Here is a 138,482-nt window from a genome sequence, read left to right on the forward strand (position 1 = left end):
GCGCCGCGTGGGGGCCGCAGGAACCCCGGCCTGACCACTCAGTCCCGCCCTCGCTCCTCCGGTCCGGACGGGGGCGCTGTCCGCACCTCCCCCCCACCCCCGGCTCCCTGCTCTCGACTTCTCCCGCGAGCTCCCAGAGCCGCCGGCTCGGGGCTCCGCCCCTCCCGGCAGCATCCCTCCTTTCCATTGGGCGAGGCCGGGCCGGGCTGTCCAATGGGACGAGGCGTTGGTGCGAGGCGGCGCCGCCATCTTGGGCCGCTGGGCCCCCCGCATCGGTCTCTGGCCGCCCGAGGTAGGTGGTAGGTGGGCCGGGCCGCGCCCCCTGCCTGCGTCCGCTGCGGACCCACGATGCCGCAGTACCAGACCTGGGAGGAGTTCAGCCGCGCGGCCGAGAAACTCTACCTCGCCGACCCTATGAAGGTGCGTCCCCGCGGGGCCGCTGGCTCGCCCCGGGTCAGGATGTCTTCCCTGCGGTCCGCGCGGCCGCCAGCCGCTGCAGCCCGCCGGGAGGTGCGGGGGGTGAGCCCAGCCCGACCCCGCCGGGCGTCGTGGTATCCACGGGCTCCTCCCCGAGGCTCGGGAGGGGTCTCGGCGGGTCCCCCGGGGCGCCCCGGGCCGCCTTCCCCGCCCCCAAGCCCCGAGCTTCCGTGGTGCTGCGGGTGGTTTACGTGTCTCTGCCGGCCGGCTCCTCCCCCTGCGGCGGCGGCCTCCAGACCCCCCCTCGCCCCTCGCGCCCCGGACTGCCTTGAAGGCCGCCCCAGCTCGGAGGCGTGCACACCCCTTAGACCCGAGGGCCTTTCTCAGTCGGAGGTCAGTGCTTCGAGTATACGAGCGTGTTTGCACCCTCTTCTCAGGGAAATGCCCCGACACAGAAGCGTAGGGGCCCATTCGCAGCCCCCGCAGAAGTTGCCACGAGTAGATGCCTGAGCTCCTTCCTAAAGGGCCCCCCAGAAGCCCCAGTGACGGGGATTGCAGCGTTCAGACCTCGATTTCTCTTCCTCTCCGGTTTTCACTTATCTTGGTGTCAGATCCACAGACGGTTTAAAATAGCTCCTCGCCAGTCAAGAAAAAAGAAAAAAAAAAAAAGTCTTGGTATGTTTTTAGACCTAGATGAGTAACAAGAAGCCCTGAAACAGTGTTTATCCGTTCTTTACAATAAAATGATGTAACAGTTGCAGATGATGAAATGAGTTAGGTTATTTTTGAAATGGGGTATTTTGTGTGTGACAAGGTTTCTGGCTCTCCCGTTGGGTCGACACCACCACCACCACCACCACCACCCCCCTTGTTTGTAGGGACATGTGTCTGTCCACACAAGCAGCGCACCCAGAAAACGATACAGGATTTTTGTCCAGAAGTACGCCCACAGTACACAGAATGTTTGAAACCCTGACATCAAGAGCAGTCCTGCTTTAAGAATGTGGTAGGAAGGTGAACACAAGGTGGGCTATGAACAGAGCCAGTCTGGAAGGGGCAGGATGGGGAGCTTCTCAGTCAGCTCTTCACCCCACCGAGAAGTCCAGGGCTTAGAAACTTTGCTGGGTTTCAGCTCTGATTTTTAGATAGGGAAGGGGAGGAATGAGGAGAGGACCTTGGCAGCAGTGTCCTGGAGTGCCTTGTATGTGACAGGCACTTTGCATGACACATCCTTACGGGTATGATTTATGTGAGCAGTCAAGACGGTGTCTGGAGGTAGACTGATGGACAGTCTTTGATGCCTTAACTGGATTGCCTCATCTAAGAGAGAAAGCTAATACTTGAACCCAGTTCTCTAAACCCCAAGTCTGTGCTGTCTCTGCTAGTCCACACAGCCAGAACAATAGGAGACTCAGAACCTGTTTTACAGGATTCTCTGTCTTCTATGCCGCCCTCCTGGGCTGTCAAGTGTACCTGTCACCCCTTACCATTCTCTCTCACATTGCTTCATTGAAGGTGGCGTTACTGCTGGACCACGTTACAACCTCTCAGTCCATCTGCCTTTTTAATCCCTCCTCCATTCGTGCCACAACTGTCAAAAACAGAAATGGAATTCCTTCCATTTCCTACTTAAATGCTGGTTTCCTGTTGATTGCCGGGTAAAGCGCAGACTCCCAGTCCACAGTGTGACCCTCTCCAGCCTCTCTGGCTTTGTCCTCCCACCCCATCCAGCATCCTCAGAATTTAGGTCTTCATTCACACTGCTGCTTCACCTCTGTCCTACCCTCTTCCCTGAAGCATGCATGTTGCAACAGCCACCCTTTGTGAAGCCTTTTAACACGTCCCCTTCCCCCAACTTAAATCACTGTTTTCTCTTTGAGCATTTCACCTGTATATCCCCCTATAAAAGGACTTCATTCATGCTGTCTTGTGTTTGGTTACTTTGGTTGGTTGAGTTCAAAGTTCCTAAGAGAGCAAGAATCTTGATTGCTTTCTCTCTGTGGCATCTGACCTGGTAACTTAGATGCTCTCAGTCACAAAATAGATGCTCTGATAGTACCGTGGAGGTTTTAACTCTGACTTCTCATGAAGCCAACCAGCGTTTTTCTAACTGAGAGTTAAAACTTTACATAGTTGTTAGGCTTAGTACATTTTAAAGTTTCTTTTTGTTTTTGGAGAACTGAATTTTTTAAAACACATAGAATTGATTTAAATAAATAGCCCAATATATATAATCAGGTATCTACAGATAATCTAATTATTGTAATTTGTGTAAGTGCTTGGTGAGTTCCCTTTTCTCCTTCATCAAAACACATCTCAGAGTGCTGTGCCTTCTCCCACCTCCACCCCTCCAATCCCAGGGGAGCAGAGACATGGGAAAAGCTGAAGTGACAGCTCTTCACAGCCCTGTTCCTTTAGTTTCCAGAATTGTCTTGAGGCTTCTGTTTTTACATCATAACCATTTAAAAATTAGGTTCCTATTTTGGCTTGTAGATACAGGCACTTTTTTAAACAGCCAGTTAAACAAGAGTTATTTATATTGGTCAGCAAAAAAACGGACTCCACCGCAGTACGCTATTTTGAATCTGTCATTTAAAAAAATAAAAATGGGGGATCCCTGGGTGGCGCAGCAGTTTGGCGCCTGCCTTTGGCCCAGGGCGCGATCCTGGAGTCCTGGGATCGAATCCCACGTTGGGCTCCCGGTGCACGGAGCCTGCTTCTCCCTCTGCCTGTGTCTCTGCCTCCCTCTCTCTCTCTCTCTCTCTGTGTGTGACTATCATAAATAAATAAAAAAATTTTTAAAAATTAGAATAAAATAAAATAAAAAAATAAAAATGATGTTCCGAGAAGTTGTAAACTATTGGGAGATGTTTTCTTCCAAATCAGTCATTTTCTTGGCCACTGAACTGTAGAATGCCAGATAACAAAAGGTATCATGTCGCATGCTGTTCAATATAGGAATTATTTTGGGAAAGTTATTGGTGGAGACTTCTTTTCAAGACAAAATTCTGCCTTTCTGTTGAAATGCATTGTGTTGTGCCATCACGATAAAGATGTGATTTTGCTGAATGCTTGAGTCCGAATTCACCTCCTGAGGGCCATGGGGAGGGGACGGCATGAACTGTAACTGCAGCAGTACTTCCTGCAACATGGACTTGGACCTACAGAGCCTTGTCTGCTGTTTTCCCCCTACTTTTCCTATCATTTCTCTTGTCTGGGTTGTGGGTGTTGTAGGAAGGAAAAACTTTCTTCTTCCCTCTTAGGTATAACAGGTGGGGCCCTGCATATTAAACTGACAACAGATTAACAAGACAGAAAATCCAACATGTATGCAGTAGGCATGGAGTTGACAAAGTCTTTGACTTGAGGAGGCAGCTATAATTGGGGCCTATATACCACGTAAACAGGGGTGATAATGCATGGAAAAGAGGGTGGACTAAGGAAAGAAATAAGTTTAGGGCTTCTGTGGAGGGGAGTAAATTGTAGGAAGGTGATTAGTAAGGATTGTTACGCAGATGAAGAGCCCTCCTTTTCCTCCTAAGGGGAGTAAAGCACCTTTACTGTTAGAAAACAAAGGTTAACGTAGCCCTACTTTTAGACAGAAAGGGCAGAGAGCTAATTGTTCTCCTCTCAAAATAGTCCTTCTGCCAAAATTACATGTTTGAGGAGGCATGTTGTGATCCCCTTCAATATATAGATGGTCCCCAACTTGCATGGACCTTCGTTTTTTTGACTTTTGGTACTAAAAAACCATATAAATTCAGTAGAAATCGTACTGTGAGTTTGAATTTTGATCTTTTCTTGGGCTAGTGATATACGGACAACACTGTCGTCATGGTGGCCACAGCCAGTAGTGGACTACAGCTCTGCATCAGCCAGGCAATCACAAGGGTAAACAACTGATAGACTTACAGCTATTCTGTGCCCACACAGGCATTCTGTTTTTCATTTTCAGTATGGTATTCAACAAATTACATGAGACATTCAACATTTAGTATCAAATAGGCTTGTGTTAGATAATTTTGTTCACCTCTAGGCTAATGTAAGTGTTTGGAGCATGTTTAAGGTAGGCTAGACTATAATGTTTGGTAAAGTATGTGTATTAAATGTATTTTTGGCTTAACGATATTCTTCTTTTAAGATTTTATTTTTAATCTCTATACCCAACATGGGGCTCAAACTTAGAACCTGGAGATCAAGAGTGGCATGCTGTACAGACTGAGCTGGCCACACACCTGTGATAATTTCAATTTATGATACTTTCAACTGACAGTGGTTTTATTGGGGCATAACCCATTGTAAGTTGAGGAAGATCTGTATATTCTTCAAGGGGGCGGGGAGAAAGGGAGAGAGAGAACCCCAAGCAGGCTCCACAGCCAGCATGGAGCCTAACACAGCTCCCCGAGATCATGACCGGAGCCAAAATCAAGAGTTAGATACTTAACCAGCTGAGCCACCAGACGCCTCAAGATCTGGGTATTCTTAATGCCAAACCACCCTAAGAGTCTCATGGACATTCCCTGAATATGGATGTGTTTCAGGAATTTTCAGTGTATCTCTTCAAACGTTGCAAATAAATATCTAACTTTCTAATAAGTCTTTTTAAGAAATTATAGCAATAGGATGAACCAAAATACTGTTTTGTATCTCATTTCAATAATGGTGATTACAGTAAAGATGCCTTTAGATGTTTTGGCTGTTAATTCTGAAAGGATCCTTTTTAGCATACCCGAAGACTAAATTATTTATGAGAAATGCTTTCTGACGTCATTTTTTCTAAATATGTATTTTTATTTCAGGCACGTGTGGTTCTCAAATATAGGCATTCTGATGGGAGTTTGTGTATTAAAGTAACAGATGATTTAGTTGTAAGTATACGTTTTTATTTGTTGCATACTTCCAGATTTGTTTGAGTTAATCGTTTGAGATTATTTACATAGAATTTATGGCGATTACCCATTAGAATGTTTATTTTGCATTTCATTCCAAAGTCAAAAACCTCATTCTAGAAGCCACTTTCATGGACTCGGGGAAATAACTTACTTTGTTGATGCAGTATGTCAAGTGTAACCTAATCACTTTCTTCAGATCTTAAGCAAAGGAGCATAGACTAAAAGTGGACATGGTATAGAGGGCTCCTTGTGAGCATAGGGGGAGGAAATGATGGCTTTGTGTAGTGCCTTCCCTCCTCCCTAGCTGCACAGTCTCATCACTTCCAAGACCCTCTGCCACCTGATGGCTATATGTAGCAGTTGTCCACTGAACTACTCTTGCTGAGAGCCGCTAATTTCCAAACCTGATAGTCTCATCGGTTCACATCTTATTGGACTTCTTGCTGCTTCTGATACAGAAAACCACTCTGGTGGGAATTATTTTGGCATCTGTGGCTCCATTTTGTCTTATTTTTCTGTTTCTGTCTTATTACTCTTTGCTGATAAATACTGGTTTCTTCAGGATTCTGTCCTGGGTTATCTTTTCCTACTGCTTCTGGAGGCACCCATTCAGTCATGGAGCACAGGGCTGCCTGATTCTAGGTCTGTCTCCAGATTTGTACATTTGGCTCACGTTTTTCTTCTGACTTCCTGACTAGCTCTCTGCTAGGCCTCCTTTACCTTGGTGCCGCTCACAAGCAGCCTGTCTGGAATGGGACTCCTTGTCTCTGCTCCAACTGCTGCTTCCTGTTAACTCTCCCGTTCTTGTGTCCCTGGCCCTTGGACAAGCTTGAAGAGCTTGTATTTTGATCCTTGACATGCTCCAGGTGCTCTCCAAGCATGTGGGAACTACTGGCTCGATCACCCTTGTCTCAGTTCCTGTCACGGTCACTCTATCTTTGCTGTGGCTCCCTGAAGTTGAGGGTGTCACTCTCACCTGGCTCCTCTGCTAGACCAGTCTCCCGGATGTGTCCCTGCTGTCCAGTTGTCCAGAGGGATCAACTCTGGGAGAGTTGAGAGAGGGAGAGTTGATCCAGTTGTCCAGAGGGATTTCTGAACATGCACATTTGGTGGTTATAACCCTGCTTGCTTAGTGGCTCCTCATCACTCACGATGTCACTGCAGCCTCCCATCCCCTCCATCGTCTGTCACATGTTGCTGTGGGACTCCTGAGACGAGGTGGGTTGTCCTAGACCTCTGCTGGTCCCTTTCTCTTACTGTGGCACTGAATCCCACTGCTGGCCTAGGTGGCGAGATGGGGACTGACTTTTCAAAACCCATCTAGAAGGATTTCTTCATCTCTTGCTTTTCTTTTGGCTCTTTTTGTGCTGTATCACCATTGTTTTATCAAGTGTGTCTTTTTAGTAGTAGATTGTGAGTTTCGGGACACTAGGGTGCAGAAAGACGTTTCCAGTGACTAGCATGGTGTCCTGACCCGGAGAGCACTTATAAACAGGCTCTTAATAGATTAATTCTCTAAAAATTTCATAGGGATTAAAAATCCCTGTCTGTCTCTGGTCGTATGTTAGATTTTATATATTTGTGTTCAAGGTTCCATTGTGAGGTCGCATAAATTCAGACTTTTAATGATTACCATGTCTTCCAGGGACCAATTAAATTTGAAGTAACTGAAAATATGAAGAATGAAGAGAACCTTGAGCTGTAGTGTGCTAGACCTAGAGTGAAGAGACTTGAATCTTAATTTAGCCATTACCAGCGTTTCGGCCTTGGAAAAGTTCAGGCCAAAAGTTTGGCTTTATGGGCCTCAGTCCCTTATGTAAAGTGCCATAGTGGTAGTCTGCTTCCCTGATTGGGGTGTGGGTAGTAAACCACACAGGTGAAAGTACCTGCCTCTTAGTACATCCACACATGTGTGCTTGATCCTGGAGCCTTCACATTGAGGATCGTCCCAGTTGTGAGGGGCACACAGAGCGTAGGTATATCTGCTGAGGAGAAGTTGGCATGTCCTGTTTTAAAATAGGAAAAAGTGCAGAACTGATTTTGATACAAAAGGCTTTATCTCAAAATGATGACTTTGCATCTGGTAACGATTAAACATAATTAAGGATACAGGGATGACAGTAGTGCCAAGAACTTTGTCACATTGATGATTCCTGTGACAAAATCGAAATATGAAAAATGCCTTCTGTTTTCTTTCTTTCTTTTTTTTTTTTTTGTTTTGTTTTGTTTTGTTTTGTTTTGTTTTGTTTTCTTTCTTAAAACTACTGGAATTGGTCCCTATTTGGAGGGGGCTAAAACACAAAACCATCCTCCTAAATAGTAAACATATGAACCAACTCCCAGTGGTAAAACACTATTTTCTAATAACTCTTGAAAAGTGTGTACACTTCCCTTGCTAATTTGTTTTAACTATTAATTCCTTCGGAAACTCAGTCTTAGGCTACATTTATTATAATCACCATGTGGCTTTGACTTTTTTATAATCCTATTTATGCATCATTTCTTCTAATCCCATAACTGATGTATAATATTGTATATGAATCTGAAATTTTTTCTGTCAAACTGCAGTGACAATGTAGATAGATCCTCCCACAACAGGTGTACTGAAATTGAAATGATAGAAATTATTATGGCCTCTTTACAAGATTGTTACACAAATTTCCGCAATATATGGATAACGATTTTGAGTGATTTTTAAAGGCAAAATGAGTTCAGACCAGTCAGGGATGATAAGATTGAATTATAAATTACTTAAGTTGATGAATATTATTGTAGGATCATTCATTCCCTATAAGACTCATGTGAAGCCTTAAAATGGGCTAAAGAAAAATGGACATTTTATTACAAAATGAGGGAAAGAGTTGCCAGCTTAAATTTGATATTTTTGAAGACTCTAGAAGAACAAATAGTTTTTGAGAAACCATAAGCAGATCTTAAGTATCTATCGGAGAGTTTAACTTTTAGCAAGGAAGAATTTGGTCTGGATTAAAAATTGTGTAAGCCTTTGGAAAATCAAGGTTGGACAGATTTATCTGGTTTAATTTAGATCATGACCAGCTGTGAGCAAGGGATGCTGGATTCTTTTTTTTCTTAAATTACCATTACTACCCCTGCCCCATTTCCCAATTTAACGAGTAGGGAAAGCTATCCTAATATTGGTATGCTTTTCCCAGTTGAATTAACTCAATTTAAAACCCAGTTTAACTCAGATAATCATGACCAGATCCCAGGGAGAAAATAATCTGATTCTAAGCCTTGAATTCTCATCAGATCCACAGCAGGACTTGGCATATTACTTAATTGGTCATTTTTGAGGAGCTTCTATTAGAGTTCATTTAGTTTTTTGCTTACAGCAGTGGAGTTGGAAATACTATAAGATACTAAAGAAACGCGATTGCTGGGGGCTTAGAAACTTGAGTGTTAACTGCCTTAGTATGACCTCTAGAGGGAATAGAGCAAAACACAGTAGGAAGAACTCTATTTGTACCCAATCCTACATTTGCTACGTTGTTGATAATCTAGTTTTACACAGTTAATGTGTACTTTTAAATTTTCTGACAGTGTTTGGTGTATAGAACAGACCAAGCCCAAGATGTAAAGAAGATTGAGAAATTCCACAGTCAACTAATGCGACTCATGGTAGCCAAGGAATCCCGCAGTGTTGCCATGGAAACGGACTGACGGGTTTGAAATGAAGATCCTTCATGTTCTTAGGAAGTAAATATCTTTTGAATCAGAAAAAGTGTTGGGAAAGAAAATATGTAACTAAGTGGGCTCTTCAGAAGTGGGGAGATCATTTTTTGTACTTTGTTTTTTAATGTTTACTTTAGAGAGCTAGGAACGTACATGCTTTCAGGTAGAAAGCCTTTATTTATTTTTGGAAATTCAGTAAAAGGCAGTTCTTCCTTAAATTTAGTTAATCTGTCTTTAAAAGAAAATTAAATTTAACCATTTTGCTGGATTGTTGTATTTCTTTTGGAGCATAAAATTTGTGCTATTGATGACCAACAAACATAAAATATGGTAATTGGAATTACCTGTGCACAGCAGTGTACCTATGTATAATATAGTAATGTAGTCTCAGTTCTATCTAAAAGTAATCATGGAAATGAGTATGCTTTACCTAAAACTTTTCCAAACTTAAACTGTATTTTTGAATGTAAGGAATTTGTAGTATCGTTAGCTTGTTGAGCAGGGACTTGCTTTAAATCTAGTTTCCAGTGCTCAAAAACAACTGCATTTACTTGAAGTGCATGAACAGATGATCACTAGTGGACTGAACCACCATATTACGCAAGTATTTGCTGCAGATTTCCCATCTATATTTTCTCAGAAGGGCTAAAGATTATTTGAACTGTTAAATCTTTGCATATGTCTGTGCCACTCCTGCCTGTTTCTCCCTGTACTTAACCAAGGTGTTGAACATGACTGTCACAACTGTTATTTTTTCCATTAAGCCAGAAGGATATCATTTGATATTTATCGTATAATTGTAACCTCAGTTTTACCATCTCAATGTAATGTTCACATGTTGCTTCCTACATTAAAATATTTTTTGTTAGGACTTTGTCGTGTTGAGCAACATTTTAACCTGGACAATTCTATCAGCCATATGAAATTTTGCATGTTTCAGAGAAGTCAGTGAGTAAAATATTATATGAATATACATTGTTTCTCTTGAAGTGTATAACTTCTCGAGAATTAATGATTTTTTTGACTGAGATTTACTGTATTCATTTAATGTAAGATGAGCCTGATGAGCCTGATTTTGTTGTTGGTACTTTTTATTACATGACTTTCTCTTAAGATGTCTGTTGATTGCAAGGTGGTTTTCTTGATTAAGAAAAGTAACATCAGGGGCACCTGGGTGGCTCAGTGGCTGAGTGTCTGCCTTTGGCTCAGGTCATGATCCCAGGGTCCTGAGATCAAGTCCTGCATCAGAATCCCCGCAGGGAGCATGCTTCTCCCTCTGCCTATGTCTCTGCTTCTCTCTGTCCCACATACATACATACATACATAAATAAAACTAAATAAAATACGTAAATAAGTAACATCAAATAGTAAAGGAGGTTTGGGGATTGGGGTAAATTAATGGGCTCACCGGAGGATTTTTTGACCTTCTTTGTTCTCATTTACACCTTCTGCTTTTTAACACTACTTTATTTATTAAAATAACCTGAAAGGAAGGGCCTGGGATTTGGGTTCCTTGAGTCCTTGTAGCTTACAGCAGAGAGAGGAGAGCAGAAGTTGCAAGCAGGCAGCCTGGGCTACAGTCTTGACTGGCCTGCTTCCCAACTGTGGTCTTATGCTTCTCTAAGCCTCTGCTTCCTTCTCTGGAAATTGGGCCGACAGCAGGATTCCTAGGACATGAGGAGGATCAAATGGTAGAACCTATTGTAAGCCCTTGGTACAGTACTTGAAACACTGTAATGCTCAGTAGATGGTAGCCGCTAGAAGTAGTCATTTTATTTTTCAGGGCAAAAAGTATGGCTGGCTCTTAAGGTTTATTTCATAATTTCCATTGAAGGATTATTTAGAGGTAGCATTTTCTGCCTTTTCTGCTGAGAGCTGTGTCTATTATTAAATGCCATTTTTGGCAGTTGGGAAGCAAAACAAAACTGCCCCCATAGAGAATGTTCTTACTGGGGAGAAACAGAAATCCTTAAATATAAAACTTGCGTTTATTTGTGTCTGTACATATTAAGAGAATTAATTGGTAAATGTATCAAATTTCTTAAAGACCATATAAATAATAAAACATCAACTCATCATATATTCTGAAAATTACAGTGCTGTATACTCAATTTTTTTTTTTTTTTTGTAATCATGAAGTATTTCTTGACACCATAATCACACTTAGCTGGGTTAATTTTTAGCAAACATGTTAGAAATATATTTGATCAAACACTGCTGACTAAGGTAATCCATATGAAGTCACTGTAGTAATTGGGATTCTGGGTATCGCAGTTAAAATTTCATTTTGTTTTTCTCTTCTAAAGACCCACTCTCCTTGGAGCACAGAGTTCATTAAATAAACATTGCTATTTGGCTACATATACTCTCTACTGTAAAGGATTGGATTCTCCCTCTTGGGGTACCTAGTCTGCCAACTTTCTGTCTTAAAAATATAAAGTCTCAGGGCGCCTTGTGGGGACGCTCAGTTGGTTAAGCATCTGACTCTTGATTTCAGCTGAGCTCATGATTTCAGGGTCATGAAATCAAGCCTGTGGGGGCGTGGAGCCTGCTTAAGATACTCCCACTCTCTCTCTCCCTGTGCTCCTCTCCTTCCTCATTCATACTCATTCTCTCTCTCCCAAAATGTGTGTTTGTGTGAATAATATATTAATAATATATATTAATAATATATTAATAATATATATTATTATTCACACACAAAATCTTTCTCACCCACAGCCCTAAGTCATTGATTAGAGGCAGTGTTGGCAGCATTTTATAGTTGATACTTTGTTACCCTTAGAAAAACTAACATTAACAATTGTATGATGGTAATAGTCTTCAGAGTGTTCTAAAACTAATTCAAAATGAGTGAAATGTGAAATTAATTGCCCAAGAATGGTTAAAGGTCCTATCTTTTCTTCTTGCTGAAAATAAAACTGAAAACCAAATCCCTACATTTATTGCACTCCTTCTGCTCATCTTAATAAAAAATGCCTTGTGGTAATTGCAGTATCATCATATTTAGTCTTACTTCTCTTTAAACACAGGGAAGATGTTCTTTTGCTACTGCAGTTGAAATCTATGATGATGCAAGAAGAGAATTAAAATCTTTCATACCATTTCCTTACATTAAAAGCATTAGTTGGAAAAAAAAATAAAATAAAATAAAATAAAATAAAATAAAATAAAAGCATTAGTTGGGGGAGCACCTGACTGGCTCAGTGGGAGAAGCTCTTGGTCTCAGGGTCATGAGTTTGAGGCCCATGTTGGGTGTAGAGAATAAACTTTAAAAAGCACTAGTTGGACTGGTTCCCGATAAGGTGGAGCAAGCTCATGCCACCATGACTCTTTCACCAAATACAGTTGTGAGCGCATGAAGCAGCTGTGTGAGGACTCTGAAAGAAAACAGCAGGTGGATTAGGAAGAAGATGAGACTTGGAAGTACCATTGAACCAGTGATAATTCACCATTTTCCCCCTCTGGTATCCCCCAGCCCAAATTCAGCACCCTGGAAGGATGATGGATATGAATGCTAGGGTGCAGACAGGCCACAAGCCCTCTCCGTCTGGTTCAAGGAGTACAAGGGGATCTTCTAATATACCCAAGAGAGTGCAGAAGTCCTTTGTATTGCTTCCTTATTCTTTTGTGTTCTCTTACACTGTCCCCCATCCCACCCCAGCAATCCCATGCTGGTGACAGCATCCACTACTGGCAGTGGGAGCCTGCGGGAGCCAAAACTTGGGGAGATGACCCTTCCTCTCCCGTACAGCTTTGTCTCCAAGAGGGTATAACCAATTCCCATTGCATTTTTCTCTCTGCCCTCCATCCAGTTGGCCCTGGATGCAGACACTGTGGCAAAAGTGACTAGAGATAGAAGGAATCAAAGTACCAGAGAGATCACAGGGAGGAAAGAACTCAGAAAGTGACTTCATTAAGTTGTTTATGTACCTCTGGGTCCACTGCTAAGCTCTATGTATGTGTGGATCTGACCCTTTTCAGCAGACCAAAGACTAATAGACCACCACCCAAATCCCGGGCCAGTAACTGGGAGGCATTCACATGTGATAGATCCAAAAAGCACTGTATTGATTTTGAAAGTTGAACTGACATCCCAAATGGCACTCTGAAGGCTATGATTCCAGTGTCAGTTTAGCTTTCAAAACCTTTATCTGTGGGGTCCTCCTTTCAGTGAACAAACACAGGTGGAGGGACTCGCCTAGTTGGTAGAATGTATAAAAAATAAAATTGATCTTAAAAAGAAAAAAAAAAAAAAACCTTTATCTGATCTCACACACCTGAAACTTATGTAATGTTTTATGTCAGTTTTGCCGGAATTTTTTTTTTTTTTTAATAATAGACCTTTGCCTACAAGCTAATCAGGTTGACTGCCTGCTGAAGCAGAAACTCAGTATTTTCCATAGGATTTAAACAAGACTTAGAGTTTAATGACAGTGTTCAAAATGTCAGGGATACAATCCAGAATTAGCTGGCATACCAGGAAATGGGGAAAATCTCAATTCATAGAAAAAGACAATCAGGAGATCCCAGCACTGAAATATCAGATGTTGGAATTATCTGACAGAGACTTTAAAGCAACTCTATAAAAGTGAACCAGCAAGTAACCAAGAACATTTGTAGACAATGAAGAAATAATCTGCAAAGAAAAAAGTTATAGTACAAAATGGAGATTTTAGAACAGAAATACACAGTAATCAAAATTTTAAACTCCCTGAATAGTCTATTATAATGGAGGAAACCGTGAACTTGATGATAAACCAAGAGAATTTAATCAAGATCAGAGGAAAAGTTCAGGAAACAACAAAGCAAAACCATGAGCAGAGCTTCAGAGATCTGCCAGACAATAATAGGTCTAACATTTGTGCCATCAGAATCCCAGAAGAAGAGGAGAAAACATGATGCTGGAAAAGGGTGTTTGAAGAAATACTGGCTAGACACTTCCCAATTTGGTGAAAAACTTAAACCTGTGGATTCAGGAAACTCCAAGATACCCACACCCCACACAATCATAATGAAAACTGGACAATACTCTTGAAAGTAACCAGGCATGGAGCCTGCTTCTCCCCCTGCCTATGTCTCTGTCTATCCATGTGTCTCATGAATAAATAAAATATTTTAAAAAAATAAAAATTGTGCATACATCTGTCCACACAAAGACTTGTACATGAATTTTTTAAAAAAGATATTCTAAAAAAAAAAAGATATTCTTAGGGTGCCTGGGTGGCTGAGTCGGTGAAGCGTCTGTCTTCAGCTCAGGTCATGTTCTCAGAGTCCTAGGTTTGAGCCCCATATCAGGCTCCCCACTCAGCACGGAGTCTGCTGCTCCCTCTGACCCACCTCCATTCATGCGCAGTCTCTCTTTCTCTCTCTCTCTCTCAAATAAAATCTTAAAAAACAAATAGTATTCACCCCATAGGGTTGTTATGAAGATTAAGTGAATTAATATTTGGGGAGCACTTAAAACGGTGCCTGGCACAGTAATCTCTGTGTGTTCATTATGTTTAAAAAATAGGAGTTCTCAGAATCTGTGGGTGGCTCAGCCGTGTTGCCTTCGGCCTGGGGCATGGTCCCAGAGTCCTGGGCTTCCTGCATGGAGCCTGCTTCTCTCTCTGCCTATGTCTCTGCCTGTCTCTGTGTCTTTCATGAATAAATAAAATCTTAAAAAAAAAAGGGGGGGGTCCTCTATGTGTTCAGAATGTCCTTTGTAATGTGTGTTGCAAGCGTTTTCGCCAACCTTTTTCTGTGGGAGATTTGGTTCCTTGGCAACCAGTTCCTTTCCTGTGGCTGCCATCTCAAGTTACCACAAGTTTGGTGGCTGAGAACAACACGAATCTATCCTCTTACAGCATCAGAAGTCCTGAACAGGTCTTCAAGAGCTGCTGTGAAGGTTCAGTAGGGTAGGGGTTGTTCCTTCTGGAGCCTCCAAGGGAGAATGGGTTTCTCTGCCTTGCCCAGCCCCCGGGGGCTATCCGGCTCATGGCTGGCTCATGGCTCTACGTTTCATCACCTTCCCCACCCCATCACTTCTGCCTCTCTGACCTCCTTGCCTCCCTCTTGTAAAGACCCTTGTGACCATGTTTAGTGCCCCCCACATAGCCCAGGATCCTGTCTCCATGTCAATCCCATCTGCAAAGTCTCTTGCGACATAAGGCAGCAAATTCACAGATGCTGGGGGTTAGGGCGTGGATATCTTCGGGGGAACCATCACTCAGCCTGCTACAGATACCTTTTGTCAGACACAAGTTTCAGATTGGGATGAGAGCCAGTCTCCTACTCCACTCCTTAAGGATCGGGTCTAACATCACTCTTCTTGGCACCCCTGCACCCATGACTCACAAGCCTGTGAGGCCACCCAGGGCCAGTAAGGGATGGGAGCTCTCACTCCGCTTTTCACCCCCTGGGTGGACCAGCTCTGAGACTCATTTTAGAAAGCTTAGAAGGTTCCACAGAAGGCAGCACCAGCTTCCCAGAGCAGTGGTCAAGTTGAAAATACATCCTCATGGGGCTCCTGGATGGCACAGTCTGTCCAACTCTTGATTTCAGCTCAGGTCGTGATCTCAGGGTTGTGGGATCGAGCCCCACGTCACCTATTCAGTGGAGAGTCTGCTTGAGATTCTCCCTCTGCACCCCACCCCCAGGGAAAAAAAAAAACAACACATCCTCATATCTTCTTTTCCTCCTTTACATTTTTACCTCCTGGCCCTTATTCCTGTCCCTAGAATGACATCCCAAATAAGCTACTTACATGCAAGCCCTTGTTTTACACTCTGCTTTCAGGGAGCCTAGATTAGAACAACAACAATGAAAAGCTCTTGGAAATTAAGAACATGCTAGCTGAAATGAAAACACAAAAATGTGAAGAGAAAAAAATACAGAAATATCTCAGAAATTGGAGCCAAAAAGAAAAAAAAGCGAGAGAGGATAATTTCTTATCAGTTCAAGATTTGGATAACAGGAATTTCAGAAAAAGGAAATTTGAAGAAGCAGAAATCATCAATAAGATGATTTAAGAAATGTCTGCAGAATTAAAGGATATGAGCCCTCCTGGTGCCTAGAGTAGCACGTGAAAGTAAACCAAGCATCAAAGCCAATGATGCTGGAATTTCAGAACCGTGCAGGTAAAGAGAAGATCCTTTAAGCTTTCAAAGGGAAAATGAGGTTCTTTAAAACCTAAGGTTGGAGAATCAGAATGGCTTTGGACTTGAGTGGCCTGGATGGCTCAGTCAGAAGAGTGTGTGACTCTTGGTCTTGGGGTCCTGAGTTCAAGCTCCATGTTGGGCGTAGAGATTACTTAAATAAATAAACATGAAAAGAAGAATAGCTTTGGGCGTGTCCGTGGCAGTCCTAGAAACCAGGAGATCATGGCCACAGCCTTCAAACTTCTGAAGGACAATGATTTCCATTCTGGAATTTTGCATTAATAATGGGAAGTGCTTGGGATCCCTGGGTGGCGCAGCGGTTTGGCACCTGCCTTTGGCCCAGGGCGCGATCCTGGAGACCCGGGATCGAATCCCGCGTCGGGCTCCCGGTGCATGGAACCTCCTTCTCCCTCTGCCTGTGTCTCTGCCTCTCTCTTTCTCTCTCTCTGTGTGACTATCATAAATTATAAAAAAAAGAAAAAATTAAAAAAAATGGGAAGTGCTGAATGTAGATGTTTGCCAGACACACTTAGATTATGTTTTACTGAGGTAACAATCTCCCCAATCTTAGTACCTTGAAAAAGTTTATATTTTGCTTAAATTAGAGGTAGCTGTGGCCCACCATCCTGCTCCTGCTCCAAAGTCTTGATTCCAGGTAGAGGAGGAAAGAGCAGAATCTCACAACAGCTCTTAAAGCCTCTGCTGAGATGTCACGTCGTGATCTATTGATCAAAGCAAGCACCACATCCCCACCTGATGTCAGTGACCTGGGGAATTCGTATCTGCAGGGAAGTCCTGGGATAACCAAGCAAAGGGCAGGTGATGTGCACCATATCTCAAAACTCTACAAGAAGCTGTCAGGGATGCATTCCTCTAAAACAAAGGAGTGAGCTATGGAAGAGGAGATGTGGGGTACAGGAAGCAGATGCCTAATAGGAGAGCCCTGAAAGGATCCCCAGGGTGGAGGTGGTGCACCAGGTGTGGAGCCACCACATGAGGCAGGTCAGAGTCTCCGCAGACACTAAAAAAAAAAAGAAAAAAATGGAAGGAAATCCAATGTGAATGAATTTACTATTACTAGGAAGAGCTGTACATAACCATTGGGGGTTGGTGTTGAAGTAGGGGCCTGGTACGCAGGAAATTATGCGAAATTCAAAAATACTAATTAGTTGGATGCCTGGGTGGCTCAGCGGTTTAGCGCCTGCCTTCGGCCCAGGGCGTGATCCTATTAGTCCTGAGATCAAGTCCCACATTGGGCTCCCTGCATGGGGCCTGCTTCTCCCTCTGCCTATGTCTCTGCCTATGTCTCTGCCTCTCTCTCTGTCTCTCTCTCTCTCTCTCTTTCATGAATAAATAAAACCTTTTTAAAAAATACTAATTAGGGGAAACATGTTAAACAGGGAAAAAAAAAAGAAAATTAATAGTAGTTATATAGATCAGCACTGAAGTGCTTCCTAACAATGAAAACAGTGAATAATGCCACCACTAAACTTATTTGGGGGATTTGGGGAAGGATGGGAGTCCATGGGGAGAGGTCAGTTGAAGAAAGAGCTAATTTCCGTGTCTGTTGAGGTCTTCTACCTACGGTGCCTGAGATGTGAGTGAAAAAGAAAGAAATAATAAGTATACAAATATAAAAAGTCATCCACTAGACGGGTTCAACCTGGTTTTCATTTTCACTCTTTCAGGAGAATGGGCGCCAGGGGTGCAATGGGAAGAAGGGCAGAAACTGCTATTGTCTGAACACCCCACAGACCCAGCTGATGCTTCAAAGAATTGATTAAAACAGAGGTTTAGGGACGCCTGGGTGGCTCAGTGGTTGGGCACCTGCCTTTGGTTCAGGTCTGATCTCAGGATGCGGGATCGAGTCCCACATCAGACTCCCTGCGAGGAGCCTGCTTCTCCCTCTGCCTATGTCTCTGCCTCTCTCTGTCTGTGTCTATCATGAATAAATAAATAAATCTAAAAAAAAAAAAACACAGAGGCTTAGATAACAGTCCCTTATTTGTTCCAAATGGGAACAGAATTATGTTCACAGTGAAATAAGGCATGGAAAAGATTCGGTGTCCCATGCAGACATGCAGAGGGCCAGAGAGCCTTTCCTGCCTTTGAACTTTGCGCACTTGTTAGCCTTTCCTTCCTTCTGTTGACCTCTGATCTGTGTGCAGTTGTATCGTTGATCCTTGCTCTTGAAGTCCTGAGAACAGGGCACAGTCAGAGAACCCGGGACACCTAGGAGAAAGTGGTGTTGGGGAGTCAGTGTGAAATCATTTGGAAGAACTTTGGGGATAGGTGAGTAATGATCTATCCATCCTCCTTTCTGTGGACTTGAGGAAAATGCTTTGAAGCTCAATGAACTGCATCTTTCTTCTTTGCATTCTTTATAAATGTGAAATCTTTTTTTATAAATGTGAAACCTATAGAAAACCTCAGATTATTTTCTATGAGTAGTAACTCAGTACATTGGATATATTATATGTTATTTTGTCATTCCTGATATCCCCAACAGATATCTTTGCAAATTATCTTGTGTATTGAACAGGAGCGAGTTTCCAGAAACTGGGGATTCTGCTTGCATTTTATTTATTGGTTGGTTCGTTGGTAGCATCATATGCTGCCAGATGACTGGTAAATATACTTGACTATAAAAATGATGAGGGGAATCCCTGGGTGGCTCAGCGATTTAGCGCCGCCTTCAGCCTAGGGCGTGATCCTGGAGACCCGGGATCGAGTCCCACATCGGGCTCCCTGCATGGAGCCTGCTTCTCCCTCTGCCTGTGTCTCTGCCTCTCTCTCTTTCTCTCTGTGTGTCTTTCATGAATAAATAAATAAAATCTTTTAAAAAAATAAAAATAAAAATGATGAGAAAATGCAGATATGAAAGTACTTTATATAATTAATATTCTTACAAAAGTCTCTCTTGAGCGTTTTGGTATCCCCTGTTTTGGTCCCCCTAGAGCCTGTTTGGTATCCCCACCCTCACATCTTCAAAGTCCCATTGGATTTATAATCTGTTCGTCTTGCAGTAATGAGTAGTGGGCACTATGCCCTTTTCAGAATCTAGTTGTCATAAAATGCATGCAGGGTCTTATGCAATCAGTAAGCTCTCGATTGGTGTCTGGTAAAGGAATTTATTGGTAAGTATGGGGAGTGTCCAGATAGCAGATTGGACAGGGCAAGGAGTCCCGTGGTGAATAAGAGCAAAGGAAAAGCTTGAGGTGAGGAGAGAAAGAGGAAGTGATCCGAGCCTGGGATTTGCAAAAGCACAAGACATGCTTTTGAATCTAAAGGAAGAAGCAATGAATGCCGGGGATCCAATGACCTCAGAAAACAGTACTTTCTTATTTTTTATTTTTTTATTTTTTTTAGAAAACAGTATTTTAAAGTTAATTTTTATTTTTATTTATTTTTTAAAAGATTATTAACTTGAGAGAAAAAGAGAGATAATGAGAGAGAGCAGGAGGAGGGGGAGAGGGAGAGGGAGAAGCAGACTCCCCAGCTGAGCAGGGAGCCCAACGTGGGGCCCCATCTCAGGACCCTGAGATCATGACCTGAGCCGAAGGCAGACACTCAACCGACTGAGCTACCCAGGTACCTCATCATCTATCTCTTTGATTTGCATTCTATTTTTCTGGGAGAATTCCTCAAATTCCATGCTCTGACTTTTCCATTAAAAACTTTATTTCAAGGGCATCTGGGTGGCTCAGTCAGTGAGATGGGGAACCAGCATCTTTGTTTTGAGGCCCCCAGATGTCCTTATCTGTGGCTGTTTCCTTGGGGAACTGCTCATTTATTTCAGAGACTGGTCCTCCACTTCCTGCCCTGGGATTGTCACCTGGAGGCAGTGTCCTGTGACCCCACAGCAGGAGGGGGCCTCGGAGGGACTCGAAGTTCCAGGCAAAGACTTTCACTCAATCCTATTGTCTTCCATCAGGTACTTCAGCCTGTCCTCCAAGTGCCGAGTGCCAAGATAGGCAGATCAGAGGGCTTGGAGTGAGAATGAGGAACAGGGGATATAACTTCGTATACACACTTTAATCCTAAGGTGTTTTTCCCCCACTTTTTTTTATTGCAGTAGAAACACATACAACAAAATTTGCCATCTAAACCATCTTTATTTTTTATTTTATTTTTTAAAAGATTTTATTTATTTATTTATTTATTTATTTATTTATTCATGACAGACACACAGAGAGAGGCAGAGACACAGGCCAAGGGAAATACAGGCTCCATGCAGGGAGCCCAAGGTGGGACTCAATCCCAAGACTCCAGGATCATGCCCTGAGCTGAAGACAGACACTCAACTGCTGCCACCCAGGCATCCCTCATCTTTAAAGATTTATTTATTTATCTTAGAGAACAGGAGTGCAGGGGGGAGGGGCAGAGAGAGAGAGAGAAAGGCTCTCAAGCAGACTCCCCACTGAGCACAGAGCCCCACGCAGGGCTCGATCTCACCACCCCAAGATCATGATCTGAGCCGAAACCAAGAGTCAGTTGCTTAACTGACTGAGCCACCCAGGCTTCCCTAATCATTTTTAAGTGTACAAATAAGTGATTTTAGGTTGATTCATATTGTTGTACAACCATCACCACCATCCACCTGCAGAATGCTTTTCATCTTGCGGAACTGAAGCTCTCTACTTGTTAAGAAATAAAGTGCTGTGATTGAGTCTATGCCTTGCATTCTCACCCAGAGGGACACTCAGGGTGTACAGAGGATCCCTACTCCCCTCATCCACCCACATCCCTGTCTTTGGAGGCTCTTGATGCCTTTGGCTCCTAAGATTTTGCAGGGCTGTAAGGTAGGGGTTGGCAAACATTTCCTGTAAGGGGCCAAGTAATACATTTTTTAGGCTTTATGGGTAACTGCTCATCTCTGCTATTGTAGCAGGAAAGCAGCCATAGACAATATGCAAACAAGCGCAACCTTGCTTTGGTAAAACTTGATTTACAAAAGTAAGTTGTGGGTCAGATTTGGCTCCTGGGCCATAGTTTGCTGATCCCTGCAGGTCTAGAGCAAGAACACACCCACTTCTAGTGGCAGGAAGGTTTTCAGCTTTATTCACTTTGCTGAATCAATCACCCTACTTTCCACCTTGCAAAACCTAACGTTTCTCTTCTGCTGTTACCTTTTCTCGTGTTCACTTTGTCCCTGTGGAATATATAGTTTTTTAAAAATCCCTCTGTAGTTATTTTCATGTTGTTCTCGGTAACTGAGATGTTTGTTTGATCCACAATTTTTTAAAAGATTGTTTGATTAGAGAGAGTGAGTGTAGGTGGGGGGCACACAGGGAGAGGCAGAGGGAGAGAGTCTTAAGCAGACTCCTTCTGAGTGCAGAGCCTGACATTCTGGTCTTGGTCTTATGACCCTGAGATCACAACCTGAGCCCAAACCAAGAGTTGGTAGCTTAACCAACTGAGTCACCCAGGTACCCCTAATTCACAAATTTTTAAGCTTTTTATTTCAAAATAATTCTAAGCTTACAATGAAGTTGTTATAAGCATAATATAAAGAGCTCCCAAATACTCTTTACCCAGTTAGTAATTAGTATTTTGCAACATCCTTTTTGTGTTTTTTTTTAAGATTTTATTTATTTATTCATGACAGACAGAGAAAGAGAGAGGCAGAGACACAGGCAGAGGGGGAAGCAGGCTCCATGCAAGGAGCCTGACGTGAGACTCGATCCTGGGACTCCAGGATCACACCCTGGGCTGAAGGCCACGCTAAACTTCTGGGCCACCGGGGCTGCCCCACATTTCCTTTTAAATTCCCGATAGATAGATAGATAGATAGATAGATGATAGATAGATAGATAGATAGATAGATAGATAGATAGATAGATAGATAGAACCATTTCAGACCTTGTATTCTATTACTCCTTAAATACTTCAGTGTATGTTTTCCAAGATCAGGTATATTAACTTAGAAAAAAAATCAATTCTCAAAATCAAGATATTTAATATGTGTAATCTATTCTTTAATCTATAGACCAGATATCCCCAATAAATCCTTTCTAGAACTCTTCCCAGCCCAGATAGAGCATTGCAGTTGTTTTTCACTACTCCTTGGCCTCTTTCAATGAGAAACAGTTTCTAAAAAAAAAAAAGAAAAAAAAAAAAGAAACAGTTTCTCAGCCTTGTTTTCTGTTTCATGACATTGACATTGTTTTGACACTGACGTCTTCGGAGATAAGGGCCATTGGTTTCTAGAATGTTACTTTATTTGGGTTTTGGCTGATGTTTCCTCATGCCTGTATTTTTTACATAAAGAATGTTATTTCCTTTGTTGTGAATCAGGAACTGATCTACAATTTTTATTTAAAATCATTCCCTCCCCCGAATTATTTTTCATTCTACCTTATGTCCCTGGAAACTCTCCAGAATTTTATACAGGGGAACATCATTTGTTCTGATTTTTAAAAATATATAAAATATTCTAGAGATCACATTATACCCACTCTTTTGCTCCATAAACCTTTGGGTGGCTTTTGACCAAAAGCAGTAGAAATCTGACTATCTAAACTTTGCCCTGCCAAGTTGGACTCTGTAGTGTATTTATTTACCAACGGCATATATACAGATTGTACTTTGAAATATCTTGCACGAACTTAGATTTCATATTCTAATGTTGCATGGATGGTGTAACCAAGGAGCAAGATGTTAGGATACATGGGTGAGCCTTGAGTTTACAATCTCACTGTAGTTATTTTATATAAAAATACCAGCTTTGGGCAGCCCGGGTGGCTCAGCGGTTTGGCGCTGCCTTCAGCCTGGGGCGTGATCCTGGAGACCCAGTATCGAGTCCCACGTCGGGCTCCCTGCATGGAGCCTGCTTCTCCCTCTGCCTGTGTCTCTGCCTCTCTCTCTCTCTCTCTGGGTGTCTTTCATGAATAAATAAATAAAATCTTAAAAAAGAAATACCAGCTTTACCGAAATGTAATTCACATACTATAAAACCCACCCTCCCAAAGTGCACAGATCAATAGTTTTCAGTATATTTCAGACTTGTGGCAATGCGGCCATCACCAGGATCTAATTTTAAAATGTTTTCATCATCACTGCAGTTTTAAGAATAATGGCAAAGTTGAGTCCCTTGGCGAAATGGCCAGAGCTTCTGTCGGAAAGATTCAGGGGAAGGATGGGGAGGAATGTGACAGAGAGTAAGTTTTTTTTTTTTTTAATTAAAAAAATTTTTTTTTCAGAGAGCAAGTTTTGAAAGAGTACAGAGATGCCCGGGGAGGCGGGGAGGGGTGGGGGGTGTAGATTCCAGGGGCAGGAGCACAGCACCCGGGAGGAGCGAGGCCTCCGGTCCAGGGCTTGCTCCCCGAGCACAGGCCCGAGCACAGGCCCGGGGGCGGCGATGAGTCGCACCCGCGGCCCGGCAGCAGCCTGTCTCCCCGCAGGGCAGAGTCCCGGGCCGGGTGAGCGCCGGGCTGGAGGCCCAGGGCGCCGGGCGCGGGGCTAGGGGCTGCAGGGGCGCGGAGAGGGAAGGAGGGCCTCGGGCGGGCGGAGTCTGGGATGGGCGCCCCGGGCCGGGTCGGGGGAGCCCCGGCGCAGCCCTTCCTAGTGGGCGCCGCAGACCCCGGGCCTCGCGGGGAAGACCGCGTCCACCGCTGTGTGCGCCCGAAGCTTCCCAGGACCGCGGGCCCCAACGCGTGCAGGGGCAGGGGCGGTGCGTGCAGGGGAGGAAGCGGGAAGGACGCGCCCCAGGGACCGCCCCGGGCCCCTCCGCACGCGCGGCTGGAGGCAGCGCCCGGCCCTCGGCCCCCCTCTGGGCGCCCTCTCCCCAGCAGGGGCCGCTAACGGGGGCGGGGCGGGGCCGCACCGCGCCCTCCCGAGGCCGGGGTTCGACCCCGGACCGCCCCTCGGGGGCCGAGCCTGGGCGGGGTCAGCGCGGGGCGGCCCGAGCCTGCAGAGCGGGAGGCGGAGGCACCGAAGGAGAGCGCGCCCGCCGCCGCCGGAGCCTGGGGGCCTGGGAGCCGACCGCGTAAGGGGGCGCGAGGGCACGGGCTGGGGGCGCGGTTGCGAGGGGCCAACGGGGGCCGGGGGGCTGGGGGCGCGGGCGGCGCTGGACTTGCAGGCAGGCGACTCGCTCACGTCCCCGGGGCCGCAGCTGCGCGGGGACCAAGGTCCAGGAGCGCCCGCGCCTGGCACCCCCCCCCCGCCCCCCGGGGCTGCAGGTGCGCGCGGCTCCAGGAAGAGGCCTGGGCAGGCCCTGCGAGCGCGCTCGGGCCGCGGGGTGCAGGTCCCCAGGCCCGCCCTCCCGGAGAGTATTGCTTCCAGGGCGCGTGGAGCCCCGAGCCCCGCAGTGAAATGCTCCTGTGTCACCGAAGTCCTGAAAGCCGTGTCCAGGCTTGCGGTTGGGGCCTGCTTCTCGGCCCTCGCGCCCGCCGCGCGTTCCCGCCGCGCCCCTCGCTGTTGTCCCGGGAGGCAAGGCCTGCCCGCCTCGCAGCTGGGGCGGGGGCGGGGGAATCTCGGTCTGGGGTCCGAGTTCCCCGCGGAGCTTCTGGCCGCTCCCGGAGCCTTGGCGGTGGGGAGAGGGGACCGCGGCTCCCGCAACTCTGCGGTCCCAAGTTTGGCTTCTCTCTCTAAGCCTGTCCCCCCATCCTCCCCGCGGGGCAAAGCTCAGGCTCCGCATAGCCTGCCGCGATTGGGCGCACAGCCCGCTTCCTGCCTCGGCTGCTCTGCACCCCGAGCTCTGCACCCCCGGCTCTGCACCCCGGGCTCTGCACCCCGGGCTCTGCACCTCGAGCGCTGCACCCCCAGCTCTGCACCCCTGGCTCTACACCTCGAGCGCTGCACCCCCAGCTCTGCACCCCGGGCTCTGCACCCCGAGCTCTGCACCCCCAGCTCTGCACCCCGGGCTCTGCACCCCGAGCTCTGCACCGCAGGCTCTACACCCCGAGCGCTGCACCCCCAGCTCTGCACCCCCAACTCTGCACCCCGGGCTCTGCATTCCCCGCTCTGTACACGAGCCCCGCGCCCCGGCTGGAGGCGGAACTGCTGGGGCCTGTGCACTTGAGGTCTGCGAGCAGTTCAGCGCCTCTGCTCAGATTTATGAGCTCCTGTGGGAAGTTGTTGGGGACGTTGGCCAGAGTCTCTGAGGCGCCCTGCAGCCTCTTCTGATGCAGCATCATTGAAAATAAACATTCTCAGGAAGCTGCCTGGCTCCAGAAAGTAAAACTGTCTTCTGGTATGAAGGCAGTTGTGGCTTCCCTCAGGGAGTCAGGGCCTCAGGGCCTGGCCCCTTTGGGTCTGAGGAGCAAAAAATTCTAGGATTGATCAGCAATGTTTCCACACCTGGGAGGGCCATGTGAGGATGGCTTTTTTCCTCCATCCTTAGTGGGGGTGGTGCGGAGGGCTCAGCGGGGATTATGCCCTCTGCAAGCTTGCAGGTTTGTGGGGAGAGAGGTAGACAGTGAAATAAACTGGTAAAACGTAAAATATGTTGGAGGAAGATGTGTGCCATGGAGTAAAGCCCCAGAGAGAGAAAGAGAGTATCTGGTGAAACAGAAGCCTGGTGATGTTTGAATAATCCCAACCAGTTAGGAGTGGCACATTGCCACTGGGGGTGACTATGCACCAAGAGTGGAAAATTGCCATGGGGGGTGACTATGCACTAGGCTGAGGAAAGAGCAAGAGCAAAGGCCCTGTGGCAGGAGCATTCCTGGTGCAGATGAACTTTATGTCTGTTTGCCGAGTGTCAGCCTAGCTGCCACCAGTGCTTTTGGTGTGAGTGACCTCCTGCATAAACTATACTGGCCCAGCATGAGAGCCAGAGGACTCTAAACTTTCTGCCACCTTCCCCCAACCCCCAACCCAGTTCCAGAAAAGAAAAGACCTCCACCATCGCGCGGTCGGTAACTGCTCAGCAGGGCAGCCAGAGGGAACCTCAATAGCATCTGCTCCAGCCCATGTGCCCTCGTATCCCTTGAGCACTCTGGCTGGTACAGGCTTACAGGTGCAGGGTGATCCCTGGAAGTGACTGAATGCCCTGGGGCAGAGAGGCCATTAGAGAAAGGGCACCCACCATTGCAGGAAGCAGAGTGCCTTCCCCAGGACCCCCTTGCCGTGTCCTGGTTCATGTCTGATGCACGCACTGGAGCTCACAGGGAGCCCTGGCCATGGATGGAAGAGCTCAGCATGCCCCAGGCTTAGTAGCCGCTCCCCTGGCACCCTGACTCTTCTCTTCCAGCATCCTGGCTCAGGCCCAGACCCGAGAAGGCACAGGTGGCCCAGACTCCGTTTCTCCGTTCTTGCGTGGAAGTGCCCAGAGATGTGGAGCACAGCCTGGCTCACAGAATAAGAGAGGGCTGGGTGTGAGCCAGACACCCGAGGACACCTTCTCGGGGCCGGAGCACGCACAGTTAGATTGGGCCTGTGTTGGTATGCGGGGCCCCTAGGGCCTCATGCCCAAAGCCCACCTCAAAGGATCCTAGACCCGATCATTAGGGATTCCTTCCTTTGAGGTTACACAGTGATGTGAAAGCACACCTAGCATAGAAGGAAGAGGGGACTCGTGCCCTAGCCATGTCATCGGTATGTCCCCTCCCTGGACCTCGTCCATAAAATGAGGTTGGGCTGTTCAAGCTGCAAGTCTCCTGGTGGCTCTACTGTGTGACAACTGTGTGGTGAAGAAGTCCAAATGGATCCTCAGGAAAGGAAACACATAGGTGGGGAGCAGTCCATATTGGCGGGGCCTGCGTGGGCCCTGCAGCCTGTGCCAGATCCACTGAGACCGCTTCAATGGGAGTGAAGACCACAGCCCAAGGCTGTGGGGCAAAGCCTCGCACAGAAGGCAGGGGGTCAGGATCGGGACAGAGGTGTCCATGCCCAGCCAGCTGGCCTCCTGGGGTCACTGTTGGGGTGCTGGTAGGTGTCCTTGGGCTCGGCTCTGCACTTAAGGAGCAGAGGCTCCAGGTGCTCAGGGGGTGAGACTGGAGGTGCAGTGGGTCTCCCCCAAGCAGTTCCCCAGGAGAGGATGCCGCCCCCTGCCTTCCCTAAGGAGGGAGCAGCACTGTGTCCAGGACCCCCGCTCTGCCAAGGAGAGCACTGCGCTGTCCCATCCTTGCTTACATAACTAAACACACAATGATTGTGCAAACGCAGTTCAAACTGGTGTTTCTACTTTCATCAGTGTGTTTACCTTCCTTAGGGAGGTCAAATTGACCCTTCCTCACCTTCTGGAGTCCAGCCGAGGACTTCCTACTTAGTCTCTCTGAGCTTTATTGTTGATCGTCTTTTTTTTGTTTGTTTGTTTATTCATGAGACACACAGAGAGAGGGACAGAGACACAGGCAGAGAAAGAAGCAGACTCCTTGTGGGGAGCCCGATGCAGAACCCGATCCCAGGACCCCAGGATCACGCCCTGAGCTGAAGGCAGATGCTCAACCACTGAGCCCCCCAGGCGTCCCTGATCATCTCTTTAAAACAGAGAACTACCCCTTACTTCTCCAGGTCACTGTGGTATATGAGATGATGTGTTTAAAGAGTCTTCCCACCCTGTGTCACACCTAAAGCACACTGTGGGGCCCAGACAGACTGACCGACAGGATGGGGGCCACATGTCCTCGCCCTGGGCTCACTGGGGGGCTTCAGGCAGCTCCCTCCTGGCCCAGGAGACTGTGAGGGCATCAGGAAGCTGGTGACCAGGAGCAGGGGGCCTGAAGGCCTCCCCATCAGGGTGTCCCTGGCAAGCACACCTGGGATATGGCTTTCCCTGTGCAGTGTGTGGCCTCTGCTGCACTGAGGGTGACATTCCAGAGTATTCCTCTTCCTGTTAGGGCTAGAGAGACTTGGACCTTTGGGAAACCAGGAGAAACACTCTGCTTCCAGTGCCAGGCCCCAGGTGAGTCTGCATAGTGACAGGCGCAGCTCCGGGAGGTTTGACTCTCTTACCACGTCTTTGGGGGAAAATGGATGTACTTTCCCGCCTTCCTGGGGTTTTATTTTGCCTATGGCAGGACCTACCGGCTGGACCTCACTGTTGCTGCGAGGAGGCAGGAGCGGGCAGGCCCAGCCACCCTGTGCAGGCAGAGAGAGCATGTCCTTGCCTGGCCTGGCGCCTGCCTCCCTCCCTCCTGGCTGCTCTGTCCTTCAGGACCTTCCATTGAACTCCAGAAGTATTTTTAGCCTTTTGCAACTTTTTATTACTTTCTGCTACCCGGACATTGCCACAAGCAAACTAACCCCCACCAAAATAGCAGCAGCCCAGAACTTTCCTCAATACCCTGACCCTCATCCTCAGGGCCACCCTCCACGCCCTCCACGGAGCACAGGGGCCCTATCACCACATTCCAGAGGAGAAGCCGGCTTAGGTTACAGCCGAGGCCCTGCCAACAACTCTATCCCTGACACACCATTGAGGAAGCTTCCAGACCAGGCAGCAGAGCTGGAGGCAAGGGAGGGGCCGAGTGTGGACGTGCTGGGGAGGAGACAGGGTGTGCGCATCACAGCAAGCCCAGCCCACTGCTCTGTCCTCCGGAGCAGGGGTCTTCTCTACTCCCAGGGAGGTGCCAGTGTTGAAACCCCAGGCAGGGTCGGGCTCTGCCCCCGCAGGCAAGTGAACTCCGCCCTGCTGTTTCTCTTGTAATTTAAAACCCATGGAAAACCGTAAGGGTCTCATGTGGCAGATGGGGAACTGAAACAGGGCCTCAAGTGACACCAGGCGGGGCCCATGAGCCCCAGTGTGGGGATGCGCCCCCCCTCCCCTGCATTATTCATTATTCATGCCATTTAGGCCTGAGTGGGGGGGCTGTGTAGATGAGTCTACAGTGGCCTCCGCTCGGGAGGCTAAGTGTGTGCAAGTGCACGGGGGTCAGCCAGCCCCGCCAGGGTTCCTCCCTTCCACTACCAACAGCCCCCCAAAGTCTGCCTTCCCCCCTACTCCCCGGGAACCCCCTGCCGTACCCTCCTCCCAGGACCACCCCTCAGCTTCCTGTCCTGGCCCACGGAGCACTTAGCCTTGGCCTGTGTCCCTCTCTCCCACCCGTCGTGTTCTGAGGACTGAAAACCCTAAGTGATTGCCCGTATGGGTGCACCCCCCTTCACCTGATGGAATGCTTTGAATCCCCCCAGTTCGGTGAGGCCTGGAGAAGTGAGGTTCTCCTTTCCCTGGGGTCCTGGCTCCAGGTTGTTCTCCCAGGTTTCGCTCTGGGTCTTGCAGAGAGGTGAACACGGCCTGATCCCGGGGCAGGCGCATGGGCATGTTGCTCGGCCCCGTGGGCCCCAGGGGGCCGGGGGCAACGTCTGTGGGGCAGAGGCTATGCCGTCAGCCAGTGTCCTCCCCTCCAGGGCTTTCCCACTCCGTGGGGCCAACTGCAGCCCGGATTGGGCAGAGGGTAGGCGGTCTGGGCTGCAGCGAGCAGGGCCTGGGGATTTCGGGAACTTCGGGAAGCCCCTGGGCTTGGGTGGCCGTCAGCCATGTGTCAGCAATGTGTTGGCGGCAGGAACATTCCCATTCCTTGCTGCCTTGGCAGGCTGGCCCTGGCATGGAAGGGAAACCATCTGTTTCGATGTTCCTCTGGCCATCCTCCGGAGTGGAGTGGCGAGACGGGGAGGGCAGCCAAGGGCCCGGGCCTGGGGGAGCATGCGGCCACCGCGCCCACCGTGCTGTCTGGCCAGGCATCAGAAAGGCTCGTGGTGCCACTGTTTTCCCCGCGCTCTGCCCTGGAGTTCCCTGTCCCTGTTCCCGAGGTCCTCCCTCTCCTGTGAGTCTGTCAGGCCACTTGGGAGCACCTCCTGATCGTGAGGTTCTCGCCCACCGGCCTGGGTGTGTCGGGGGTCGCTGAGGGCAGGCTGACAGATACCCCATTGCATTCTCCAGGGTCTTGAGTCTGATCTTCACCTTTTTAAATCCAGACCCTGGTATGTGCAGTCCACCTGGCATACTGGCGGTCCACTCTTGCTTCTGGGAGAAATCTGCCATAACACCCCCTGCCACCCCCCGAACCCTCTCCCTGCATCTTACGGCCAGTGTCTACAGAGTAGTCTGAGAAGTAGGTTATATATAACTCCTCTGGGAGAATTCAGACATATTTTTGTTCAAAAGTTCTAGGGGCGCCTGGGTGGCTCAGTGAGTGAAGCATCTGCCCTTGGCTCGGGTCATGATCTCAGGGTCCTGGGATCAAGCCCCACATGGGGCTCCCTGCTCACTGGGGAGTCTGCCTCTCCCTCTCCCTCTCCTTTTCCTGCTCCCCCTGCTTGTGCTCTCTCTCTGTCAAATAAGTAAATAAAATCTTTTTTAAAAGTTCTAATAATTTTCAACACTGTCATTCGAAGAATACTTAAATTCATTCACTCGGCAATACATTCTGAGCATCCAGGACGTGCCAGATGGTGGGGACCAGAGGGCGGCCAAGGCAGACGTGGTCTCTACCCTCAAGGAGCTTCCTTCCAGCGGGGGTGGCGTATACTGTAGAATGTCGAACAGATGAGCTGAGCTAGGGATGAGAGGCACTCCGTGCTGAGATAGGTCAGGGCAGGCTGCTGGGAAATGGACGCTTGGTTTGAAATTGGAAGGATGAGCAGGAGTTAGGAAGCTGAGGAGAGGGAAGAGATCTGCAGGCTGAGGGACAGGTTTCAGCAAAGCCCCGAGGAAGGAGGGAGCATCATAGGCCCAAAGGATGCCAAGAAGGTGGGGCTGGGCTCAGAGAGGACGAGGGGGTGGGGGGCAGCTCAGACCCTATAGACCTTGAAGGGTGAGCTGGTGTCACTCCATTCCAAAGGCAACAGGAAGTTATCCTAGGATTCTTTTTTTTTTTTTTTTTAAGATTTCGTTTATTTATTCATGAGAGAGGCAGAGACATAGGCAGAGGGAGAAGCAGACTCCATGCAGGGAGACCAATGTGGGACTCGATCTCAAGACTCCAGGACCACGCACTAGGCTGAAGGCAGACGTTCAACCACTGAGACACCCAGGCACCCCTATCCTAGGATTCTAACAAGGGACATGAGGTGGTCAGGTGGATTTCCAGAATAGCACTGTGGCTGCAGAGTGTGTGGGAGGGGGGCAAGAGCACGTGTGACAGAAGTGGACAGGGGCCCTGCTTGGCTCCAGGGGAGGCAGTGTTGGAGGTGGATCTGAGATTATCTCGGACGTGGAGCTGCTGGACTTGCCAGTAGGGTGGATCGACATGAGTGGGGTGTAGGAGGGGGTTCAAGGATGTCTCCTGGCTTTTGGTTTGGCATTCGGGAGGTGGGCAGTCTCCACTACTGGGTGAGCTGGAACCCCAGAAAAAGACAAAGGTTTAGGGGGAGAAGATTGCGGAGCAGCTGCAGATGCAGCAGAGGAGGGTTTGAGATATTCGGGAGCAGGTGGGTGGGCAGGTGGGCGTTGGGGTCCCAGTTAGACCCGGGCAGGTGGCAGTGGGAGCCACGTGGACAGAAAGGATGGCCCCATGTGGACACAGTTCTCTGGCCACCTGATCAGCTTTGTTTACCCATTTATTTCACATTCCCACCTGCCACTGGCCCTCAGAGGCCCACGGGCCGTCAGGTTCTTGGCCACGAGGAAATCACACAGTGGGATCCCAGCCGCGTGAGCAGGTCTTGTGTGGCTCTGGTGTCAAGAGGGTGTCTGACTCACTGTTGAAGTTGAGTCACAGGGCAGACTGTCACCTTCATGGTTTGTCATGTAAGAGATGTATGATTATGTTGTTTTTGAGTAGATAGTACATGCATTTGGTAAAAGATGATTTCTTTTCAAGATATAAAAGCTTATTCAGTGCTAGACTGTTCCCTCGTGGGGCCCCTGGGTGGCTCAGTCGGTTAAGCATCTGGCTCTTGATTTTGGCTCTGGTCATATCAAGGTCATGGGATTGAGCCCTGTGTGGGGCTCTGTGCTGAACACAGTCTGCTGAAGATTCTTTCTCCCTCTCCCTCTGCTCCTCCCTGCTTGCGCGCCCTCTCACTCTCTCTCAAATAAATAAACAAAATCTTAAAAAAGCAAAAAAGATTGTTCCCTTGTGTTGGGCATCCAAGTGAACTGCCACTGTCCACAGCTTGTGTTTTTGGTCCATGCAGGTGCACCGTTTAGTATGCCTGCTGTTCTCACTTAACTATCAGGGAGATCTTGACCAAGGCAGATAGTTTTTATACTTTTAGACAAAGAGACAATAAATTTGTGAGGAATTGAGAGGATAAAGAAGACGGGTGTTTTTGAGCAACGGGGAATCCTAATCAGAATGTAGACCAAGGCTAGAAGATGAGACACACATCATCGGCTTTGCTTTCTGGGCCCTCAGGTCCACATCTCTGGCGGTGCAGGTATCTTTTTCCTTCTTCTAACAGGAAGGGCATTTTTCACATGGGAGATTTGTTTCCTGCTTTCGGGGGTGGGGCAGAGAAGGGTCTGAGACTGGAAGCACCTCCTGTCTCGTAAGTGACTTTTATTTAAAATAGTCACTGTGCCGAAGGGGCGCATCTGGGGTGGCCTGCCCTAGATTGGATCGATAAACCCGTCTCTTATTTCCATCCCCAGCTGGTGGACATTCAGGTTGTTTGCAGTCTTCCTTCTTACCAGGAGGGAATATCTGCAGCAAATCCTCCTGAGCATATGACAGTTTCTGTAAATGCAAGTTCAGTGCTCTGGAGAAAGGAACTCCAGCCCGGAGGAGCTGGGTCAGAGGCCACATGAGTTTTACATTTTTTTAAAAGATTTTATTTATTCATGAGAGACACAGAGAGAGAGATAGAGAGACAGAGACACAGGCAGAGGGAGAAGCAGGCTCCATGCAGGGAGCCCGACGTGGGACTCGATCCCGGGACCCCAGGATCACACACTGGGCGGAAGGCAGACGCTGAACTGCTGAACCACCCAGGGATCCCCAAGTTTTACATTTTGACAGATGTCACAGAATTGCTTGTCATGCAAAAAAGCAGCCTGAATGCTGTGGCCAAGTGGGAAGACACCCTTTTCTGTCCTCGAGAGGGATGAGGGCGCCTATTCCCAGGACCCCCGCCCCCAACCACTGTGCTGCCATGCCTTTCCTTTGAGAACATACCTTTTATTTGGTCAGGCTGCAGGAGGATGTTTGGTCGTTGGATAAATGTCTCAGCCGTGGAGCACGAATACAGCATGGAACATTTTGAAGACTGAGCATCTGTTGCTGAGAGTTTATCTACGGGGAGAGGGGGGACTGGATCTATTTTCTCTGCCCCCTGACTTTTGCAATTAGGGTGCTGCTAGGCTCTGTGTAATAGAAACTCAAAGTGACAGTGGCTTCAACAATATAGAAGTTTGTTTACCTGTCACATGAAGGAAGTTCAGAGTAAGTAATCCAGGACTGGGCTGCTGGCGCCACGGGCAGCAGGAACCCAACATCTCCATCGTCGTCCTAGCATTGACCTCTCTCCTCAAGATCACCTCACAGCCCAAAATGGCTGCCAGAGTCCAAGCATCGCACCTGTATCCTAGGAGGCATGAAGAAGGAAGGGGAAGGGCAAAAGGTGAGTGGTTCGCAGCTGAGTCAGCGCTCTTTATGTCGTCTTCCACACTCGTGCAGGACCCATGCACCCTTGTGCGGACTGTGCACTGTGCAGTCTTAGAGGATGCCGTGCACGTCATCCACATCATGGATCTGTGTATTTATTTACAAGTCCTTCCTAGCAGATGGCAATGAGGCATCTTACGACCAAAGCAGTATATTAGATTTTCTAATTGTGTTTTGAAGAATGGGTGTCTTTTCCTAATTCACACAAAATGCTGTCTGGGCCATGGCTGGCTCTGCCCCGGGTACACTTACAGCTCTTTGTCAGCACCTAATCACTCCATAGACTGACCTGCAGGGAGGGCCAAGAAACGGTGTGTGGCTGGGCTTTACCAACTGAAATAAAACTCCCAAGTGAGGAAAGGAGAGAATGTAGCTGGCCACTCACCACTCTGCGTCAGTCCGAGGGCACATTTGCTGATCATCCAGCTCCCTACAGGCCGCGAGGGCAGAGTGCTGGGTTTTCAGTCACGGGGCTAGGCCACGTTTGTCTCACGTGGCTGTGATGCGCTCACCTCCCCAGGCACATTTCCTCACCCCGCTCTGGAGACTCGGCTGATCAGCTACAGAAGGGTCATCGCAACAGCCGCCCTGATTTCTGAGCTGGAACTCCTGGCTTCGTCATGATGCACTAACAATTTACAAACGAGAGAGGCAGGGACCCCATTCATCTGGTGCAGACCGAAGTGCAAAGACTGCACCCTGCAGCTCGCAACTCAACGCCTATGCGGGACACGGGTGTGGACCCTTGTGGCTCCTCGCTCACGCGTGCGCTTTCTTACTTTCTGCCTAGTGAAGTCCTATTTATCCTTGAAGCCTCTGCTCTGTGACCCCCTCCTTGTGAATCCTTTGTGTCTGTCACTGGAAGGGTGGTGCTGTCCATCCACTTGCCCTGCTGGGACAGGACCTCCTCCTGCTTACTCCCTTGTGCCTGCAAAGAACCCGGCTCCTTGTCACCCACACGCGGTGACTGCCGAGCTCATCTGTGGTCCAGAAAGCAAACTGGTATTTACCTTTCCAAGGCGCCAGTCCAGATCTGTTACCTGCTTTAAAGGACTAAATGACTTCCGGATACCTCCCAGACCAAGTTCAAGTCACAAAAGAGTCGACTTGAGCTTTCAATGTTGTTCCTTAAATGAATCGTCTGTTCGGAAACTTGTGTTTCTGCCTTGAGCAGAACAGAAAGACAGCTTCATTTAAACTATTAGACGGATGTTTCCTGCACCTGGGCCGGAGATGTAAGCACCTACTTTACTTGACCTTGTGTATTTAGCGTTGTGCCTTGTACGTCAGGCCCAGGAAGGCAGGAGAAGGTGAATCCGCTGCTCCATGGGCATCCCTCATCACTTTCAAGTACTTCATGTTCAGTTCTCTTTTTTTTTTTTTAAAGATTTTATTTATTTATTCATAGAGACAGAGAGAGAGAGAGGCAGAGCCACAGGCAGAGGGAGAAGCAGGCTCCATGCAGGGAGCCCGACGTGGGACTCAATCTAGGGTCTCCAGGATCACGCCCTGGGCTACAGGCGGCGCTAAACCGCTGAGCCACCCAGACTGCCCTCAGTTCTCTCTTTTTAAAAATATTTTATTTATTTATTCATGAGAGACACACACAGAAAGGCAGAGACACAGGCAGAGGGAGAAGCAGGCTCCCTGCAGGGAACTTGATGTGAGACTCCATCCCAGGACCCCAGGATCATGACCTGAACTGAAGGCAGACGCTCAGCCACTGAGTCACCGAGGTGCCCCTTTTATGTTCAGTTCTAAGGTCACCATGTTACTCAGTGAACTGCTTCATGCTAAACTGATCCCTGATTTTTTCCCCCTAGTTTCATGAGTATGTGCCCAGAACTTGACCTCAGTGTAGAATTTGGAGAATTCAACTCTGCACGACCTCATTTCTTATCTGAGTTGTCAGGGTCCCTCTGAGCAGTCTCCTGTAACTAAATGACCATCGTCCTCCAGTGATTATGCTAAAAAGAAAGAAATGACACTGGTTTACAACAAAAACTACATTCTCCTTACAAGGCAGGCTAATCGTTTTTTAGGAAGGGTAGCCTGATTCCAAGGATGAAATGCTTTCAATCAGAGGCCTTCCCCCCTCTGCCCCCTGCCCCGTGGCTCTCCCAGCAGAGCATTTGGTCTGTGTTCTGGGGAGGTGCATTACAAACTGAACAACACAGAACAACGGAATTGGATGGAATAGGGCGCCGGAGCTTTCGGAGCTCACCGCCCTGGCTGTGGTGTCAGGAGCCCACACCACGAAGCAGGCACGCTGGCCCTGGAGAGCATTACTTCTGATGTTTTCACAGTAGCTCCCAAACGTCCATGTTTTGAAGGAGGTAGAGTATTTTCTACACCAGCAGGAGCTGACTGCGGGAGCCTCATGACAGACGGAAATAGACAGGCATCTCCTGCCCAGGGACATGTGTTGCAGGATGCTGATAGCCAGGGGTATCCATCACGATACCATCTTCCTCCCAAGTCACGTCCGTGGGGAGCAGATACTCCCAGACCACAGGTGTTCATGCCGTGCATGCACCAAGCAAGTCTCGCAGCCTGTTGTGCACATGGGCTGCAGCATGGCTCTAGGGTCTCTTCCAGCCTGAAGATTCCACACAGTAAGACAGGACTTAGGGGGAAGGGAAGGCACACACTGGCAGAGCACCTGCTTTGAGCCAGCGCTTTTATCCTCATCTTACAGACAAGGCCACAGACGCTCCGAATGGTTTCCTGCTAAGTGGCGGCACTGGGATTCCAACCACTGGAAACAGCAGAGGCTCCCTTTTTGTAAACTCCCAAGATGTTCCAGTTCTTAAAGTCATGGTAGTTAGACTTCAGGGGTCCCCTGGAATGGGGGTTCTCCAGGAAAACCAGGCTGGGCCCTTGAATGGTAACACCATGCTTCCCCAAACCCACAAGGGGTTTGCATGTTACTTGGTGTGCAGTGGGGCTGGAAGATAGTGTGTCACCCACCAGGGGACCCAGTGATCAGTCTGTTCTCCTGCGCGCAACCCCCTTCCCAGAAATCAGTCTACCTGTGACTTCTGAGTCAGGAGGTCTTGCTTAGTAGAGAGAGCCCAGGCGGGTTGCCACAGTTGGGGACAGCGTGCAGGCTCGGGAGGCCCGTGACTGTGGACACCCCAGGCTCCTAACAGGGTTCCTGCAGCGACGACTCCATGCACCTGCCCAAGCCATGACCTTCACGTCTCTTCCCCTGGCTGCGTACAGACCTATCCCTTCTGTACATTGTAATCTCTGTGTAGCTTTCAAAAATGTGAGTGCTGCACCCCGGCTTACACCACCAGAGGAAAACATCTGTGTTTCATTACAGATTATAGTTTTGCTTGACCTCTATATAAAGGGACTCGTGCAACATGTGCTCTTCTGTGTCTGGCTACTTTGGCTTGGCAACAGCCCTGTGCATTAATGGTAACACTGTGCCTGTTAAACTGCACTCAGTACAAGGCAGGGAAGTAACAAATTGTAACAAACATCTGATTCCAGTAAATTTGAAATAAAACAAGTTTACAATTCAAAGGAGTTAAGCTGCAATTTTTCAATTGTCAAAAGAACACTGGTTAAGGATGTGACTCTTAGCATCCTGTGTCTACCACTTACCAGTTCTAGAAACTTGCACTTTAATTTTCAGGGCCTCTGTTACCTTGTCTATAAAATGAAAATGTACTTCATAAGCTTGTTGTGAGGACTAAATCAATCATTTCAGGTAAAGCACTTAGAACAGCACCTGTTGGTTCTTCATTCACATGGGATATTTAATCTCTCAGTGATGCTAAACAAACAGCGTTTCTACCATAACCAACCAACAGATGGGCACTGAAAGGCACAGAGCCCCTTCCTAAAATAACTTGTATGGTACTTTTTCTACAAAGCAGGATCATGAACTAGTAACTAGCTTTCTTCAAATTTTAATTTCCCAAAGCAAGTGCTAAAGTAGCAACAAATCACACTCCAGGGACACTTGGGTGCCTTAGTCGGTTAAGCAGTCTCCTAATTTTGGCTCAGGCCATGATATCAAGGTCGTGAGATCAAGCCCTGCACTGAGCTCCATGCTTAGCATGGAGTCGGCTTCAGATTCTTTCTCCCTCTCCCTCTGCCCAAGCTGCATCAATAAGCCCAGCAACCTGGAGCAGAGTCATGTGGTCTGCCTAAGGCCCAGGTGCTCTATGGCAGGACAGGTGAGGCTCTATCAGTACTCAGCTCTAGGTCTTCCTGGCCACCTTTTTTAATGTTTTTTAAGGTTTAATTTTTGAGTCATCTCTCCACCCAACATGGGGTTTGAACTCACGACCCTGAGATCAAGAGTTGTAAGCTCCAAAGGACTGAGCCAACCAGGTGCTTCCTGGCCACTTTTTTTTTTCTTTTTAACAAACAAGGTACAATAAGGTTTTTTGTTTTTGTTTTTTAAAGATTTTATTTATTTATCTGAGAAAGAGAGAGAGAGCAACACAAGCAGGGGGAGAGGCAGAGGGAGAGGGAGAAGCAGGTTCCCTGCTGAGCAGGGAGTCCGACTTGGGGCTCAATCCCAGGACCTTGAGATCATGACTTGAGCTGAAGGCAGATGCTTCACCAGTGGAGCTACCCAGGTGCCCCCACAGTGAGGATTTAGGGCTGAATTAGTGCCCCTTCCAGGGGCACACAGTTCCATGTACAGATGACTCTTGCCTGAGTAACCAGGCACAGGGAGCCGAGGGGGTCTGGGCAGGCTGTTGTTCGAGCTGGGGCTGCTGGTCAGGCTGTCTGCTTTCCAACCTGCCTCCTCCATTTACGGGCCCTCCCGGCTTGGACATGCTGCTCAGCCCTCACTTCCTCATCTGTAAAATGGGACCGTTAAGATAACTAGATGAGCCAAATGACATGGGGTGCTCAGAGCAGAGCCCTGAGGAAGCTTCCCCACACACTGCCTGTTCCCTTCCCAGGCAGTGAGCCCACACACACACTGCCTGTCACCCTCCCAGACAGCGAGCAGACACCACATCGGGGAGGCGCACACCGCCGCCCCTGCGTCCCTGGGGTGAGGGCAGCAAGGGGCATGCCATCTCTCAGTGCTGCAATAAGGGCAGGGAGCTTGGAGAGTTCTAGGCGCCCTCAGACCAGGACTTCAAGTACCAGCCCACTGGTGACCCCGTTTAGGAGGGCTTCTGGGCAAGAGGGAACCTCAGGGCAAGCAGGATCGGGAAGCTCCTAGGAATGTGCCAGGCAGGTCTACAGATACAGGAAGCGGATTCGTGGTTGCCTTGGGCTGGGCTGCAGTGGGGGCAGTACGGGGCTGAGATCTAAGGAGTCTCTCTTTGTGGTGGAATGTTCTAAAATTGTGCTTACGGCCACACAGAACTGTGAAGGTGCTAGGAACCACCAGATTGTACACTTCAGGCAGGTGAATTGTATGGGACATGAATTCTGTCTCCTAAAGCTATTTTAAAATTACAGCTGCGATGTGTGGCCGTCTTCCGGCCACCTCACACTCCGCCTGCCTCCTGACCGTGGGAGCCTGCTTGTCCCTGGTGTGCGTGGGGACAGGTCCCTGGCAGAGACAGCAGGGGGCAGAGCTCCGGAGTCCAGCGCTGGGTGGTTGGAGGGGGAGCACTCAAGAGGGTGGAGAGAAGCTTCCAGAGCTGGAGGTGCCTTAGAGGAACCCACGGCTGCAGAAGTACAGCCCCTGCGCCCAACACTCATATTTTTCTAGTTGGAAGGATGAATTTCATAGCTCAGTGTGGTTGTAGATGACTCTTGTCTTTTTTCTCTCCTTTTCCAATTCTTCCGGATGCTTACATTCTTTTTCTTAGGTCAGAAATATGTGAAGTTAGGGTGCCTGGGAGGCTCAGTTGGTTAGGGGTCGGACTCTTGGTCTCAGCTCAGGTCCTGATCTCAGGGTCGTGAGTTCGAGCCCCACCTTGGACTCCATGCCCAGCGTGGTGCTTACTTTAAAAAAAAAAAAAAAAAAAAAAAAAGAATGAGAGACACCTGGGTGGCTCAGTGGCTGAGCATCTGCCTTCAGCTCAGGGCATAATCCTGGGGTCCTAGGATCAAGGCCCTAATCGGGCTCCCCATAGGGAGCCTGCTTCTCCCTCTGCCTATGTCTCTGCCTCTCTCTGTGTCTTTCATGAATAAATAAATGAAATCTTGGGTAAAAAAATAAAGTACCCGAAGTCAGGGACTAGATGGGAGAGCAGGTGGGGACAGGCGTCCAGGCCAGGGTCAGGGCCTGCCTGGGGGTCTCTGCAGCTGATGGACATGCCTCTCTCTTGCAGGAATCATGTGGCTGGAAATTATCCTTGCCTTGCTGCTGGGCTTCGTCATCTACTGGTTCGTCTCCCGGGACAAGGAGGAGACGTTGCCGCTGGGAGATGGCTGGTGGGGACCTGGGGCAAGGCCCACAGCCACGGAGGATGAGAGCGTCCGCCCCTTCAAGGTGGAGACTTCCGAGGAGGAGATAGAGGTAGGGTGCCATCTGTAGGCGGGACTGAGCAGCGTGGAGGGCAGAGAAGCCCCGCCCGTGGGTCCTGAGGCTGGGGGGACCTGCCCAGGGATGGGTCTCCCTCTGCTCTTCTCCCGCCGGGCAGTGCACAGAGGCTGACCCACGCCACCTGCCCATCCCCTCTGCTCCCTCCTCCCCTGCCTCCTCCTTCCCCCCTGCTCATGGGTCGGCAGCGCCCAGGTGAGAGGGGGTGCCAGCTGGCCCCTGGCACGTGCATCAAAGCTCATGGAAAGCAGTTGCTTCCTTCTCCTTTGGGCCCCTCTGAAACCCTCGGAGTAGGCTTGCAGGACAAAGCCAGCAGGTTTTCATCAGGACCCGGGCGGAGGTTCTTCCTGAGTAAGAAGCTAGGCCATGGGGACATCAAATGCTCAGGTACAGAGAAGCTACCCCGGACCAGCACTGATTACGCTCCTGCTGTGGTGCCGGTGCTCATGGTCACATCCAATCCCTGTAGTGAGGACTGTTGTTCCTCTTTCCAGATGCAGAAATTGAAGCTCAGAGGGTAAAGCAGTTTATGCCAGGGACCGAGATGAGAAGCAGGATTTGAACTCGGATCTGTCCAACTCCAGTGCTTATGTCCCTCCACCACACACTGGAGTCTGGGTGGGGGGGTGGTATCCAGTGGGATGGGCTGCAGGGCCAGGAGGGTGAGTGGGACCTAGGACGTCCCCACCCGTTCTTCCTCTCCTTCTGTGCGTATCGGAACACCTGCTGTATACAGGTGCGTGCTGGGTGCCGGGAGAAGAGCAGAGAGCAAATAACTCACAGTCCCATAGCCCAGAGAAGGAATGGGCATGGAGGAAGGGTAACTGAGGGATTCATAGGCATAGATGCCATAAAATGTGCCAACAAAAAGTGAGATTTCTGCAAAAAGCAGAAATCGGGCTGCACCTGAGAGAGAAACCAGGCTGAGGCCCCTTGGGTAGGATAGATGATGCCTTGCTATTCAGGAGGCTGGGCCCTGAGGATGTTACCATCCTTGGGTTCTCAGACTCAGTCTAAAACATCCCAGTCTGGGTGCCTGGAGTGCTTGGGAGGACACTGGCTACAGGTGACACCCGGGAGGCCCCATGAGCCCATACAGACGTCCCGGTCCTGGCTGGTCTTCTCCCCTGATGCTCGCCCAGGGGGCTTGCGTCTTCTCTCCTGGTCTGTCCTTCTGATTCGAGCTGAGTTATAGGGTTTTCCTCAGTGCAAACCACAACCCGGGACAAATCCGTCCTACCACCTGTTTCTACAGCCCCCAGGCTGAGAATAGTTTTTACATCTTTAAATGGCTGAAAATAATCAAAAAAAAGGACTGTCTCGTGACATGTGAAAATCACACAGCATGCAGATTTCAGTGTCCGTAAATAAAGTTTTATTGGAACCCAGCCGGGTCCATTTGTCCATGTCTGGTCTGTGGCTGCTTCCATGCTACAAGGACAGAGTAGACCAGAGGCAGCTTGAAAAACCTAAAATAGTTACTGTCTGGCCTCTTACAGAAACGGCTTGCTGGTCCCTACCACGCATAAGACTCAATAAATTAAAAATGTGTATTGTTCATATGTTTAAAAACAGAAGGAGAAGTAAAGGTGAAGTCAAAAGGGGCGAACAGGGCAGCCCGGGTGGCTCACCAGTTTAGTGCTGCCTTCAGCTCGTGGCATGATCTTGGAGACCCAGGATCGAGTCCCACATCGGGCTCCCTGCATGGAGCCTGCTTCTCCCTCTGCCTGTGTCTCTGCCTCTCTCTCTCTCTCTCTCTCTCTCTCTGTCTCTCATGAATAAATAAAATCTTTTTTTTTTAAAAAAGGGAGGAGAACATAAGGGTGCCTGGGTGGCTCAGTTGGTTTAAATAGCCGACTCTTAGTTTCAGCTATGTCATGATCTTAGGGTTGTGGGATCGAGTCCCTCGTGGGGCTCCATGCTCAGCACAGAGTCTGCTCAGGATTATCTCTCCCTCTGCCCTACCCCCCCCCCATTGCACACATGCACACTCTCTCTCAAATAAAGAAATTGTTTTAGAAAGTGAGGAACATAGTCTTTCGGAACAGCCACTGTTGTGGGAAACATGGAGTTTCCTTCTGGGGTAAACCCGTCTGCAGACCAGCAGCCTCCTCACCCTCCCGAGGGACATAGCTTTGCCTCTCCTGTCTCACTGTCTTGTGGCTGCAGGGTTTGCTCTGTCTTCTGGAACCAAACCTGCTTTGCCCTGCGTTTTGCTCCAGGACTTGCATCAGAGGATCGACAGGGTCCGTTTGACTCCACCTCTGGAGGATGGGCGCTTCCATTATGGCTTCAACTCCAAGTATCTGAAGAAAATCCTTTCCTACTGGCGGAATGAGTTTGACTGGAGAAAGCAGGTGGAGATTCTCAACAGGTACCCTCACTTCAAGACTAAGATCGAAGGTATGTTCACAGCACCAGCTGCCGGGGGAGGTATGTCACAGGAGTAGCCTTGGCAGGTGCCCATGTGACTCAGACCTAACTTAGAATCCAAATACTGGTCCTCAAGAGGTATTTACAGGGTCACCTCTGGAGCAGAAAGAGACAGAATCCCAACAAATCCAATGGGCCTTAGAGCAAGACAGGAAAACGTATAAATAGTTTAAAAGCCAAAGAAATGCAGAATCTGGTCCAGTGATGGGACAGCCTTTGAGGGGAGGGAGCGGAGGCGTGGGCCTGCCGTGGCACAGGTCAGCTCCAGCCCTGGGGGGGGGGGGTGAGGTCTGCTGAGGGTTGCTCAAGGGATATGTCGGGATCTGAAGAAGTATTGCCCTTTCTGTCGGCAGCTCTGTAGCCCGTGTCCGTCTGTGTGGTAGGTTGTTCCGCACCTGGGAGGGCTTCACCTGGGAGGGCAGGGACCTCCCAGATTGTCTTGGCAAGGCAACCTCAAGATCATTTGGGGTGAGGTCACAGTTCCCTCAGTGGAAAAGCATTTCCCCCCTTTTGAGAAATAATTGACATCCCTCACGGTGTAAGTCTGAGGCGTAGAGCGCGGTGGGTTGATTTATAGTCGTTGTGAAACCATCACCGCGGCGGGTCCTGCTCACACCCAGCTTCTCGTGCAGACACAGGACAAAGAGAGAAAAAACTTTCATCCTTGCGGTGAGAACTCAGGATCGACTCTTAACTTTCGTGTGCGCCCCACAGCAGTGTCCGCTACGTGACCCCCCAGTGCCTGCGACCCTCGCACCTGGGGTTTGCACCTCCTGACCCCCTCCCTCCGGCTCCCCCCCCACCCCCGCCTCTGGTAACCGCATGTCTCATCTCTTATCCTGAGTTCACTTTTAGTTTTTGTTTTAGATTCCAGGTACCCGTGAGATCCTGTAGTATTTGTCTCTCTCTGTCGGGCTTACTTCACTTAGTGCAATGAAGGCTTTATGTTTGCACGGTGGTAGGATTTCCTCGTTTTTTAATGGCTGAATAATATTCCATTGTACACATTCGTACCACAATGTCTTTCTCCGTTCATCCATCCGTAGACACTGGTTGCTTCCGTGTCTTGGCTGCTGTGAGTAATGCTGCAGTGAACATGGGGTGCAGATACCTTTTTGAATTAGTGTGTTCGTTTTTATATATATATTCCCCAAATTGGAATGCTGGACCATATGGCCATTCTATTTTTCATTTTTGAGGAACCTCCATACTGTTTTCCACAGTGGCTGCGCCCATTTACAATCCCACCAACAGTGCAAGAGGGTTCCCCTTTCTCTGCATCCTCATCCACACCTGTTGTTTCCTGTGTCATTAATTTTAGCCATTCTGACAGGTGTGAGGTGGGATCTCACTGTGGCTTGGAATTGCATTTCCCTGATGCTAAGTGATGATGAGCATCTTTCCATGTCTGTTGGCCATCTGGATGGCCATCATGTGTGTTGGAGAAGCATCTATTCTGGTCCTTTGCCCATTTTAATTGGGTGGTTTTTCTGCTACAGAGTTGTATAAGTTCTTTCTGTATTTTGGAGATGAACCCCTTATCAAACGTAAGGATTGCACATACTTTCTCCCATCCCACAGGCTGTCTTTTCACTTTGTGGATGGTCTCCTTTGCTGTGCAGAGGCTTTTTTAGTTTGATGTTGGTCCACTTATTTATTTTTTTACTTTGATGCTTGAGCTTTAGGTGTCAAGTGTTTGAGTGTTCTTGGCTCCCTTGTCAAAGTTTAGTTGACCATATATGCCTGGATTGGTTTCCAGGCTCTCAGTTCTGCTCCATTGATCTGTTTGTCTCTTGGGAAAGCATATGTTAACCCCAGAAATATTTAGAATAAAACAGAAATGCTGGGGTGCCTGGCTGGCTCAGTCGGTGGAGCATGCAACTTGATCTCAGGGTTGTGGGTTCAAGCCCCACATTGGGTGTAGAGATTACTTAAAAATAAAATCTTTAAAAGTAATAATAAAGTAAAATAATAAAATCTTTATAAACACATAGAAATGTTTAGGAAAATCAAGTTCATAGTGTTACTGAGCCTGGGTGGCTCAATCAATGTAGCAACTGTCTTTGGCTCAGGTCATGACCTCAGGGTCCTGGGATCGAGTCCCATGTTGCAGGGGTGGGGGAGGTCCCTGCTTCTCCCTCTGCCTCTGCCCCTGCAAATAAATAAATAAAATCCTTTTTTATGTATTTATTTTCTATTATAGTAAAATATACATAACAGAATGTTGACCATTTTGACTGTTGTCATATGCAATACCCCAGAAAAGTGACAGTAAGCACATTTATATCATTATGCAGCCATCACCACCATCCATCTTCAGAACTTTCTTATTTTGCAAAACTGAAACTGCATCCCTGTTAAACAATAAGCCCTCATTTCTCCCCTCTCCCTCACCTCTGAAAATCATTCTACTTTTGCACTCTGTGAATTTAAGTATGAATTTTGTACCTAAGTACTTCCTATGAGTGGAGTCATTCAATATTTGTCCTCTGCCTGGCTTATTGCACTCAGCATAATGTCCTCAAATTTCATTTGTTTTGTAGCAAGTGTCAGATTTCCCTTTCTTTTTAAGGCTTTCATAGTATTCCATTACATGGATAGACCACAGTTTGTTCATGCATTCACCCGTCCATGAATGGGCTGCCTCTACATTTGGCTATTGTGAATAATGCTGCCAGGCATGTGGGTGCACAAGTATCTGTTCATGTGTCTGCTTTCTGTGCTTTGGAGGAATGCCCAGAAGTGGAATTGCTGGGTCAAATAGTAATTTTGTGTTTAGCTCTTTGAGGAACTGCCATACTATTTTCCATATTTTACTATTTTTGCACGATTTTAAATCTCCACCAGTAATGTACAAGACTGCTAGGTTTTATTAAAGTTTGTTTTAGTTATTTTAGAGAGGGAGAGAAAGTACAAATGAGAGGGGCAGAGGGAGAGGAAATCTCAAGCAGACTCCATGCTGAGTGCAGAGCCTGATGTGGGGGCTCGATCCCACAACTCTGAGATCACGACCTGAGATGAAACCGAGAGTCACGCTCAACTGATTGGGCCACCCCGACACCCCCAGACTGTCCATTTTTCCATGTCCTTACCAACACTTGTTATATCCTTTTTTTTTTTTACTTTTATTTGTGTTTAATTTATGCAGAATTTACTCCCAGGCCATAAGCTTTTGTTTCTTCAGCTTCTTCTGGGATGTCTTTGTCTTCTGTGCAGCCTCCTCTGCTGGTTTAGGAACAATTTTGTCTTTCCTGTCAGGACCGTCTCCATGACGCAGGGAGAGCTTATGCAATGGGTTAGTCTGACCATGAGTCCTAAGAGTTCTGCACCACATCTTGGGGGTTTTGCTCACCTGGATGTTCTCTGGCCAGATAATCTACATCTAAACCCTTCAGATCAGCATTACTCTCTGTGTTTTTAAGTACATGAGGTAAAATTCTAGCACTCTTCTTGGGGCCCTGAGCCTGTGTCCAATATGGGCACACCTGCCAAGTCCAACGTCACAGCGATAGCGTGGCACATGCTGCTTCTGCAAAGCGACACCCCTCATGTACCTGGTGGCTTTTCAGGTATGCCTGTCCTTGCTAGTCTGCGCAGTCTCACCTGTGTTTAAGTGAACACTAAGATCTGAAACTCTTGATTTGCATGACTTTTCTGGGTCAAGTGGATAGCAAACCATCTTCAGAGATCACATCCGGCTGTTTCCGGGAAGAGCAACACTTGTGACATTAGCCATCCTGATGGGCGCACTGCAGCGTCTCATTGTGGTTCTGATGCACGATTGTCTAATGATTTATGAGACTGAGCATCTTTTCTTGCACTGCCAGCCATTTGTATATCTTCTTTAGCAAAATGTTCAAGTCCTTTGCCCATTTTTGAAGAGATAGTTGGGTTTTTGTTGTTGCTGGATTTGGGGCTTTCTCTTGTTCTGCCTATCAGTCCCATATGAGCTGTGGGATTTGCAAATATTTGCTCATGTCCTGTGGGTTGTCATACTATTTAGTGGTTCATGTTAAGGAAACTGCATTTTTGGAATTTTAAATATTCATAATGTTCAAGACAATTTGGCCTTTTCAAGTAATGGACTTTTTTAAGATTTTATTTATTCATGAGAGACACACAGAGAGAGAAGCAGAGACACAGGTAGAGGGAGAAGCAGACTCCCTGCGGGGAGCCCGATACGGGACTCGATCCTGGAACCCCAGGATCACACCCTGGGCTGAAAGCAGATGATCAACCACTGAGCCACCCAGGAGTCCCCCAAGTAATGGACTTTTGAGTTATAACTGAGAGTGTGTAACTGAGTAATGGATTCAGATTTTATGTGAAAATCTTCTTGAGTTTACATGAAGTGTTGGAAGATTTAGGCTTTACCACAGTCATAAATTTATTAAAATTCTTTTTTTTTTAATTTTTTTTTTTTTTTTTTTTTTATGATAGTCACAGAGAGAGAGAGAGAGAGAGGCAGAGACACAGGCAGAGGGAGAAGCAGGCTCCATGCACTGGGAGCCTGATGTGGGATTCGATCCCGGGTCTCCAGGATCACGCCCTGGGCCAAAGGCAGGCGCCAAACCGCTGCGCCACCCAGGGATCCCAAATTTATTAAAATTCTTAAATTCAAAGTATGTGGAAGATGTATCAGTCAGATCAACTAAAGTTCTTAAAAAGGAAATTGAAATTATACCATGTTTAAAGGAGTGTCATTAAGCAAGTTTAGAAATGCAAACATTCATTAATCAAAGGCCTCTGGAGAATAACTCTCAACACTGCTTAGATTAATAAATATACAGGGGACGCCTGGGTGCCTCAGTGGTTGAGCGTCTGCCTTTGACTCAGGGCCTGGTCCCAGATTCCCGGGATTGAGTCCTGCATCCGCTTCCTTGTATGGAACCTGCTTCTTCTCCCTCCGCCTGTGTCTCTCTTTCTGTATCTCTTATGAGTAAATAAATAAAATCTTTAAAAATAATAATGATAAATATACATGAGCACCTGGCTGGCTCAGTTGGTGGAGCATGTGATTCTTGATCTCAGGGTGGTGAGTCCGAGCCCCACATTGGATGTAGCAAGTACTTAAAAATAAAATCTTTTAAAAAGAATAATAACATTTTAGCAATATAGAGAGGATAATATTTGTAAGTTGAACTCAGAGGCCTAATATAGAGCTAGGTTTCTAAATTTGTAACTAATGAGATGAGGACTAATTTTAAACATAAAGCAGTTGTTGCTGTGCCCTTCAGGGACTTTGATATCTTCGTCATGAGCCTCACAAGAGAATCTGAGCCACTTCATCCAAGCCAAAGTACATATAGATCTTTGTATGAAATTTCCAAAGGTTGCCTTTCGCATCCCTGGTGCCACATTGCCTGGTTTCCTCATCTTGATTCAGATCACTCTGTTGCTGCATCTCTTCACTGGTCGTCTATTAGAGGCTGACAGACAGGGTACCTCCTGCATCCAGGCGTTTTGGGTGCAGAGAACAGGGTCCCTGCCTTCTTTCAGGGGTGATGCTTACCTTTACAGTACAGGGTGAGGGGTTCTGGAAGGGAGGAGGCTCTGGGAGCTTCATGAGCCCCACTGCCACCTGGAAATGTAATGGAAGGCTTCCTGGAGGAGGTGGCATCTAAGCTAAGACTTAAAGGATAAATAGGAGTTTGCCACTAATGTGAGGAAGGTAGTCCAAGAGGAGGAACCAGCACCTCCAAACATCCAGCGGCAAGAAACCCTAGGGGGCTATTCCCTTCCTGGAGGCTGCAGGCTCAAGAGGTCTTACCCCCTGGACCATCTTGGGTTCCCCAGGGCATCACAGTGAAGAACAGTGCAGATGCTCCAAAGGGGGCGACTTGGGGCATTGAGTCGTGCCAGAGGGCTGCGACCGACCCCATGTGCAGTTCAGCTCCCTCCCCAGGGTGGCGGTCCCAATTCAGAGCTGGGCGTGCAACACCCTGCAGCATGCTGCAGACCATAGATCTGCCTGGAAACAGGGGCGGGTGAGGTTGAGGGGACTTGCTTCCTCCTCCAAGGGAAACCCCCATATTTAGGAAGTATGGGCTTTTAACATTTTTTTTTTCATTTCTAAAATTCAAATATTTAAAACTCAAAACGTCTATAAGGAAGCAGTGAAAAGGCAATCTCTATCTCAACCCTTCCCCCAGCCAGCATTTCCCACCCCAGGACAGCTTCTGGTTCCCTCGCACGCATGCTTCCAGGCATCGCTGTGCACACCAGCACCTGTGCATCTGTGTGGAATTCCCTCAGATGACAGTGTGACCATTTGGATTGGAAATCATATCACATTGTGCAGTGTGTCCCAAAGGAGGTAAGGATATCTTCTGAAATGAACTTCAAACCAGGAGTAAATATAGCAACATAGAAGGACATGTTCCAAAATAGAATGTATGTAGAGTTCTGGTTTTGTTCGAAGAAGGTTATAATCTGTGACTGTTTTTTAAGAAGTCTGAGCTGCGGGGCACCTGAGTGGCTCAGGCCATTAAACATCTGACTCTTGGTTTCAGCACAGGTCAGGATCTCAGGGTCGTGGGATCGAGCCCCATGTCAGGTTCCATGCTCAGCTCAGAGTCTGGTTGGGATTCTCTCTCCCTCTCCCCCTCGACACCCCCTGTCTCTAAAATAAATAAATAAACCTTAAAAAAAAAAAAAAAAAAAAGTCTGAACTGTCCCAATCCAGAGGAGTCTAAGGAGACATGAAGGCAACATGAGATCCTGGAACACAAACAGGATGTTAGGTAAAATTTAAGGACATCTGAGCTGTATTCACCGTCTGTGGACAGTGGTGTTATTCAGCCGTTGCAGAGAAGGAAACCCTGCCCGAGGGGACATCATGGATGAACCTGGAGGACATTCTGCAGAGTGAAATAAGCCAGTCACAGGAAGACAAATTCTGCATGATCCCGCCTGTGGAGGGATCCCAAATTGCCAAGCTCATAGAAGCAGAGGGGGCTGAGTGGGGGCCAGGACGGGGGAGATGAAGAGACGGGGAGATGCTCGGTAAGGGGTATAGAGTCTCAGTTTTGCCAGATGCCTAAGTTCTAGAAACATCCTGGGCCGCGGCGTGCCCGCTGTTGATAGCACACTTAACAGTTTGTGAGGACGGAGATCTCCTATTAAATATTCTTACTACCATAAAAATAAAAATGTTTTTAAAACTAAGGAAATCTGAAGAAATTACGGACTTTAATGGAGTCATTAACGCATCAGTACTGGTTCATTCCTTGTAACAAATGTACCGGAATAACGTAAGCCGTTAATGACAGGGAAGCTGGGTGTGGGTTCGTGGGAACTTCCTGTACTGTCCTCACTCTTTTTCTATAAATCTGAAATTGTTCCAGAATAAAGGCGCCTGGCTGGCTCCATCAGTGGAGCACAGGCCTTTTTTTTTTTTTAAGTAGGCTCCACCCTGAGATCACGACCTGAGCCAAAACCGGGAGTCAATCACTTAACCCGCTGAGCCACCCAGTGCCCTGAACATTCTAGTCTTGACCTTGGGGTCATGAGTTCAAACCCCACGTTGGGCATCAGGATTATTTTTTTAAAATTATTCCAAAATAACAGATTTATTTTTAAAATTCTGGAAAGAGAACACAATGTTCTCTTCATGTGCTTTTTCCCCCTTTTGATTTATCTGTTTTCCATTTCTTATGGTAAACATATGTTATTTATGTAATGAATTCACAACTGACCAGAACATTAGCTAGTCATGGTGCAGGGCTCCAGGCGCTCTCTGGGCCACCTACCTGCCTGGGAACAGACTGCCCTCAGAGGGGCTCTGGAGTGCCTGGAACCCACTTGCCCACCCTTGGCTTGGATGTGTTCCAAGGGTCCAGCACTCGACTCAACCTTGAAAACGTTTCTCCACTTTAAAAAATTATGCATTAAAAAAAAATAAAAAAATAAAAAATAAAAAAAAATAAAAATAAAAAATTATGCATTGAATTTACATCCCTTATAGAAAAATTAGGAGATCCAGAAGTGCCTGGGTGGTTCAGTGGGTTAAGCATCTGCCTTTAGCTTGGGTCATGATCTTGGGTCCTGGGATCGAGTCCTGCATTTGGGCTCTCTGTTCCACAGGGAGTCTGCTTCTCCCTCTCCCTCTGCCCCTCCTCCCTGCTGGTATGTGTACTCTCTCTCTCAAATAAATTAATAAAATCTTTTATCAAAAAATTAGGAGGGGACACCTGGGTGGCTTAGCAGTTGAGTGCCTGCCTTCGGCTCAGGGTGTGATCCTGGAGACCCAGGATGGAGTCCCACATCGGGCTCCCTGCATGGAGCCTGCCTCTCTCTCTGCCTGTGTCTCTGCCTCTCTCTCTGTGTCTCTCATGAATAAATAAATAAAATCTTTAAAAAATTAAAAATTAAAAAAATTAGGAGGGACAGAAAGAGTAAAAAAATAAATTAACACTTGAAATTGTCTTGCTCAGAGACAACTTTATATATATTTGTAGTTTATCCTTCCAAATTTAAAATTTTATATACATATGAGTTCATATACTTACCTATCCATACATATACATACACATACAGTTCATGTACACACGGTGTATAAATATGCACACATAGGACTGCTTTCAAAAATTAGATATTTGTCTTGGTAATTTGCTTTGACCACTTTGAACTGTTTTATATGTTAAATGAATACATATTTGCACTGTCATATTAAACAGGTGTATTGTATTACAGTGTAAACTATAATCTGTTTCAGCCTCTAATGCTACAATATACAGTTTTTTTCCCCTACTCCTTTGTTTTAAAGGTTTTTTTTTTTTTTTTAGTTTTAAGTGACCTTGACACCCAGCGTGGGGACCCCGAGATCAGGAGTCGCATGCTCTACGGGCTGAGCCAGCCAGGCACCCCACCCCCCCTGTCTTTATTAAGCAGCATTTGCCAAGTGCCACCATGAGCCACGAAGTGTTCTGGGCTCTGGGAACTTGGCAGTGCGTGAACAGCCCGGCCCTGGCCTCACAGGGCTCATGATCTGCTGGGTAGGGGGCATGGCAGCGGTCTGTCCCCTGCAGGGCACCTGTGAAGGCCAGGAGGGGCACCTGTGCAGCTGGAGCATGGGGTGGGTGCACAGCCAGCCTGGGTGGCCGCTGCCATGGGGCCCCGGGGGCGTGGCACCTGCTGGCCGAGCTCTGGAGGGAGCACAGCCTGGGTGGACACGCTGAGGGCCGGGGCTGCAGCCTCCTCGGCTCTGGGGTCCTCTCCACCCTGGGCTGCCTGTGCTCTGTCCCCCAGGGCTGGACATCCACTTCATCCACGTGAAGCCCCCCCAGCTGCCGTCCAGCAGCACCCCAAAGCCCTTGCTGATGGTACACGGCTGGCCTGGCTCCTTCTACGAGTTCTATAAGATCATCCCGCTCCTGACTGACCCCAAGAACCATGGGCTGAGCGACGAGCATGTTTTTGAAGTTATCTGCCCTTCCATTCCTGGCTACAGCTTCTCGGAGGCATCCTCCAAAAAAGGTAGGGAGGCGGGGGGGGGCTGGTGGGGGCCAGGTCTTCACGCAGGCGGGCATGGGGCTGGGACGGCTCCCTTCGGATGGCCCGTGCACCTGCCCAGGCCCTGCCGTGTGCAGTGGGTGAGGGGCGGGCAGGGCCGCGGCCCTGAGCAGCCAATGCTAGCCCGGGCGCCTGGACTCTCGCGCCCTCAGGAGCTCCCCACACGGCAGCAGGTCCACGTCTGGGCCAGCAAGGCCCACCAAGCCCCGCAGGGAGTACAAGCCCACAGAACCTCACCGGTGCTGGCCGAAGCCCGTGCACCCTCACTGCTTGGCCGTCCACGCACTGCCCCTCTCTCCACACCGCCTGCTGGGCCCTGGGTCTCGCTCCCAGGGGCCCTAAGATGCCTCCTCCCCCACTGTGAGCTGCTGTCACCCCAGCATGGGGCAAGGGGGCCAGTGAGGAATTCCATAGGAGCCCGAGAGGGCCCCAGGAGTGACATCTCTGTGACTCTCTTCTCTTTCCCCTTCAAACCAGGCTTGAATTCAGTGGCCACTGCCAGGATCTTTTATAAACTGATGCTGCGGCTCGGCTTCCAGGAGTTCTACATCCAGGGTGGGGACTGGGGGTCCCTGATCTGTACCAACATGGCCCAGATGGTACCCAGGTGAGGGTCACTCTTGGGCATGTGAGACGGCCATCTGTGCAGGGCCACAGGGTCTGCCCGGACGTGCCATCTGAGCTACAGCGCATCCTGTGGGCCTAGAGGAGAGGAGGAAAGGTCCCCCGTCCCCCTGCTGTGCTTGGGGCACCTTGACGTGCATTCCCTCTCTATTTGCTATCACATGGGGCTGGGGACTCTGGGCCAGGTGCACAGGCAGAGAGGCCCAGCCAGATGAGGAAAAAGTCAGACAGTAGACCTTTTTGGTGGCCCATGTCCTGGAAGAGACCAGAACTTTCTGGAAGCTGTATTATCCTTCCCAACCCCCTCCTCCATGTCCAGTGGCCACCCCAGAGGGACAGATTCCCAAAGGGGCCAGGGCAGGCGTCTCAGCCCCATGGCCTCCCCCAGCCCTGATGCCAGCCTCACCTGGACCCTCTGTCTGCCCTCAGCCACGTGAAAGGTCTGCACTTGAACATGGCTCTGATATTAGGTCCCTACATCCTGACTCTGTTATTGGGACGGCGTATCTTGAGTCTTCTCGGCTACACCCAGAGGGATCTGGAGCTGCTGTACCCCTTCAAGGAGAAGGTTTTCTACAGCCTGATGAGGGAGAGCGGCTACATGCACATCCAGTGCACCAAGCCTGACACTGTGGGTGAGCACGCATTCAGGACACTGCAGCCTCCTCCCGGGAGGTGCCCACACCCTTCCATGCACCCAGCCAGGCGCCAGCCAGGGGCCCTCACTTGCCTCAGCAATGCTGCTCACAGGTGAAAACCTCCCGGGAGGGACCGAACTCTGTTTCTCGCGGCATTTCTGGGCATAGGTCAGCCAGTGCATGGCCGGAACATTCCAGACGCCTGCGTGAGCTGATTCAGTGGGCACCATGCCCTGGTCCCCTGACCCCTGCGCCCTGAGCTTGAGTCGGGGAGGGAACTTGGGGGCCCAGCAGCTCCAGGACTGGGGGGCTGGAGGGCATCAATATTCATTTGTAACTGTTCCCCTAATTTGGACTTTCAGGTTCTTTCTTACCTTTCACTAATCTGAGCGTATAAACTTAAAACCCCACCTCTTAAAAAAAGTTTATTTATTTATGTAAGTAACCTCTACACTCATTGTGGGGCTTAAACTCAACAATTCCAAGATCAAGAGTCGTATGCTCTTGATCTCAAGCCAGCCAGGTGCCCCCAAACACCACTTTTTTAAAAACAGCATTCATACATATTTCTTATCGGGGTCCCCCGAAGCTCCCCATGCAATGGATGGATCCCCCAGAAGCAGTGGGGGCAGTACCCCCACTTTTTCCCAGATGGGAGTTCCAAGGCCGAGGGTTATGTAGATGGGGGGTGCACGAGCATCCCAGGAGTTAGGGCAGAGCTGCATCACCCCATGACCTGGCGGCCTGCTCACTGGTCCCAGGCCTGAGTTCCTCCCTTACTTCTCCCCACACCAGGCTGTGCTCTGAATGACTCTCCTGTGGGCCTGGCTGCCTATATCCTGGAGAAGTTTTCCACCTGGACCAACCCAGAGTTCCGAGACCTGGAGAATGGAGGCCTGGACAGGTGAGACCCTACCTGCCAACCACCTGCTCAGGTCCCAGCAGCCATGGCCAGCACGTCCACCTCCTGCCCAATGCCCCTCAAGCCCTCACCTGGTGAACACAGCCCCAGCTCCTCCAGATGAGGCCGCGGAGGCACGGGGAAGTCTAGCCATTCGCTCCAAGCCTCACAGTGCAGTGGTCAAGAATAGGAAGCAGGGCTTCAGAATGTCTATGCTCCATTTGCTAAACAGCCCCCTTCTGGGATCAGTGGGTCCAAGGGGAGCAGCCGGGGCTTCCTCCTCCCGTACCCGGGAGAGCCAGGCTTGTGCCCACCTGGATGTGTGCCCTGGGGAAGCCAGCCGTGGAGGCAGCTGAGGGGAGCCTTGGAGGCCGTGGCTTCTTTAGCATGTGATTCCCAGGCCTCTGGCCCAACTCAGGCTCCAGGAGGTCGGCCCTGACCCAGCTTCTCCAGCATCCATCCCCTTCATTGCTCTGGGGACACCCAGGGCACCAGACGCAGTGCTGGGGTGGGAGGAGGGAGAGATGGGGCTGGCTCCCACCTCGGAGATAGGGACCGTGTGTAGGTTGTGCTCTAGGCCCCACTCCTAGAATGGGGCCCGGTATGCAGCAGGCACTCGACAGATACATACTAGAGGTGAGCTCGGAAAGGCTGTGGGAGTCCCGAGAAAGGAGGATTTGCTCTGTCTAAGGGGCAGGGAGGGGAAATGACTGGGAGAATCAATTAGGCCTGGGCCTTGAAGTATGGGTAGGAGTTTGCCAGTGGAAAGGGTAGAAGAGAATGCAGGCAGAGAGGAAAGCAGAAGTGAAGGCTGGAGTGGTAGACAAGTGAGGTGCCCTTGGAAAGGCTGACTTTGCCGAGGCGTGGAGCAGGTGCACGGGACCAAACTGTGAGCCCACTCACAAGCCCTCACCCTGGGATCTGTTCCCTGCCCCACACTGGGCAGGACCCAGGGGCAACAGGGATCCATCAGCAGCTCCTTGGCAAGGGGTGGCCCTGCTCCTTGCCCACAGTCCCTGCAGCCAAGGCTCGAGGCCCCCACTGATCCCCCCAGCCCTGGGCCTGGGGTTCCTGCACTGCTGCCTGGCCCCCTGCCCACACACACCAAAGCTTTGAGCAGGGCACAGCCGTGCTCAGCTCTGTAGTCTAGAAAGATCACTGAATGCTTGGGCAGAAATGGGTGCTGTGGTCCTTTTCAAGCTTTGACCAGAGCCAAGGGGGAGATGGGAGCCCTTGGCCACCTCGCTGAAAGTCAGTTCCCAGTTCCCAAGTTAAATGTTGATTCTGACCATTCACTTCTCATTGACTGGATTCCATCCTGTCACCACAGTAACATTTAAAAGGAAGTTCATCTTTCTCTCCTCCTGCTCCATGCTGCTGTTGCTAGAGAGGAAGGAGTGTATTTTTTTTTAAGATTTTTATTTATTTATTCATGAGAATACACAGAGAGGAGAAAGAGAGAGAGACAGAGACACAGGCAGAGAGAGAAGCAGGCTCCATGCAGGGAGCCCGACATGGGACTTGATTCCTGGTCTCCAGGATCTCGACCTGGTGCTAAACCGCTGAGCCACCAGGAGTGTATTTCTGAAGGGGAAGATGCTTTGTGAACGTATTCATCATTTCAGAGAAGTTTTCACATTTAATGCTAACATCCCACCCTGCGCCCCTCACCCGCTCCAATGGGAGCAGGGCAGGGGTGAATCGAAGGTTCCTTAAAATGTGGTGCTCCAGAGAAAAATGTGATTGGCCAGCTACAGCTAAACAGCTGACACAAACAAGCAAGTTCAGCAAATTGGCCGTTTTGGGCAAATCAGCATCTGATTAATCAACCAAACTTCCTGGCCAAGAGCTGGGGAGCCAAGTGGAGCTGCCGCAAGTTCCTCAATTCAGGCAGCAGTGACGTCAGCAGAGCCTGGGGTGGGGAGGAGCGGGGATTCTTGGGGGGCTGGGGCAGGGAGAGAGGAGAGGGGCGCAGGGACGACCAGGGCTCAGAGGGGACAGTGAAGGGGGAGGGAGGAGCAGGGGCAGAAGGTTCTACCTCCCTCCTCCCTGCTCAGGCCGGAAATAGGGCTTAAGGAGGAGGAGCCCCTGCAGTGTGTGGCATTTAGAAACAGAAGCGCTTCTGGATTGTGAAGGATATATGTGGATTTGTATACAGACGTGTGAGCACACGTGTGAGGGTTGTGTCAGTGAGGAGGGGCTGGGCAGAGGTGGCCCCACTTCTGGTGGACATGCTGGGGGGGAGCTGAGATCTGGAGCCCATGGAGGGGTCAGGAGGAGATGACCTTCTCTGCTCTGGGGGATGGTTAGCAGGCAGTGCCAAGGAGCGGCCTCCGGGTACAGGGAGGAGCTCTGGCCTCCTGGCTGCAGGGGGAGGATGGAGCCTAGTGAGAAGCCCCTAGCTGAGTGGGGGGCAAGGGTGAGCTGACAGTTGCAAAGGGGTGCTGAGGCATGGGGAGGCAGGAGAGAGGGGACGGGGCACAGAGGGGAGGCGGGAAGGCTGGCCTGGGGGGCCTTGGGCAGCAGACCATGGGCTGGGAAGGGAGAGATAGAGGCTGCAGGCTGGGTGCAGGGAGGCAAGAGCTCTTGGAAGCCCCCAGATCTGGAATTGAACAGGGAAGGCCTGAGCAGAGCTGCTCCTGGAATAGGATTTCCCCAGAGGGGAAGGCAGGCAGGGTAGGGGGCTGTCAGACACCCGATGGTGGGGACTCGTCCGGTCCACAGAGCCCGAGTCCCCCAGGGTCTAGACCATCAGGTGGGTCTGGGCTGCAGAAGGTACAGGGCTGAGGGCATCAAGGGTGTATCATAGAAGTGAGGGGGATGGGGAGGGAAGCCAGTGGGTCCGGGTGCAAGGGGTGCTATCCTGGGAGGGAAGTGCAGAGGCTGGTGGGGCAAAGATGAGTGGGGGGCACAGGGGCAGAGGTGGATACCCAGAGGGCACGTGCAGTGGGCCCCATGGCGGGCTCCCGGGCTTCTGGACACAGGGTAGAGTGAGCCCAAGGGCAGGTGGGGCCAGGGGAATGTGGAGTCTCAGGGTCCACAGACCACATGTGCCCCAACAGTAAGAACCAAATGGCTCTTTTCTCGCCAAGCATGGAGGCCTGCTGCCTGGGTGGGGTCCCCCCACTCAGCAGTCCCGGGGTGAGGAAGAAAGGGGTGTCCTGTGCTGAGTGGGAAGGTGTCTGCAGGGCCCCATGGCTCCCACATGGGATGACACAAGCTTGGCAGGAGGCTTACAGGCAATGCCAGGTGGATCTAGGGGCTCTAAGGGCCTGGAAGCTGGGATCCACCCAGGGCCTGGTTGTGGTGAGCCCACCTGGGGCTGGCCTGAGGGTGGCCTGTACAGAGGGCCCAGGGGTGGTGACCAGCCCAAAGCCGCTGGGTCCCGCTGACCTCGCCTGCTCGTCCCCTGGGCTGAGCCTCTGGGGATGGGCAAGGAGGGGGTGCGCTGACACTGCCCAGGATGACAGTGGCAGCCAGTGTAGCCTGGTCCTGTTGTTGTGGCAGCTGGCGACCCTGGGCCAAGCCTGCCTGTGCCCAACCTTGGGTGCACTCTGACGAGGAAGCCAGACAGGCAGCGGGGGTCCTGGCCTGTGTCTGCAGCCTGAAAGCCTGCCCCTGAGCCGCCTTCCGGTTCTGCTCTCATAGGAAGTTCTCCCTGGACGACCTGCTGACCAATGTCATGCTCTACTGGACCACAGGCACCATTGCCTCCTCCCAGCGCTTCTACAAGGAGAACCTGGGGCAGGGCTTCATGGCCAACGCGCATGACCGGTGAGTCTGGCTGAGCCCACACTGGGCCCCTGCCCACGGGCTTCTGGGCTGGGAGCAGCAGGACCACCGGCTGTCGACCCCAAGGAGGCATATTTGACAGTGGGACAGTACAGCTTTGCCTGCCAGGTGCCCAGGTGCCTGGGATGAGGACACGATGTAATGAGCTCACAGAGGGAAAGCAAGCTGGCCGCAGACCACCAGGATGCTGGCCCGGCTAGCAGTGACGGTTCTGAGGCTTCCAGACTCTTCGGGGGCAGCAAAGAGGAGCTGGCTGGGGGTGTGAGAAGCTGCCCCGTCCCACTCAGCCATGTTCTCCAGAGAAGAAGGCCCCCAGTGGTTGGATTGGAGGGAGCGGTTAGAGCCCTGGGTCTGTCCTCCTCCTTACGGCTTCCTGTGGCTGGTGAACAGACCCCCACCCCATCCTGGAACCCCTGCTACGGGGCAAAGACGGGGACCAGGAGGCCACCTCACCCCTCACTGGGACCTCTGCCCCTTCTAGGATGAAGGTCTACGTGCCCACAGGCTTTGCTGCCTTCCCTTGTGAGTTAATGCACGTGCCAGAAAAGTGGGTGAAGGCCAAGTATCCAAAACTCATCTCCTACTCCTACATGGCCCGTGGGGGCCACTTTGCCGCATTTGAGGAGCCAGAGCTGCTGGCACAGGACATCCGCAAGTTCGTGGGGCTTCTGGAGCTACGCTGATGCCCATGGGGACTGGCTGTCACCCTGGGGCTCCCTGGCCAACAACGTCTGCCCCTTTACCTGGAAGCCCCCACACCCCGCCTCCCGGCGCCGGCTCCCAAGGAGCAGGGAGGCTCCCAGTGTTCTCTTGGCAAAGATGTACACCCCCATGCCTGTCCCCTGCCCATGCCTGGACCCCATGCTCACTGCCAGCACCAGTGCTCCCACACACACAATCAATAATGATAAATGATTTTATTCCTAAAAGTGGCTGGGACCAGGTGACATATGCATGCCACAAGCCCACGTGGGGTCCCCCTCCCAGTGGAGCTGACAGGTCTGCAGTCTGGGTTGAGGAGGGGGCCGCCCTGCCCAACCCTTTCCTAGAAGGGCAAGACAGGCCCACAGAGCACCAAGATGCCACTGTACCCCCTCCCGGTGTCCTGGGCACCTCAGAGCATGGAGCAGGGCCTGAGGCTGGGCGACACTGGGGCGGGATCGCAGGGCCCTGAACCACACACCACTGGGTCCCTACAGGGTGGGCCCCCCACACGCACTGCTACCTGTGCCTCTGGCATTCCCTGGAGGCAGCAGGAGGCTGCTTTTCCTGCAAATGCCCAGAACTGCATCCCAGTCCCCATCCTTGCAGGAAAAGAAAGGAAGGGGCCACCTGCCCTTCCAGCTGGGGTCACAGCCTAAGGGTGGTACATGGCCCAGCTAGGCACAGATACCCCCTCTTTCTCCCCCTTTCCTGACCTGTTCCCCTGGCTCTGCTCTAGGAGGCCACCCCAACCTTGGAGGGAGCAGGCATATGCAGCCCTGCAGAGGCAAGAGAGGGTGGATCTCACCAGTCTGGCTGGTTAGGCACTTCATTAGTGGTCCTCATTGTCCCTACCTGCCACAGGGTGACCCTGATCCAGCCAGTGTCACTGGCAACATGATACAAAAGGAGCCACCAGGTAGGCATGGAGGGCCGCGTGCAGCCAGGAGGGGTGTGGGGCCCCCCAGACGGGCCCATCACCTTCCTGTTCCCACAGTGGGTGCCCGGGATCGGCAGAGGAGGGCTGGAATGGACCCTGACCATCATCTGGACCCCATCTCCGGCCTGGCTCCACCGCAGGCTCTTTGGTTATCAGCTAGTTGAGTGTGTGCCTGGAGCTGGGTGGGCAGCGTCTGGGGCCTCCAAGGGGGGCCCCTCCACTGCTCCATTCTCCCTCGTACCTGATCTGGTCACCACAGCAGCTGGGGCTACGGGTGTAATTCCAACACGTGATTTTGCTAAAAATCCCCAGGGAAGTTGTCCCAGCCACAGAACTGGACGTTTGTGCAGGAGGGAGACATAGAAGGGAGCAGGCCTCTGGCAAGCAGGTCGGAGGACAGGGCTGCATGACCCCCTCCTTGCTGCTGTGGCCGGGAAGGCCGCTGCTCACCACCCCATGGGAGTCCCAGCCTATCTTCCTCAGCCAAGGGCAGGAGCACCTTTCCAGTTCCATCCTTGGGGAGCAGTTGTGCTTAAAACAGGTGGAACGTAATCCTGGGCTTGGCTGCTTTCCCACCTGGGTCTCCTCTCCCGGCTCGGAGCCTGGCCTGGCCGCCCTCAGGCCTCCTGGTAGACAGGCGGCTCGCTGTCACTGTCCCCAGGGCCCTGGGCCGGGCACTGCCCTGGGACAGTCCCGCTGATGCTGTGGATGGCGCCGTAGGTCTGCTGCTGCTGTGGGGACAGGGCTGTTCTCTCCGAGGACAAGCCATTCAGAATCCGGGGCACATAGGGCTGCCAGAAAATGGGGGTCTGAGTGCTTGGAGCAGGGCCAGGCATGAGATTTCAGACCCAGTCCTCCACCCCACTCCCGCTACTCCTCCCCAGAGCCAGGCTAAGAAGGGGATTTGGGCCATCCACCTGCCATGCCTCCTCCCTTGTCTGCAGGGGCAGGTGTGCCTCCAGGGAATGAATCTTCTTTAAAACCTTCTCTGGGGCTGGACCAAGGACAGACACCCCTAAGAATGCCTGACCTGGGGGGGGGGGCGGGGGCTGGACAGAAGGGTGCTGTGACCTGGGTCTCTGGCCCAGGCCTGGCCCTGTCAGGTACCGTGGGGGCCTCACCCCGCAGGCATTCAACCTGCAGAGAACAAACAAGGGCCCAGAACTGAAACCAGGGGATGGGGCAGCATCTTGGCCAAAGGAACGCGGCTTCACCTCTGCAGGTGAAGCATCCCGAGGGCCTAGGGATTCCTTCTCGAAAGGACCACGGCTGCCACGTGATCAAGGGACTTCGGTCTCACCAGGAGCCTGGGAACCACTGAGGCTTGTTGCTCAGGGAAGAAGCAGAACGTACCGTGAAGGGTGCTGGCCTGGGGGCTTCTGCCTCACTTCCTTTGTCCCCTGAGTCTTCTGTCTGCAGACAACAGCACACATTTGTGATGAGAAACAAAACCGATTTTCCTGCACTAGCACCCTCCAAACAAACAGACTATTAACACTCAGGATGGCAGTACCAGCTGGCGCCAAGCTCCCGGCAGCAGAGGGTTGGGGGGTGGGCCTCCCGGGGAGCAGGGAAGGGGTGGGGAGGTGACACATGGCACAACTGCTGCGCCTGCCCCATGGGGAAACAAAATCTGGAGAGGGCGTGTGACGAGGTGGGCAGCGGACCTGCCACCTTCTCCCCTGGGCCACATGGGTGAATGGCTATGGGGGGACCCAGCTCCCTTCACCTTGTAGTTGTGAGGGCTCAGGTGCTTGAAGCATCCAAAGCAGGTGTAGGCCAGGCAGACCAGGATGGTGAGCAGCACGACCAGGAAGGTGAACACAGTGAGGGGGGCCTTCAGACCTGGGGACAGAGACAGGCCAGCCTTGCCAGGGGGGAAGAGGGGCTGCATGTGGCGCAGGATCTGTTTGTGACCTCTCCCACTGCAGGGAGGGTGTCTGTACCAGCCAGGAGTATCCAGGGTGATCCCATGGACCAGCTGCCTCCATCCCCAGTCAGATTCCAGGGCCTGGGACACCACATCCACCTGTCCACTTCCTTGCTGGGTTGGTGCCCTGGGCGAGGTAGGAGTGGGGCTCCCCCACCTGACGGGGCATGGTCACACCCCTTCTGATTTTTCCTTTGCACAAGAATGTAAGCTATGAGGACCCAGGCCTACCCACACCCCAAAGGGCAGCCTGGACCAGTGTGCCCATCTCTGGCTCAGCGCTGATAAGGGGGCTGCCTTCTCTGGAAGCTTCTCCACTAACGTGTCACCAGGGGCAGCTCTGGAGCCGAGCTGTCAGCCGGCCCTCCCCCAGCCACCACCCTCTGACTGGCCATCCAGGGGCGGGATCTGACCAGCTGCTGTGAAGGCCTCCTCCAGAGCTGCCTCCTGCCCCCAGCCCACACCCCACCGTGGCCGGGAGGGCCCCTCACCCAGACGCAAGAAGGAGAAGAAATAGAGCCAGAAGAGACACAAGATGGGGGCGGCCAAGGCCTGGTTCACAGCCGCCAAGTGGATCCTCTTCTCCAGCTTGGCCGGGAGGTAGGCAAAGTAGAGGTTGTGTCGGTCCACCATGTGTTTGAGCAGGATGTAGATGAGGCCTGCAGGGATGGGGCTGTGAGCGGCAAACCCGGCTGGGCCCCAGGGCCCCTTCACCTCCTTCCTCCTGGGACTGGCTCTGCTGCCCCACCGCAGGAAACCCAAAGAGGGCTAAACACACATCCCAGCTGCGGGTGTCCTCTCCCTGTCCCTGTCCCTGTAGCACACAGAAATTCTAGGATCATTCTGCAGAAAGAAGCTACTTTACACCCAGATGCTCAGACTCAACTATTTCTGGGACCTCCCCCACGAGCCCCCCACCATCCCACAAGGCTCCGGCTCTCCCTCCCTCCCCCACCCAAGCTGACCCATTACACCCAGTAGTCGGCAGATGCCCCACAGTCCTACTCCAGGGGCAGCATAGAAGGTGGGGTGCAGCCTCCTCTATGAAGTCATGTTCTTTAAAAAATTATTTTGTTTTTAAAGATTATTACCATACACTTTTTTAAATAGTTGAAGAACATACAGGGACAAGTGAAACCTCCTCCCACCCCTAAACCTCAGCAGGCACTGCCAACAGTCTCTTGGGTGTTCTGTTTCCTTCCAGAATCTTCCATCTCTCTGGAGTTCCTGATGCTTATTTTAGTGGCAGGACTTTGGTCTCTAAAGTCAAACAGTTCAAATCCTGCATCTACTCCTCACTAGTGTCACACTGAGGGCTTCCACACTGGAAGGGCGTGGGCAGGAGACCGCTTCATAGGCCAGCATTGAGTGTTAGGACTGAGAATCCAGGTGGTTCCGGAGGGTTGGCTGCAGGGACCACGGATGGAGGGAGAATCAGCCCCCTATCCCCCCGGGGCTGCTCCGGAGCCACTCACCGAATGGCGCAATGATGGGGCAGGTGATGCTGTAGGCCACGATGACAGTGAAGACACACAGCATCCACGCGTACATGGCTCCAAACTCAAACTGGAAGGCCTGGTTCTGGGCAGAGGGGAAAGGAGCTCACTCCAGGCAGCCAGGGCACAGACGAGGACGCTGGAAATGGGAGGCACACAGCTCCCCCCACCTCTTGGGAACCTTTCTGCCTCAGGCTCAACCAGGCTGAGGGTGCTGAGGACCAATGGCACAGTGACCCCCCCCACCCTAAGCTTCGGGGTCAGCCTCTGGGCAACCCCACAGTGCAGAGGCTGGGGTCCCGGGAGGGAGTCTACACTCCAGCCATACCCGCCGCGCCGCTGTACCTGCTTGATGTTCCTGCGGTCGGCCGCGGTCTTGGCCATGATCATGCGGAAGGTGTAGAGGATCAGGCCCGGCAGCCGCAGCAGCTCCATGCCATTGCCGATGAAGGCCGAGGCGATGACGTAGTTCACAAAGAAGGCTCCCTGGTCAGGCAGGAAGACACACCTGGGGGGCCACCGGGGCGGGGGTGGTGGTGAGCTGAGGCCTAGGAGCCTCTCCCCCACCACCCTCTCCCTCAGGGAGCCTAATGATTCCTCTCCTCCCCGAGTGGCTCTCTTCTCAGGAATAAGTCTCAAAAAATGAACAAGACTCCACTACTGGAGTTTCAGCCTCAAAGATGAACCACATTTCTGCACACGCAGTGCAAAGCAGGTCAGCTCCACGGTGCCCACTGATGGTTCTGCTCGGCCTGGGAGGGACGCTGTGGGAATGCCAGGCCCAGGGGCCCCAGGAGGAGAGTACTGTCCCCTGCAGCCCCAGCCCAGCCCCGGGGGGACGTGCCCCTGGAATGCAGCTCTGAAACACAAGGTGGCTGATACTCACTCCAGCCTGATGGAGGCTTCTGAGGAAGTTTTGTCAAAGAGCCACCGGAAGAAAAAATCCAGACTGGAAGAAAGAAAGAAATGAACGCCATGAGAATTTATGTCCAGTGCTCTGCGTGATGCCTGCATGTTTTCATTCCTCTCTGCTCTGAACATCAGGCGGAAACTCCAGGTCCGAATTTCTTGTCTAAGATGCCACTTGCTCCATTTAACGAGCAGGGCAGCTTTGACAGCGACTCCTTCCCTTAAAAGATGGTCCTTGTCCTGAGGGGAAGGTCCATGCTAAGTTTTGTTTTCAAGCTTCTTTTAAAGGAAAAAAGACCCTATATCCAGAAAAATCAAGGAGCCCGCACAAGAGCTCCCCAGGTGGGGTGATGGGGATTTGCACACACCCCCAAACTATCTCCCCTCTCCTGGGGACAGAGCTCTTCAGATCTAGCCCCCATGCTAATCTGGAGCACAAGGTGGAGGTGATGCGTACCTGGTGAGGCCCAGGGAGGGCAGGATTAGCACCATGAAGATTAAGAATATGTAGACCTTTGACATCATGATGCGGTTTTCTCCGGACCTGCAGGAAGCCACAGGTGAGTCCCCCGGGCCCCCAAGTATCCCAGGTGGCCCCAGGGATACCCCTGATCACTCACTTGGTCCAGTGAGACTCCAGCAGTGTAGAGTAGTACACGATGGTGGGGAGCAGAGCAGAGAAGGACCACAGCAAGAGGGTGGGGAAGAACTGGCTGATTACTGGGTCCTGGAAAACAAAGGCCACAGAGGAGAGACATGGGCATGGCCACATGGGGACCTCTTGGTCCTGCCTGCCCCCCCACCCCCCCAGAGCTGATGCTGGGCCTGGTACAGGGTAGGTATTCCAGAGCAGTGGTTGAAAAGGCTGTAACGGCACTTGGCAGGAAGACAGCTCTTTGGAGCAAAGGAAGGAACTTCACATATGGCTCATTTGCACGTGTCCTACTGACCACATCGATCACCCCCGGCCGCCTGATACAAACCTAATAACAGATGCCGGAGGAGGTGGACACACCAAAGCCAGGCCTCCCTGGGGCAGCCACCCGCTCAGCAACCGCTGGCCCAATAGGGGCCCAATCCCTTGTGCGCCTGCTGCACTCAGGACTGTCATCACACAAGCTGACCCACTACTACTTTCCCTGATAAAGTGAGTATAACAAGAGAGGAAATTTCTTTATTTAAGATTTTTCTTATTTATCTAAGAGATGCAGAGAGAGAGCAGGAGGAGAGGCAGAAGGAGCAGCAGGCTCCCCACTAAGCAGGGAGCCCAACGTGAGGCTCGATCCCAGGACCCTGAGATCATGACCTGAGCTGAAGGCAGAAAGACAGATGGATGCTTCACCAACTGAGCCACCCAGGTGCCCAAGGGAGAAAATTTCTTGAAAACTAAGTTGCATACTTCAGAAAGACTATAAAGGCCAATTTCTTAAAAATGCTACTGAATTAGAGGCACTGGGTGGCTCAGTCAGTTGGGCGTCTGACTCTTGATTTTGGCTCAGGTCACAATGTCGGGGTCATGACATAGAGCCCTGCATCACGCTCCATGCTCAACAGGAAGTCTGCTTGGGATTCTCTCTTTCTCTCCCTCTGCCCTTCCTCCCTGTGCTCCCCCTTTCTCTCAAGTAAATAAATCTTTTTAAAGAAATGTTACTAAGGGATGCCTGGGTGGCTCAGTGGTTGAGCATCTGCTGTCAGCTCAGATTGTGATCCCAGGGTCCTGGGATCGAGTCCCACATCAGGCTCCCCACGCAGGGAGCCTGCCTCCCTTTCTGCCTATGTCTCTGCCTCTCTCTGTGTGTCTCTCATGAATAAATAAATAAAATCTTTTTAAAAAATAAAATAAATTTTAAAAATAAAATTAAATAAAAATGTTACTGAATTATATGACAGTAAATTAACTATAGAAGACCAAGGGGGGATCCCTGGGTGGTGCAGCAGTTTGGCGCCTGCCTTTGGCCCAGGGCACGATCCTGGAGACCCCGGATCGAATCCCACGTCGGGCTCCCGGGGCATGGAGCCTGCTTCTCCCTCTACCTATGTCTCTGCCTCTCTCTCTCTCTCTGTGACTATCATAAATAAATTTTAAAAAAATTAAAAAAAAAAAAAAAGAAGAAGAAGACCAAGTGACTGGAGATTCAGGAGAGCTCTGTACTTAGAATGGCTCTGCAAGTTATCTGTAGATTCTCGCTTTATTTAAGAAACAAAAACTAGGGTATCTAGGTGGCCCAGTCAATGAAGCATCTGCCTTCGGCTCAGGTCATGATCTCAGGGTCCTGAGATCAAGCCCCACGTGGGACTCCCTGCTCAGCAGGGGATCTGCTTCTCCCTCTGCCTGCCCCTCCCCTTGCTCGAGTATGTGCTCTCTCTCTCTCTCTCAAATAAATAAAAAATAAAATCTTAAAAAACAAAACAAAACTGGCTTATGGAGAACAGAAAAGGAGGGGTCCGCTTAGCTGATCCACCCTCCAAAGAACAGGCCTTGACCATACACCCAAAGATTGGCAAAGGCATGAACAACATTTACAGGCTTTAAGTCTAAATAAAACTGCTTAATGTACACTATAGATTTTTAAATGATGTTTATTAACCTCTTAATAAACCTGTTTATTAAATCTGTTTACCAAATCATGTAAGAGAGCTTTAACCACATATTAGCTCATGAGCAGCCCTGTGAGGATGCTATGGCAGGTGTTTCAGTCCAGCTATCGGATGGAAATCGAGGCTCAGAATTCATCAGCAGGGAACAAACAGCAGAGCAAGGGCCAGGACCTCAGGCCCTCCAGCCCCATGTGCCTTCCCAGAGTGTGATTAACTGAACGCTTATTTATTGGAATAAATAAGAAAGATTTAGGATGATATTTCAGCAGAGCTAATTATGAGAAAACAATACCTTTTAAGCAAATGCCAATTTAGGGAGTATTTAGCTATTCTGGATTCACCTAAGATTTAAAAAAAATCATTTGGGGGCACCTAGGTGGCTCAGGTCATGATCTCAGAGTTCTGGGATCAAGCTCACTCACGTTCAGCTCATGGATGGGTTTGGTGACATTGAACTTGTCTATGGTGGACAGGATGATGGAGGGCGTGGTCAGGAAAAACAGTCCCACGAAGAGAGTGAAGTTGATGCCCAGCCACTGGAACCACCAGCGGAAGCCCTGGATGGAGAGGTTCTTCCTGCAGAGGGGAGGTCATGGCCAGCAGGCTTATCTCCCAAGCACCCGCCCCCAGAGTTGGTGGGTCCACAAGTCAAACTTAGGGCAGGAGACCAGCCCGAAGGCTCTGGCTGGGGTCTCATTTCGACCTCAGGAGTACAGGCAAGTGCTCTGTCTTGACCTTCAGGTCCAGTAATGTCAAGTTTGGGTCTCTCCAAAGGAAAAGAGACTGTTCACTGCTAACATGGCTCCCCAGTTACAGCCTGGGGACCAGAACCCACCAAAGAGATGCCATGAATACCTAGGCAGACAAAACAAGGCTATGAGCGGTACTCCCCAGCTATATCTGCAACTTTTGGTGACTGGTGACACATTCTTCCCAGCAGGGGCAAGGGCTGGATGCAGGGAGGGCAGGCAGGGGACGTAAGGGCCAGGGACAGACAGAGACAGCCTGTCCTGGCCTCTCATCCCACTGAGAACAGACAACAAACCACCGGAGTTTGATGAACACTGTGAAGTGAGGTGCAGAACCCTCAGAGGCCAAGCTAGAGCCAGTGGAGACAAGCACCCAAGGCTTGCTCCAGGAGGAGAGCGGAGGAGGGGTAAGGAAGAAACTGAGGCCAGCCTCTCTGGGGCCTCTGCTGGGGCTGCCCTCATCCCCCACATCATGCTCAAGTCTGGCCAATGGCCCCCTTGGACACAGCTCAGCTCGCCAGCCTGTCCCCCAGGCTAGACGGGGGAGGGGGAGGCCAACACCTGCCCTAAGGCTGCATGTGGGGAGACAAGGGCCAGGAGCCACGCCTGGCTGCTGGGCATTGCCACGGGGCTGGTCCTAATCCAGGTAACATACCCACTGGATTTCAAAGATGCTGAGTATGAAAAAGAGAAATATCACAACTAAAAAATAACTGATCACACATTGAAATGCTAATATTTTGGATGTTTTGGATTCACTGGAGCAAAGCATGGGGCATGGACACCCCCCTAAACACACATCATGCCCCGCCCCACCCCACCAGCCCAGGCTCGGAGAGGAGCAGGGGCCGCCTACGGACCTCCCTGACTGCCAGATCCTGCTCGTGCTTCCAGGTGACAGGGCAGCCCCACCAGCCCTTGGGCCTCTCTCCCACCCCCGCCTGTCCTGGGGGCTCACCAGCAGATGTCCTCAGGGTAGGTGGCAAAAGTCACTGTCCATTTGGAAGTGCAGAGCTCTTTGCTGCAGGAAGATGGCTGGGGCTCCCCTTTGCACCGCAAGCTCTGACACTTGCAGGCATTGAAGTCTTTCAGGATGCTGCCAGGAAAAGCAGAGGTGGCCAGGGCCCGGACACAGAGGGGACCGCGTACAAACATGGGAGACAATACCCAGTGAGAGCAGGGCCCCAGGGCACAGGACCTTGGCTTTCTTATTAGTTTGTTACAGGTGATGCTAAGAAACATCGTGCCTGGCACACTGCAGGGAGGACTCCGTCTGAGCCCTAGAACAACCCGGCAAGCCAGGGAGGACTTCTGCTTTATGGAAAAAGAAACCAAGGCTCTCCCACTTGGGTTTGTGCTCCATCCGTCTGATGCTGCCTCCTACGCTGTTGCACAGCCTCACCCAACGCTCCTCCCTGGGCCATCCCCTCTGCCCGCCTAGCACGCTGGAGCTGTGGGCACACCCTGCAGCCGGCCAGGGCCTCACCGCCCTTTCCCTCACTCCTTTGCACTCTGACACCCTGCATCCCTCCCTAGGACGGCCACCCCAACCCCCACCCTCTCCATGTCCCCCACTCCTGACTCAGAACACCCTCTATCTATACGGACATCTCCCCCTTCTGGCTCCCACCTCACTGCAGGGTCTGCAGGGCACACCAGGGGGCTGTTCCTGGGTCCGCGCTGCCCACAGAGAAGGCAGGAGAAGGGGTGTCCATGTGGCTACCTGCTTTCCACAGCCCTCTCCCAACCCCAGGCCATGCTGTTCCCAAGGCAAGATGACACCGAGTACCCATGTGAGACTGCTATGGGAGCCCGAATGCACTCTGGAACCCTCCCCAGGCCTCAGCTTTGCAGCAGGGAGTGCCCCGAGTGCCCAGGGGTCTGTGTGTTTGTATGAAGATGGGAAGCCCAGGCACAGAAGAAGATCTGTGGTCCAGAGAGGATATCTGAAGGAGGGCGGCATCTATCCCGCTGGACAGAACACTGGACACAAAGCAACGGGATCCCCAGGGTGGCTAGTGAGAGCCCAATGGTAGGGTGAGGTCACATCAACCCAAGAGGGGCTCAGAAGAATCAGCCCTGGCCAGCTGTCACACAAACTCGGGCTGCGATGACAGAGGGAGTGTGGCCTCCCCAGCCACATCTGGGGAAAGAGGCAGAAATGCCCCCCTGGCAAATCCTAGAGACGGATTCAGCAGTACCATGCATCCCCAGCAGGGATAGCAAGTCATCTGGAGGGGGGCCCCCCGCGCCCTGTCATACTCACTAGATGGCCATGGACTTCTCCTGGAAGGTGACGAAGGCCATCCCCAGGGGCTGCTCCTGGACACGGCATTCCTCCTCCGCGATCCTCTCCATCAGCCTGTCCTTCAAGCGCGTGTAGTAGGAGATGGCGTCCTCCTGCCAGGGGACAAACACGCCCTGGTGACAACACGGCCCTGGGTGCAGGTCGGGGACCCTGCGGTGTGCTCCTGCAGGGCTGGGCCCTCACCCACTCACAGCCCGGCACTTCACAGCAACAGAACTGGCCGCAGGTCTTGGGGTTGATAAGGGTCCACTGGCCTGTCTTCGCCTGCAGGTTGGTGTAATAGGTCAGGCTCTTCTCAGCCTTCTTCCTGTAGGGTGGAGGGGCAGGTGCAAATGTCAGCTAATCCTGTAGCACACACCCCACACTCACCCTCCCACCATCGGTGCCCACTAGACCCAGGAGTTCAGCTTTCTAAACAAGAAAGGGCAGAGCCACCCTCCTGCCTTCCCCACTGAGGGCTCCAGCCGCAGCCAGCAGGAAGGGGGGTCTCAGTGCAGGAAAAAATTGCTACCCAGCGGGCTACTCCCTGCCAGCCCCCACTTACCTCTCCTTGCACAGGTACATCAGCCTGGCCACGTTGTAGCACAGCTGGACATCCACCACCTCACACGTGGGATATGCGTCCCTGTGCCCAAAGACAGCCATTGGAAAAGAGAACGTCCCAGACAGGAGAGATGCCCAAGTCTCCAAGGCTACCTTGTGTGCCACCAGAGACCTCTTTTCTCTATGTCTTTTATCAGGGATTGCAGATCAGAAATTTTTTTTAAAAGACTTTATTTATTTGTTTATGAGAGACACAGAGAGAGAGGCAGAGACACAGGCAGAGGGGGAAGGAGGTTCCCTGTGGGGAACCTGATGCGGGACTTGATCCCAGGACCCCGGGATCATGACCTGAGCCAAAGGCAGATGCTCAACTGCTGAGCCATCCAGGCATTTTAAAAATTTTTGAAATTTCATACAAAGAGACCTTTTTTAATAGCATGAAAGTAATTTTTTAAAGACTTTATTTATTTATTCATGAGAGAGAGGCAGAGACACAGGCAGAGGAAGAAGCAGGCTCCCTGCAGGGAGCCCGATGTGGGACTCGATCCCGGAACCCCAGGATCACGCCCTGAACCGAAGGCAGGCGCTAAACCGATAAGCCACCCAGGCGTCCAATAGCATGAAAGTAATTGCCTGAAAGTGACAAGTTTATACTCTCTGGGCTTTAAATCAACAGGCGCTTCTGACAAGGGATGAACCATTGGCACCATCCTCCACCCACCCAAAGGAAGAGAGTTATCTGAGATGAGAGTTATCTTTTCCAGATGAGGAAAATAAAGGTCAGAGAGGCTATATGACTTGTGCCCCAGGCCACACAGCTAGTGACTGTCTGAGCCCTGATGAATCCAGGCAGCCCAGTGCCAGGACCCATGCCCGGAGCCACCACATGATGTTCCCTCCCAAGACACACAAAATCCCCACTGACTACATGACAGGAACCACTCTGGGTACATCTTAGTGAGAGAGACAAAACCTACAGATAAGTCAGTCACTCATTTAAACAGCACCCCAGCGTAAGCATCCCAGCCACAAGACAAATGCCCATGTCGGTCGGTCCCCAGGGATTGCAGTCGTGTGCATCAAAATTGCCCCCTCAAATGGGATGGCTCTGATCCAGAGTCTGTATGGGAAGGAGGGGGCTTTTTTCTTTAAGGTATACATTAAATAAAACAACTGTTTCCAAACATCGCCTGCCAGGTACCTTGGGGAGCCATTTCAAGGAACAGAGAAAAAGCATGCCAGTATCTGGCGTTTATGTAAAAGGATATTTCTAAAATACTTGGAGTTTCTGAGGATTTAGTCAATAAACTGTAAACATTCATATTATAACTGTGCATACGCATCATCTGCTTAGCAAGCATTCTTCACAAATAGCTCCAAGTTACACCTTCCTCAACCCCAAGTCCGCACTACAGGGTAGCGACTGCTGCGCCGGTGGGGAGTGAAGACAGAAGCCTCGGCGCCCTTGCCTGCAGCCCACAGGGTCCAGGGGCACCTGCTCTGCCCCACCCACCCCACTGCTGATGCTCCATCCTGCATACCCTTCCTCCCTCCTCCATCTGAAACCCTCCTCCCACCCCCACCTCCACCTTCAGGAGTCCTGGGTGCAAGTGCTCAGCAGGGACTGTCCCGGGAAGGAGGTCCCACCAGGAGAGCTTGGACTCACTGAATGGTGAGCTCTATGAGGACAGGGCTCCGGACCCAGGTGCTTACTCAAGAGACACCTGTGAGTAGATAGATGAGCAGCCCCAGGCCTTCCCCTTCAGGGACCAGCTCTGTCTGGGGCATCAGGCTCAGCACAGCTGATGCTGAGAAGCCCAGGCCAGATCATCTTCCATGTGCTCTCAAGACATTTATTTGCACCTACACCCTGGCCTGTACTCCAGCTACTGTGGTCACACGGCGTAGTGTGGTGGCTTAGAGAGGACAGGCCACCTGGCCAGAACCCTTCTACAACACCAGCACCGATTCGATGCTTGTGTGGCAGGGCCAAGCCCCTCTTGAGGTCTCTGGGTGCCCAAGCAGAAGACAGAGTGCTGCCCTAAGGCACTTGTCCCACCCAGAGGGGCCACAGCCCTGCTCACCGGAAGTGGCTCTCCACAGCCTCCTTTTTGGTGTCCTTGGGAAAGCCCGTGATGAACAGGGTCCGCCGCACCTGCCAGAGAAACGCACCAGGAAGAGAAGTCACCAGGGCAAGCCAGTCTGCAGGTGGGCCCAGCCTTCCCACCCTGTTCAAGTCTCCCCAGAGAAAACAGTGAAAACTCGGAAGGCTCAGGTGTTCTCCTCCTGCAGCCTGGCAGAGAGAGAGCCCTGATGGATGTCATTCACGTAGCATCATCTTCCAGACTGTACAAAGAATACACTTCCAAAGCAATTCTGTGAGCCTCCCTTGCATGACAAGAAAGGGAGAAGGAACCCAGAGAGGGTGAGTGACTCAAATGGTGTCACACAGCAGATCAGAGGAAGACTCAGGCCTGGAACCAACTCACAGAATCTCCTCCTCTCCCATCAAGCTGTGGGTTGCAAAGACAGAGAGCTGCTGGCTCTCCATCCGAACTTCTGAAAAGGTACTCAGAATCAGTGACTATAAGCCCAAACCCCACAAATTTAAGGGCTAGTGGACAAAACAGAGGGGAAAAAATCCACAGTCTAAAATAATCAGAAATTTTTAAAAAAACATAACATCATCTTTGAGTACAAACATGCCAACTGGATTCCACAGAGACCTCTCTGGAAGATCACTGCTCCTGGATCCCAGCCCGTAGGCCTGGGGCACCACTCGGCTCTTGCTCCCACCTGCACCCCCAGCCTCGCTTACCAGGCTCTCCTCCTTGTACAGGATGGACTGGGTGTGATGCCGCATGAAGCCCACGGTGAGGATGAGGTAAAGGACAGCGAAGATGGTGTGCAGCCAGAGGAGGTCATTGCTGAGGGGGGGGGGAAACTAGCTGCCATCAGGGCTGGGCTCCTGAGCTGGGGTGGGTGTGCAAGGCTGGGTACCCCTCCCAGTGCTGAGCTGGGGGCCAATGGCTCCATCCCAGCAGATGCCTCCAACAGAGGTCTCATGGCCCGGCTCCTGTAGAGCGGGCATCATCCTGACAGATGGACCCTGCCCCACAGGACCCTCTGGATCTCCTAGGACCCCCAGCAAAAGAGTCGCTGCCTGGGCCATGTCTGTGCCCACAGCCGGGCCACAGGTGCTGGCTGCGGAGGGACCCTCGGACATCAGCCTGCTCGAGTGGGCTATCTGGCCAAGCCCAGGCTCTGGAACCCACTTTCCCCTTGCTCCCACCATCAGCACCCTCACAGCCCCCTCCCCACACTCACTCTGTCTGCAGGTTTGCTATTGTGGTCCTCCCAAAACTGTAAGGGTCTTTATCTGCAGAGAAGCAAGATAACGTAGTTCCAGGGTCAGGTTAGGGAAGGGGTTGCGGTATGGCAAGCCAAGGGGTGTGATCCCAGACCAGTCAGAGGACCTGACCATCCATCCGGTCATCTCAGAGCTCCACCAAACAAGGCCTCTGCTCTACCCAGCAACTTCCCAACCCACCACGTGGGTAAGTCAACACTTGAATTCCTCCTGCTTTGAAATCCTTGTGACATTCCTTGAGAAATCTAAAATCATAATAAGCTGGTCCCAAAAGCAAGTTGGGAATCTCAGGGCATAGAAGTGGGTTCCTGGGGCATCTGGCTGGCTCAGTCAGCAGAGCATGGGACTCTTGATCTTGGGGTCGTGAGTGTGAGCCCCACAGTGGGTGGATAGATTACTTTAAAAAATTTTTTTCTTTTAAATTAAGGGACACCTGGGTGGCTCAGTGGTTAAGCATCTGCCTTTGGCTCAGGTCGTGATCCCAGGGTCCCAGGATTGAGTCCGGCAACGGTTTCCCTTCAGTGAGCTTGCTTCTCCCTCTGCCTATGTCTCTGCCTCACTCTGTGTGTCTCTCATGAATAAATAAATAATATCTTTTAAAAAAGATTAGTTTAAAAAATAAGAAGAAAAAAACCCAGCGGATTCATGATGGCATTTTGGAAGCTGGCTTCCAACAGTTGCTTAGAAACATTGTTCTCCACTCTGATTTTGACTTTGAGCATCATAGACATCTTCCAGATCCACTAATTATGGCCTCCTGATTGGGTGGGGGCTGGACAGTGTAAAATACTCTCCGAAAGCCCTTGATTCTACATATCTTGGGGCTTTATTCCTCTTACTTAGATAGAATCAAATGGACATTGGGGGCCCTGGCTCTCGGCCCCGGTGAGGGTGGGTTCTTCTCCAGACCTTCAGACAGAGGGGACGTTCTGAGAGTCACCCCAAGGACTCCTCATGTCTGACTCTGAGCGGGAGTCCTGGGGTTCTGCTCTACCTCACTGAGCCCCGTTCCCTGGGGCTGCAGCTTTGCCCGGGCCCAAGTCAGACAGGACAAGGGGTCATTACCCAGCAAGTCACCCGAGAGGTTGACAGGCAGGATGACGCACAGGGACAAGCAGCTGACCACCACCAGCAGGAAGATGATGTGTCTCTGGAAGGACAGGTAGTGGATGGCGTCCTCCCCACACCACTCCAGGATCTGGTCATCGCTGGCCAAGACACGCACATGGAATGTCAGTGAGCAGCCAGTAAAAGGCCAGGCCTCAGGTGACCTCGCTTAGTCCTCAGGACCGTGCAGGGAGGCAGGTGCTAATCCCACCCCCACCACTTTAGAGGTGAGGACACAGAGGCAGAGCCCGAGTTTCCAGTCACACAACTTGTGAGGCCAGAGCTAGAATGGGGACCCCTGAGCCTGGCCCCCCCGAGGACCCCCACACCAGGCTCCCTGGGAGCTGCCGTTTCTGGAGACATCTGTGCGGGGGCAGGACGTGGATGCTCAGTTACCCCGAAGCCCCTACCTGCTGCTGGGAATAAACAAAGCCACTGACAACAGGGCTGCTGGGGCTCTTCTGCCAGGCTCACAGCCCCCACTCTTTCTCCGGGCTCCCCACCCCCGGGGCAAGCTTTGAGGCAGAGTGGGAGCCAGCACTTCCAGCATTCCGGGGCTCGGGCCATCCTGCTGCCCCCCTTCTCCCTGTGTCCTGCAGGGTGGGGGGGCCCCACAGAGGCTCCACCCTTTCCTGGGGGCCATATTTGGAAGCTTCAGCTAGCTTGGGGACTGGAAAATTCTAGAGGCTGACAGCCAGACTTCCATGCCACAAAGGCAGAAGAGGGATGTCCTTCTTTCCCTCTCCTGACAGGGAGGTGCGCTGGGCGTCCGGCTTCCAGAAGGTGGGAACAAGCAGTGATGAAGACTCAAACCAATGAATGAGCAATTGTCATCCACGGTGTTTCTGGGGACACACCTCTGACTTCCCAATCTGGCTGGGAATGGCAATCCTAAGGAACCTGTGGGGACCCTTTGAATGGCGGTTGGAATGTTGGCCGGGAGCAGCTGTTAGAATTTAATCATAGCCTCAAAAAAGTCCAAGTGCTGTCCTTTCTGCAACAGGAACAGAAGACGAGAAAAACATGGGGAGTGGAGATGGGAAAATACGGCTGACACAGCATTGCAGTGACAAAGCAGGATCCGCAGCGGTCCCTGCTATAGCCCCCCTTATGAAAATTCATGTCCATGAGGTGGGGGGGTCTGGAGGGGACACAGGACAGTGAAAACAGGGTGCAGGGAGAGACCAGCCACGGAGCAGATCTGCTACCCGCCTTTGTGGGTTACCATGGAAATGATGAGTCAGTGTCTGGCACTGCCCCACCCGGTTCTGGGGGGTGCGGTCCAAGCCCAGGGGCAGGGGTGTGGCCTGAGCCCCACCCAGTGTGGCCACAGAGTAGCCAAACAACAGGCCCTGGGCATCTCTTGGGGGCAGGGTTCCAGGTGACCTCAAATTTCTTCTTACTGGTTCTTTCCCCTACGTGATGGACTTTTGGCGCAGAGTATATGTGACTTCCAGCATCAGGAGGAAATGCCTCCTGGTGGCACAATTTTGCAGTGGCAGAGAAGGGTGGGGTGGCAAATCCACCTCTCCCACCATGTCATTCCGGGCCCCCTTTTATAGTGGAAACTGAGACCCAGAGTGAGGGTACCCAGCATCCCATAACTGCCGGACATCACCAATCCTAAGGGGTCCTTCTTGTATCTTGGCACCTCTGAAAGGTGCTCCCTATGATCACAGCTGATCCTAGCTTGATCGGATTTCTCTCTGCAGGCCTCCCATTTTAAAAACAAGGCAACCTTTAACCCAATGAGGTGAATGCACTAAAGCACCATCTTTTCTCCTCTATGCACTAAATCAGATACAGAAGCCTTCCCGGAAGAGCCTCCTTTGAGGGGGTGCCCATCATCCTTGCCTAGAGCACCAAAAAATCACCTTTAGTTAGCTTGTGCAGGTGCTGTCTGGGCGCCCCTAATGTCAGCCCCCCCACACTGCTTTGGGCCCGAGCTGAGAAGCAGCTAAGAGACCTCATCTTGCAGTCAGGCGTTTTGGCTCTTTCTTCCTCGCTGACCAAACACGCAGAAAACCCACCCAGACAAAGACAGACACACAGACACGCCCCCACTCACACGGGCTCCCCGAGCTGTACTCACTGCAGGCGGAAGATAGCAGTCAGCCAGGGGCAGCATCCCTGGAAATGCAGAGATGGGGGATGAGCCTTGAACATCTTTGTCTTTGGGAGGTGGATGGGATCGCGATATTAAACAACCATCTGACCTCCCGTGGTGTAAAAGCACTACTTCTGTCCTAAGTTCAGCAAGCTACCGCATGTCCCCGAAGTGACAGTCTCCACGCTCCCATTTATGACACGCACCTGTGCCTGGAATTCTGGTAAAAACCTCTCAAGCTCTGACAATCTGTGGAAACATACAGGCTCCGGAGGCAAATCCTGAACTTGAATAAAGAGCTCAGGGCAGCTGTGGAGAAGCTGCTGTGGGTTGCTATCTGGACATCCCAAATCACTGGCTGAGACATGGGGCAGACGCAGGGAAACGGGTGAGACAGTCCCCCCAGGGTGTGTATATGGAGGAAGAGTGTGCCTGTAGCATCTACTGTCCGTCGTGTCTCTTACACATAATACTCCCTAAAGCCAGGCTGTCCCTCCACCCCTGGCTGGAGACACACTACTTTTGGTCATCACGTGTTCAGGGTGATGGGCTCCTGCCTACATCTAGCTCAAGCCAGTAGGCAAGCCAACAAAGAACTGTCCCACTTGGCCCTGAGTGTGATCACAGCAACAGGCGCCGGGACCACAGGGATTCAGGAGCCCTCTGCCTGAGAGTTGATCCTGTCGCACACCCTGGACACCCCCAGCTGCATCTTCCCTGCAGGACATCCCAAGTCCAGGTGGCACAGGGAAGAGCTCTCATCAACGCTCACCACTCAGGACACAGCGTACGGAAGCAGCCGCTCAACAGGTGCACAGCTGCCCTCCCCCACCCCCACCCAGCCAGAGCCACACCTGCCCCTTAGATACCAACCAGCTCGCTTTCAAAATCTTGTTGCCCGAAAGAGGAAGACGATGACAATCTCTGGAATCTGGACTCACTAGAAACACAAAAGGGAAGAGTGACAGGAAATTATTTTTAAAAGTCCAAAACCCGATGTCCAACGTCAGGTATCTTGCCACCTCTTAGAGCTCCAGACCAAAGCTACTGGCACTCCTCCAAGTCTGGCACAAAATGTAACAGTTCGTGAAACATGCAGACAAGGGCAATGACCACTACATGTAGGGATGTAACACTACATCACAAGGGACAAGTGGCAAGGGGTCGGCATCAGCAGATCGTCTCTGTGCCCTGCACCCTGGGGCCTCAGCACCCCAATGCATCTATCTAAAGTGTCTTCAGAGTTCAATGTCTGCAATACATTTCTCAATGTGTTAAACAAAACTTAGAACAAAGGCTGTATTTTATCCAATCTACAATTCCACTGGTTATAAGGGACATAACTATTTTGTTTTAAAGATTTCATTTATTTCTTTGAGAGAGAGAGCACAAACGGGGAGGGGGAGGGGCAGAAGGAGAAGGAGACTCCCCACTGAGCAGGGAGTCCAAAGTGGGACTCTATCTCAGGACCCCAAGATCATGACCTGAGCTGAAGGCAGATGCTTCACCGACTGAGCCACCCAGGCACCCCAAGGGACAGAAGTATTTTATTTATTTGCTTCTGCAAATGCCAGAACTGAGGCTTTGAGGAAGGAAGGTGCTTTTACAGGCCCAGTCCCTCCCACACAGTATGCATTTCAACACGGCAGCAGCCCCTAGAGCAAAAGTGGCAGGTGTCGCAGGGTGAGCACCAGAGGAGGCCCAGGTGGAGCAACCTGGCACACGTGGCTTTCCCTGATGGCTTCCTATTCTGCATCTTACACAAGATCCGGGCTGTGTGACAACAGCTGGGGTTGGAAACACCAGTATGCAGACCTAGAATACACCCCCTTCCGGGGTCATGAGCCGAGAGCCAGCAGAGCCAGGAGAGGTACGGCCAAGGGGGTCTCCATTCTGCCACAGACTCACCTGATGCTGGCTTAGGGAGGGCCATCAGCCTACACCAACCCGGAGCAAGGACAAGGGCCTCTCCCTATGGCCCTACCACCCTTCCTAACCCTTCTTGCCTCCTCCCCAACCCCAAAGTAGCACATTTCAAAGAAGAGACACTTGAAAATATTCAAGGTGAGAAAGAAAACTGGCATCATTTGCAGGCAATACTGACAGCTCCACATACGGAAAGCAATCAGGTCTCCTCCAGAGCCTGAAACCAACAAGGTTCCAGCCACGGCCAGGCCAAGGCCACGGCCCAAGGGCAGCACTTCTGGCACTGGCTTGGCTCACTCAGTGAGCGCAATCTAGTGTCAGCATCACGTGTGGGCCGCCAGCCTGTCCCAGTCTCTCTCTCTCTCTCTCTCTCTCTCTCTCATACACACACACACACACACACACACTCTCGAGGTGATGTGTCTTTGTTACCTGTCTGCTTCTGACACCAGGGCAATACGGCCATAATCCCAGAATTTCCTTCTTATGATGGAAAACACGAATATTAAACACTAAAAGGAGAAAAGAAACCAAGGACAAGCATCTCAGGTGACTTCTAATTAGAGAGTCAGCGATCTTAGAGACTTGCCTAAACTCAATGGGGCTAGAAGGGCCCAGAGAGGGTGCTGAGCTGCCCATGGCCACACAGCTGCATGGTTGGATGCTCTGCTCACCTCATTCGCTAGCGCCTGTCGCAGGCCACCCATGCTGCGCTAAGCTTGCCCTGGCGCTCTTCTTGTCAAGCACATTGCCCTGTTCTTCGCTCTCAGGGCGGCATCAACAGACGCGACCTTCCGCAGCCCTGATCAGCCTTCTGCTGCTCCCAAGCAGGAAGGCAAGATCTGGCCTCATAGCTGCCCTGGGGACCAGCCTCCTTCTTCACTTTACACAAACTTGCATTTTTAATTACAAGGTAGCAGAGCAGCGCCCCCCCGCCCCCCAGGCAGAGCCAGAGGTGGTGAGACCCTTACTCGGTGTTTGGTTGTCCTGGAGGCAAACCCTGTGGATGCCAGTGTGGAGCGAAGCCCACCAAGGACCACCATGTCCAGCGGGCTCGGCCTCCACAAGCTGGGACCTTTAGCCTATCTAACCGTCCCTTAGCTCTAAACTCTGTAAATTCTAGATCTCTCCTCCCTCCCCAAACCTCTGCCCTGGCCTGGCCGGTCCTCAGCCCTGGTCCCACCTCTCCTCACTCCCCAGACAGGCTCCCTCCCTTCCAGATTCAGGGACCTAAGAGAGGCCATTTCTCATTAGCACATCCCCACCACGTCCCCAGGCAGGAACTGAGCTTTTCAGTGTGGTTTTTGTGTCCCTCAAGGGAATCCAGAAGGCCAGAACCCCAGAGGGACTGCGTTCCTGTTCCCTGAGGAATGCCCTCAAGATGGGTGGGGAAGTTAGTGATGTTTCCAGAAGCAGGTGACTCATGTCTTGGGGTAAACCTGCCTGCCCTCCTGCCCTGCTGCTCCTTCTCGGGGTGTGGACACCTCCCACGCACTCATGTTTGCCAGTTCCCAAGTGTACCCCAGAATATCCAGTGATGAACACCCACCGCCGCCAGCATAGTGCCCTGGAGAGTGACTCTCTCTTCAGCCAACCCCGCTGCCTCGACCACCTCTTCCTCCAGACCACCCACCTCGGCCCACGCCCACGCTCTCCTGGGCCCCTCCTCCAGTAATCCCAGCAATCCTCTAGACCACCACCCCGCTCCTCTGCTGCCCCTACCCACTGAGGCTGCTGTAGGTGCCCGTGTCCTCAACCTACAAGTGGGTTTCTGCTCCAAGACAAGAATCCTTTCTCACAGACACAAGATGAGTGGCATGCGGGTTCCCACAGCAGCCCACAAAGCGCCACAGTGTAGCCACCATGGACATCTGAATCCTGGGTAGAACTCCCTCTTCCTTCCCAGGAATAATTTTCCACTAGCTACTTATATTTATACCTGCCTCTTTCTCTCAATCTGGGCCTAGGGCCCTCCTGCCATGCCAGTCCCATTTCTCAGGCCTGCCCAAGCCCAGCCTCTGGCCCAAAGCAGGGCATCTATACCCTCCACCCCCATCCCACCCCATTTACTCAGCTGATGTGTGTTACCCATGGGGAGAAGGCATCAGGACATGGGCCAGCCACAGGCAGGCAAAGGAAGGTGGCCTTACCCCACTACCTCCCACCTGGCCAAAGGCGAGTCAGCACAGGGGAGAAAAATAGTGTACTTCCAACTAGGGGGGGTGTTCGGGAACAAGGAGGTCTACACTAAAGAGAGGCCACTGAGTGGATCAGCTCTGAGTAAGGTGGGCCTCTTCCGAGGTCTGTCCTATTCTCTACGTCTGATCCCTCCAAATGCCCAGGACCCAGTGGGGACAGAAGGTTACATTTCTAAGCCGGGAGGTGTGGGATGCTCTAATTCAAGCCCACACCTTCCATTCATACCTCCTGTCCCTGCGGACTGCACCCTTCCCACTAGCCCATGACATGACAGGCCAACTCCGCGGTCATGCTCATCATCAAAGAGACAGCTAAGTGGGCCCTTTAGCACAGTTTGATCTCTGAAAATCCCAGGGGTAGGAATTATGAGCTCCATTTTACAGAGCAGAAGCCTGAAGCCCATATGAGCAGTGACACACACAGTGACAGCAGGAAAGCAGCAGAGTTGGCATTTACACTCAGGTATGCCTGGCTCCTCACCTGACTTCCCCAGAAGGCCCGGGGATGGTGGGGTGAGGGGGAGGACATGATTCAGGAGGGGTCTCACCAGGAAGCAGCTGACGTCGATGAGCAGGACGGTGGGGATGCCCCCGAAGGTGATGCCCTGGAGCACGGTGCTGTTTTTGGCCGAGTTGTAGCAGTAGGAGTCGTTGGGCTGATCCCCGATGCCCAGCCGCTCACGCATGGACACGGCCTTGGACTGCCACAGCTCCAGCGACGGGCGGTGGGTCATCGTGCCTGTCCTCCCTGGAGAGCAAACCCGGCAGACGCTCAAGGCTTGGACCCCCCTGCAGCTCCCCCAGCCTGCACTGGCAGCTCCTAAGGTGGGAGCGGCAGCGAGAATCAGGGAGGGACAGACGCCAGGCCCCAAGCGCCTGGCAGAGCCTACGAGAATAGGTCCATTGTGGGGACAGTCCCAAGGGTCAGCTGGGTGGGTGGAGGGCTCGTCCCGGACATGGCTGGCAGCCTCCCCAGCGCGAGGGAGCAGGAAGGAGAGCCAGGGTGCCAGAGCTCCTCCTGCCTTGGGGACAGCTGCTGAGAGGGTCATCTGTGGGAGCCCCTGGGGGCTCTGAGGACAGGCAGGGACAGACCAGGGGAGACAAAGGGGAGGAAAAAAACCCGGGAAGGAGCAAAAAAGAAAGGACATCCAAGTTGACAAGGATGGCTGATCCCCTGGAGCCACAGAGGAGCCCCCGCCCCCACTGCTCCTGGCATGTCCAGCTGGGACAACAGACACGGGCCTTCCACCCACTTGGAGCCGAGGCCCAAGGGTGTAACAGCCTGCCCAAGACTGCAGGCTCGTCAGGGCAGCATCGGCTCTCAGCCCCAGCCCCTTCCCTGTCCTGCACGGTGACACACGCACATGAGTTCTGGGCAGCCAGAGAAGGCAAAGGGGGTGGGGGGGCAGTGGAAGAGGATGGAAAGGAGGGAGGGGGCTCCTCAGGGCCCCCCGAAGCACACTCCCAGCTCTGTCCTCTCACCCCCACCCTCCTGGGTATCCTCGGTCTACTGGAAGACCCAGCATTTCCAAAGCAAATATCACTCCCAGCTGGTTGTTGACCTTTCCTTTCGGAGGCACCTGGCACCCCCGAGAAGCTGATGGAAATCTCCAGTGTTTGTCTCCTGGCACCAAAGGCCCCAGAGTTAATGGCCAGGCTCTGGCCCCCTCCTCATGCCACCTGAGGCTAGAGAGCCAGCAGACACACTGGGCAACCCGACCTCAAGCTCCCCACTCCCCGCATCTGGCTAAACTTTTTGTCAGGGGAGTCGCTACATCTGATATTTCTGTTTCCTTTTTCTTTCTAAGATTGTATTTATTCATTTATTTCTTTGAGAGAGAGAGAGAGCACACGTGCATGCACATGAGGGGGGGGCAGAAGGAGAGACTCTCAAGCAGACTCCTCCCTAATTGCAGAGTGGGGCGCAGGGCTCAGTCTCACGATCCTGAGATCACAACCTGAGCCAAAATCAAAGTCAGACACTTTGAGCCACCCAGGTGCCCCTAGCTCTGAATATTTCTAACCTGTTATAGGAACAAGAGTCTTGAGGGCAAGAAAAGGCACAGACAACCCAACCTGGTGTTTGGACTACCTGGTAATGCCGCTGGGGTGTGTATGGGGGGCGGGGTTGCCACTTCTGAGCCCTGGGGCTGGCTGGCTGGGGACAGTCTCACACACATACGCCAAGACATGAAGGAAAGGGGTGGGGGTGGCAGGTCCAAGGGCATGGGAGGATTCCCCAGAAGGCTGAGTCACTTTTTCACCCCTCTAAGAGACTTGGCAATGGCTGGAGTAAGTGATGCCAGAGCCATGGAGTCGGTGGTTCTGAACAGAGCAGACGACCTCTGAGAGACAGTTCTTGTTGGTTTCCCTGCTTTAAATGTCACCCAGCGGCACCATCCCAACAGAAGGGCCCGGCCTGACTCTCTGCGGCCAGCTCCCGCCCCTCCTCCCCGCTCCACACTCACCAGATGCCAGGAAGGAAAAACTGTGGGTGAGTCCCCTGGAGAGGTCCTCAGTTGGAGCCGGTTCCGGCTCCGGCTCCGGCAAAGACAGGGGCAGCCCTAGCCACCTCCCAAGACGCCTCGGGCCTGCTACTCATTTCCTGCAGGGCTTTCCTGACCCCAGGAACACAGAGCACCAGCCTTTACAGGCTTCTCTAGGGAAGACAGACGGTCAGAGTCCCCGGGAGCTGCCTTTCTCAGTTGGGCACACTGCCCTGTGCTCACACCTGCCCTAAGTCTCTGAACTCAGACACCCACGTGGAGTCTCTGGTTCTTCCCAGGGCGATCCCCCACCCTCCTCTCTCCCTCAGCTCCCCGAACTGGTTCTGGGCGCTCCTAACTCCTCTTCTCTGACTCCAGGCACTGCTGGAGCCGGGGAGTGTCCACTCCCAAGAGTGAGCTGGCTGTGGGCTCCAGAAAAGCCTCTGAGTTCAGGATCTCCTCTGGGTCCCAAGGGCAGCTGCCATCCGAGGACTAGATTCAGGAAAAGGGACACAGCAGAACAAGCAAGGGAGGCTTGAAAAGTGACGTGGGAAGAAAAAAGTCATCCTCATAAAATGCCCACAGAGGGAGCACTGTCCCTGGAAGGGAGAGGCTGAGCTCTAGAAGAGCAGAGCCCCCCCACCCACCAGGAAGTACCTGTGACCCCTCCCTCTTCACCCTCCAGCTCCAGACACGCCTCTACAGGACTCTCCTCCTGCCAAACAGGCTCCTCCCAGTGGCTTTACGAAGTTGGAAAGAACTCCCGAGGTCACCCAGCAAATACTGCCGGCCTGGGAGGGAGCCTCGGGGTGCCTGCAGGGTCAGCCCCTTCCAGGGGAGGCACCCATGTGAGGGCAGAGCTTTAGAGGCCTGCCCCGCCTCTCCAGCCTTCCAGCTCAGGTGTGAACTGTCCCTGGCCGTACACACATGGTGTCCAAAATCTGCTGAAGCCTCGCGGTCCCCCCAGGCTCAGCACTCCCAACCCCCCATCCCCAGCATGTTCCAGAACAGACAAGCTCTGATGCGGCAGCTGGGAGCACAGCCACCCCAGGGCAGCTGGCTCAGTGGCAGAAACCAGCAAGCAGGCCCTGTGGCCCTGGGGGAGCCCTGGCTTCAACCACCCCAGTCCTCCCTTATTTGTAGTTACACTTATGCAAATGCCTTATTTGTGCCTTCTGGAGAACGCTCTAGTAACTAAAAGGTAGGAGCCACAGAAGCACTGTGGGGCCCTGCAGCCAGTGGAGCAGGCACCCCGGAGTCTGGTCCCGGCCGCTGGGAGGGAGGGCCGAGGTCCCTGCAAGCTCTAACCCGCCGGCCTGAGTTGGCAGGAAGGACTAGCCCCTGACCAGCAGCGCACACCTGACCGTCGTCACCTTCCTTCCAGAAAGGCTAGCCGACTGTTGCAGGGGGGAGCGTGAGCACCGTCGGTTCTTGTAGGAAGGCCCCCTACAAATTCAGGGTATCTTTACCACAGATCTTCCGATTTTCTTACAACAGCAAGACCACAAGCAGTTCCGGCCCTGCTGCCACAGGAGCTAAATGGGATCTTCCAGATGCAGGAGGTGGTTGCGAAGTGAACACGACGTTCTCAAAGCACCGCCAGACTTTTCAAAAGCTCCTGGCTTTTATTTTAAGTCACTCCTCCAGCTAACGGAGGACTCCATCCGACGCTACCACTGTCAGAGCCCGTTCAAGAGAGACCTTTGCCCCAACACCAGGCAAACAAGACGCCATGTGAGCAGGAAAGGGAGCCCTGCTTCTGTTGGCATCCTCTGGGGGCACCCAGGGCTCCAACAGGTGCGGGGGGCGGGGGAGAGGGGGACAAACTCGGTGGGACAGGACACCTGGAGGGAAAGGGGGAAACCCTGGTTGCGCAGTAAAGCTGACAGGGAGTCTGTCCCCATCCCCCGTGAGTGTCTTCAGCCCTGCAGGAGCCAGCGCCCCAAGGAGCCCGCAGCGCCCTCCACAGCCCCCTGCGACGCAGGCAGGGATGGGTGAGCACGGACCCTGGGCCCTGGCACCCAGTCACACAACTTGGCAGTCACTTGGTCCACTGCACCGGGCATTCCTGCCCTTGAGGACACTACCTGCAGCCGAAGGGGAAGGCCACCCCACCCCCCCAGTCTCAGGTAGCCAGTCTTCTCAGGTCCCCAACCCCAGTGGCTCTGGTTTCTGGGCAGAGCTGTCCTCACCCTTCCGGAAGCCCTGGGCTCCCCAGGCCCGGGCAGGGGTCACCGCCGGGCAGTCCCAGCGGCTTCCACCTTCCACCTGTCCCCCAGCGCAAGGCACCCAAGCGCCAGCCCCTTCCCAGTCCTGCGGGGCCCAGGGTCCGCGAAGGAAGTGCCCCCCCTTCCCAGGGCTGGGAGGTCGGGCTCCGGGGACAGGTCCCGAGGGGAAGGAAGGGGCCAGAAGGGGAGAAGAGGGGGAGGGGGGGCAGGGAGGCTCGGAGGGGGAGTCCGGGAAGGCTGCGGGGCCACACCGACCCCTGCTCCCACCCCTTCCCCTCTACCTGCAGTCTGGCATCCGGCTCCACCTGGCCGCCCGGGAGGCGCCCCACCACTTAAAAGTTGCAAAGTGAAACTCCAGCGCCTCCCGCACATGCGCAGAGCCACGCGCCGCCGGCCCAATTCTTCGCTGTGACCAGCGCCCCACGGCCCTCACCTCGCGCAGTGCGCAGCCTGCCCGACCGGGCCTGCAGCCGCCCCCCAAACAACACGCAGCTAGCTCGGCTCCTGGCGGCGGTCTCCAGGCGGCCTGAGGCTCCCAGGGTCCGGACCCAGCTGCCCTGCCCCACGGGGAGCGGGTGGTGTGTGATGTGGGCAAGAAGGACAGAAAAAATTATTAGATTTCCTTACTGCCCACAGCCCACTGACAAGTCCTTGAAACAGGCAGAGTGACATTCTTCTAGGAGCTCAGCTGCCTTGATGTTGATACTTTGCAAAGAGCAAAAGGCAACCTTATCCCCACCCCTGGGAATCCGTAAATCTACTTTAACATATAAAAATTCCTTTAGATATTTCCTTTTTAAAAATATTTTAATTACGTATTTATTTTTAAAGATTTATTTATTTATTCAGGAGAGACACAGAGAGAGAGGCAGAGACATAGGCAGAGGGAGAAGCAGGGTCCCCATGGGGAGCGGGATACAGGATTCCATCCCAGGACGCAGGGATCATGACCTGAGCCAAAGGCAGATGCTCACCCACTGAGCTACCCAGGTGCCCCTATAAATTTCCTTTATCTCTAAATCCCCCAAGATACATGTTGGCGATCATCCCCCAAGGATATGGCCCACCGACATATATCAGAAGGGTCTCATGACTCGGGCTTTATTACACAATGACCTTCCCCAAACAACAGCTAGCCCCCTAGACGTCCTGTGAACCTTACTTCCAAATTCCTTAGAGACTCACACTCTCCCTAACCCCATCCTGACTTGGAAGTATATAAGGGGCCACTCAAGGGGGCCACCCCAGTGCAGTTCTTGCTGCCATGTCCCCTAACATTCTTTTTCTACACCAGTGTGCACAGTCAGCTGCAAGCTCCCTGGGGCACAGCCCTGATGCTCCTCCTGCAGGCCTCCGTTTAGCATCTGCAGCCCTGGGGGCGTGGGAGCAGGGGAACCTCAGGGCCTTTCTGGCACTGCAGCACTTGACCTTCACAAGAACTTCTCAGGCCTCTCCCAACTCTTGGCTCTCACAGACATTCTCCGTATGTCCCTGGCCCTGATTGGAGCCTGGCTGTGGCTCTCTGCAGTGGGGTGGCTGGGGTGAGTGCCTAGCATCTCTTCCTGCTTTTCAGATAGTTCTTTCCATTCCCCATCTGGCCTTCTCCTTGTCCCTCCCACCCTCACCCCACCCCAAACCCAGCCACTAATTCCTGCAGTTTACCCAGGGCCCCTGCACTCAACCCTCGTCCACCTAATAAATGCCTGGACAGCTGTCCTCTACTGCAGTTACCTTTTGCTCCCAAGGGCCTCACACTTGACCTCCCCCAGGTTCCTGGTCTGGTTGGTTGGCTGGATGTCTGTCCTCCCCCCTACTGCCCCCACCCCTTCTCAAACTGATTGTCTTTGCCTTTATCATCCTTCACACCTGTCCTTCATGTCCTCATTCCTTCCCTGCCTGAATTAATGGCACCGCCACCCCTGGTCTGAGCTGAGGGGTCCAGGGACATGCCAGGCTCCATTCCCAGTTATTAGAATGGTGAAGCCACTGACAAAAAACAAAGCAAAAAATGAAAAGGAGAACCATCAGAATCTTTGATTTCAAAATTTCAGAGAGGGAAGGGATTTCTAAACTTGATTTTCAGTAGATTAAGTTTATTTAGAAATCAAGAGAATGCCTGATGGGTCAGAATGTGAGCTGAGATAGTCATAACCCCAGTTATTTATCATTAGTGTGTGGGGTGCTTGTAAAAACACCATTTCCTTAAGTCTCCAGTAAATACATGGGAGTCAGGGATTGTTCTTGTACATGGGGAAGAAACAGTTTGAAGGGTATGGAATTCAGAGCTCATAAGGGCTGTGCACACTGGCTAGGAATTCAAGGCATCCAGACTGGGAACGAACTCACAGCTTATCTGCCCCTGTCATCTCTCATATCCAACATTTTCAACATCTGCTCCCTTCATCTGCCCCCAAAACTAAAGGCAGTTCTACAGTCTTGTAGTACTGATGAGTTTTCCACCAAAGACTTTTTTTTTTTTATTTTATAGCAAGTGGAAGTGAAACACAGCCAGGAAAGTAAAAACATCAATAGTGACAAGTATGTCTGCTTTGGTTCTAACAGGACAGGTACACTGGATTCTGAATGGCTTCAGGCTCAAATTCCTATATTAGTAGCTGAGACTGTGACTGAATCCCTCCTAGATCCTTCCTTGGCTTTCTAAGTAGGCTGATCTAATCCCCGAGAACTTTCTGTTCCCTCAGCATTCTGCATCAAATGGAGAAATACAGATTATAATGTGTTTTGTTTGCTTGTTAGAAAATGCCCTCACTATCTGGGTTGGGAATACACAACCTTAGGGCCATTCCACAGGACACAGCCCACATCCAGTGACCGTACAAGGAAACGGTGACAATTTGGCTTTCTGCTCTTAGGTTATAGAGTTGACAGAGGTAAGTGCTTGGGACATCCTGCAGTGAATAACATGAACAGAGAAGACAGGCAGGGACTACCCAGTTGCCAGGGAGTCTTGGGAAACAAAAATCAGCAGGTGAGCTGAATGGACAGAGGAAGCAAATTCAAAGCTCAGATGATGGCCAAAAGTGTTTGCCCAGCAGCAGATCTGTAATCCCCAGCTCTTCCCATGCCCTTGAGCACGCCTGATGCACATGGAAGCCAAACCCCTCAGCACTGCACCCCACACCTAAGGCTCCAGCTTCCTTGGCACAGGCATCCCGTCCCAGGAGCAGCTACACTTCTGCACCCTCATGTTGGGCAGGCTGACCACCCGGGGCCTGGGCCTGCCTCCCTCTTTGACAGTGATGATCATGGGCAGCGATGTCGTCTCCGAGGGGACGCACTGCCGTGGCCCCAGAAGCGGCCACTCGAAGGGCAGAGGCCACGGGGGCTGCTGACAGGTGCCCACACACTCGTAGGCCAGGAACCCCGGGGGCTCCAGGACCCAGTTCTCGGCCCACTTCATCCCCCGCAGGTCAATGTACACCTCCTGGCGGCAGCAGCGGGCAGCCTGCGTCACCGGCACCTCGGGGTCACAGTCGCCCTGAGCTCTGCGGGGACAAGGAGAGGCAGGGGTCAGCTGAGGGTGCCCGGGGCAGGGGGAGGGCCCTGGCGGAGGGGCGCGTCTAGGAGGGAAGTGTTCCATCCTGGCTGTGTTCAAAAGGCTGCTTGTGATCCGGCTGGATGACTACCAGTGGCCAAACAGCACAGAACAAGTGCCATCAGCCCCGAGAGTGGCCGGAGAAATTTCCCGCACCCGCACCCCGAAAGAGCCCCTTCAACGGAGGTGGCAGTCCCTAGGTGCCCCATCCGCAGGCCCGGCGCCTACCCGTAGGTCCCCAGGTCCAGGGTGTGCAGCTCCAGCCGGGGCTCCCCCTGCCCGGCGCCCGTGGGCCCCTGGGAGGCAAAGCGCACCAGCCTGTGGGCCCCGGAGGCGGGCGGGCCCAGGTGCTCCCTCTGCACCGACACCTGCAGGAGCAGGGGCTGCCGAGGCCGGCTCAGCTGCTGCCAGAAGGTCACGGCCTCCGTCACGTCAAAGGCCTTCCAGCCGCTCTCGTGGAGGGACACCAGCCTGCGTGCCACAGGGGGGCCAAGGGGGACAGGGGCCTGAGCTGGGGAGGAGGGGGTGGCTCCCGGGGGTGGGGGTGGCTCCCCTCCGCGCCACCCCGCTGGGGACGCCCCCAGCCCCCTCCCCCCTCCCCTTCCCGCCGTCTCCCCCAGCTGGGACCCGCCCCCGGCCCTCTCCTCCCTCCCCTCCCTCCCCGCCCCGCCCCGCTCGCAGCCCCCACCTGGAGTCCACCAGGGAGGTGCGGTTGGGGCCGTCGTCTCGGACTTGCAGCCACTCGATGGTGACGCGGGCGCGGGCGCTGTACCGGCTCCTGGAAGAGGCGCAGCACCGCCGCAGCAGCCACCACCAGGGCTCCTGTGTGAAGGACCGATCCTGTCTGCCGGGATGAGCATCTGGCCCGGTGCTCAGGAGGCTGGGGGGAGGGGGAGGCTGCTAGATCCTGGGCCGTGCGCAGTGGGAAACCACTATTCCGGAGGCACCGTCCTGGGCAAGGGAACCTGTGATAATTTAGCACCGATGCAGCTTTATCCAATTAGGCCCCATCTGTCCCTCTTTCTGGCTGTTGATGGATTCAGAGATTAGAAGTGGAAGAACCAGCCAATCCATTGCCCCCTCCGACTTCTAAGCCAAGGCAAGCGATGCTCAGACATGACCGCTTCCTAAAGCTCCCACAGTCACTGATGGCTACAGCGTATGTACTATCCGGGCTCCCAATGGCCATCCTGAATTCCCTCTACACCCTCCAGCTCTTCCCAACCAGAGCCCTGCCTGACCCCGGAAGCTGTCCTGGGGGTACTCAGTCCAGGTGATGGGGCTGGGCAGCAGTGGGCCAATCATCCAGCTTCCGGAGGCTTCCTGCTTGTGATGGACGGTACCACTGCCCGAGGGCCACTTTGGACCTGGCCCTGGGCCTAGAGCTGAGGGTACCATGGAGGGCAGGGGGCTGGCATGGGTGTGGGCAGCAAACCTGGTACCCCCTGGAGAGATGAGTGATGGGGGCTGAGGCAGGAAGGCAGGAGGGCAGGTGAGGTGTAGGGCCCTGTGCTTACCACCACCCTCCTGCCCCTCCAGATTTGAACCCCCCTAGAATCCAGGCTGCCAGGTGAGGGGTCAGAGGTCATGCTCAGCCTCCAAGGGTCAGGGACCTGCTGGACCTGGCCTGGGCTCAGAACCAGAAGGGATTCTGAGGTCAGTCAGGCTGGAGCCCAAAAGCAGCTTCACTCCTGCATTAGAGCCTCACATCTGGGGGCTCCAGGGGCCTCCTGTCCCCTTCCTGTTCAGGGCAGGCCCTGCTGGGGGTGTTCCAGAGATGCCCTGTGGCCTGGCCCCACATGCCCTGGGTCATCCCAACCCTGCACCCATCAGTCTCCTTGATCCCAGGCCCAGGGGCCCATGTGGCCCTTTGGGGTCTTCAGACAAGCTCCCAAGTAGGCCCACCTGTCCTCCCAGGATGGCCGGGATCAGCAGGGTGGCCCCTCCCCAGGGGCTCCCTAAGCAGGAATAGGGACCCTCGTTTCTATTCATCCAGCCCCTTCCTGGCAGGAACAAGTCCTGGATTGTCCTTGCCGTGCCACCCACTAGCTGTATGTAATTGGGCGAGTTTTCTATCCTCTTCCATAGAAGTCTCCTCGTATAACATGGGAATAATGTACTGTTTTTTTTTGTTTGTTTGTTTGTTTGTTTGTTTGTTGCAAGGAACTTGTCAGTATTAATCAAGATGTCAGCAGACTGCCTAGTACAGCCCCCTGGTGTACAGTAGGTGCTTAATAAATAACAGGAGTCTTTTCACAGTGCTACTGATTTTTCTAGTGTTTTATTTTTTTTTTTAAGATTTTATTTATTTATTCATGAGAGACACACAGAGAGGCAGAGACACAGGCAGAGGGAGAAGCAGACTCCATGCAGGGAGCCTGATGCAGAACTTGATCCCAGGACCCGGGAATCATGCGCTGAGCCAAAGGCAGACACTTAACCGCTGAGCCACCCAGGCGTCCCTCCAGTGTTTTATTTTAAGAAAATTAAGTTAACACTGTTTTTTAAATCCTTTTTTTAATAATGAACACACATAGTACGAGAGTGAAAGGTACCAAGGGGGTGCATGAGAGACAGCCGGGCTCCTTCTCTTGTTCCTCATCCATCCTTTTCCCCAAGATGATCTGTGCTCTTCAGCGAGACATGTCACTATTTCTCCAGGTGGGCCCCGCCTCTCCTCCCAGGACAGCCAGGGTCAGCAGAGCGGCCCCTCCCCTGGTGCTCCCTAAGCAGGAATAGGGACCCCGGTTTCAGTTCATCCAGCACCTTCCTGGCAGGAGTGAGTCCCGGGCCATCCTTGCCGTGCCACCCACTAGCTGCATGGCCTCCCGTGAGTCCAGAGGACTGAGCCAGCCTCCTTCTGACAGCTGTCTGCTTCAATTGGATAAGGCCAGGAGAGCCAGGATTCTGAAAAGAGCAGGAAGGTAACAAGAGCGGATGTGGCTTGGGCACCCATTGTCCCTCCCCTTGAGTTCCCGGGATACACATTATTAACACTCCCATCTGACCAATAAGGTGATGTACTTGCCCAAGGTCACAGGCCAGCCTTGGCCCCCCTCGGAGTTCTCACTAACAAACTATGACCTTGGACAAGGGTCTTAACTGCTCTGAGCCTCCTTTGTGAAATGTCAGCACTGTTTCCCTCCCAGGGCACGGGGGAGGGTGAAGGAGCCCCGGGAGGTCTGTAAGGCAAAGTGGGAGACCAGGCTGCACCAAGGGGGGTGCACACTGTGAAATCACCCGAAGCAGGGCACTGGGACTCCCTTGGGCTCTGGAACACAGCCTCACCTGGTGCCTCCCTCTACCGGGGGGGAGCCACTCTTCCCCTGCCCCACCCCTCCCTCCTCCTTACCCCCCTGCACTTGAGCTTCCTATCAGCTGCCTCTTGGTCTCCCCAACACAGAGAAGAGGCAAAATCCTTAAATATCTGCTTCATTAATTGAAGAGAAAGGGAGGGAGGAATAGAAGCTTATGGAGAGAAGGGCTTCTAGAAGATCCTTCTTCAGGACAATATTTGAGCAAACAGACTAGTTTATAGGAGCATTTTTCTTTCTGTGCATTTTTTACCTGGTCAAAAAAGAGATTAATATTACTAACAACTCTCCCCAAGAAAGGAAAGAGAGAGAGAGGAGGAGGAAAGAGAAAGAAAGAAGAAAGAAAGAAAGAAAGAAAGAAAGAAAGAAAGAAAGAAAGAAAGAAAGAAAGAAAGAGAAAGAAAGAAAGGAGGGAGGGAGGGAGGGAGGGAGGGAGGGAGGAAGGAAGGAAGGAAGGAAGGAAGGAAGGAAGGAAGGAAGGAAGGAAGGAAGGAAGGAAGGAAGAAATCTGTGTACAATCCTACCACCTAACAGTGATTTGTTTGCTTTTGAGTGTCTGAACCCTGGGAAGTCTGGTGTTTAGGTGGGAAGGAAGATGGTGTCTGGACTCAGGGCTGGGAAGTCCCCACTCCCTGGAGGTGAGGAGGAGGAGGAGGGGAGGCCAGCGGGGCTGTGGACCGAGGCCAGCAGGCCAGGGAGGACAGCCCCACCATCAGGGATGACCCTGTTCTTCCAAGGACAGAGGCTCTGTCGGCTCCGCGGCTGCCTACACGCTGGCGATGAGCCCGAATCCGGTGCTGGGCCTCCGTACTTACCTCCTGGGTGTCTGCTCCAGCCGGAAATGTCCCTTGACAGGTGCAGGTATGATCGAGGCCATGAAGGGAACAGACAAACCAGCCAAACAGCCAGAGCCGGGCCTGTTTGGGCCCCTGCCTGCCTTGTGGATCCCAGGGCTGGTAGACCTTGCGGTCCTGCTGCCATCGCTGCTTCCTACTAGGCCTACGGACTCTTGTTCTCTGCGGTGAGGCCCACAGCAGAGAAAGGAAAAGACAAGCTTTTCAATTAGGGGGGAGAGGCACGGGCACACCTAGGCCACGGCGTCCTGCCCCCAGCCCTAGCGGAGGACACAGGGCGAGGAGGGAGGTACTGGAGAACAGGCGGCGGGGTCCCTGTGCAACCACACCTGTCCACCCATGCAGCCCATTGTGCTGAGGCTGACGTGGGTGCCCCTGCCCGCTCCCCAGGGGCATACACAGCAAGCCCTGGGAACTGGTGGCCTTTGCAGCTCTGGGCAGCATCCCCCAGGCTGGCAGGCCTGAGTCCAGGGGTCAAGGAGCCCCATCTCGTCTGCAGGGGTCAGTCCACTCCTGCTGCCAGCAGCCCAGGGTGGTGTGGGAGCCCGAGCCTCCTCCATCACCCAGTCACCCAGGCGGGAGCAGCCCATCCCCAGAGCCGGGAGGGCCAGCCTCGGTGGGATGGCTCTGGGACTCCACTGAGCCCTGAATATGGGGACCTGATAACCCGACCTCCTGGCCCTCCTGCTCCCCTTCCTCATCCTGTTAGGGACTTAGGTGCTCAGAGATGGAAGCAAAAATGTCACATGAGAGAAAGGAAAGAAAGAAAAGGTGGGCTGTGCCACTGTGGGAGGCTCCCTACTCTGGAGTACGTCCAAGGCTACCTACCCCTCCTCCCCCAAATGTGCCCTCAAGATCAAAGGGCCGCTTAGATCCAAGGGGAGGCCTCGGATGGTTGTTGGGGTGTGTGCCTCACCTAGCCGCCTCTGCGGAGCTGCCTCTTCTGCTAGGATGCTTTTCGTCCTCACACAACACCATTAAAGCACTATGTACAGTATTTTCCTGATTTGTCCTTTTTTTTTATTATTTTTTTTATTTGTCCGTTTGAATGGTCAGTGGCCCCCATACTCCCGCCCCAGAGACACTTCTGGGGGCTGCATGTCTCTCTGGGATCCTGGCTGGTGGCTCCTGGACACCCTGCTCCCCCACCCCCACCCCCACTCCCCGCCCTCTGCACTGAGTTTAAAAAGGCTTGGATTCTCCAAGCAGGGGGCAAAACTTGCTTGCCGCTCTGGGACTGGAGATAAGGCTGAAAATGTAAACATCCCCCGGAAAGAAAGCGCGTGGACCTGAATCTCTAGAGGGATTCCACAGAGATCTCTATATAAACACACGATAAAACTAAAATGTCATCACAGTACACGTATTGTTTTGAAATTTGGTTTTTATTTTCATTTCCCTTTATTTTTATCATGGGCCTGTTTCCAGGTAAGTATTTATTATTTTTTTAATGGCTCTTTAGAAAATTAAACAAGTAATGCTTGAAAATGTTCTTGATGAAAAAAAAAATGTTCTCGATGTCACGAACCCCAGGAGGGCAGGGGTCCCTGGCTGGCTCTGTCGGGGGCACATATGATGTTTGATTTCGGGGTGGTAAGTTCGAGCCCCACATTGGGTGTTGAGATTCCTTAAAACTAGTAATTAAAAAAAAAAAAAAACAGCAGGGGGCACCTGGATGGCTCAGTGGTTGAGCATCTGCCTTTGGCTCAGGTCATGATCCCATATTCCTGGGATCAAGTTCTGCTTCAGGTTCCCCACAAGGAGCCTGTTTCTCCCTCTGTCTGTGTCTCTGCCTCTCTCTGTGTGTCTCTCATGAATAAATAAATAAAATCTTTAAAAAAATAAAAACAGCAGGGAAGAAGTCTATAGAGGAGAAAGCAGAAGTCTCCCTTCCCACCTCACAAATTGTCTGCTCAAAACAATACTTTCCCAAAACAGTCAGTGCTGTAGGGCAGAGGTCTGAACAGGCTCAGCAGGAGTCTGTGCCCAGGGAGCACAGGGCTGTGGTTACAGTGTCTGCTGGAAAGGACACTGCTCCTAAGCTCCGCCAAGTTGCTGACAGAGTCCAGCTCCTTGGGCTGGACTGGCTGCAGGCTGGGAGCCCCTCTTGACTCCGTAAGGGCATCACTTAGCAGATGCCACTGTACCAGAGCACCACACACAGGGCAGTTTCAATGACCAACACTCATTCCTCACAGTCCTGGAGGCTGCAAGTCCAAGGTCAGAGCATCAGGGTGCTGGGGTTCTGGTGAGAGCCCTCCTCCAGCTTTCAGACAGCTGCCTCTTGCTGTGCCCTCAGGTCACATGAGGGCACGGATCCCATGAAGGCTCCCCCTTCCTGACCTAACCACCCTGCAGAGGCCCCACCTCCATACACCATCACACTGGCAATTAAGGCTTAAATGTGTGAACTTGGCAGGAGGGGGACACGTTCCCCCGACCATGTGGCCCCTCCATTTTCGTGCCAATTACTATGTGTCAAATGTCCCTTAATGGGGGCACCTGAGTGGCACAGTTGGTTAAGCGTCTGCCTTTGGCTCAGATCATGATCCCAGGGTTCTGGGATCAAGCCCCATGTCAGGCGCCCAGCTCACCAGGGAGCCTGCTTCTCCCTCTCACCCCGTTTGTGCTGGTGTGCTCTCCATGCTCTCTCCCAATCTCTCTCTCAAATAAATAAATAAAATCTTTTTTAAAAAAATGTCCCTTAATGCTTTGCATCCCTCTGACTTCCTTTTTTTTTTTAAATATATTTTATTTATTTATTAGAGACACACACAGAAAGAGAGGTCAAGACACAGGCAGAGGGAGAAGCAGGCCCCATGCAGGGAGCCTGACGTGGGACTCGATCCTGGGTCTCCAGGATCAGGCCCTGGGCTGAAGGCGGCGCTAAACCGCTGAGCCACCAGGGCTGCCCCCTTTTTTTTTAATATTTTATTTTTTTATTTGAGAGAAGAGACCAAGCAAGAGAGAGAGCACAAGCAGCAGAAGCAGAGAGAGAAGCAGACTCCCCGCTGAGCACACAGCCCGACATGGGGCTCGATTCCAGGACTGACTCCAGGATCATAAACTGAGCAGAAACCAAGAGTTAGATGCTTAACCAACTGAGCCACCCAGGGGCTCCAGAAAGCTCTCTGCTCTCTCTGCTACTTAGGGCTGATATAGTTAACTGGGCTCACCCTGAATATTCCAACATAATCTAACTGTGCCATATAATAAAATCATGTAATCGAGGATGTGATATCTCTGCATATAGTCCAATTCTGTGATATCTCTGCATATAGTCCATATAGTCCATATAGTCCAATAGATGAGAGCAGGGCATCACTGGGGGACCTTCTAGAAATGTGTCTCCCATGGTTGACCACTGGTAGGGGCTTGATACACATCTTTTCAGACCTTTTTCCATGCTTTTGTGTACACTTAAGCATATCACTTTATTTTGTGTTATATAAATGGTACTCATGGGTATTTTTCTGTAGTTTTTTTTTTCAGTTAAAATGTTTTAGGATATTTTCTATGCCAACAGATCTTTACTGATATTTTCCAACACCTAATCTTTTAAATTTTTTTTTCTGAAGATTTTTTTGAGGGAGGAGGGCGAGGAAGAGAAAGAATCTCAAGCAGACTCCCCTCCAAGTCATGACCTGAGCTGAAACCAAGAGTCACACACTTAACTAACTGAGCCACCCAGGCTTCCACCAACAATTTTTTTAAAGATTTTATTTGTTTATTCTTGAGAGATACAGCGAGAGAGGCAGAGACACAGGCAGAGGGAGAAGCAGGCTCCCTGTGGGGAGCCCAACGCGGGACTCGATCCCAAGACCCTGGAATCACACCCTGAGCTGAAGACAGACACTCAACCACTAAGCCACCAGGTGCCCTCCACCAACAACAATTTTAAAAAGACTTAATGAATAAAGAAAAAACCAACTAGGTCCTTGCATGAGAAAAATTCCAGTGCTTCTTAAATTAATCTACAAATGTAACAGAATTCAATAAAAATATTAGAGTGTGGTAAAACCCAGCATACACAAAGTCAAAAACCAATAATAAGCCAGGGGGAGATATAACATTTGCAATAGGGGAGCACTGTGTCCACAATGTATAGTGTCCACAAGTCAAAAACCAAAATGGCAACTTGGTAGAAAAATAGACACAATGTACTGAATGAATAGTTCTCAGAAATGGAAATACAAATGGCCTTAAACATTTGAAAAACTGTTCACCGTTATTCATAATAATAAATGCAAATTAAGAGTACAGTGAGATGCCACTTTTTCTGTATTTGATTTTTTTTTAAGTTTGGTTTTTAATGACACTGTGCTGGTGAGGCTGTCCTCTCATCTGTTGCTGGAGGAAATGGAGCTCAGTTTGGCAATATCTACCAAAATGAGAACTATAAGGGGGAACTTGGGTGACTCACAATGCTGAGCGTCTGACTCTTGATCTCAGCTCAGGTCATGATCTCAGGGTCGTGAGTTCAAGCCCCCGCACTGGAGTCCACACTGGGCACCCAGCCTGCTTAAAAAAGAGAGAGAGAGAGAGAGAGAGAGAGAGATCTATATATACTCTGTAGCCAGTGTATCCACTTGTAGACTTTTATTCAAAAGACACATTCATACAGGTATGAAGTGGCACTTATACTAGACTATTTATTGCAGTATTATTTGTAACAGTAAACACTTGGGAACAGTATGAACTTCATTCAAAGAGATCTGATTACATAAATCTTGCCACATCTGTACAGAGGAATTTTATATAGCAGAAAATAAAATAAATAAAATAAAATAAAATATGAGGCAGCACTACATAGAAGACTGCATTGTGTCCCCCACACATTCATATACTGACGTCCTAACCCCCAGCACCTCAGAATGTGACTGGGTTTAGAGATGGGACTTTAAAGAGATAATTAAGGGAAAATGAGGTCATGGGGGAGGTGATCTCATCCAATCTGGTGTCTTCTAACAACAGAAAATTGGGACCCACAGACCAGGGGTGCACGTGCATAAAGGACCTACCATGTGGGGACAGAGAGATGGTGGCCACCTACAAGCCAGGCAGAGAGGCCTCAGAAGAAACCATGTTTGCTGGCACTTTGATTTTGTGGCTGACGATAAATTCCTATTTCAAGGAGGTTACAGTGTTGGAGAAAATAAGAAGCTCCTTTAAATCAATTAAACTAATTGCACTGGCTTTGGGGGGTGGGGGTGCGGGCCTGGGACAAGGGGCGGTACTGGAGGGGCCACAGGGAGACCGAGGCCAGAACGGGCAGAGACTGTTCGGTGAACCTTTACAAAAATAACATTATAATAACAAATTGCAATTACAATTTTGAAAAGAGGAATAGACCACGCTGACGGATTAGTAAGATTGGCACAGTGCGGAGAAATAGTGACAAGTCCCTCTGCAGAGCGCAGACCATCTCGGGGAAAAGGATGGATGAGGAACAAGAGAAGGAGCCCGGCTGTCTCTTGTGCACACCTTTGGAACCTTTCACTCTCCTACTGTGTGTTCATTATTAAAAAAGATTTTAAAAATACTGTTAACATTTTCTTAAAACACTGGAAATTTCAGTAGCACTGTGAAAAGACTCCTGTATTTATTAAGCACCTACTGTACACCAGGGGGCTGTACTAGGCACTCTGCTGACATCTCGATCAATACCGACAAGTTCCTTGCAACAACAACAACAACAAAAAGTACATTATTCCCATCTTATACAAGGAGACTCCTATTGAAGAGGGTAGAAAACTCGCCCAATTACACGCAGCTAGTGGGTGGCACGGCAAGGACAATCCAGGACTCACTCCTGCCAGGAAGGGGCTGGATGAACTGAAATGAGGGTCCCTATTCCTGCTTAGGGAGCCCCTGGGGAGGGGCCACCCTGCTGATCCCGGCCATCCTGGGAGGACAGGTGGGGCCCACCTGGGAGCTTGTCTGAAGACCCCAAAGAGCCACGTGGGCCCCCGGGCCTGCGATCAAGGAGACTGATGGGTGCAGGGTTGGGATGGCCCAGGGCATGTGGGCCCAGGCCTCAGGGCATCTCTGGAACACCCCCAGCAGGGCCTGCCCTGAACAGGAAGGGGACAGGAGGCCCCTGGAGCCCCCAGATATGGGGCTCTAATACAGGAGTGAAGCTGCTTTTGGGCTCCAGCCTGACTGACCTCAGAATCCCCTCTGGTTCTGAGCCCAAGCCAGGTCCAGAAGGTCCCTGACCCTTGGAGGCTGAGGATGACCTCTGACCCCTCACCTGGCAGCCTGTACTCTGGCAAATCCTGGCTCCTCCCCACCTGCTTATCCCAGGCCCCATCACTCTTGTCTCCAGATGTCAGGACCACTGAGAGTCTCCTCAACCCTCCCTTTCCTCCACTCCCCTCTTCCCCTGCAGGACAGCAGATCTGACTTTGGGATGACTTGCAGGCCCAGTCCACTGCAACAGAAGGCCAGGCTCCCCGCCCCCCCCTCAGATCCACAGCCTGCAGAGCAGGGCCCCTTCCTGTGCATGACAAAAGTCTGTCCTCCCACTGCCAGGCCATCAGCCCCTTGGTCACCCAATCCACACAGGCTTTCTTCTGGCTGATTGCCCAATTGTTTTATTTCCCCAGCAAAACTCTTGAACCCAAGTGTAATCCACATTCAGAAAAGGGCCTGTGTTTGCAGAGGGATAAAGGGTCTGGGAGATTGGCCCTGTGTCTGCCTCTACCAATCCTCTTTCTGAGTCCACACTCAATGAACCCACTGTATTAAAGGTGGCCCACCATCTCTGTGACCTCAGGCCAGAAGGGTCCCTTCCTGATGCATGTGGCAAGAGGCCAGGGGAAGAACCCACTTCTCTTTCCTCTGAGTGGTTCATTTGTCTCTTGGATGTGAGTGCCTCCAGCCCCCACACCTGCTCCTTCTCTGTCCCACACCCTCCAGACTCAGCTCCCAGAAAGTTCCAGCATCTCACTGGCAAAATAAAGCTGTGACCATCTGGGATTGACCCTCCATTAGTCACCGGCAGGGCTGCAATGGCCACCTTCCCCTCCCACTGCCTGCCCTGCCCCCACTGTCAACAGGTGTCTCAGACACACTTGACTCAGAGGCACTCTATTAATTAAAACCCTCTCCAAATTAGCTTAAAATAGATCAGAGAACTAAATAGAAAATGCAAAGCCATAGGGGCGCCTGGCTGGCTCAGTCAATAGAGTTAGAGATTCTTGATCTTGGAGTCATGATTTGAGCCCCACATTGGGGCAGAGTTCACTTAAAATAAAATAGTTTTTAGGGGCCCTTGGGTGGCTCAATGGGTTGAGCTTTTGGTTCAGATCATGATCTCAGCGTCCTGGGATCAAGACCTGCATCAGGCTCCCTGCTCAGGGGAGAGCCTGCTTTTCCCTCTGCCCCTCACCTCTACTCGTGCTTTCTCTCTAAATAAATAAAAATAAGAACAAACAAAATAATTTCTAAAAATGCAAAACCATAAAACTCCTAGAAGATTAACAGGAGAAAATCTAGATGAACTTGAAGTTGGAGATGACTTTTATTTTTTATTTTTATTTTTTTTAAGATTTTATTTTTTTACTCATGAGAGACACAGAGAAAGAGACAGAGACACAGACAGAGGGAGAAGCAAGCTCCTCGTGGGGAGCCCAATGTGGAACTTGATCCCAGCATCCTGCCATCATGACCTGAGCCAAAGGCAGATGGTCAACCACTGAGCCACCCAGGCGTCCCTGGAGATGACTTTTAGACATATCACCAGAGGCACGATTGGTGAAAGAAATCATTAATAAGCTAGACTTCATTACAATTAAAAACTTCTGTTGTGCAAAAGATACTGTCAAGGGAATGAGAACACAAGCCACACACTGGGAGGACACGTTTGCAAAGGACACATCTGCTAAAGAACTGTTACCCAAAATATCAAAGAACCCTCGAAACTTAACAATAAGAAAACAAACAACTCAAATCAAAAAGCAGTCAAGGGGCACCGGGGTGGCTCAGTGGTTGAGTGTCTGTCTTTGGCTCAGGGTGTGATCTTGGGGTCGTGGGACTGAGTCCCTCATCAGGCTCCCCATAGGGAGCTCACTTCTCCCTCTGCCTATGTCTTTGCCTCTCTCTGTGTCTCTCATGAAAAATAAAGTCTTAAAAGAAGAGATACAGATGGACGAATAAGCATACAGGGGGAGGCTCAACAGCACATGTCATCAGGAAATGCAAATTTTTTAAAAATATTTTATTTATTTATTCATGAGACACACACACAGAGAGAGAGAGAGAGAGAGAGAGAGAGAGGCAGAGGGAGAAGCAGACTTGGGACTCGATCCCGGGTCTCCAGGATCACACCCTGGGCCAAAGGCAGGCGCCAAACTGCTGAGCCACCCAGTGATCGCCAGGGAAATGCAAATTAACCCAATGATGGCTCCATCTCATGTCTACTAAAACGACCAAAATCAAGAACACTGACCCCACCAGGATGCCTGGGTAGCTCAGTGGTTGAGCATCTGCCTTCAGCTCAGGTCACGATCCCAGAGTCCTAGGATCGAGTCCTACATCAGGCTTCCTGCATGGAGCCTGCTCCGCCTTCTGCCTGTGTCTCTGCCTCTCTCTCTCTAGTGCCTGAATAAATAAATAAAATATTTGTTAAAAAAGAAAGAAAATACTCTGCATGATATTACAATGGTGGATACCTGTCATTTCACATTTGTCCAAACCCAGAGAGTAGAAACGATGGACTTTAGGTGACAATGATATGTTGGTGCAGGCTCAGACACTGTAACAAATATGCACCAGGGTGGGGTTGCTTATGGTCAGGGAGGTTGTGCATGTGTAGGGGCCAGGGGTATGCGGGAATTCCGTATATTTTGCGCAATTTTTCTGCGAACCAAAACTGCTCTAAATAAAATAAAGTCTTTTTTTTTAATAGTCTATTAAAAAAAACAAACAAACAAACAAAAAATCTCCAATGACTTCTTACTACACTTTGGGTGATAAAACTCAGATGTCGGGATCCCTGGGTGGTGCAGCGGTTTGGCGCCTGCCTTTGGCCCAGGGCGCGATCCTGGAGACCCGGGATCGAATCCCACATCGGACTCCCGGTGCATGGAGCCTGCTTCTCCCTCTGCCTATGTCTCTGCCTCTCTCTCTCTCTCTCTCTCTCTCTGTGACTATCATAAATAAATAAAAATTTAAAATAAAAACAAAAACAAAAACAAAAAAAACTCAGATGTCTTCTCTTAAAGTCCAGGCTGATCTTGGCCAGGCTCACCCTCCTACCTCTTGTCCTACTGCTCCTCACTGGCTCCCTCACAGCCTGTCACACGGCCCTTCTTGCTGTCCCCAAACCTGGAATGGCGGTTCCACCCCAGGGCCTTTGCACCAGCTGTACCCTCTGCCTTCAAGGCTCTGCATGCTGACCTTTGCAGAGTTAGCTGATTTTTGTCATTCAGAACTCGGATCACACATCACGTCCTCAGAAAGCCCTCTCTTGCCCATTCATAAAATCCTCAGGTCCCTTCCTGTTCCCGCCAATCAAGATGTCTCTTATCATCCAGCTTTATACTCCTCCTGCTACTTAGTCTTATCTACAATGATCTTATCTGTTTGTTTCACTGTTTGTTGACTACCTCCCCATTAGGATATAGATCCCATGGGCTCAATGACTTTGTCCAGCCCGTTTTCCTGCTGTGTCCCTGCACAGAGAACAAAGACCAGCACTCATGGTGGATACTTCATCGACACTTGTTGAATGAATAAATGAATTAATGAATTGAAAGATGGGAATCTGAGCTCTGTATGGACTTTGTGAGCACCCCAGGATCTCAATTTCTTTGTAAAATGAGGGAGATAAACTAGATTTTCCTTCCAGCTCCAAAGTACGGGAAGGGAGAAGCAGGGTGGGTTGGGCTTCTCCCTGGACAAGCCCTGTCCACATGAGATGCTGTGGGTTCCCACCAAGTCCCAGGAAAGGTTCTGGCCACCCAGGAACTCTCAGGGGCCCTTGCTCCCTGCCCCACGCCCCAGGGTATCTCCATGGGACAGGGGAGAACCGTCAGAGAAGCCGAAGGAAACCCCAGCACCCACCCTGGCCCACCCCACTGCAGAGAGCCACAGGCTTAGGGCAGGGGCAGGGACATATAGAGAATGCCTCATCGTTGCAGTGAAAAAGGAGAGCCCAGAGATGGGAGAGGCTGGAGAGGCTGCAAGGGTGCCCACATGGGGGTGAAGACCTGCCCAGGCTTTCCCAATTGGTGGTGCCAGAAAGACCCCTAGGGGAAGCTTGCTCCCATGCCTCATTCCCATGGGGAAACTGAGGTCTGCTGAGGTCACCTTATTTGCTGAATGGAGGGATCAGTTTGGAATCAAACTTCTCGGTCACAGGATCCCCCCACATGGCCAATTCTGGACCCCAGGGAGCCCTGTGTCCTTGAATGCTCTCCCCAAATGCCCACCCTGAATGCTCCCCTGCATGCTCTCCCTGCATACTCCCCCTGCATGTTCCCCTCTGCATATTCCCCCTGTATGTTCCCCCGTGTATGCTCCTGCTGCATACTCCCCTGCAGGCTCCCCTGCTCGCTCCCCCTCCATGCTCCCCTTGCATTCTCCAAGCAGTGGGCCCACAGGGCTTTCCTTTGGGAGAACAAAAATCCAATTAAAAAGCTAACTATTTCTGGCTCAGCCTGGGAGGCTCTGCTGTCTCAGCTCTGCAATTAAAAACGGAGTAACATTTAAGTGAGGGAGGGATGGGTCCCTAGGGCTCTGTGTGACCAGCCTCTCATTTCCCACATAGGGCTTCAGCCTCCTGCCCCTGGGGCCCTTGAAAGGGGATGGTCTGAAAGCCTCACCTCAAATCAAAGCACCAGGCTGCCCCGCCCGAGAGGGAGCACCCCAAGAGCCTGCAGGTCAGTGTGACAACGGTCAGCTCAGGTTGGCCTGAGCACCAGCTAAGGGAGCCTGCATGGGCTGGGACACACCAGACCCAGCGAGCTATGTGGTCTTGGGCAGACCAGGACCCTCTCTGGACAATGAGGGGTTTGACCTGCACAGTCTTCCCGTCCCTCCAGTGACTCTGGTTCTGGACCACAGCTGTGTCCTCTGGTCAGGAATCATCCAAGATGTGTCTCTGTTTAATTTGGAGTCCATTTTTACAGTTGGAGATTTCCAGGAGATGTGTTAGCTCGGTGTTAGCAACTGAGCAAAACAGAAGCATCCTCTGGGAGGTGTGCGTGGGTGTGTGTGCGCTTGTGCAAGTGTACATCTGTGAGGGTGCAATCCCTTCTCTGCCTGCAAGCCCTCCGAGGCCAGTCCTGAGGACTGGAGACACAAGCAGGCTCATGGTGGTCCCAGGAAGTATTTTTATCTGGGCTCTAGTGGGAAGAGTGGGCGGGCACCCCTGAGGCCTGCAGAAGAACAGGGCCTGTTCCCATCTCACAGGCCAGGGGCCCTGGGTGTCGGGAGGGGAGCAGCTCTAGGTAGATTCCAGACACAGACAAGGAAAAGAGCTGGGTAAAGACAAGGAACAGAGCTGGAGACAGCACAGCCCCACCAGTAATGACCAGAGGGCCCTCCACAACTGCAGTGGCTGTCATCTAGAGTAGGTGGCAGGTGACTCTGCAGGTAGAGGTGGAGGTGGCCACTCCAGCCACGGCCTTCACCTCTGAGCACCTTCCTATTCCTCCAAGCTCCCCCCCAAGCACCCAGGTCCTCTGGGGCCTGTGTCACTTGCCGAGTTCCCCAAGCCACCACCACGACTGCCCCTTCTGTGTCTCTCTGGTCCTTCTCTGTCTCTTCTCCCTGATATCTCCACATTCCCCAGACTCTGCTGTTAAGGGCTGAACCGTGTCCCCCCAAATTCCTATGTTGTAGCCTAACCCTCACACCTCGGAATGTGACTGTGCTTGGACATATGTCCTGTAAAGAGGGAAGTAAGGTAAAATGAGGTGGTGTCGGTGGCCCTAACCCAATATGACCTGTGTCCTTACAAAGAGAGGACATTAGAACACAGGGAACTATGTGAGGAAAGCGGGAGGGCAGCGTCTGCAAGCCAGGCAGGGAGAGAGGCCTCGGAACACACCAGCCCTGTCGATCCCTGGATCTTAGGTGTTTAGCCTCCAGATCTGTGAGACACTAGATTTTCGTTGCTGAAACCACTCCATTCGTGGTACTTTTGTGTACAGTCCGAGGAAACCAATATTCCGATCTCAGGCCAATGCACACGAAGCCCTAACTCTACCCAGCTCTAAGTTATGGTTCAAGGTTGCACATCTACACTCGGGCCTCTGTCCCCGCCTGCTCCTCAGAGGTGGGGCTCCCCGGCAGAGTGGGGCGCAAGGGGCTCTAGCTCCGCTGCAGCTGGTCACAGCCCCAGGCACACCATGAGCCTTGTTCTCCTTGTTTGTAAAAGTGGGGGTCGGGACACCCATTTGACGGGGTGCTGGGTGGGGATCGTTGGCCTGGAGAAGCAGACGCAGATCTGCAGATCCGTGGATGGGGGCAGGCCAGGAGGAAAGCAGGTGTGGCGGCCTGGCCGAGGCTTCCAGCTCGGTCACTCCCTTACCTGATCTGCCAGGTACTGCCAGGAGGTCAGGCCCGTGAGCCACAATACAACAGCCGCGGTCCATCAGGTCCAGCCCCGGGCCGGGCCCTCCATGCTACCTGCCCACATCGTCCCAAGAGACCTGTCAAGTGGGCACCTATCTCCGGCCTCACCTCCTCTGCCACTTCCTGTCTGCTCCCAGCGCTCTTTACTGAATATTCCCCTCTGCATATTCCCCCTGTATGTTCTTTACCGCCTCTGTCAGAGCATTTACCACCCTGTAGCACGGATGCATTCCCACCAGATGGGGAGCTCCCTTAGGGCACGAAGACATTGCTGCTCTGGTGCCTGACACACAGTGGGGTTCTATGTGTGCAGATGAATCAGTGCAACTGAACAGAAGCTTCCCACGCCCCCCGCCTCATCTCCCGCAGCTGAGGACGTGCACCGTTGCAGCAAGGCCAGCTTCTGTCTCAGCCCTGCCTGCCCCCTGCACCCCCGCCCCTGTGGTCCCTGGGCTTCTCTTCACCTGGGTCCTATCCCCCAGAGCTGCCCTGGACATCTCAGGACACTGACACCATCACATCGAGGGTCTTGGTACATGAATATTTTGTATTTTATGTGCCCCAAAAGAAGTTATAAATAAATACAGGTCAACTGGTAATCAGGCAGGTCTTTTCTCGAGTCTTCACCTCCTTTCTGTTGTGTCTCCCCAGATGCCCGGGCATGCTGGCTGTGGGCCATGGTCAGCCCCACACAGTCAAATGGGCATCTGTGTGGGTCTCAGGGCAGAGCCGGGCAGCAGCTCCCCTACTGCCTGAGGGTCAGAACCTCTAGTTCTGCAGCTTTGGTGGGAGATGAGGACCCACCACATTCAGAGAGGCAAAAAAGATAAGGAGAAGGCATTTCTGGCGGAGGAAACGATGTGAGCAAAGACAGTGGGGGGCATCCAGGTGGGGGTGGGCCTGGGGTCTGGACCAAGGAGCGTCTTGGAGAGTAGAGGGTTCTAAGACTGGAACCAGAACTCAGGAATGCCAGTGTTGTTTCCATTTCCCATAATTAAAAAGGCAGGTGTTTGGGATGCCTGGCTGGCTCAGTCAGTGGAGTGTGTGACTCTTGAGTCGGGGGTGTGAGTTCATGTCCCACGTTGGATGTAGAGATGACCTTTAAAAAAAAAAGGCAGGCGATCACTTGGTTTGAGAAGCAGGTCTGGAGCCGGTGGTGCTTGGGGAACAGGGGCCATGGCCATCCCCACCCCTGCCCCTGCCCCAGACCACAGCCTGACCCTGGCTCCACCAGGCCCCAGCTCTGGCACCTGTCTTCCTACTTATCTTCCCTGAGCCTCAGATTCCAGAATGATCCCCATGAAAACAAGAGTGACCTCTGGTTATTGGAGCTGCCTCCTGCCAGACCCCTAGCCCAGCAAGTGTTCCTGGAGGGTAAGCAACTCACCTAAGGTCACGCGACTAAGGAAGGGATGTGATTCTCCAGGCCTCTTCCTGAGCTCAATGACCAAGGACAAGCCTGGACACGGGGCCACCTGGAGAGCCACCCAGGGATGTGTGTCCCTCCAGGGACAGTGGTGCTGAGGTGCAGGAGCAGAGGCTGCTGGGAGGAGGAAGATTTGAGTCCTTCCCTCTAACCCATGCTAAGCCACTTTTTCATAGGAACGCATGAAATCACCTGCCACAGCGGGCACTGGGCACGGAGCTGGATCCGGCCTCCCCACGGGGTCTTGTCCTGGTGTCAGGCCACCCGGGATCTCAGCGGTTGGCGCCTGGTGCCCTCTAGTGGCGCAGCTGGGCACCGACGGGCCAGAATGCGCCTTCCTCCTGGGCCTGCCCCTTTGTTCCGGGCACCTCACCAGGCCACCTGCTGTCCTTGAGCACTCTTCTGGGAGACAAGGGGGACACTGGGAAGAAGACTTGGAATCTGATGGCTGGGATTCGGCCCCGCTGCCTTAGATAGGTGCCTTGGGTTTTTCATGTGTGCAATGGGGGTGCCCACACCCTCCCTCCTGCCTCCCGGGACTCTGGTGAGAATCCAATTGGATGTGATGGACAACAGCACCTTGAAGTTCAAAAGTGCTACAGAAGTATTGTGCTTGAGAGAAAATAACTAAGTGCAGGTCCAGGACGCCAAGGACCAACGAAGGGCTGGTGTCGGGGAAAGAGCCCAGGAGGGGAGAAGGCATCCCCAGCAGAAGAGAGGGTGGTGGGCAAGGGCAGCTGGGCTCAGCAGAGACCAATTCATCCTGTAGGGCAAGGGGAGCCTTCTGGGGACATTCAGACAATGGTGTTGGAATAAGAAGTCGACAGAGATTCATTTCTTGGTCCCTTCTCTTACTCTCTTACTCTACTGCCCAAACCAATCTGCAGATGCAATGCTATTCCTATCAAAGTTCCAGTGGCACTTTTCAGAGAAGCAGAACAAACCATCCTAAAATGTGTGTGGAAGCACAAAATACCCTGAACAGCCAAAGTGAACTTGGGAGAGAAAAGCAAAGCTGGAGGCATCACTGTATATTTCATAGTTAGGGTAACGCACACAGTATGATGCTAGGGTAAAAACAGACACACTGGTCAAAGAGCAGAACAGAGTCCAAAAATAAATGCACACGCATATGGCCAATTAATTTACAACCAAGGAGGCAAGAATATACAATGAGGAAAATAGTCTCTTCAATAAATCGGTAGAAAAACTGACAGCTGCATGCAAAAGAATGAAACTGGACCACACTCTTGCTTTTTTAAAGGTTTTATTTATTTATTTAGCAGAGAGAGAGAGCACAAGCAGAGGGAAGAAGCAGACCCCCTGCTGAGCAGGGAGCCCAACACAGGGCTCGATCCCAGGACCCTGGGATCATGACCTGAGCTGAAGGCAGGTGCTGAACCTACTAAGCCCCCCAGGTGCCGCTGGACCACTTTCTAACACCACACACATTAACTAACTCCAAATGGATGAATGGATTAAAGACTTGAAAGTAAGACCTAAAACCACAAAACTCCCAGAAAACATAGGTGGTAAACTTCTAGATGTTGGTCTTAGTGATGATTTTTTAAATTTAATACTAAAAGCAAAAGCAACAAAAGCAAAAACCTGCAAGCTGGACCACATCGAACTAAAAAGCTTTTGCACAGCAGAAGACACCGTCCACGAAGTGGCAACCTACGGGATGGGGCAAGATGTTTGCAAATCACATATCTTATATATCTGATAAGTGGTCATATCCAAAATACATACAGTCACACAACTCAACAATAACAACAAAACACATTTGATTAGAAAATGGGCAGAAAAAAAAAGAAAATGGGCAGAAAATCTGACAGATATTTTTCTGAAGATGACATCCAGATGACCAGCAGGTGCATGAAAACATCTCAACGTCACTGATCACCAGGAAGGTGCAAATCAAAGCCACAGTGAGATGTCACCTCATGCCTGTCAGAATGGCTCGGATCAAAAATACAAGAAATAACAGGTGTTGGTGAGGATGTGGAGGAAAAGGAACCCTCATTCACTATTGGTGGGAATGCAAACTGGTGCAGCCACTGTGGAAAACAGTATGGAGGGGCTTCAGAAAATAACAAATAGAATTACCTTGAATCCAGCAATTCCCCATCTGGGTATTTATCTAAAGAAAACGAAAACTCTAACTCAGAAGGGTATCTGCACTCCCGTGCTGACTGCAGTATTATTTACAGAAGCCAAGACACAGAAGCAGCAATCCACTCATGGACAGATGAATGGATAAAGATGTGGTATTAATTAATGGAATATTACACAGCCATATAAAAGAATGAAATCTTGCCATCTTGGATGGACATCAAGGGCATCATCCTAAGTGAAGCAAGTCAGACAAAGAAAGACAAATAGAATATGATCTCTCTTATATGAGTAATGTTTAAAAACACAACACCACCAAGATCACAGATACAGAGAATGGATTGGTGGTTGCCAGAGACGGGGCTGGGGGTGCAAGAAATGGGTGCACCATTTTTTTTAGTTTAAATGAATCAAATAACTTGTATTTTTTAAAAGATTTATTTATTCATTTTAGAGAGAGAGAGTATGCTCATACATGTTTGGGGAGGGGCAGAAGGAGAGGGAGAAAATATCTATGAGACTCTCTCCTGAGCGGGGAGCCCAATGTGGGGCTCGATCCCGGGACCTTGAGATCAGGATCTGAGTTAAAATCAAGAGTCAGACACTCAACAGATTTAGCCACCCAGGTGACTTGAATAACTTACATTGTTTTAAGTATATTTTAAATAAAACACTCTTTAAAATGTCACGGAAACACATTTTTAAACAGTTCTTTGTTTTAAAATATATTTGCGGACCAGATAGGTTATCAAGACTCTAATGACTCAATGTTATCAACTAAGAATTTGAAGTTTCTCCTATTTAAAAAAAGGCAAGAGGAATAACTGTTTTATTTGCTTCTACAAAACAGAAAAAATTAAAATATCATATCAGAGGGCAGCCCGGGTGGCTCAGCGGTTTGGCGCCGCCTGCAGCCCAGGGCCTGATCCTGGAGACCCGGGATCGAGTCCCACGTCAGGCTCCCTGCATGGAGCCTGCTTCTCCCTCTGCCTATGTCTCTGCTTCTCTCTCTCTATGTCTCTCATGAATAAATAAATAAATGAAATAATAAAAAATAAAAATAAAATCTTTAAAATATATATATATATATCTTCTCAGAGCATGTTTCCCAGTGGCTTGATACCCTCAAAGCAAGGTTCCCACTCCCCAGAGAAGGCTGTAGGGAAGCCAGTGCTGACCCCATGGGGCGGCACCTGCGGCGGGGGCAGGGGGCCTGCAGCATTAGCCCCTGTCTCCACTCCCCGCTCCTCCTGCAGGAGGGCACCCCCATCAGCACAGTGAAGGGAGGCGGACAGCCCGGGGCTTCCGGAAACAGGTCTGGTTTAAGGCACTCAAGCCTTCCTCCTCGCTGGCTGTGCTCCCACCTTCGCCAATCTGCCAGTGTTCCCAGCAGTAAGGGGGGAGATGCTAACCAGGTAATAATTCTTGAAGAGAACATAAGATCATAGCTCTTGCCTAGGTGACACTGTGTCCGGCCCTTGATCAGTGCCCACAGTGTGCACGGTGTAGGTCATGCAGGAGAAGCTGTTGACGAGGAATCTCGCTGGGCTGCCCACCTCAGGAGAGAGGACCCCTCACAGCGCCGGGGCTGCAGGGAGAGCAGGGCCGCATCAGCGCAGCATCACCACCTGCTGAGGTTCCACCGGGCTGCCCCATGACTCAGGCCACACTGGGCTTTACCCATGGCAGTCACCACCCCCAGGGAAGGACGGGCAGTTATTGTTGTTTTTCCATTCTAAGGACCGAATGATCAATTGAAGCTGAAACAGACTAATGAGTTGTCTGAGCTCACCTGGCCAGGGAAGATTGGAACCCAGGCCTTTGCTCTTTGGTTTGTAGAAGTGTATTAACTAAGATGGCAGGAGGGAAACTTTTGTCGGGATTTCACTGACAAGATCCTGGACGTGAAAATCCAACATAAAACTCACATACCTGGGGTACCTGGGTGGCTCAGCCTGTTAAGTGTCTGCCTTTGGCTCAGGTCCTGATCTCAGGGTCCTGGGATCGAGCCCCACATCAGGCTCCCTTGCTCAGCAGGAGGTCAGCTTCTTCTCCCTCTGCCGCTCCCTCTGCCCATGCTCTCTCTCTCAAATAAATAACATATTTTAAAAATAAGTAAATAAAATTCACCTATCTTTGAATTCAGGGGGGACCAGTAACCGAGATGCTGGCATACACCCACTGAGATGACTAATCGTTGTTTGTAATGCCAGAGGCAGAATTCTCATTCTATCTGGGTCACCCCCACTGAAGTACCCCCCAATGCATGGGAAAGTCTCCCATGTCCAGACAAACCTCTCTTGCGGCCACTCCAGCCCACCGAGTGCATTTTCAAGGAGGAGAAAACATTTACCCATGTAATCCCTCCTAAAATGGAAAACTACTTTGAAACTGATTTCCATCTCAACATAGTTTTTAAAGATTTATTTAGAGAGCATGAGTGGGGGGAGGGGCTGAGGGAGAAGCAGAACCCCCCAAACAGGCTCCATGCTCAGCACAGGGCCTGACATGGGGCTCGATCCCAGGACCCTGAGATCACAACCTGAGCCACAATCAAGAGTCAGATGCTTAACCAACTGAGCCACCCAGGCGCCCCCACAGTATTAAGTTCTAAAATCGAAAAGTGCTTTGAAGTTGACTTCTATCCCAATTCCTTTCTACTTAAAGGTTCCTGACACGCTTCCCTCTTACCAGAAGGAGCCGGACGCTATAGGAAAGGCTCAGATGCTCTGGGGGAGGCAGGCCTCAAGACAGAGTAGCCCCGATAGAAAGTCATCAAGGGTTCCGCCCATGCCAGCCAGCTGAGCAGAAGCACAGCATTTTAGAGGGGCTCAGAAAATGCTTGTGGAGGGACCAAAGAAAGTCAGAACCTCACCAGCAGTGAAATGCCAGGTGCAAAGACAGCTGGCAGGTGCACAGGGCTTTCATTCACCCCAGCAAACAAGAAGCCTCCTGAGGCACCGCAAGAAATAGCCCAGCCCATCATGCACGCAGAAGAATTGTCACGCATTCATTCATCCGTGCCTGCCTGCTGGCATTGACTCAGCTGTATTTACTGAGTGTCAAGCCTGAGGACTGAGGACCAGGGGTGTGGCCTGCAGCCCAGACTGTCCCCCACCCCCACCCCCAGAGGCACCCCAGCTGCTGGGGGAGATGGACGATTAGCACCCGATATGATCAGTGTCACGAGGCAGGAGGCCCAGAGCCACCAGATGGCAGCCCACCCCTGGGGACTGGTGGCACAGAAGGGTGTTTTGGTGGAGACAAGAGACAGAGGACCAGTCTGTTCACTTTAGCAGTGGAAGACACTCGTGGCTAGAGTAGGGTGTACAGGACGTGCTCCAGGCCTGGCTGGCCCCCCTGGGCGATGCGTCCTGCTGGGGCACCCCCCAGGCAGCCTGGCAGCCCCCTAAAAGTTTGCAAAATATATTTGGTGATGAAATAACACCCCCATATGACTTCTAAGTCAGTACAGTGAGAAAAGACTTATAATGAAATGTCTTAGTCCTGTCCCCATCTGCCCTCCCATCGTCCCCATCCCAAGCATCTCTTTCACTGGTGTCTTGTGTAACCTTCTAGAGCTTCTTAATCAGATTTCGTACTCCCACCCCCCCGCCCCCAACCGCCTGTCTTTCATAAAGGTAATGTGCTCTCCACTCTGGCTCGGACCCTGGAAGGAGGTGCATTTCGCTTTCTAAATGCTACTGATGCCACAGACACAATACCCATTTCTGTCTGTGTTCTGGTTTGCTGGTAAAGGGAAGAATAAGTCAAGGTTTTGAAGTGTTTTGATTAGACAGCAGAGAGGCTGTCTGCGCCACCTGGATTGGGAAGGGAAGTGCAGTCGGGCTCTCCAGCGTCCCCCTGAGAGACACAGAGCGTGCTGCCTAGTAAACGGTCACACACACGGGACAAGGATGTGTGTGCCCAGCAGGAAACAGCACAAACATGTTTTAATCTTTTTTTCCCCTTAAGATTTATTTACCTTTGAGGGGAGCAAAGGGAGAGGGAAAGAGAATCTCAAGCAGACTCTTGCTCAGCACAGAGCCCAATGTGGGGCTCGGTCTCATGACCCTGAATCATGACCTGAGCTGAAACCAAGAGTCAGATGCTTAACCGACTGAGCTACCCAGGTGCCCTATTTTTTAATCTTTTAACTCTGGAGGTAAGGCCTGCATATGGCCAGGAAGGAAGGAAGGAAGGAAGGAAGGGAGGGAGGGAAGGAGAAACCAAGTGAGAACCAGCCGCAGCCCCACTTCTACTTCCCAGGAGTAACTATTGGTGACAGGTGGGCAGATATTTATGCTCTATTTTGCAGGAGAGCAACATCAAGGCAGCAGGTAAGGCAGTTTTGTGGGTCCTGTGAGAGCCAGCTGTGACAAGGGCTTTGAGGCCTGCTCTAGGCCAGGCAGCCCAAGAGTCCTGATGGGCTGGGCACAGGAGACAGGGTGCTGGCTACACCCTGCCCTACTCTCTCTCCCTCAGCCCCTTCTGCCCTCCATGTTGCCCACATGTCCTGTGCCCACATCCATCCTTGGCCCCTGTGCTACTCCAAGCAAGGAGAGTCTTGCTGACCAGGGCACCCCCAGGCCTCATGGGCACTTGGCAGAGGGAGCACTCAGCACGTATGTATCACAGAGGCTGTGTTCTCACTCCTGAAAGGCTTGCAGGGGGCACTCAGGTGCCTTCCAGGTGGCTCGGACTACAAGCTGTCTAGGGCCTGACAGCCAGGGGGCTCCCTTGACCTCGAAGGGAGTCCCTACCCCCAGGGCTGCTAGGCACAGGGGGAAACTGGGCAGCCAAGTGCGGGGCAGAGAGGAACAGAACTGTTCTCCAAGGGCTGACCCTCTCCCCTCTCCCCCAGGAGGACTGGGCCGCAGTCACCCTCAGACAAATCCTGCCCTGACCTCATGGGGTCCAAGGGCAGAAGCGAAGGGCAGGCATCCTTAGCAGGTGAGGATTCACCTAAGCCGGACAGACCCCAGGCACTGAGGCACAAGCCAGGGCCTGGCAGTTAGTAGGTCCTCAGTAACGTATGTTGGTGGACAGAGGCCTGGGAGTAGGGTGGCCTTGCAGGGGGTGAAGAGAAGGGGACAGTCTCCAGTCACCTAGGGCACTTCCCCAGCAGGCACAGTGCAGGCAGGACATGGATCCAAGTCCTGGTACTAACTTGACAAACTTTTCACTTTTTTATTTTTTTATTTTTTTTTTTAATTTTTATTTATTTATGATAGTCACAGAGAGAGAGAGGAGGCAGAGACACAGGCAGAGGGAGAAGCAGGCTCCATGCACCGGGAACCCAACATGGGATTCGATCCCGGGTATCCGGGATCGCGCCCTGGGCCAAAGGCAGGCGCCAAACCGCTGCGCCACCCAGGGATCCCACTTTTCACTTTTTTAAAGCATCGGCAGGATTTATGCATCAAATTCACCCACTTAAGTGTACAGTTCAGGGAACATGTGTGTACACAGCTGAGCAACCATCGCATCTTATTTACAGCCCCCCTGGCTCCCAACGGGAACCCCGTGCTCCTCCCACCCCGGCCTGGCTCGGGGCAGCCATGATCTCTCACTACAGATACACATTTTCTGGACACTTCAGATACGTGGAGTCATAGAACTTGCAGCCTTTGTGACTTGGCTTGTCCCTTCCCGTGAGGTTTCTGAGTGCCACCAGGTCACAGCCAGGCCAAGGCTTTTTTTTTTTTTTTTTTTTTTAATCAACAAACGATATTCCATGGAGTGGATGTAACTCATGGTTTGTCTGCTCACCAGTTGGCAAACATTTGGGTGGTTTCCGCTTCTTGGCTCGGATGGATAATGCTGCCACAACTACTCAGCTGCCCAGGTGTTTGTGCGGACAAGCGTTCCTGCTTCTCTTCGGTGAGTGCCTGAGTAGCACCACTGGCTCACATGGTAACTCGGTGTGACTTTCTGAGGAGCTGCCAGACTGTTTGCCCAAGTGGCTGCACCACCCTCCACGTCCTCAATACCCGTTATTAGCTTTTGGGTTAACACCACTGCTGCCACCACCACCATGTGAGTGGTGATGGTTAAAAGTTAAAGTGAGTGGCTGTGCAGTGGTAGCTCACTGGGCTTTGATCTGCATTTCCCCAGAAGGTGACGGTATTAACCATCTCTTCACATGCTCATTTGCCATGTATCTTCTTTGGCGAAATGTCTGTTCGCATCTTTTTGGGCAGTTTATTTAACCTTCTTGAGCTTCACCTCACTCTCCCCAGCTACTAAATCCTAGGAATTCTTTATGAAAGGCATGCAGAGCCTGCCACGTAACAATGATGGCTTTCTGTAGGGTTGACCTAGTCGCTGCGGCCCCACAGGGATGGGCCCACAAGTCTCTCAGGTTGGGAGTCGGAGGCCAGGCTGCCCAAGAAGGATCCCCTCCCACAGCTGGAGGGTGAAGGATGAGCATTACTTGCTTGAGGGGTCTACCCTGTTCTAGATGTTCTGTTGAGCCACTCCACAAGGTCTCACTGCAAACCTACCAGAACCTTCTGAAGTGTGACCTCCCTGTTGACAGGAGACAAAACCTGGAGACCAGATTCAGTAAGTTCTCCAAGTTATTGAGTTGAAAGGGTCAGAAACTAGCCCACTTGTGATGAGCCCAGGGCCGTGCCTGGTGTGTTGAATCACTGCGTTATACACCTGAAACTAATACTGTATGTCAACTAACTGGAATTGAGATTTTAAAAAATAAATCTACCAGCTAATCGCGAGGGAAATAGTGGCAGAAACTAAGATTGGAACCCAGAGATGCTGCTGATGCTGATGTCACGGGGAGAAGGGTGGGGTGAGCTCCCAGGGATGTGCCAGAAGCACGGGCCTGCACTGGGAAACCCACAGCCTCCAACTGGCTGTGCAGACAAGCACACTCAACCCTGGCCCCACCAACGAGAGGCAGCGCAGTGAGCTAAGTTGCTTATCCCCTGCCCCAGGCCTCAGCTGCGTCTGTCAATTGAGGGAAAAAGTAGTCCCTCTCTTGGAGAGCAGTCTGTCTGGATCCCACGCTTGGCAGGTACAGTACCCACTACAAAGCAGACAGCTTCCTCCTTTGTGTCGGGGCTTCTACCCTCCCCCCACTCAGGCCACTTGGTTCTTCTCTGCCATGAATTCGAGCTCCTCCTAGAACAATCCCCTGACCCTGACCTGGGGCCCAGGCTGGAGCATAGTGTCTTCACAGCTCTTAGGACCTATCCCATAATTTCTCATCCCTCTCATCCCTACTTACTGCCTTTAGACAGTGTTCCCCATATAAGCAGGGAACACCAGGTCAGGTCCTCGAGTTCTCTAGAATGAGGACTTAAGATTAAGCATAAAAAAGCAGGTTAAGGGATCCCTGGGTGGCTCAGCAGTTTGGTGCCTGCCTTTGGCCCAGGGCGTGATCTTGGGGTCCCGGGATTGAGTCCCACGTCGGGCTCCCACCATGGAGCCTGCTTCTCCCTCTGCCTGTGTCTCTGTCTCTATCATGGATAAATAAATAAAATCTTAAAAAAAAAAAAAAAGGGCAGGTTAATAGGGGCATCTGGCTGGCTCAGTCTGCAAGGTATCCAACTCTTGATCTCAGAGGGTCATGAGTTCAAGCCCCACATTGGATGTAGAACTTACTTTAAAAGGGGGGGGGGCAAGGTAACAAAAAATAACTTTATTGAAGCAGCTTAACAGCATTGAGTAAGGCTTTTTCAATGAGACACCTACAAAGCAAGAGTTCAATATAAGCACAGTCTAATTCCCTGCTTTTCTGATTAACTGTAACAATTCTAAGTTGCTCGCTTCTTATCCATTTACAGTTCACAGAGAAAAGCCCTTGTCATGTTTGGTAGCTCTCTCCACCTTGACGTGGCATCAGGCGGACCCTGCATCGGGCTCCAGATGGAGGACTCCAGCTGCAAGTCTGCAGAACTTGCTACTGAGTGGGGCTCTGACTGGAGTCCTGGCCTGTTTCACCCCTGGCAGGTATGCCAGCCTGCCTCTGGCTGCCACCCTCAACCACTCCCAGAGCATATTCCATGGACAAGACAGGAAACTATTGCAGCCTGGCCTGAGCAGGCTTAAGGAGGTTTTATGACCAGGACCAAAAGCTGCTTGCTGGGGCCTGCCCTCACCCTGCACGGTCCCCCTCAGGGCTCTGGTTCTAGAAAGGAGGGCAGAGGCTACCTCAGTCCTTCTTGCCCCCAGAAGCTGGGTTTTTTGTGAGGAGCTTCCCTGAGCTGGAATGGGTCAATGTGTACACTGTGGGGGATTCCAGCTTCACTCTGTCCAGAAGAGTCTTCTTGAGGGCAGCTGGGGACACCTTCTCTTGGTCAGCCATGGACTGCAGCTCTCTGCAAACAAAGCCCCACAGGGTTGAAGGAGGAGCCAGAGCTCCACAAGGCTGCTCTGTACAAATAACCCCCAAGCCCAGAGAACTTGACACCACCCGAAATTAGAACCCCAAATCAAATGCTCCCCTGAGCTTCTCAGAAGTGCCATTCAACTCCATGTGGGTTACTACACACACGTGTAGTTCCACGTGGAAGGAGAGAGCTGGTAGGGACAGGAGACTCAGCAGGCTTGGAGTCACACACCTGTCCAACCCCACCTCCACAATGTACTACGAGCTGCCTGGGCTGGGGAAAATCGTCTCTGGGCCTCACCTTCCTCTTCTATCAATTCAAGCTACCCACCCACCCCCACCATCAGAACTGTGGTAGCGATGAACAAGTAAAACCTGCAAACCCTCAGCTAAACAGAGTCTGAGAAACCATGCTTGTGGACACAGCATGGACTCCAGCACTGCTGAGGGATCAGAGACAGCAGGTTCTGCTGGGAGTGGTGGGCGAGAAACCCACCGTGTGCGGATGCAAGAGGCCTCCACAGCATTGATGAGCAGGGAGCGGAAGCCCCCACTCTCTAGGAAGTGCAGGGCATGGATGGTGGCCCCCCCAGGGGAGCACACATTATCCTTGAGCTGGCCTGGGTGCTGCTCTGAGTCCAGTAGCATCTTGGCAGCCCCCTGCAAGAGGTAGGAAGGATTAGAGCAGAGAACTGCTTCTCCTTACCCACTGCCATTCACCAATCACTAGCCCAGCTTCCCAACCCAGCCCCACCCCAGCTCAGGGACCCCCCCCCCCAACTCCACCCACAGCCTCCACCCCACACCCTGGTCCAGAACACATAAGGCAGAGATACTGACCAGCAAGGCCTGGGCCCCCAGTCGGACCGCCAGGCGCCGAGGCAAGCCCATCTTAACCCCACCATCAGCCAACGCATCCAGGGCCATGAATGCCTATGGAAACACTCACTGAGTCCCGGGGCTGCAACACCCAGGGACCTCCCTATGGTCGGCTTCACCTGAGGACTAGAACTAGCTCTGAAGGCTGACGTCCTCCACCAGCTAGCTTCGCCCTGGACATGGGCAACACCCAGAGCCCGAGTCTGCCTACCAGCCCATCTCGTTGCCTAAGTCCCCAGAGGGCTGAGGAAGTACATGAGGGGGGCTCACATAGGCGGGCCCGCTGCCGCTGAGCCCTGTGACAGCATCAATCAGGTCCTCCTCCACCTCGGTGCAGTAGCCCACGCTGCTCATGAGCTGCTCCAGGAGCTGCCCATCTTCCACCAGGGCATGGGTGCCTGTGGCATACACCGTGGCGCCCTCCCGCACCACCACAGGTGTGTTGGTCATGCAGCGAATCACCTTGGGGGCCGGCTGGAATGCCATCAGCTTCTGGAACAAGGAAAGGCCCAAGTGAGCTGCCGGGGCAGGCCCCCCACCCCTACACACAAAACGCTTCACAAGGGCACCAGGGCTGAAATGGGCACCTTTTCCACAGAGCTGATGGTGACCCCGGCAGCACAGGACACCACAATGTGCCTGGGCTGGACGTCGGCCCCGATCTCGTCCAGAATGAAGGGGATGATGTGTGGCTTCACTGCCAGGAACAGGACATCACTGTGCCTCACCGTCTCCTTGTTGTTCCGGGTCAGGTTCACACCCATCTTCTGCAGGAGGAGATTGCCCAGCTCACAGTGCGGGGCAGGCTCACAAGGCCCAGGCCCCGCCAAGGAGGGGATGAGCCCCTGCCAAACACTCTGCCAGCTGCAGCCTGGAATCCGCCGGGGAGGCACAAAGTCTCCCCTTGCTGCTGCGGGGCATGCGAGCTAGGTGCTAGCTAGGCTCGCTTCCCCAAGGCAGGTGGGATGCGGCTGCCTCCCATCCCCACCAACCCTCGGGCCCCGCAGCCAACCCCTCGCCAGGCAAGTCCCCCCGCCTCCGGGCTGGGAAGTGGCACGGGCAAAGGGGCAGGTGAAATGGAGCGCCCAGCCGTGGGCACGGAGGTGGGCGCAGCCGGCGGCCAGCACGGCTCCTGCGCCCGCGCCCGCGCCCGCGCCCCCGCGCCCCCTACCCTGAGCGAGGACACGGTGGGCAGATCCATCTCCGGGGAGCTGGCTATGATCTTGTGAGCCGACAGGATGCCTGCGGGAGACGCGACCCCTCAGCCGGACGCCGCGGACCCGGGCTCCCGCGCTCCCGGGGCGGCGGGTCAGACCCACACCCAGCCCCTCCCCCGCGCGGGCTCGCGGCCCCCTCTGCTCCACGGGCCCCGTCCCGCCCGCCGGACGCCCAGCCGTCGGGGCTCGCGGGGCGCAAGGCATCCCCGGCCGGGCTGCGGCTCCCCGCCCCCCGCCCGCGCGCGCCCACCTGCGGCCGTGAAGCCCCGCGCCAGGGCACAGGCCAGCTGGCCGGCGCCGATGAAGCCCACGCTCATGGCCACTGGAACGCGCCCGGCGCCGCCCGGGAGCCGCCGCAGGAGAGAGCCCTCGCCAGCCGCGCGCGCCGGAAGCCGGACCCAGGCCGAGGCCCTCAGCTTCCGGCCCGGCCCCCGGGGCCGCTTCCCACCGCCTCCCCGGCAGGGGCGCCGCGGAGCCTCACGGGAGGACGGACCAATCCGCGGCCGGGAGCTCTGGAGGACGGACCAATCCGCGGCCGGGAGCTCGCGGAGGGCCAATCCGCGGCCGGGAGCTCGGGCCACGTGCCCGCCCCCGCGCACGGGATTGGCGGTGGGGCCCTCTGGCGCGGTGCCCGGCAGCGGGGGCTCCGCCCAGCCAGCCCACCGGGACCCGCATCGCCCGCACCCCGCGGGTGGGGCTGGGGCCGAGGGCTGGGGCCGAGGGCTGGGGCCGGGGGCTGGGGCTGGGGCTGGGGCCGGGGGCCGGGTCGAGGTCCGCTAGTGCCGTATCTGGCGCGGGCCGTCAGCCGCCCTGGAGGCCCCGGCAGGTCGCGGCCTGCAGGCATGAGCGGGGTCCCGGCTGGAAGTCCTCCCGGCCTGGGGGGTGGCCGCGGGAGCGCCCCTGGGGGTCCGCCGAACCTGTGCGGTTCTTAAGAGATGGAGGCCAGGCGTCTTTCCTGCCTCGAGGAGGATCCACTGCTCAGTGTGAAAGGGGCGGGGGGGCGGCCAGCCGCCTGCATTCTCACCTGTCTGCTTTCCAACTAGTTCTTTTCTCCAGCTTCTGTCCTAACTCAGGCGAGCCCGGGGCCGGGGGGTGGGGGTGGGGGCGGCGCCCCTGGGGGCTGCCCGGGGCGGGAGAGACCTGCCCCCCTCCGGGCTGGGGGGACTCTGCTCCCTCCCCCACCCTCCCCGCGCGCATCCCGGAGCAAGCCCCCGCCTCCTCGGGGCCTGAACCCTTGAAGGTGCGGACCAATTGTTCACTGTTATGCAAAATAATATTTCGATATTTTTTTTCCTTTAAAAAAAAGATTTATTTATTCATGAGAGACACAGAGCGAGAGAGAGAGAAGCGGAGACACAGGCAGAGGGAGAAGCAGGCTCCATGCAGGGAGCCGGGCGACGTGGGCGATCCTTTCCCAGGATCACGCCCTGAGCGGAGGGCGCTCCACCGCTGAGCCACCCAGGGATCCCTTGATAATTTTTTTCTGATTGGAAAAGGAACACATGCATATTGAGGAAAATTCGGGAAATACAAAAAAGTAAAGGTCAAAATCACCCACAATCAGAGTTCCTGGGGATAGTTTCTTGGGAACATTGCTGGTGTATTTCCTTATGTTATTCATGTCTAGGCATATATAGTTTTCCACCCTTGGAAATAAATGACATAGATACAGTTTTGAAGTGTCTATCGTAGATAGTTAATAAACATTTCCCAATGTCATTGAAAAGTTGCTTAAAACAAGATTTCTGTGATGACTTAGTAAATTCCGTTATACGGCTGCACCACACTAACCATTCTCCCAAACATCAGAATTAGGTTTATCAATTCCACAGATGCTCACTGAGCCAGGTTCTGGGGGTACAGCCATGAACAGGGTCCAGGGACAAAGGTCCCTGTCCTCACAGACTTAAAACAGTGTTTTAAATTATTCAGGGGCACCTGGGTGGCTCAGTGGGTTCAGCGTCTGTCTTCAGCTCCGGTCATGATCTCAGGGTTGTGGGATGAAGTCCCAAATTACACTCCCTGCTCAGCAGGGAGTCTGCTTCTCCCTCTCCTCTGCCCCTGCCTCCTGCTTGTGCTCTTTCTCAAAACTTTTTTTTAAAAAAATTACTCATACTACTGTAAGAAAATCTTTGTCTAACTCTTTGATTATGTGCCTATGTCCATGCATAGTGGCTTTAGAGGCTCCCCGTGGTGGCCATGCCACAGCCTGGCCCTAATGGCACCAGCAACTCAACAGTGCAAACTAGCTGAAGAAAGGGGGGCTTTTGGTACAATCCTTGGGAAGGTACTGAGGAGCATGCTTTCTGGAAGGGGCACATGCCTCAGGAGGAGCCCAGGGACGAGACCCATGGCCCAGCACTGCCCACTCTTTCCTCTCTTCTCTGGTCCTTACTAGCTTCCACTGGGCCTCCTTTCTTGTAGAAGAATCTTCGCCAGGCAGTGGGGGAAGGTGGGTGCCTCTAAATGCTGTCTGCTCCTCTGAGGGATACTGGGCTTCCCACAGTCCATTTGGAAGGCTGCAGGCCCCCTTGCTTCCCCTGCCTCTCTGGTTATGGCCTGCAACCCAAGAGGTTGCACCAAAGCCAAGTGGTGTGTGTGTGTGTGTGTGTGTGTGTGTGTGTGTGTGTGTGTTGGGGTGGGGCACAGTGTGCTGTGTCATTCCCGTCACACTCCTTTCACACATCCATCCATCCCTGACCTGCTGGCCTTGGTATCTCTGCTTCAGCGTCCAGTAGAGGACCACGGGGACAGGGGAGGAGGTCACGTCAGTGGCCCCCATGCTGGCTTGGCCACCAGCTGGGCCACAGGAGAGAGGGCTCTGCTGAGGCACTTGGCCCTCTTGATACATCTTGGATGAGTGAGCCACTGGTTGAAAACTGGTTATTTTTTTGTGTGGTACTTTGAGATCTATCATCTTGGGTTTTTTTTCATCTCCAAAGTTTAAAGTTTTTGTGTACAAAGTTCTATGTTTTAATTACAGGCAGTCCCATTTCCTTCTCTTGTATGACCTTGCTGACTCTTATGGCCCTGCCATGGTTCACTTGGTGAGATGCAGAGAAGAAAGACCCTTCCTTCCCTGGGCCACTTAGGATGCCTCTTCAGGAGGGTCAGCCCAGTGCCACCATCCTGCAGTGTATACCCAGGCTCCAGGGCTGGCAGCTGTGTCCTTGGGTGCCCACTCTACCCCTGAACAGGCAGAGAGAAGTCCTGAAGGAAACCAGGGAAGCTCACCAAGCTTCCAGGGCTGCCCACCTTCCCCCCTCTCCTCCTCCTACCTCTCTACCCCCCTCCTCCCACAGTCCTGCTCCTCCCCCTCCTACCTTCCCAGACAAAGTGGATAATGGGTCATTTCTGCCTCCACTTGTCCACGTTTCTCACCCCCAGGGCCTCTGGGCCTCCTTCCTAGTCTGTCTAATTAGCTGGCTCATATCCTAACAATGGAAGAGATCCAGGGAATGAAGGAGGATCCTGAGCTGCTTCCAGCTAATCCTATGGCAAGTCTCCAGAACCCCAGTCCTCCCTGACTTACGGACCTCTCCAGGGAGGCACATTTTGCATGCATTTTTTTCTCCTTTTTAAATTATACCAGTAATCCATGTTGATTGTAGAAAAATTTTAAATTTGATCAAATAGGAAAATGAACATTGCTTCTAATCCTATCACTTAAAGAGATCTAATGTGACTCTTTGGAATTTAACTCTATACTTCTTTGTCCTGGAGTCAGGTACATCTTAAACCTGATGTTTAGGGGTGCCTGGGTAGCTCAGTCAGTGAAGCATCTGCCTTTGGCTCAAGTCATGATCTTGGGGTCTTGGGATGCAACCTCACAGCAGCCTGCTCCCTGATCAGCAGGGAATCTGCTTCTCCCTCTCCTTCTGCCACTCCCCGGCTTGTGCATGGGCTCTCTCTCTCTCATATAAATAAATAAATCTTTAAAAAAAAAACTGATTTTTAAAACCAGTAGGTGCTCATGTTGTATATAAACAGGTCAGGTTGTATGTAAATGAGATATGCAAAAACCAAATCATGATGGGGTTATGGGCAGTTTTCAGGTCATTCAAAATTATCTTTAATGCTGTTACTTCGCCTTTTAAGTGGAAACAGATTGTAATTACACCTCACTTCTAATGGACCTCAACTGTCCTAATTGCTGCTACTGCCATAAAAATGCACTGCTAATTTTGTATCAGAATAAATGTATCACCTCACATTTTGCAGGTCAAAAGTCTGAGTGGGTCGAGCTGGTGCCTCTGCTCTAGATCCCACAGGCCACATCAAGATGGCTGATCCGAATTCTTCTCCAGACACTCGGTGGGAGAATTGGGACTCCGACTCATTCAGGTTGCTGGCAGAATTTGGCTCCACATGGCTATAGGACTGAGGTCCCCCTTCCTTGCTGGCTGCCAGCCAGGAGTCCTTCTCAGCTTCTGGAAGTCGTTCTCAGCACATTCCCTGACTCATGGTCTCCTTCATCTTCAAACCAGCAATGGCAGGTCTAGCCATTTTCATACTTCATATATTTCTGGCCTCCTCTTCTGCCCTTTTGGGGATCCTCCTGGGAGCTCCTGGGTGTGATCTGAAGCCAGCCCACAGACACGGTGGACCGGGAGGGACAGAGGCAGGCCACTCCCAATGGGCTGAATGAGCTCAGGAATCTGAGCTAGGAGGTGGTCTTGGGGGCTGCAAGGTGGTAGACCCCATGCCCACCCACCACATCCTAAAGGTTCAGAGGAAGGCTTCACTGGGGTCCAGTCACATACCCCCTCCCTCCTGATGGTCCCAATACCACATCATTATCCCAAGTCTGTCCTGGGAGAAGCTTCTGGGAGCAGGCAAGGCAACTGGAACCCACATTCCAAGGACAGGAGAAGGGATGAGGAGCCTCCATCACCTAGGTCCAACTCACAGGTCGTATCTTCTCATTGACCTTCCCTGCAGCCTCACCTCTGTGCCTTCAGCCAGAGAAAGTTCTCTACTTTGAAGGAATCCTGTGATTCGATTGGGTACACTTGGTTAATCCAAGATCGTCTCCTTATTTTGTGGTCTGTAACCTTAATTACAACTGCAGAATCCCTTTTGAAGTATCGAATAACAGAGTCACATTTGAAGTATAGAATAAGAGTCACAGGCTCCAAGGACTGGGAGGCATGGATGTTTTGGGGGAGAACGTTCTGTCTACCATGCTGTCTCCGTGTGCTGATAAGCTCATCTTTACATTTTAAATTGGACCCAATCTCCTGGATATTTTAGCTCACATGGGATGATGGGAGCAGGCCCATCTTTACCACTGATTAAATGTGACTGGCTGGGAGTCCACAGACCCACAGAGAGGTCACTGAGTAGAATTCTTTAGAAGGTATCCATACCATTCTTGTAAAGCAAAAAACACTATATCCTGGTACTCAACATCCCACAGGGAAGGGCTTCATTCAGACGTCTTATGCAGGTGATCTAGGCATTTCTTTCAGAGCCAAGTCCTCTCACCTGCCTCCAACAGTATGCTTGCCGCGTTCTCAGATCCTGGCTGTCCAGAGACTAGCTCCATCTTTCCCTCCACTATTCCGCTGTTATTAGTTTTGTGGATAAAAACAGAGTCCAAGAACTTCAATAGCCAGTCATAAGGAAACCCCGTTGTCTGGAAAGGGAAACATAGGGGCACTGCCAGATGTGGCAGCTTCCAGATGACATGGTAGCCAATGCCCATATCATCATTATAAGCCATTCTGTGGCATAGAGATTCAACAGATTTTCATCACCCCAGTCCCAATTTCTTCATCTGGAAAATGGGAATAATAATACCAACCTCAAGGAATTTGTTGCAAGACTTAAGTGATGTAATGTATACAGAATCGCCTAGCACAGCACCCTGGCTTATAGTGAGTGCTCAACAAGTGCTAGCTTGCTTGCTACACCACTGTCACCCCAGGTCCCATCCCCATAACCACTGCCAGGGTGAAAATACTTTCTAAAGAAGGGGCATGTGTGAGTGATTGTTCACAATACCGGTTTTGGTATTGTGAGAGCCGGGAGAGGATATAAGTATTATAAATGAGAGCTTAATCTAAAGTTGATTTTTGCAGTGTTTGGCAGCCCCATAGACTGGAGGATCTTGATCACCTCCTTTCATCACATCGTTATGAGAGCTTGTCCCTGTATCACCCCTTCTCTCTGGCTCAAGGGGCACCAGAAAATAAATGCAGAGGCACAGAGTGAAACATCACTTTATTTCAGCAGATTATCTACACTCAACTGCTTTTGCTAAATTTTAATAAAAGTAAATACATGTGGGTCCTGGTGGTATATCCTCTAAAGCAGTGGGGGAAATGACCTAACTATGCACAGAAAATGCTGGGTCTAAGGGGGAGGAGCGGGGGAGGTTAGGGCTCTCTGTCCCCCAGGGTAATGACTCAGAGCTGAATCCCACCTCCTCCCTTGTAAGCAGAAACAGTGGCCAAGGGCTTCCCCGTTGGCTTGAGGTCACAGTTGAGGTCCTGTTAGATCCAGAAGCCAGGTGTCCTGACTGCCTGCCCACTGTCCCCAGCTGGAAACCCTTCGTCCTCCCTCCTCATAATCTCTCAGGGGAGTGGGGGACCCAACTATGTTTACAAGAGTCCAGAATGGATCAACGTTTTGGGGAACAGGAGTTCTGTTTTAGACCTCCTCCGTACCTAGGGAAAACCAGGAGATTTTTAAAAATTCTCTTTTAATTCTCATAATGTAATGGGGTATATCAGTCTGTTTCCGCAGTTCACATCACAAGGCGTGTCATCCCATACGCAGCTGAGGATTTGCTGAAGAGAAGCTCCCAGCTACCAGTCTGTCCATGCCCAGCTGCATCTTTTCACAAGTAGGCTGGGATTTCCTTCTAAAGCTCGGTAGTCCTCACTGCTGCGTTAGTGACTCTTGGAAGTGCTTAGGTGGGTGAGGCTCAGGAGGACAGGAAACAAAAGACCATGCAGCAGAGGTAAAGCAGGGATGAGTTGGGCCGGGGGTCACTAAGGAGGATTTTCACACCTACATCAAGACCTGCTTCTGTGCACCTGTCCAGTCAGAGGCCTTGGCACTGCGTCCCACACCTAAGGCTCCAGCTTCCTTGGCACGGGCATCCCGTCCCAGGAGCAGCTACACTTCTGCACCCTCATGTTGGGCAGGCTGACCACCCGGGGCCTGGGCCTGCCTCCCTCTTTGACAGTGACGATCATGGGCAGCGATGTCGTCTCCGAGGGGACGCACTGCCGTGGCCCCAGAAGTGGCCACTCGAAGGGCAGAGGCCGCGGGGGCTGCTGACAGGTGCCCACACACTCGTAGGCCAGGAACCCCGGGGGCTCCAGGACCCAGTTCTCGGCCCACTTCATCCCCCGCAGGTCAATGTACACCTCCTGGCGGCAGCAGCGGGCAGCCTGCGTCACCGGCACCTCGGGGTCACAGTCGCCCTGAGCTCTGCGGGGACAAGGAGAGGCAGGGGTCAGCTGAGGGTGCCCGGGGCAGGGGGAGGGCCCTGGCGGAGGGGGCGTCTAGGAGGGAAGTGTTCCATCCTGGCTGTGTTCAAAAGGCTGCTTGTGATCCGGCTGGATGACTACCAGTGGCCAAACAGCACAGAACAAGTGCCATCAGCCCCGAGAGTGGCCGGAGAAATTTCCCGCACCCGCACCCCAAAAGAGCCCCTTCAACGGAGGTGGCAGTCCCTAGGTGCCCCATCCGCAGGCCCGGCGCCTACCCGTAGGTCCCCAGGTCCAGGGTGTGCAGCTCCAGCCGGGGCTCCCCCTGCCCGGCGCCCGTGGGCCCCTGGGAGGCAAAGCGCACCAGCCTGTGGGCCCCGGAGGCGGGCGGGCCCAGGTGCTCCCTCTGCACCGACACCTGCAGGAGCAGGGGCTGCCGAGGCCGGCTCAGCTGCTGCCAGAAGGTCACGGCCTCCGTCACGTCAAAGGCCTTCCAGCCGCTCTCGTGGAGGGACACCAGCCTGCGTGCCACAGGGGGGCCAAGGGGGACAGGGGCCTGAGCTGGGGAGGAGGGGGTGGCTCCCGGGGGTGGGGGTGGCTCCCCTCCGCGCCACCCCGCTGGGGACGCCCCCAGCCCCCTCCCCCCCTCCCCTTCCCGCCGTCTCCCCCAGCTGGGACCCGCCCCCGGCCCTCTCCTCCCTCCCCTCCCTCCCCGCCCCGCCCCGCTCGCAGCCCCCACCTGGAGTCCACCAGGGAGGTGCGGTTGGGGCCGTCGTCTCGGACTTGCAGCCACTCGATGGTGACGCGGGCGCGGGCGCTGTGCGGGGACAGCCGCTCGAGCCTGCGGAGCGCCGCCCTGGGTACCGGCTCCTGGAAGAGGCGCAGCACCGCCCGCAGCAGCTCACTGTTGGGGGGCAACCGCCGCTCCATGCCAAACACCAGCAGGTGCGTGGAGGCCTCTGTCGCCAGCCACCTGCCCGCCACCTCTGGGGACAGGCATGGGGTTAGGATGCCTCTCCAGCCTCAGGGCAGCTTCAAGGGGCAGCAGAGCCCGGAGTCTGCACAGAGGACTGGGGGCTGGGGTTCACCTCAAGTGCACAGACTTGCAGCCTTTCTTTTTGTTTGCTTTTTAAGATTTTACTTTTATTTATTTTATTTTGTTTTATTTCATTTCATTTCACTTGGGGGGGGGGGGCAGAGGGAGAGAGACCATTTCAAGCAGGCTTCTTGCTCAGAGCAGAGCCCAGGGCAATGTCACCAACCTGAGATTATGACCCCAGCTAAAATCAAGAGTCCGGGGCGCGGGGCCGTCTCTTTCCGTCGCGGCCGGCGCGGAGCGAGCTCGCGGGCCGGGAGCCCGAAGCTAGAGAGCCTCTTGGCGCCCGGCGGCTGCTCGCGGCGGCCCGGCGGCCGTCACCATGCCACAAAATGAATATATTGAGTTACACCGGAAGCGCTATGGCTATCGTTTGGATTACCATGAGAAAAAGAGAAAGAAAGAAGGTCGAGAGGCTCATGAACGTTCAAAAAAAGCAAAAAAGATGATTGGTCTGAAAGCTAAGCTCTACCATAAACAGCGCCATGCTGAGAAAATACAAATGAAAAAGACTATCAAGATGCATGAAAAGAGAAACACCAAACAAAAGAATGATGAAAAGACTCCACAGGGAGCAGTACCTGCATATCTACTGGACAGGGAGGGGCAGTCCCGAGCTAAAGTACTTTCCAATATGATTAAACAAAAGCGAAAAGAGAAAGCGGGAAAGTGGGAAGTTCCTTTACCCAAAGTTCGTGCTCAGGGAGAAACAGAAGTATTAAAAGTCATTCGAACAGGAAAGAGAAAAAAGAAAGCATGGAAGAGGATGGTCACTAAAGTCTGCTTTGTTGGAGATGGCTTTACTAGAAAACCACCTAAATACGAAAGATTCATTAGGCCAATGGGCTTACGTTTCAAAAAGGCCCATGTAACACATCCTGAATTGAAAGCCACCTTTTGCCTGCCAATACTCGGTGTAAAAAAGAATCCCTCATCCCCACTATATACAACTTTGGGTGTTATTACCAAAGGTACTGTCATTGAAGTGAACGTGAGTGAGTTGGGCCTTGTGACACAAGGAGGCAAAGTTATTTGGGGAAAATATGCCCAGGTTACCAACAATCCTGAAAATGATGGATGCATAAATGCAGTCCTGCTGGTTTAACAGCAGTTTCAGACGAGTAATCCCTTATAATTACTGAAGACTACACACCTGTCAGGAAGACCATTATTGTTGTGGTTCTGGATGCTACCAAACAGCCTTACATATCTACAGTCATCAAGACATTTATTCTACTATAAAAAAGTTGAAATAGACATTTATTAAAATAAAAAAAATAAAATAAAATAAAATCAAGAGTCCATACTTAACCAACTGAGCCACCTGGGCGCCCCTAAGATTTTATTTTTAAGTCATCTCCATGCCCAGTGTGGGTCTCAAACTCACAACCGGGACATCGGGAGTCCAGTGTTCCACCGACCAAGCCAGCCAGGCCCCTGGACATGCAGCCTTCTTTGGGCAAAGAGGACACAGCAAAAATGGGAGGGCCAGTGGAGAGAGAGGGAGAGAACCCCACCATGGAAATCTCTGGTCCTAAGAGTGTCCTAAGAGGCAGAGCAAGAGCCCTGAATTCTTCTCATTTCCCTGTCATGCCCAGGGAGATGTCCCCACCTGGAGGAAGAGGAATCCAGGGCCTATAACCAGCTTTTGCGGGGCAGAGGCAGGACATGTACAGCACCCTCCTCAGATACACTAGTCCATGTGTCCCTGACACCTGGGGCTCCAGGGTGGCAGCCTCATCGGCAGACCTGCCGGCCACATGGCCACCAGCAGTCACCTCTGCTGAGTCGCCAGGCCTCCAGGCACCTGACCCGGCCTGGCTGGAAAGCAGGAGGTGTGGGTCTGTGTCCAGGCACTGAGGAGGTGAGCCCCAGCCCCAGGGAGGCAGGAAGGTGGGGTGGGATTCACACCTGGCCCAGCTCTGATAGGCTGACTTTAAAATGCTGGAATGGGCCCTCCCAGGTCGTCTCATAAATGGCCCATGGGTCTGGGAGGTAGTCAGAGCTGCTGTACCCTCATTTCACAGAAGCCACCAGGCTCAGAGCTGTTGGGTGACTCGTCCAGGGCAGGACAACAAGTACCAGAGCCGAGTCCCAAGCCCAGGGGTCCCTCCTCTGCTCCTGGCCGGCATGCAGATCCGGACAGGGCCTGGATACAGCCATCCTCGCTGTCCACGGGCCCCCGTCCCAGCCCTGCCGATGGCCTCCCCAGAACGGACCCCCCCACAAGGACTGGGATGCGGCAGCCAGCAGGCAGGTCTCACCTCGGAATCTCTGGCTGAACCTCTTCCCTCGGGAGTGGGCCCCATGGCTGCGCCGCAGCAGGGCCACGTACTGGGCTGTCACATGGGCAGGGGTGACCAGTGCCTCCACTTCGCCCTCATCCAGGACGGGCACCTGGCTGAGGTGCAGCTGGCGCAGCAGGCCGCCCAGGATCCGCTCCCCGCTCAGGGCAGCTCCGGGGCCGGTCAGGGGCAGCGCCCACAGGGCCCAGCACAGCCACACGGGCGTCATGGTGCCGCTGGCTGGGGAGGGGGACGAAGAACAGAGCTGACGTGTCCCCTGGGAGGCTTCAGGAGGGTCCCAGCCGGCTGTGCGGAGGGCCAGGCTGGGCCAGCTTTATAGGCAGCTCTGGGCCTGGCTGGGGTGGAGGGAGGGAAGGGGGGAGGCCAGAAGGGAGGCCTGGAGAGAAGAAGGTCACACCCCTCGGACCTCCTGGGAGCCCAGCAGCCAAACAGGTCCAGGAGCCTGGAGGAGGGGGCTGTCTAGAAGGGGCACTAGAGCCTGTCTGGTTGCCACACCAGCCTGGGGCCTCTGGCTGCTGCTGTCTGGGCAGCTCAGGGCTAACTTTAGGGCATGTTGACTTTTCCTGGCCCTACCCCAGTCCTAGTCTATGAAGAAGTGGGCCTATTCTGTAAGAAAGAGAATCCTATTAGGCAGCTATTGAAATCTCCTTCCTGGAGGCCAGTCTGGGTCTCCGTGTGTTCGTCGGGAAGGAAGGAGGGAGAGGATTCTGAATTCCTGTCTGCTCCCGGCCAGGCCCCATTCTGTGAGCTCTCACAGCAGTCCCTGGACCCCCATCCCCCACACTCCATCTCTACAGTCCCCCTCCTGCTCCTCTCCACGGACCCTCAGAGGACTGTGTCCTGTCTGTGACTGAGGAAGCTGCCGCTGTCAGGCCCAGCTCTCTGGCTGTCCCAGAAAGGGCAGTTTTGCAAGTGTCTTCACAGTCACACGACCGACCTCAGAGTGGGAAAAGCCATGCAGGCTGTGCCAGTCACTCTGGGAGCACTCCACACCGTGAGCCTGGCCTCAGGCTCACATGGGTGCTCAGGTGGACCCGGAGCAAGGGACAGGGACCTGAAAAGCAAGGTCATAGCTGCCCAGAGTCATGTCCTGTCCAAAGCCTGAAGTATGGAGCACATGGGGGTGGGAGCCTCTCAGGGCCTCCCAAACACATAGTTTAGGTTGGCTGGATGCAAGTATGGGGCCTGTGGGCTTAACTGGCTGTTTGACCTTCTAGCAAGATCCTGAAGGTCTTAGTGACTCAGTTTCCCCATCAGAAGGAGGGGTGATAATAATCGGGTCTACTTCACAGGACTAGTCTGGAAATCAAATGCATTAACATGTGGAGGATGCATAGCCCAGAGCCTGGTATACCGTAAGCACACTATAAGGGTTACCTGTGGCCTTTCTAAAAATGGCCACAACAACAACAATCATTTCTTGAGTGCTCACTGTGCCAGGCACTATTCTCATCTCTGAGCATGTGTTCACAACAGCCCGAGGAGGCAGGTATCCGAATGCACCTTCCAGACACAAAGTCAGAATACTGTTCAGGGAAGGAACCTGCCCTCGTTCACTCAGCTGGAGACCAGGAGATCAACACATACATCTGACCCCAGAGACCCCCTCACGGAGGAAATGCAGGAGACAGCCCTTCCCAAACCATGTCAGCCTCATTCTATCATGCTCTGGAATAGACGATGTTTGAGTGCCAAGGGGCCCGGCAGATGGATGCTGTGTCCCTGACAGGTATCTCCTGCCATGCCTCTTCCCCTGTGCTCCCACACATCTCAGGCAGAGAAAGAGTGAAACTTCTGGTGCTCAAGGGCAGAATGTCCTCAGGATAAGAGCCCAGGGACATTGTGCACAAATTGCCACCATATGCATATGCATATTCGTATGTGCAGGTGCATAATAAACATAATGGCTAATAGTGCCTATGGGTTCCATGATGTTCTGAGTGCTTTAGATACATTAACTCTTTTTTTTTTTAATTCAGGTATCATTGACATATAACATTATATGAGTTTCAGGTATACAATGTAAAGATTTGATATTTATATATGTAGCAAGCTGATCCCCACTGGTAAGTCTGCTTTACACCAGTCACTAGACACAGTAATAAAATTTTCCTTATGCTAAGAAGCTTTAAGATCTATTCTCTTACCAACTTTCAAATAGGCAACAGAGTATTGGTAAGTATCGTCACCATGCTGCGTGGGGGTGCACATCCCCAGAACAGACGTCTTTTATGACAAGAAGTCTGTACCTTTTGACCCCTTCCCATTTCAGCCCCCGCCTCCCCACACCCAGTACTTTATCCTGACAACAGCTCACCATTCTGATCTCATTTGATAAAGAAACTCAGGTGTAAAATCATTGCCTGACTTGCCTGAGTCACACAGCTGGGAGTGTCAGAGGCGGGGATGTTGGAAGGGATTCTGGCCAACGCGGATCCCCGTACCTGTGCAGGGAAGCGGAGGTGCAGGCACCCGGCCGCCAAACCAGGGCAGGAGAGGGGTGGCCTCAGCTCCTTCCCACCTGAATTTGTGCAACCCAGAGGGAGTGCGGTGCTCCTGTCTCCCACTGTCTGAACACCCCTGGCCCGCGAGGCACCACCTACCCATTGCAGCCCTCCCCCGCCCCCACCCACCCCCACCCCCCCCCACCCCCCCCCCCCGCCCCGGGCCTCCTGCTCTCTCTGGACCAAGTGCAGCCTCCTCAGGAGCAGAGCTGAGGCTTTTCTTTGCAAGTGATTAGCAGGGGCTCACTGGATGCAAACATTTGGGCTTTAAATCAAGCCAAAAGGTGCAGAAGTGACCCATTCGCAGGCGAAGGGCCTGTGGCCCTTTGTCCCTGAAGCTGTCCTGAGTTGGTGTTCCATAAATATGCAACAGGCCGCCACCCTTGCCATTTGCAGAGAGAGGAAGTCCGGTGGCTTATCACTGGCCAGGATGGTGCCAAGGAAGTAACACCGGGCTGCCCTGCGAGGCCAGGGACCCCTCCCTAGGGCCCCAGCATCTAGGCCCCAGGAGCCCTCTGGAGCTGGAGGCTCACGATGAGGTCACAGGGGCCCCTGTGCTGGTTTCAGCAGGGACTTGTTCTAACAGGGCTAGGGGAGGTCAGGCCTCCAGGACAGCTGCTCCCCGGCCCACCGGGCACACAGATACCAGGCTCTCCCCTCTCCCCTCAGGGGCCCCAGCCCCTGTTGCACCTAGGGTCACCAGCCAGTTACACTGAAACTTCATTTTCCCAGAAGAAAGTAAAGTACCCCTCATGTGCTGGATCGTCTGCCTCCCCCAGGCTTGTCACTGTGCTCCTGGGTGGGCCTCCCAGCACCCAGACGACTCAATGCTCTCAACACCCAGCATTTCTGACAGGGGAATGGGCTTCCAGGACCTGCTGCTCAGGGAGGCCCGCAAGGCCAGTGGGCACCTGAGCAGGTGGTCCACAGTTAGGAAACAGAATTATTCTAGATCCTGGGGACCTCCCTTAGGGAGCTCCTGGGAGCATTTGGCATTCCAGGGGTTTTCCCAGCAAGAGGCCCCCTGCTCCTCCTCTGCTACTTTATAGAATCGGGGAGCTGAGAGCTGACATGGACTGTCCAGGCCAATCTGCCCCTCCCACCCCCATTTTTAAAGCCAAGAAAACCGAGATTCAGAGAGGTGACCCCTTCCCCCAACTTCCCACAGTCCCTAAGGCTGCTGGCATAAAGCCAGGCCTTGGATTCCCAAGCCCAAATTCCTTCCACACCCTGAAGATCTTTCCGGCACACAGTCGTGCTGGACTCCCAAAGCAGGCAAGGTGCACCCCACAGCCTCAGATGATCTGGGACTCAGTCTGGTGGGGCCTGAGCTGGGCAGAGGCCACAGAGAAACAGACAGAGGCCAAACCCCCCTACTCCCCAGGCTTCCTGGACACAGGCTTTTAGTCCGGAATGTGGATTCCAGGCCGACTAAAGTTTTGCTGGGGAAATAAAATAATTGGGCAATTAGCTAGTGGCCAAAAGAAAAACACGAATGTGGATTGGGACACTTTTTACCAGGGACTCATTAGCCAGCAGGAGGGAGGCCAGCGGCCTTTGTCATGCACAGCCGGGTGGGGAAGCAGGCCTGCCTGCAGAGACTGTGGATCTGGGTGGACAGTCTGGTCTGGCAGTCTGCGGGTGGGGTGCGGGGTAGGCTCCAAGAGGGGAGCACAACAAAATCTTGCCTCTTCTGACCCTTGGGAGGGAAGACTACTTATAATGCTGTCTAAATATGCCCCTTCTCCCCAAGGCATGATAAGGTGGAAAAAATCCATACCATCTACCAACCTGTATTGCTCGGGATTTTAACGTTTTGCAAAGACTTTTTTTTTTTTTTTTTAACTAGGGAATGGTAAAATGGCACGGGTAGGGGGGTGTTTTTTGTTTTTTGTATTAATTCCAGTATAGTTAACATACAGTGTCCTGTTACCTTCCGGTGTATGGGAAGAATTCTATTTAATTTTTTTCTTTAAGATTTTATTTATTTATTCATGAGAGACACAGAGAGAGAAGAGAGTGGCAGAGACACAGACAGAGGGAGAAGCAGGCTCCATGCAGGGAGCCCAACGTGGGACCCGATCCCAAGTCTCCAGGGTCAGACCCTGGGCTGAAGGCAGCACCAAACCGCTGAGCCACCGGGCTGCCCAAGACTTTTATTTTTCACAGATATGTTGGGATGCTAAGAGTATTAACTGTATGAACGCCATACAAGAATGCAAATACCTTGGAACATCATGGGTCTGAACTACACAGGTCTGATTACACACAGATTTTTTTCAATAGATAAAGTCCAGTGTTGTAAGTGCATCTTCTCTTCCTTATGATTTTCTTTTCTTTTCTTTTCTTTTCTTTTCTTTTCTTTTCTTTTCTTTTCTTTTAAGATTTATTTATTTAGAGAGAGAGCACAAATGCGGTGAGGGGCAGGCAGAAAGGGAGAAGCAGACATCCTGCTGAGCACAGACCCCAACACAGGGCTCTATCTCACGACCCTGAGATCTCAACCTGAGACAAAATCAAGAGTCAAATGCTCAACCCACTAACCCACTCAGATGCCCCCTCCTTACGATTTTCTTTTATTTTATTTTTTAAAGATTTTATTTACTTATTCATGAAAGACAGAGAGAGAGGCAGAGACAGAAGTAGGCTCCATTCAAGGAGCCCAATATGGGACTTAATCCCAGGACTCCAGGATCACGCCCTGAGCTGAAGGCAGACACTCAACCATTGAGTCACCCAGGCGTCCCTCCTTACGATTTTCTTTTTTCTTTTTTTAGATTTATTTATTTATTTATGATACACACAGAGAGAGAGAGAGAGGCAAAGACACAGGAGGAGGGAGAAGCAGGCTCCATGCAGGGAGCCCGACGCGGGACTCGATCCCGGGTCTCCAGACTGCGCCCTGGGCCAAAGGCAGGCGCTAAACCGCTGAGCCACCCAGGGATCCCCTCCTTACGATTTTCTTAATGACATTTTCTTTTCTGTAGCATACTATATTGCAAAAATACAGCATATAACACCTAGAACATGCAAAATACAGGTTAATCAACTGTTTATGTTATCAGTAAGGTTTCTAGTCGAGTAGTTATGTTTTGGGGGAGTTGAAAGTTATGCGGGGATTTTCAATGGCCCAGAGGGGTTGGCACCCCAAACCCTTGTTCAAGGGTCGGCTGTTCCCTGCACTCACACTGGATCTGTTGCACGCATATGTGTTAGGACCAAAGTCTCCTCCAACCCAGGTGGCCTTTAGGTGGCCCATCCTCCCAGCTGATTCTGCCCTCTCCGTGTGGGATTCCCGGGATCCTACAGTGGCTTCCCTGACCTGCTGTGGCCTGGCCCTGCCCTTCTGCACAGCATGGTAGTGCTGGGACTGTGAGGGTGAGCTCCCGCTCTGCACCTGCTCCAAGCCCCGCTCGGATCTTCCACAACCTCTCACTCCGGCACCTGCCACCTTCTCCAGGGCGGGTCTGTTCTGTGGGCCAGTGCCCGGGCAAGGGGACTCCTGCCCGGAACTGCCCAGGAACCTGCATGAGCACTGACAACTGGGACCCCATGCCTCCTGAACTGGCCTCCCTGGGCACACAGTCCAGGGATGGGACAGGAGCAGGGGGAGGCTGGCTGGGGTTGCAAAAGCAGGCCTGTGAGGGGAAACATCTGTCCTGCCATGAAGGTGACAGGGATCTGGCCCATTCCAGATGATCCAGATGATTCCTCGGCTTCCCAAACGCCTGAGAGAGGTAAGAAAGCCCCCCCGCCCCCCCCCCAAAAAAACAGAAAAATATGTTTTCCTGAGGTCCTTTTTGGGCTTTCCCTAAGCGTTTGAGAGTAAGAACAGATGAACAGAGAGGTTTTTTTCTCTCTCTAAATGCTCCAAACATAATCATGCTATATGCAAATGAATATTTAACACTCTAAAGTTAGCACCATGTAAGTCAATGTTTCCCTCCAAATTTATGTTACTTTAGGGCACCTGGGGGCTCAGTCAGTGGAGCATCCAACTCCTGTTTTCAGGCAGGTCAGGATCTCAGGGTCATGAGATCGAGCCCCATGTTGTGCTCCACGGTCAGCACACTCAATGCGTGGTCTGCTGGAGATTCTCTTGTTGCTCCATCCCTTCCCCCCTCCCAAAATAAAGAAAGAAACCTAAAAAGTAAAATAAAATTAACTTCTGTTACTTCTCCACCACCACCCTTTATTGCAAAAGACTCTTTTATGCCTTTCTAAATACTTTCACTTTCGGGCAGCCTGGGTGGCTCAGCAGTTTAAGCACCTGCCTTCAGCCCAGGGCATGATCCTGGGTCCCGGGATCAAGTCCCATGTCAGGCTCCCTACATGGAGCCCACTTCTCCCTCTGCCTGTGTCTCTGCCTATCTCTCTCTCTCTCTCTCGAATAAATAAATAAAATCTTTTAAAAATAAATAAACAAATAAATAAACAAATACTTTCACTTTCAGGAGCACTGGAGCAAGCAGGAGGCTAGTGCTCACTCTGAACTGTGCCCCTTGGCAACCCGGGGTGGGGAGGGGGCTCAGCGGTTTAGCGCTGCCTTCGGCCCAGGGCGTGGTCCTGGAGACCCGGGATCGAATCCCGCGTCGGGCTCCCTGCACTCTCCCTCTGCCTGTGTCTCTGCCTCTCTCTCTCTGTGTGTCTCTCATGAATAAATATATCTTTAAAAATAAAATAAACGGTGCCCCTCTGCCAGGTGACTCCTAGCTTGTCCCTTCTGTGACACAGACACAGTGCCCCCTTCAGAGCCCCCCGGGAGACTCTCCCAAGGCCCAGCCTGGCTTCCAGCCCATGCCCTGCCACCAACCACCTTGCGTGCAACACAGAACAGCCGTGAGTGACCAGCTTTGGGCTTATTCTTCTCTCTTCTTTCTCTTGCCAGAGATGGCAAGAGAAAGTGTAGCACAAATTTCATTTCCTCCATGAAAATCTTCCCCTGGTGTTCTGAGCACCCCCAGCTCTCCCTGACCACTGCGTCCCTGTTCTCTGGATGCTCTTGATCCTCATGGGAACAGCTAGGTGATGCTCCCTGCTAGCATTCCGGAGACAGATATCCAGCAGAGTAGTAGCTCAGCAAGGGACAGACACTCTCTTGTTGGGACCTGTGATCTGCCTAGCCCAGCGCCTGGCAAACAACCAGTGCTCAAACAGTTTGTGCTGGGTAGGGTTGTGGGGTGGGGAGGGAAGGAGGGAGGAAGAGAACCAAGAATGCATGAA

The 138,482-nt window shown here is 52.0% G+C and overlaps 7 protein-coding genes and 2 long non-coding RNA genes across 14 annotated transcripts; 4 read left to right on the forward strand and 5 right to left on the reverse strand.

Annotated features, from left to right (window-relative positions):
• Positions 1 to 228: 228 nt before the first annotated feature.
• SRP9 (signal recognition particle 9) lies at positions 229 to 9,873 on the forward strand. The gene is made up of 3 exons (XM_072830178.1): positions 229 to 420; positions 5,217 to 5,285; positions 8,871 to 9,873. The coding sequence occupies exons 1-3, from the start codon at positions 349 to 351 to the stop codon at positions 8,988 to 8,990; spliced, it is 261 nt and encodes an 86-aa protein (XP_072686279.1). The 5' UTR covers positions 229 to 348; the 3' UTR covers positions 8,991 to 9,873.
• Positions 9,874 to 23,973: 14,100 nt separating this feature from the next.
• Positions 23,974 to 58,944, forward strand: EPHX1 (epoxide hydrolase 1). 2 transcript variants are annotated; one of them, XM_072830182.1, is made up of 10 exons: positions 24,103 to 24,131; positions 33,163 to 33,592; positions 39,903 to 40,090; positions 42,337 to 42,517; positions 51,797 to 52,024; positions 52,538 to 52,667; positions 53,114 to 53,319; positions 54,118 to 54,226; positions 57,872 to 57,997; positions 58,497 to 58,944. In XM_072830182.1, the coding sequence occupies exons 2-10, from the start codon at positions 33,523 to 33,525 to the stop codon at positions 58,696 to 58,698; spliced, it is 1,440 nt and encodes a 479-aa protein (XP_072686283.1). In that variant the 5' UTR covers positions 24,103 to 24,131; positions 33,163 to 33,522; the 3' UTR covers positions 58,699 to 58,944. The 2 variants fall into 2 exon arrangements, with proteins under 2 accessions (XP_072686285.1, XP_072686283.1); XM_072830184.1 differs by lacking the exon at positions 33,163 to 33,592 and having other exon boundaries at positions 23,974 to 24,131.
• Positions 58,918 to 86,051, reverse strand: TMEM63A (transmembrane protein 63A). 3 transcript variants are annotated; one of them, XM_072830179.1, is made up of 23 exons: positions 85,894 to 86,051; positions 81,447 to 81,646; positions 79,133 to 79,212; positions 77,648 to 77,714; positions 76,760 to 76,797; positions 74,626 to 74,768; positions 73,518 to 73,569; positions 73,009 to 73,117; positions 72,275 to 72,345; positions 70,192 to 70,272; positions 69,831 to 69,954; positions 69,606 to 69,739; positions 68,298 to 68,435; positions 67,013 to 67,166; positions 64,613 to 64,719; positions 64,450 to 64,536; positions 63,970 to 64,032; positions 63,429 to 63,591; positions 63,063 to 63,168; positions 62,079 to 62,246; positions 61,387 to 61,502; positions 61,011 to 61,070; positions 58,918 to 60,448 (listed from the first exon to the last, which is right to left on the reverse strand). In XM_072830179.1, exons 1-23 carry the CDS (start codon positions 85,982 to 85,984, stop codon positions 60,275 to 60,277), a joined length of 2,526 nt encoding a protein of 841 aa, XP_072686280.1. In that variant the 5' UTR covers positions 85,985 to 86,051; the 3' UTR covers positions 58,918 to 60,274. The 3 variants fall into 3 exon arrangements, with proteins under 3 accessions (XP_072686280.1, XP_072686281.1, XP_072686282.1); XM_072830180.1 differs by lacking the exon at positions 85,894 to 86,051 and adding an exon at positions 83,367 to 83,944; XM_072830181.1 differs by lacking the exon at positions 85,894 to 86,051 and having other exon boundaries at positions 81,380 to 81,519.
• Positions 76,998 to 85,749, forward strand: LOC140635472 (uncharacterized). Of its 3 annotated transcripts, none has more exons than XR_012032792.1 (6): positions 76,998 to 79,613; positions 81,283 to 81,361; positions 82,932 to 82,993; positions 83,174 to 83,392; positions 83,763 to 85,118; positions 85,299 to 85,749. It is a non-coding gene; the product is annotated as an uncharacterized lncRNA (long non-coding RNA). The 3 variants fall into 3 exon arrangements; XR_012032793.1 differs by having other exon boundaries at positions 83,763 to 84,284; positions 84,882 to 85,749; XR_012032791.1 differs by having other exon boundaries at positions 83,763 to 85,749.
• Positions 86,052 to 86,430: 379 nt separating the features above from the next.
• On the reverse strand, positions 86,431 to 90,473 carry LOC140636052 (left-right determination factor 1-like). The gene is made up of 4 exons (XM_072831531.1): positions 90,394 to 90,473; positions 89,857 to 90,048; positions 89,397 to 89,639; positions 86,431 to 89,118 (listed from the first exon to the last, which is right to left on the reverse strand). The coding sequence occupies exons 1-4, from the start codon at positions 90,471 to 90,473 to the stop codon at positions 88,755 to 88,757; spliced, it is 879 nt and encodes a 292-aa protein (XP_072687632.1). The 3' UTR covers positions 86,431 to 88,754.
• Positions 90,474 to 91,665: 1,192 nt separating this feature from the next.
• LOC140634702 (uncharacterized) lies at positions 91,666 to 94,195 on the reverse strand. The gene is made up of 2 exons (XR_012032092.1): positions 93,298 to 94,195; positions 91,666 to 92,075 (listed from the first exon to the last, which is right to left on the reverse strand). It is a non-coding gene; the product is annotated as an uncharacterized lncRNA (long non-coding RNA).
• Positions 94,196 to 117,110: 22,915 nt separating this feature from the next.
• On the reverse strand, positions 117,111 to 120,336 carry PYCR2 (pyrroline-5-carboxylate reductase 2). The gene is made up of 7 exons (XM_072830187.1): positions 120,162 to 120,336; positions 119,866 to 119,936; positions 119,282 to 119,461; positions 118,965 to 119,186; positions 118,656 to 118,748; positions 118,312 to 118,475; positions 117,111 to 117,804 (listed from the first exon to the last, which is right to left on the reverse strand). The coding sequence occupies exons 1-7, from the start codon at positions 120,226 to 120,228 to the stop codon at positions 117,639 to 117,641; spliced, it is 963 nt and encodes a 320-aa protein (XP_072686288.1). The 5' UTR covers positions 120,229 to 120,336; the 3' UTR covers positions 117,111 to 117,638.
• Positions 120,337 to 126,158: 5,822 nt separating this feature from the next.
• LOC140635474 (left-right determination factor 1-like) lies at positions 126,159 to 131,045 on the reverse strand. The gene is made up of 4 exons (XM_072830186.1): positions 130,714 to 131,045; positions 128,093 to 128,339; positions 127,632 to 127,874; positions 126,159 to 127,354 (listed from the first exon to the last, which is right to left on the reverse strand). The coding sequence occupies exons 1-4, from the start codon at positions 130,961 to 130,963 to the stop codon at positions 126,991 to 126,993; spliced, it is 1,104 nt and encodes a 367-aa protein (XP_072686287.1). The 5' UTR covers positions 130,964 to 131,045; the 3' UTR covers positions 126,159 to 126,990.
• On the forward strand, positions 128,656 to 129,742 carry LOC140635473 (ribosome biogenesis protein NSA2 homolog). Its single transcript, XM_072830185.1, has one exon. The coding sequence runs from the start codon at positions 128,772 to 128,774 to the stop codon at positions 129,552 to 129,554; it is 783 nt and encodes a 260-aa protein (XP_072686286.1). The 5' UTR covers positions 128,656 to 128,771; the 3' UTR covers positions 129,555 to 129,742.
• Positions 131,046 to 138,482: the final 7,437 nt, after the last annotated feature.

The sequence above is a fragment of the Canis lupus genome, chromosome 6 (assembly GCF_048164855.1).
Source record: "Canis lupus baileyi chromosome 6, mCanLup2.hap1, whole genome shotgun sequence".
In the NCBI taxonomy this organism is placed as follows: Eukaryota; Metazoa; Chordata; class Mammalia; order Carnivora; family Canidae; genus Canis; species Canis lupus.

Coding starts and splice junctions, on each gene's coding strand:
- SRP9 (XM_072830178.1), top strand. CDS start 349: ATGCCGCAGTACCAGACCTGGGAGGAGTTCAGCCGCGCGGCCGAGAAA. Junction 421..5,216: donor ACCTCGCCGACCCTATGAAG/GTGCGTCCCCGC, acceptor TTTTTATTTCAG/GCACGTGTGGTTCTCAAATA. Junction 5,286..8,870: donor AAGTAACAGATGATTTAGTT/GTAAGTATACGT, acceptor ATTTTCTGACAG/TGTTTGGTGTATAGAACAGA.
- EPHX1 (XM_072830182.1), top strand. CDS start 33,523: ATGGCTGCCAGAGTCCAAGCATCGCACCTGTATCCTAGGAGGCATGAA. Junction 52,025..52,537: donor GGAGGCATCCTCCAAAAAAG/GTAGGGAGGCGG, acceptor CCTTCAAACCAG/GCTTGAATTCAGTGGCCACT. Junction 54,227..57,871: donor GAGAATGGAGGCCTGGACAG/GTGAGACCCTAC, acceptor CTGCTCTCATAG/GAAGTTCTCCCTGGACGACC.
- TMEM63A (XM_072830179.1), bottom strand. CDS start 85,984: ATGTGCGGGAGGCGCTGGAGTTTCACTTTGCAACTTTTAAGTGGTGGG. Junction 64,720..67,012: donor AACCCATCCATGAGCTGAAC/GTGAGTGAGCTT, acceptor TTTGTTTTCCAG/GACCCAGTAATCAGCCAGTT. Junction 61,503..62,078: donor CTTCTCCTTCTTGCGTCTGG/GTGAGGGGCCCT, acceptor CTCTGTCCCCAG/GTCTGAAGGCCCCCCTCACT.
- LOC140636052 (XM_072831531.1), bottom strand. CDS start 90,473: ATGATTGGCCCACTGCTGCCCAGCCCCATCACCTGGACTGAGTACCCC. Junction 90,049..90,393: donor CGGGGTCAGGCAGGGCTCTG/GTTGGGAAGAGC, acceptor CCCTCCCCCCAG/CCTCCTGAGCACCGGGCCAG. Junction 89,119..89,396: donor CTGGACCTGGGGACCTACGG/GTAGGCGCCGGG, acceptor TTGTCCCCGCAG/AGCTCAGGGCGACTGTGACC.
- PYCR2 (XM_072830187.1), bottom strand. CDS start 120,228: ATGAGCGTGGGCTTCATCGGCGCCGGCCAGCTGGCCTGTGCCCTGGCG. Junction 119,462..119,865: donor CCACCGTGTCCTCGCTCAGG/GTAGGGGGCGCG, acceptor CTCCTCCTGCAG/AAGATGGGTGTGAACCTGAC. Junction 118,749..118,964: donor GCGGCAGCGGGCCCGCCTAT/GTGAGCCCCCCT, acceptor GTGTTTCCATAG/GCATTCATGGCCCTGGATGC.
- LOC140635473 (XM_072830185.1), top strand. CDS start 128,772: ATGCCACAAAATGAATATATTGAGTTACACCGGAAGCGCTATGGCTAT.
- LOC140635474 (XM_072830186.1), bottom strand. CDS start 130,963: ATGACGCCCGTGTGGCTGTGCTGGGCCCTGTGGGCGCTGCCCCTGACC. Junction 128,340..130,713: donor GTTCAGCCAGAGATTCCGAG/GTGAGACCTGCC, acceptor GCCTGTCCCCAG/AGGTGGCGGGCAGGTGGCTG. Junction 127,875..128,092: donor ACCTCCCTGGTGGACTCCAG/GTGGGGGCTGCG, acceptor TGTGGCACGCAG/GCTGGTGTCCCTCCACGAGA.